This window comes from Periplaneta americana, chromosome 3 (assembly GCF_040183065.1).
Source record: "Periplaneta americana isolate PAMFEO1 chromosome 3, P.americana_PAMFEO1_priV1, whole genome shotgun sequence".
Lineage (NCBI taxonomy): Eukaryota > Metazoa > Arthropoda > Insecta > Blattodea > Blattidae > Periplaneta > Periplaneta americana.
The window spans coordinates 29,561,439-29,705,617 of record NC_091119.1 but is presented as its reverse complement, the minus strand read 5'-3'; the positions used below and the strand labels follow the sequence as shown (position 1 = coordinate 29,705,617).

The 144,179-nt window shown below is 35.6% G+C and overlaps 1 non-coding gene across 1 annotated transcript; it reads left to right on the top strand.

Moving 5' to 3' along the window:
- Window positions 1-102,613: 102,613 nt before the first annotated feature.
- Window positions 102,614-102,685, top strand: TRNAY-GUA (transfer RNA tyrosine (anticodon GUA)). The gene has a single exon. It is a non-coding gene; the product is annotated as a tRNA-Tyr (tRNA).
- Window positions 102,686-144,179: the final 41,494 nt, after the last annotated feature.

The window sequence follows — 144,179 nt, the reverse complement described above, 5'->3', positions numbered from 1 at the left end:
TGGGTAATGAGGTTTAAAGTAAAAATTCTGTAAAATACAGCGCAAAGTAGCAATTAATATGTCGTTCTTGCTATCCATTGACTACTAATAGTTTAAATAAACTGAATATTAATTGCTTCTTTGCGCTGTATTTTACAGAATGTTTACTTCAACCCTCATTATCCATTCTTGACTTACACCACTTCTGCTCTGAACGGCTCACAAATTGATTAAAATACAATGTATAACCAGTTGGATGTTATATGTATTTAAGCAAATTATTTCAATTGTCCTATATTTTTAGAATAGCATGTTGGAAATATACTGAAGAGACAAGGAGTGACCGAGAGGAAGGAGAAAGTTACGAACATTTGAAAATTGTAAGGAAACTCCTTTTTGTTATGTACAGCATGTTTTCGCTCACAGGACCAAACAATAGAAGCCTACCTGCTACTTGAAACCTCTCATTCCACAGTCAGTGCATTCCATTTCTGCGAAAATATAGACATTTATCTGGAAAAACTTCCATAGTGTTACATTTCACCGAAAATATTGATATTTTAGAGCTATCCTGAAAAACGTTGTAGTATTACCACAGTCTAGTATATACAGTCACGAAGCTCAATACGTAGTAAATATGCATCCTTGGATAGTTGCTAACCACTAGGATCGCTACTATCGCCTCATCATAGACAATGCGAAATAGTACCTGCACAGTCTTTTGTTCCTGGTATCCTCACAACTCAAGCTTCGTGACTTTATGTATACTAGACTGTGGTATTACATTTTACCATGGCTCGTTATGGTTTGAATGATTGCATTAAATATGAGAAATGCAATACATATAATAAATAGTTTGAAGAAAATTTAATGACTGATTGCATAAAGTGAATAGAATTTTTTATTTATTCCTTTATTTATTCATTTGTTGTTGAACATAACAGGCAAAGCCCAATTACAATGTTCACGACTAACAAATTAATTTATAAAACATAAACAAGGAAAAGAAAACATACATTTATTAAAAACTGAAACATAATAGAAATAAGAGAAAGAAAAAAGAGAAATTGAAATAAGGTGTGAAAGTAGCTTCAAATTAACTAACAATATTCTGTAAAATATGATAACAAATAATTCTGTATCTAGAGAAATTCATATTGAAAATATCAACATTCGGATGAGGATGTAATTTATTCTATAACTGTAACATTTGGAAAACTGGGGAATTTTTGTGGATTCAGTATTTGTCCTTGGTATGTAAAATAAATTTCGAAATTTCGTTTTAAGCTTAGGTGCATATAATGTTGTATAATAAAATAACACAATCCAACTTATTGTTAATAATTTTATAAAGAAAGTTTAAAGATTGACAATTTCGTCTAATTTGCAAACTAGTAAAATGGAAATATTGAAGCATTGTAGCATAACTCTCATAGGTAGGATAAGGATTATAAAGTCTGTAATATAACCATTCTAGAAATTTATTTTAAATTCTTTCCAGTAACAGAATATATTTGTTAGTAACTGGGTTCCAGATAACAGCAGCATACTCTAATTTAGATCGCACAATGGAATTATACAAAATTATTATAGTTTCGACTTTAAATTTACAAGAATTTCTCATAACAAAACCTAAACTTTTATAGGACAAATTTATAATATTATTAATATGACTATGAAATGTAAAATTACTCCTAAATAATATACCTAAATCTTTATTTTCATTTTCTGCTGGTAAAACGTTTGCCTCTATTTTATATGAAAATTTAATTGCATTTTTCAATCTAGAAAAGGTCATATGTATACATTTATTAATATTAAATAACAGTTTATTATTAACACTCCAAATATGTAAGTTTGTAATATCTGTTTGAAGTAGCTTACAATCTGATATAGTTTTGATTTATTTATACAATTTAATATCATCCGAAAATAATAAAATTTTAGAATGTTGTACACAATTTACAATATCATTAACAAACAATAAAAACAAAAATGGACCAAGATTGGAACCTTGAGGCACACCAGAATTTACTGTAAAAGGCTTAGAAGTATGTCCATGAAAGTTCACAACTTGAACTCTTCCTTTCAAGTAAGATTTAATTAACGATAGCAATGAGAAAGTGTTATTAGTGAATGGAATTAATATATTGTACATGAAACCGAGCGAGTTGGCTCAAGCGTTCCGCAAGGAACTCGTATTCGGGAGGTCCGCGTTCAAATACCCGGACCGACAAACCTAATTATGGTTTTCCATAGTTACTTGGTAAATGCCGGGTTGGTCTATGTCTCTTCCTCTTCCTTATAGAAAATGAATTTAGATTTCATATCATATCATTCATCTTGATCATCTCATTTCACAAGCATATTCAAGTCGTGACGCATGTCTTCATCCTCTTGTAGGAGGGGCGTCCTCTCTGAAACCGTCTCTGGGTTACAAGCCTTCCGCAATAACTCTGCCAGGATTCGTTCCTTAAGAGCACTTCCAAGGGCGCTTCGACACCTTGGAAGGGCCATCGGAATCATCGCATAATTCGGGATGCATTTGCCGACGACGTGCTGAAGGGTGGTCTCTAACCCGCCCCTAGCCACTGTTCCCTAATCCCTAATCCCTACTGTACAAGAAATTATATAATTGACGGATGAATGAAGGGATTAAATTGAGGTAAATAAGTTTGTTGACTTAATGGGATGAATAACTTGAGAAGTGTACAGTCTGATCCGTTTGGGTATGGGTAATATTAATTTATTATTATAGAGCTATTATGATAGTAGGAAAAATTTCTTGCTGGTTATATTATGATTAAAAGATGGGAGTTTCCATATATGACAATCACAATGCATAATCTGAAAGGACAAATGAAAATAGTAAAAGATTAAAATGGCTACTACAAATCAACAGCGGGCACAATGTGTTCTTTGGTATGCTAAATCTGGGAGTGTTAAAAGAGTTGAAAAGGAATTTCGACGTAAGTATGGTGTGCGTAATGTACCTAAATACGATTCTATAATGTAATTAGAAGAAAAAGCATTAATAAATTTAAATAGAATAAGAGCCACATATTGTAAAAAAGTATTAAATATTAGTCTAAATTCTTCAAATAATGCAGCTAGAATGGAAATGGGAATGGACAGTATCATGAGCACAATCCTAGTTAGAAGCACAAAATAATTAAAAGAATCCAAAGTTGAGCAAAATAAGTTTATGAAACAATATTTATTAAATAAAATTGATAATACGACAAATAAAGCAATCGTGAATATTAAAAATAACATCTTTAACATTGGGCTAGGATGGTTATGGAATAGCTTAGCTACAAGAAATATGTCAGCAAGCCTAAATCTAATTAAATCAAGATGTAAAAAGGTAACTAGGCAAAATGATTTCAGTAGTAACAATGAAATGCGATCCCTAATATTTTTTAATGAATATAAAAAAATATGGGGAAGGAATACATATATAGAAAATACGAATATGAAAGAAAGATTTGGACTAGCCTGGTTCAGACTGGGGATTTGGAAATTAAGAAGTAATAGAGGCAATATACCTCAAGGCACATGCCCATTATGTGGACGGAGAGAAGATGACATTCACATTGTTCTTGAATGTCAAAATACAGAAGATATACGGAAGAAATTTATAAAAGAAAACTTCCTACAAATAAATAAAGAAATAGCTATAAAAAATTGATGAATAATAATAGCATAAAATTGCAAAAGCAATTAGGTTTATATTTTTTTTTTGACTAAAAAATTAGAATGGATAGAATAAATGAAATAGAATTGAACGAAAAAAAATAAACATATATATAAATAAATACATAAATAAATAAATAAATAAATAAAAATAAGAATAATGAGTATTAAACAAATATGTTTTTTAAAGCTTATTTTATTTTTATTCTAGAATGAGTTGAGTATTGCACAAAACTAAAAGCAAGTGCACGATAAAACAAAATATGTAAATATGTAAATTGTAGAAATTGTATTTAAATAATACTATATCTGTGTGTAAAATTGTTGTAAAGTGTGTAATGTAAGGGTTAAATTGATTTACTTGTATGTACTTTGTCTGTGATCTATTATATAATAAATATAGATTCCATGTTGTGGTATAGAACATTTGTAGAAACAGGTTCTGTGTTAAAAAACATGAAGGAGGTCGCAGGCGAATCCCAGTACGAGAAGCAGCTATCTCTTGGTTCGGCCCCCAAACTCCCCATATCTAATCCCTCCTGACTTCGTATGTGGTTTTGTTAAAGACAGTGTCTATTCACAGAAACTCAGGAATATTGATGATCTGAGATTAAAAATTACTCAGGCTTTTCAACAAATCACCCCTCTTATGTTACAGCGGACATATGCTGAATTTCATTATCGTTATGAGTTGTGCAGGGTGCGCAATGGGGGTCATGTAGATCTCTGAGGAATCTCCCATCTTTCAGTGTTGTGTGCACAAAGTTTCAACAAATAAAGTTCAGTAGTAAATGTTTACGGTGTTTTTATTTTATCCATAACCAAACGGATCACCCTGTATAATTGACGGACGAATGAAGGGATTAAATTGAGGTAAATAAGTATGTTGACTTAATGGGATGAGCGAATTGAGAAATGTATACTTACTATGCCTGAATGGAAAGAATACACTGAAATAATTGAACTTTTTGAGTACCTTAGATATATGAAATGACTGAATCGAATTGGTTTTTCTGAGCCTCGCGCAAATCCGGACCACACGAGAGATAGTGAATTGTTCCTCTAGCTGCGAGGTGCGCAGGTGTGAAGGAACGGAAAATGTATGGGCTATTCCATCTCAAATCGACCGAAATATAGAGAAAATTGACCTTGCAATTTTTAAATACAATGAAACTTGTTCTGTCCGTTGACAACTGTGATACAATACTTTGTGCAAAGTTTGAGGCATCAGAACTTCATAGTGTTTAAATTAAAAATATTTAAATTTATCGCATTTTCATAAAATTAGCAAATTTAAACTGTTGTGGCTCCGAAACCCGTTCACCCAATGATCAAAATCATGGTTTATTTTGATGCTGAGAAATTAAAGTTTATATTGACATGTAAACAGTTTTTCTTACTTTTTATGGAAATGGAGAAATTTAGATTTTTCTTCATTAAGACGCCTTTGGCCACGAAAAAATATTTTTAAAATATATGGTTAGATTCCGCATTGAAAGCACAAATAAACACATATTTTTTACTGATGCACCGTTGATAAGAAAGTATTGAAAATATCAAATAAAGAAAATAAATAGTACGCGCGTGAAGTAGCCAGCTGACTGTGAGGCAGGAGCTAGCCAAGACAAGCAAGGCCAGGAGACAAACACGTGATGTTTCGTCTAGTAGCGCATTGCTGTGCTAGCTTTATTACAAGTTTTCATAAACACAGGAGTAAAATTACGCCCAACGCTCGCTTATCTTCAGCTCTCGGCCAGTGCATGCGGTACTGCGTCGTTCAAGTCCAGGCGTGTGAAAATAATTTATTTAATACCCTCGAAACTTATTTCCGAGCCACTAAGAAAACAATTCCGAATCCCTCTTAATAATGCAAAGTTTTTTTCTCAATATTTTTTTTTTTACATTTTTACAAATGGGCAAAAAACCTAAACGTAAGTAAAATCAGATTATCTGTCTGTCTGTGTACAATAAAAATAAGGATTACTTCTTAACATAACCTACCAAATATCAGCTTCAAAATGAGCTCCCGTTCAATGTTCTGCAGTAAACGGTTCCAGAGTTCTGAGCGCTGAAAGAGGTTTGTTTTTATAAAATACGCTAAATTTGTCGCTCAACAATACGAAAATCGTTTGACTTTTATAGTATATTTTTGCAAATGCACTCTCCTCGGCACCTTGTATAAATAGGGTAAAAATTATAGTATTAAAAAAATGCGAGGTTTTTTACTGATCGATTTCATATGGAATAGCCCATATGCATATTATACACTTTGGAATTTCAATATTTTTAAAAGTAAGTGTATCACTTACATTATGTGTCCACGTATATCGGTGAATTAAAGACGTCTCTTTCTTCTTTCGGACACATCAGCTCCAACTTCTCCTTTAACTGCCACAATTTCTTTTCCCGGCGGCTGGAATTCCCAGAATTTTTTTGGGTCATCCACTTTCTGGTATGCCTTGCAGGCGGCGATGTCAAGCACGTGGCCCCAACAGCTTATCGGAAGGGCAATTCAAGTGCAGGCTTTACGTTATTTTTAGAAGTTTTTTCTGTGGCTTACAATTCATGTTGTAAGATGAAAGTCTGTATACTTCGTTTCCTTTAATATAACTAACAGTGTACTACTTTTGGAAGAGGTTTCTACCCTACGATTTTGAAAGGTTTCGTTAATAGCATTATATCTTCCATGTTAAAACACAAGTGTGTGATAAGACTGAGCCTAAATGCAAAGAAGCGACTCATTGCGGTACAGCTAATGTGTGTGTTTAAAGCCTAGGGAAAGATCTTCTGCTGTCTCGTTTCTACCGCCCATGCATGTGCGGTTTGTCGCTCCATTTAAAATCCAAAGCAAAGCGGATTAAACCAAATGTAATAAAACAAAGCCGTCCGAAGCGAGGAAAACTGCAGCCAGAAGACTGGAACAAATTCCACTCGCTGCGGTATTACATGTATTACACCACAATGTGGGGAATGGGGAAAAATTTTTCGAGTATCAAATTGCAGCACGCATCACATTTCGTGTTCAGCAGAAATTTTGGCTTGGATGCTCTGCATTGTTCAGTATTGCCGACTGGCGGAGAAACCTACCTAGCATACAGGCCTATTACAAAATAAGAGAGCGATCGTAAGCCTAAAAAGGCGTAAACAGAAGAAGATACTGTATACCAAAATAGAGGTACCGTCAACGCGGGCTACTTGGACCCTTAGGGTCGAATTCATAGTCGTCACTTATAAAATGAGGAAACACTTAAGTAATGAGCATTTCCTTAGCACTTATTTCAGATCGTATTGCAGAGACGCTACTCAGTCATATGCTCTGAGCATTCCCTTGACATCGAAAGAAATATGGCAACATGGCTAGACGTGAGCGCTTTCCTACTTTCAATTGTTTTCCAGCGCCTTCAAATTGTTAAATCTGCATTATTGTCATACACAAATACAGAAGTAAATATTATAGAGCTAAAAATTATACAAGATGTCCAGAAAGCATTTTACAGAAAAGAAAGAAGTGAGTTAAGATAACTAGTTATGAAATATGGAGATATCGTCGAAAGTAAAAACAATTGATAATTGTTCTGTCCAAAAGAAGAAATTGACATGGAACAAAATTGCAGTTGAGTTTAATGCAAACTCCGGAAATATTCCTGTAAGTAAATCATTTTCATTTATTTTTCAGTTATTATTATGCTAAACGAAGTGGAAATCATATAATTACGCAAATTTTAACAGCTTATTCCTTGGGTAGAATACAAACAAAAATGCAAATAACAGTTTGTTGGGACGTGAATACTTTTCAAAAAAAAAAAAATGCCACTTAAATCTTCCTGAAATGCTGCTGTATCATGAAATCTCAAAGCAAGCAGTACTTTCAGCAGTGGCGAAATCGGTAAGCCTCATGGTTGTATTGTGAATTGAAATGAGAGACACCAGAATATTCACAACAGTGTTCTTGTCGAAACGGTATCTCCTCTTAAATTGTTGATCATTATACATCACTAAAGGGTTTTCCATATCTCTGATATATATTTTGCTTGCCGACACTCATTTTCATTTTAATTACAGAACCCAATTAAATTAAATTAAATCATAATCATTATCCATTGTATACCGAATCAGCTGATTACAATGCATATGAGGAAACACTTGAGTAAGCTGACAAGCTACCTTATTTGAATAAGTGTTCACTTCAGTGGGATTTATGAATTGGAAATTATTATAAGCAACTGCTTAAGTGTTTCCTTACGATGTGTTGACTATGAATTCGGCCCTAAAGGTGTTACTTGAACCCAGAAGAAAAAAATGTTTTCGTCGATGTAAAATAACAGTTTGGTGTCGAAAGTTGTAGCATTTTTCTCTGCAAACTTTCATCTGTACAAATATTTTCACCTAAGTTACTCCAATGCTAAGTAAACATTTTTTTTCGTCTGGGTTCAAGTAACACCTTAAAGGTCCAAGTAGCCCGCGTTGAGGTACCAGTCTGGACAAGTCAGCTGTTTTGCAGTGTTCTCGGATATTTGAAAATCAGATATAAACAATGCAAAGGTAACTAAATTTATACTCAACGCGTCTGGCCGCGAAACAAGGTGACCCGGGTTCGAATCCCGGTCGGGGCAAGTTATCTGGTTGAGGTTTTTTCCGGGGTTTTCTCTCAATCCAATACGAGCAAATGCTGGGTAACTTTCGGTGCTGGACTCCGGACTCATTTCACCGGCATTATCGCCTTCATTTCATTCAGACGCTAAATAACCTAGAGGTTGGTACAGCGTAGTTAAATAATCCCATAAAAAATAAAATAAACTAAATTTATACAAGGTGCGGCAGAGGAATCGGACGATTTTCAAATGGAAATAACTCAGTATTTATGTCTATTACAACAAATCTATTACTGCCAAAAAACCTGGCTATGTATGCCATTTTGTTGACATACATTTAGATTGTCTTGAAAATTATGTCCTTCAAATGGTGTCCGTTTCTCTCTATGCACTCTTCAAATCTTTCCCTGAAGGTGCGTGTTGCTCTTTCCAACATTTCGCCATCAATGTTGGCGATTTCCTGGGCAATAGCAATCTTCAGGTCATCAGTTGTTTGGAGGTCTGTTTACGTACACTTTGGACTTCAGATAACCCCACAGAAAGTAGTCGCAGACGGTAAGGTCAGGCGAGCGGGGAGGCCAGGGAATGTCGCCACGCTGAGAAATGATGTGCCCCGGAAACATGCGGCGCAGAACTATCATTGAATTTTCTGCCGTATGAGCCCTGCCACCATCTTGCTGAAACCATACAATTTGTCTATCAACCCCACAGTTCTGGTTGAAGAAATGTTCTCAACATTTCGACGTAGCGTTCACTATTCACTGTCACAGTGTTCCCGTTCTTCTCAAAACATGCAGGCGTATGATGCAGTATCTAGACACAGCACACTAAACTGTAAGCTTTGCACAGTGAACCGGACGCTCGTGTAGTTCGTTAGGGTTTTCGGGGGCCCAGTATCTAAAGTTTGCTTATTAACATAACCATTTACTTATGAACATAACAACTTCATCAGCCAAAATTTCTACCATACTCTCGGCAAATGTCCTGCGTTGGACATATTCTATAAGAATGCTGGGATCCACACCTGTGGAGTAACGGTTAGCGCATCTGGCCGCGAAACCAGGTGGCCCGTGTTCGATTTCCGGTTGGGGCAAGTTACCTGGTTGAGGTTTTTCCGGGATTTTCCCTCAACCCAATATGAGTAAATGCTGGATAACTATAGGTGCTGGACCCCGGACTCATTTCACCGGCATTATCACCTTCATCTCATTCAGACGCTAAATAACCTAAGATGTCGATAAAGCGTCGTAAAATAACCTAATAAAATAAAATAAAGAATGCTGGGCCTACTGTGTTTATTTTCCTCGGGAAGGACGCCATAAAAATTATTATATTGCCCTTGAAAATACATCTCCCTTGCTCGATTTAAACCAGTCAATCTGGCATTCAGTGACAGGTAACAGATCACCCAGAAGCAGTATATTGTTATAAATGGAACAGAAAATTGCTCGACGCTATATGAAGATTTAAAGGTCTAATATTTCGTGAAATTTTCTTCCGAACATAGAAGAGAGGATACTACTAGTGATTGCAGAAAGAGTTAGAAGTTATCTTTAATTTTACATTAAACATTTTTCTTTACATAATTAAATCTGTTCCGTGTAAAACATATTATTTGATTTTTGTGTAAGTTGATAGTTTGAATTTATTCTGAAAAAAAAATTAGATAAAAATAATCTCGAATTGAAGAGGGTTGTCCAATTAAAACCTATGCTCATACATAATATTAAAAAGACACTTACAGGTAGGCCTGAGAGGTAATGAGCTAATCTTGTCATCCGAGGCTACGCTCGGGCGTGGGTTTGGAATCCCGCTTGAGGTGCTTACGAGTGTGGACTTTTCCGAAGTTTTCCACAACTCACCTCCTTATCACTAATTTCACTAATGCCAGGTAACCTCATAGTTGATACAACGTTGTTAAATAACAGATTAAGACATTAGACAGTAGTTAGAATAAATCTATATACACGACACAAAGCGTCCAAAATACTCTGCTACGAGATTTTTCACGTAATAAACTACAGAAAAGTACCTTATTTCTATAATTTAACAGAAACCGCATTAATAAAATAACACTGTTATTACGTTTAATTAAACACATGCTTTCCATCCAAGTCAGATATTAATTTCGTGTTATTTGTCTCCTCTGCTGCTATGTGTACAACAGGTGAACAAACCAGACAATAATGTTAGCTAAAATGATTTACATGGGTAGTTGGGTATAGTTGTAGTTGATTGAGTAAAATAAAATTTATTTATAGGACTAAAAATAAATTTACTCTATTGAATATGTAGCAGGCATATTCCAGTGAATCTATGCCCTGAAGCTTATATTTAGAGATTTTATGTTATGTTCCGCATTGTTTGCTGTTGTTATTGAATACGTGTACATTTTTTTCCTTCATTTATTATTCATTTTGTTTTGCTCCATTGGCATTGTAAGGTTATATTTAGAACAAAAATTAGACGTAAATATAACTCAACCGTAAAATTGGAAGGCATATCGAATAATTAAAAATTTAGCGCCTTCCTCGCTCGTGAAAATTGTCCTTTGCACGAATTCCGTCACACAAACCGAAGACATAATTTATTTACATAATTAATTAACTTACATTCTAGGTAAACTCATTCTGAAAATAGTTATTTATGATACAAGTTCGTAAAGGTTCTCTTTTTGGCAAAGTGATCTGGATATTACTTATAGAAATACAAATAAAAAATACATATATCTATTTTTTAACATTAATTTACATTTCTTTTTTGTTCATTTTATATTGATTAGGATGCCGATATTTTAAATCCAAGATATGGACGGCTATCATTTCGATAATATTCTCTCTCTCTAGAAGATATTTTGCTAAATAAATGACATTACTTGAAAGTGAGTGCTCAGATATGGCAGTGAAATTTGTATTTTAATCCGCAGAAATACCAAAAAAATTGGCATCAGCACAAATACGTTTTCTGAGAATGCTTCTAGACTTTACTGTAGATTGAATCATCAGAAGATTAAAGATATATATGTGGAAAATTTCAAGTATTAAATATAGTTGAAGAAACACAAACATACCAACGAAATTGGAAATATCATTTACAACATATCGACAAGTACAGATTTCCAAATTTGGGATTTCACTACCAGCAAAGTCGACGTAAAAATCTGGGACAACAGTGGCATCGATGGGACGATTAGGAGTATCATAAATTCATAGGAACAGGACACATAGCCAAATTCTAAATATTATAATTACTATGAGATAAAGCGGTATCAAATCGGCTGTTTCTTATATTCGTTTATGTTCGACCATGCCGAAATGTAGTAATTATATACCTGGTAGTAGCCCTTTAATGCATCTCATTAAAGTACACCTATTCATTATAGTTCAGTTGCTCAGCCAATAATATATAAAACTGCAAGTATCTATTATTCTCGGATATGCAATCGAAAGACAATTATCGAAACGTCACGGAGGCTGGAAATCAAATACTGTCGCAGAAGGTTATGTTCTGTTGCTATAATAATTAGCGTTAATTGTAAATAATATTCAAATAAATTCAATTTGTCACTTCGCTTTTCAATTCTAAATCAATTTCCAGGTTATATCAATATTAATGTTCATGTTATTCTCTAGATTATATCAAGGTCAATGACATTCGTCCCTCGGAAAAAATCAATACTTTCGCGTCTGCGCACATCTCACAATTTAGAAGGTCAGTTCCGCTCTTCACTTAGATAACCATAACATGAATACTTATGAATAATTTCAAGTTAGAAATATGGTCGAGCATAAAAAGTCGTATGAAACTTGCCTATAATGGTAATTAAGACGTTCGTATGAAAATTATGAAACGAGCGCAGACGAGTTTCACAAACAAACATACTCGCGTCTTAATTACTACCATTATAGGCTCGTTGCATAATGTACTATTGCAAGCTTTGGTTACGCAAGCTTCTACTTTTAACGTTAATTGTGTCTATGTTTATTTATATCATTGTAAATATTATTATCAAATGACATGGGAATAAGCTCCTATGCTGTAGTTACGTGTAGATCTCATTCTTCTAGTGAAAGTGGCCATAACGTTTATTAAACTGAGATACCAAATTTCCCATGCAGGGCTGGGAAGAAGTAATAATTCAGTGGCATACGCAACTTTCTCGGGATTTATACTTCTGTTCACATGAAAGCATATGGAAAAGTGTAGCAATAAATTCAGCTCGAGACATCATCTTTAAAGATAAGGTCGTAAAGTCTTTCTCGCCATTGATCTATAGTCGACACTATCTTGTGTTCGAATACACTATCGGTAAAACGTCTTGCGTTTCTGGACAGTTTCCAAAGACGACCACAGCACACATCCTTTTACGTACAACGAGGCCTTGAATTTTTATTCTCGTGCCTATGAGTTACAAGATCGATTTCCTAAACTGGAATTTGTCTATTCTTTCAAGCTGTAAGGGTCTCTGTGAGTTTCTTTCTCCTCGCAGATCAAGATGATTACAAAAAGCCTTTAGGAGTCTCAACGATTACATGAAAAAAGGATTTAGGCATCGTGGCAACTTTAATTATATCGTATGGCTTAGTCTTTCGAAGACAACTTTGAGGACTAACACAATTACATCAAGAAAAGTGTCTCCTTGATGATATGCAACGAGTTTGTCATGTGTCCATTAAGGATAGCGCAGAAACTTACTGAAAATAAAATTAAAATTCTTAAGGTAAAATAAATTGGCCTCATTCTACCGAAGCTAAATGAAAAAGAAGAAAAAGACTAGAGTCATTATGGCGATACACACATTTTCGTTAAAAGTTTTTACACATTTCGTAATAATTCAGTTTCTATTGATATTTACTTACTTACAAATGGCTTTTAAAGAACTCGGAGGTTCATTGCCGCCCTCACATAAGCCCGCCATTATTTCCTACCCTGAGCAAGATTAAGCCGAGACCACCGGCGTTGCTCAGTCTGTTAAGGCGCTTGCCTGCCGATCCGGAGTTGCGCTCGAGCGCGGGTTCGATTCCCGCTTACGCTAATTACCTCGTTGGGTTTTTTCCGAGGTTTTCCCCAACCTTAAGGCAAACGTGAGGTAATCTATGGCGAATCCTCGGCCTCATCTCGCTATCACAAATTCCATCGACCTAAATAACCTCGTAGTCATACAGCGTCGTTAAATAACCAAGTAAAAAAAAAAAGATTAATCCAATCTCTACCATCAAATCACACCTCCCTCAAATCCATTTTAATATTATTCTCCCATCTACGTCACGGCCATCCAAAAATCTTTTTTCTCACAGGTCTTCCAACTAACACTCTACAGTATATGCATTTATAGATTCAACCATACGTGCTACATGTCCTGCTCATCTCAAACGTCTGGATTTAATGTTCTTAATTATATCAGGTAAAGAATACAATGCGTGCAGTTCTACGTTGTGTTGGTTCATTCCATTCTCCTGTAATTTCATCCCTCTTAGCACCAAATCTCTGTTCCTCTCTCAAAGTGAAAGTTCAAGTTTCACAACCATACAGAACAACAGGTATTAAAACTGTTTTATAAATTCTAACTTTCAGTTTTTTTAAGCAGACTGAATGACAACCTTCTCAACTGAATAATGGGAGACATTTACCATTACTATTCTGTGTTTAATTTCCTCTCGAATGCCATTTATATTTGTTACTGATATAATTTGTATTTAATTTATTTATTTCTTATATTAATAATAATAATAATAATAATAATAATAATAATAATAATAATAATAACGGTCTTATTTAACCTGGCAGAGTTAAGGCTATAGGACCTTCCCTAACATTCAACCAGAAGTAAAATTACGCTACAAAGAACACTACAAATACACCAAATGTAGTGCACAAAAATTGAAAGAGGTAATCGTAATATAATGGCAACAGTAAGTCAATAGAAATAAAATACATAGATAATATAGAAAAAAAGAGTATAATACAAAATAAATAGTGAGTCAAAATAAGTGAGATATATAGAATGTCTAGAAAAATGAGACAATAATAATAATAATAATAGTAATAATAATAATAATAATACGAGCTGTTCAGAGCAGAAGTGGTGTTAGTCAAAATTGGGTAATGAGGTTTAAAGTAAAAATTCTGTAAAATACGGCGCAAAGCAGCAATTAATAAGTCCTTCGTGCTATGCACTGACTACTAATAGTTTAAATAAATTGAATATTAATTGCTACTTTGCGCTGTATTTGACAGAATGTTTACTTTAACCCTCATTACACATTTTTGACTTACACCACTTCTGCTCTCAACGGCTCATATAGTGAAATATAGAGCATACGATAAGCTAAACACACAAAAAGTGACAATTATGATAATAAGTAACGGGAGTACTCACATGATAGGTGCTGTAAGGAAAAAAAACAATTAGGTACATGTCACTAGAATATCTAAATGTGGAGAATACATGGAGACGTAGAATACTTGTAATAAAAGTAAGTTAGTTTGACAACTCGTCATTAGGTAAATTCGTAATTAGGTATAAGAGATTTCAAGGTTCGGCAGCCCTTGACTTCAGGCGGGAGTGAGTTCCAGTGACGAGAAGTAGCAACAGTGAAGGATGAGGAATACAGAGATGATGTGTGTAGTGGAATTTGTAGCGTGTTGTAGCATTATGATCGAGTATTAATATTATGATAGCGAGAGAGAGAGAGAGAATATGGAAACGAGCTTCCCTTCCCAAGAAAGCCATCCATTCGATTTTTACCGCACTTAAAATCTACCTGCGTCAGCTGAATTTTAATTTACGAATCACGAATACACTGGCAAGATTAGAAATAGTACAAAAACGAGCATGATTACGATTATATTACGCTGCACAGAAATGAACGTCTTAAATTTAATATCTTTATTTTCGGTCACTCTTTTTAACGAGAGTTGTAGAGAATGCAGTGATGGTGAAACATGAAAGTCGGTATTAGGGAATACGTTTCAGTCATTTTTGCAAACATGAACTTCATAGAATATTTTGAAGATCGAACTCAAATTCTTTGGTGAAAAATATTTACGTCGCTGAATAGCAGATGGTCCACAAATACTTATTAAGTTAAGAGGGAGGAGAGATGAGAATTCGTAACAGTACACTAGAAGATTGTTTCCATTTCGACCTACTTTTCGAGATGAAATCCTTATCGCCGACAGAATCGAGATACGAATCTAATCAGAACTTGGCCCATTTCGGATTCCACGTGATATTTTCCAACTCCTTTGGGAGATCTTCTCTGTCGTTCTCTTCTTATTGGTTACAATCCAGCTAACATCTAGCCTATTCTACACTTGTGTCCAGTCTTTGAAACGATTAAATCTGTAACGACGTGTTATGGCGAGATTCAAAAGTTTGTTAAGTGTCTAAGGGTCATATTCATAAACAAAACTTTGGTTCGAAGTTGACTTTGGAAAGTATAAAGTCGCCATTTTCCTACTCACAGTCGACCTTTAACTTAAGCAAACTTCAATCGTGACTTTACTTCGAAGTCGTCGAAAATCTAGACTTTGGCTTCGACTTTCATACGTAGACATAAGGAAAATGGCTGATATTTTGGAAATTGTTGAATTTTCCAAGAATATTTGTAACATCCAGGAAGTTAGTGAAGCTGCTCACGTTCATCGACGTATTATAGAGATACGAACACCCTACTGAATTTTAAAGGGATGGCGATATATGCAACGGAGGGGGAAAGAAACTGGCCACCCCTACCCCATTATTTTCTGGCCTAGTTGCTTCACAAATGGTGCCTTTTGGTATTACTTGTGAGGTTCAGACCTGTCTTCGGACAATTGACTAAACAACGACGACGACGAATTCAAATCAAGGTACAGATTTGATAAATAGAACGCATTAGATATCCTCGTCATGTTTCAACGCGCACTGATGAATAATAAAATAATAAAGAAAGGATTACCTGTTTAATCTATAATACTTATTTCATTTATACAGAGTCCGCCAAAAGAATGTATACACACTCTGTCAAAATGTATCGGGATATCAATATTGCCAATTGATCTGAATTATGAGTATGTTGTAGTCAGTGAGCTCTATACTAAACTGGAGGCACTACTCAATACTTTAAAAGTGTGAGGCGAATGCTGAGCGCCGGGGGTATTGCTATCTCTTTCTAACATAAAGTTGCCCTTGTCTCTCTTGCAGTGAATGCTATCTTACACTATAGTCCGACCATCGGATCTGTGCCCCCGTAAGATACACGAACTGAACCTTAATTCCTTTTCAGCCTCGGCAATTCATTTCTCTCCCTGTATTCCTATTTCTCTCTTTTCTATCCCTCTCTCCTTCTCTCCCCCACTACTCACAATTTTGAGCCTTCTTGCGGACAGTTTATTTGCACTTCCAGTCCAGTGTTGTCAACGCAACATGAATACTGTAGCACGGAGTGTGAAAGAAATATTATTATGCAAGCAATAGCATTTTGCATAAGTCAGTCAGCGTCATTTGACCTACTTAAATTAAATTATGAATAAGTAATAATTAACCTTACAGTGTTATAAGCAATATTCAAGAGACATGACACTGTTTGACGGAAGTTTGGCAACATTCCTATTCGGCAAGGTTCGTGGCCTGCTGTTTGACATAGTGGGAGAGAAACGGGTGGAATGGGGTGAGTAGAGGCGTTAACTTTTCCAAGAACGACGACAGCGCTGAAGGGGCATAGATCCGATGGGCCGACAATAACGGTATCTTTATTACTTACTACGCATGTGCAACATCAACCTCACGAAAGACTTACTGAAAGACATTAGTTAGAAAGAGAGAGCAACAACCTCTTCAACATGGCGTCTACGGTCACGCTTTTAGACAGGAAAGAGCATTGTGGTGGTGCCTCCAGTTTAATAGAGTTCACCGGTTGTAGTATGGTCTTTCGCTCAAAAGATGTCGGTACTTTCGTCACGATAGTGAGAAAACAAAATGGCTGGAGCACGCTCGATTTTCGAGCAGCGAAAATGCATTCTGAAGGTTACGAAGGTAGTGTGGTCTGATGAGGCCCATTTTAAATTTAACGGAACAGTGAATTGGAATAACTGCGTCTACTGGGCACCGGTAAATCCGCATATTCATGTGGATAAGGCGGTCAATCTACCAGGGGTTCATATGTGGTGTGGACTATCAACTAGGGGCTTAGTAGGACGCTTTTTCTTTGATGACACTGTCACTGGAGAAGTGTACCTCGAAATATTACGCACATTAATTTTACCACGTGTACGTGCGCTCTATGGAGCTGATGATGAGGTCTTCTACCAACAAGACGGGGCGCCAGCACACTACCACCTAGCTGTACGAGCTTTCCTGGATGACAATCTGCAGGGAATTGGATTGGACGAAGAGGGCCCATTCAGTTCCGCCCACAGTCGCCAGATCTAACTCCTATAGATTTTTACTTGTGGGGAACTGTGAAAGATCAAGTCTATCGACGTAAGCCGCGCACGCTGGAGGACTTCGCCATTGACCAATGTAGCTGTGGCGACCGCTCGTCGTTGTGTTATGTGTCTGGCCGCCAACGGCGAACATTTTCAACATCTAAAGTAACCATGTGCTTAACTGAAGACAGTACTACATGTGTGATCAGTATTTAAATGTAAAACAAACACATAATAAATATTAATATTTGAGGAGAAAAAATCCGTTCCGGCTGCAATGCACATATTTGTACAGATTACTGTGCACGTAACTGCGGAATCCCGGCCAAATAAGTCACTCAGCTGAGTGCGCTCCTAGTATAATGGCAGTTGGCACTGGATATATACATCAACATATTTGGCTAACTTGATATCAGGTCACAAAGGGAAACATTGAAGGAGAAGGGTTCGGTCCGGTACTGTGGATTGAATTCGGCGTAGCTCAGAGGTCAGAGCGTTTGGTACGTAGAACCAAGGACTCGGGTTCGACCCCCGGAGCCGGAGCGAATTTTTATCCTCAAATATTAATAGTCAACATTACAGATATTATTCTGTAGGACAAATTAATAAAATTATAATATAACATAATAAATAGTTTTCGTTCCTTAAAGAGTGTATACATTTTTTGGCGGGCGCTGTAGTACCCAACATTACAATGAAGCGGACGCACGCGTTATGAACACGCTGTAGTTTCTGGAGGAATCAATCCTAACCGTCGCAATAGCAGAAGTGAGGTAGAATGAGAATCTGCAACAGAGTCTGTTTCAATTTAGATGTATAATTTAATTGTATAATCTTTTTAGTGAATTGAGAATGGAGACTAGAGAATGCCTTCTTGCATAGGCTATTATATAGTTGTTTCAGAAGTCCTCAAAAGTCAAAAGCAAGCTTAAAACTTGAAAAATGCGGAAGTAACTTATTTTTTGGCCCATAGCTTTCAGAGCGCATCCTGATATTTGTCTTATTGCCCACTGAAAACCACAGAAAATCACAAAAGGATTTGCTTCCTCAATTTAGAATATTAGTCACTTGGCTATACAGTGACGAAGAAAATATGTTCTGCTCCACAGTGTATGACTATGTGGTGGATTTCGTAACCAGGATGGTATGGGGATGGGTGGTTCTGGTTCAGATAGTTGGGCGTAGGGCATGTTTGTTACCCTTGATCTGAACATTGTTATTCAGCTTCTGGTAGCAACGCCCGTCACACTGGATGCTGAGCCAGACAGACACTGTATAGATTTTTATCGCCCCGATACAGTATATCGATCCTCCTCGGCCAACTTTGAACTCAAAAACGTTTGATGCTTGTTAGCCCCTAGGGACAGAGGATATTTTCCTAGTCATGTGTTTCGAAAGCTACATCCTTTTATATGACTGTTTGTCTTATACGAATCTGAGTTTAGTTCAAGCAATAGTGATAATTATTTGTATCACTGAATTATGTGCTTCTAATCAATCTTCGAAGAAACTGGAATAGTAAAATTGTCATTCCAAAAATGTTTAGTATTCCAAGTAAATCGTGTAAAATTTTAAGTCAAATTTAATTCTTCATTGTTCCATAGGTTGCAGCCGTCAAATTACTCTTCAAGGAACGACCACTCATATAAATTGAGGGAAAGAAGACAGAGGACGGACACTGGAAAGTTTTCTTTTCTCAATCGTACTATCAGGGACTGGAATGCTTTACTGAAGGCTTTACCAATAACCAAAAATGTATTTAAAAATAGGCTTAAAGACTTTACTAATAGACAGTAGTATATTACACACATTATTTAAAGGGTGTAATTGATATTTGTTATTGAAGTGTTGTATCAGTGAAGAAATGTGTTGTGTCAGTGAAGTGTTTGTGTAAGTGAAGTGTGTTCCTGTCAGTGAAGCTTTATAGTTATAGTGGCAATGCAAAGTATTTGAACGGTGAAATGTTTTTGAAGTGTTAGTGAAATCAGGATAGAATCAGTGAAATGTGTCGTACTTCAAGTGCAGTGAGTGACTTGACAGCGAAATAAGTGTAGTGCTGAAAGGTAAAGGGTGCGTCAGAAAGAACGGATGGATTTCAAACTATCGATACGCAACAAGGAGAGAGATATAGTGAGGGGGACCACGACTGTTGGGTCAGCCATAAAATGCAGTTTCAGTTGAGAATATGGTGTTGGTCTGGTGTACAACGTGCTTTCATCGTAGAGACATTTTTGAAAAATGAAGAGTCTGTGATCGCCACTCAGGACTCATTTCGACATCGGATGTCACGCTAGGATTCCAACTCGGAATACAATTTTGCGGTGGGTGGCTTCATTTCGTATCACAGGTTCAACATTAAAGAAGAAATCACCTGAACGAAATTCTATTGCACTGAGATTGTCCGAGGCTATGGTAAGATCTCGCGCCTTGCGACTTCTTTCTTTGGGACCATTTGAAGGCGTAAGTTTGTAAACATCGATCACATACACTGGACGAACTGAAGACAGCGATTCGCGAAGAAATCGTGGCAATTGCACCAGCTATGACTGTGAAAGTGATGGCGAACATCAGAAAACGCCTCGATGCCTGTATTGAAAGCCAAGGACATCATATGGATAATGTTGTTTTCCATAAATAAACTGCATGTATTGGTGAATATGTTGATAATAATAAATTTTTGATTTGATGAATCTTTACAATTTTCTTGCCATGTGAAATCCATCCGTTCTTTCTGACGCACCCTGTACTTGTGCAGGTATGAATATATCATACTCGTGAGTTTTAGTTCGAACTTAGGGTTAAGAAACAAATTAGATTTACTTTAAATATTATTTTAAGTGATCGTGCTTCATTTAATTTAGGATGCTCCCTGTTATTGTTATTATTATTGTTATTATTATTATTATTAATGTATTATTAATTATATTTTTTATTACTTGTGTTTATTATTGTCATTATTGAGCGTAACTAGTTACAACTGCCACCGGGTATATACAGACCCATTTGCAGTGTGAATAAATACATATATGCATATACTTTTAACACTTATATAATCACTGATTAACTTTGTAATTATTTTACTGTGACAATATGAGGAATTTTACCTGGTTGACTAAATTCGAAGTGGCATTTTCCGTTGTCCGAAGCCTAATGAAGATCCAGCGCTATCTTCTGGTTTCTTGTTGTGGTGGGATGTGTTCATGATTGTGTTGAAAAGGGTATTTTCTTTTTAAGTTGAGTGTTCAGGATGTGCTGGGGGTGTGTTTTGTAACTTTGTAAATTTCATATTGTTCTAGAGCATGGGTGTCCAAACGCCTATAGAACCAGGAGATATTGCACGTCAAGCATGCTCTGCTAAGGTCAATAACTTTCCATATAAAATAGGAAAAACGACCTTAAAGAATATGCGCTGCGGGTTGCTTACACCAGGAGTTACCTCGTACGAGTTACAATTGAACATCTCTGTTATAGAGTGTTAAGTTTCCGGTTTGTTGACTGAATGTGTAGTATTTTCATGCCAGTGTCTATGTTGCTGTAGTTGTGATTGGAGTTTGTGATGTGTTCTGCGTAGGTTGGATTGTTGTGTGGTTTGTTATGGCTGTGATATGTTCCTTGTAATGTGTTTGAAATGATCTTCCAGTCTGTCCAATGTAGAAGTCGTTGCAACTATTGCATGATAGTTTGTATACACCTGTTAAGTTATATTTATTTATGTGTCTTGTCTGTGGGTTAAAATATTTTTGTAGTGTGTTTTGTGTTCTGTATGCAATGTTAGATTTTAGTTTCTTGACAAGTGATGCAATCTTGTTTGTGTTATTGTTTTCGTATGTTAGTGTGATGTATTTGTTTTGTTCTTGTGTTTGAAAATCTACACAAATCTAAACAAAATACATCCAAAATTACACTATGTACTAGAAACAGAAAACAACATATGCATAAATTTCTTAGACATCACAATAACAATTATAGACAAGAAACATACGTTCGAAATATACGGAAAATAACTACCATTGTAACACATATACGCAACACCTCCAATCACCCCACACAACACAAACACGCAGCATTCCGATCCATGAGAGACAGACTGAACATTCCTACGAGTCAACAAGACTATAACGCAAATAACTAGCACAGGAAAATGGATAAATCCCCAACATAATAGACAACATCACAGTCCAAGGATTAAACGCAAACAAGGAAACGCAACAGAACCACAAAAACAAAACAAATACATCACACTAACATACGAAAACAAAAGCACATACTGTCTGTTACTCAGGAGAATACGAGCGGAAAGAATGTGACCTTCTTGACTATCGCTGTTGATTGTTATAAACATCGCTCAAATAAGCATCCCAGTACTGTTCTCCAACCAGGAGATATTAAATTGTAACAAAACTAACATAATTCAATATAAATCCTGTTCAAATTCAACACCGCAAATTTCTATCGCAATAATTAACAATAGATCCCTATTAGAAACAACAACAACCAAATTTCTTGGCTTAAAAATCGATAATGTGTTAAATTGGAAAAATCATATTAAAGAAATTACCCCCAAAGTAAATTCAGCTTGTTTTGCTATTAGATCTATGCAAAAGATAGTAAATATCAATACCTTAAAAACAATATACTTTGCATACTTCCACTCGGTAATGAGTTTTGGAATAATATTCTGGGGAAATTCCACAGATAGTAACAATATATTTCTATTACAAAAAAGAGTAATTAGAATAATAGTAGGTGCGAAATCTAGGGAGTCGTGTAGGACTATTTTCAAAAAACTACAAATAATGCCCATGGCTTGTCAGTATATATTTCCATTAATAGTCTTCCTCGTATGTAATCGTGAAAACTTTGTAACTAATTCAACAGTTCATAGCATAAATACACGTCAAAAAAATGACTTTCATACTCCATCGGCAAGTCTATCGTGCTATCAAAAAGGAGTGCGTTATATGGCAGTAAAAAGTTTTAATAGCCTCCCTATCGATATAAAAAATGAAACTCAAAACATAAAATTATTTGGGGCCAAATTAAAGATGTACCTAATTTCTCACGCCTTCTATTCTGTAGGTGAATTCATGACATTCAATAACACTTCATGAAATTGATACTAAAACTATGTGTTGTACTAATAGACTATATTGTAAATCTCGTCTGTATATATTTCATCTAGACTGTGACTATAAATTAAGATTTTATAATAGTATTAAGTTTTTTGACTTGTTCCATATTCTAGCTGTAAGTATGTATGAATAGAATGTTAATAAATACAATACAATACAATCAACCGTGAAAGGAATGTGCTTACTATTGCGTCATCTATTGGAGCGAAGTAGATAAATATTACCGTCATAATGTGAGTTTAAAAACCATGCGTTGTCCTGCATATGTTATTTCCAGTATGGAGAGATTAAAAGACCAGGAGAGTAACTGTGATCTAATTTTGTAACTAGGATAGTATCAATGTGTCTGTATTAATGTTATGGTTTGTGCTGTGAGAGCTAGCCAATAGAGATAAAAGTACCCACGTGTGTGACCTTATGACATCAACATTCATTCACAGCATTACCCCGCTTCGTTTCATCCGGCAGAGACTTTCTCGTGGTTGGAGCACAGGAGCCAGGTTATTACTCGTGCAGGAAACATGAGTAACAATGCGTATGGAAATTAAAGCTAAGTTGAACAGAAGGAGACCTAATGTTTCCGCTTACTGCAGTACAAATATTGCACGTGTTGTCGTACATTGTCTGTTCACATCCCTTCCTCCTCAGTCCGCTCTCGTCTTCTCCTGAGTCACCGAAATTACAACATTGCACTATCATCATCATCATCATCATCATCATATATATATATATATGTTGCGTGAAGTGCTTTGTATGGAGTGTGGCATTGTATGGGGAAGAAACGTGGACATTACGACGAAGTGAGGAGAAGCGAATAGAAGAATTTGAAATGTGGATATGGAGGAGAATGGAACTTGTGAAGTGGACAGACAGAATAAGAAATGAACTGTGTTGGAAAGAGTGGACGAAGAAAGAATAATGCTGAAACTAATCAGGAAGAGGAAAAGGAATTGGCTGGGTCATTGGCTGAGAAAAAACTGCCTACTGAAGGATGCACTGAAGGTATGGTGAACGGGAGAAGAATTCGGGCCATAAGAAGATATCAGATATTATACGACATTTGTGTGGATCATTTGCGAAGACTAAGAGAAAAGCCAGAATATACGAAAGATTGGGAATGCCGGACTTGCAGTGAAAGACCTCCTCGTGTACAGAAAACTATAAATGAATGAGTAATTTGAAACTTGAGTTTCTAATGTAAATATTTTTGATAAATTATTATTTTAATGGGTTTAGTGTATTTCATATTTCACGAATTAACAATGTTAAGTGAATTTTACACATGCATAATAATTTTAGCCGTTTTTATGCGCGAACTTGCACAGTCTAGTATTAATGAGCATAGTCACTGAATTCTCTATCGAACTGCTGTCACGGGATAGCTAATAGGATTGACGCTGGGCACGTTTAGTGTTTAATCAACTGCATGATATCATCAGACATAGAACACTGATGCACGCTCAATGTCTTCAGTATAAATGTCGATGTTGCAGAAGTTCCTGAAAGTCATTTCTCTTTCCTACCGTAAAATAACTTTTAGCTTATCCTTTCTCGTAAGAGACCAGAAAAAAAGAAGAAAAATTTAGAGACGATATAAATGTGAAACCTTCCGACATATGGAAATTCTTACATGGAAAATAGACTTCAAAGTTCTGAATCCATTTCCGCTTTATCAAGTAGAGTTGATCGAAGGAAATAGATTTTGTAATTCGCATTTGCAATTTACAAAAAAAGAAATTTTTCTCAAAGTAGCTGTGCCTGTTAAATGATCATCAAAGAGACTGGAGTTCGGTGCCTGAGAATTCTCTTAGGGGTAAAAGTGAAGAGATTTAATTATTGTGATTGCGACAAGTAAGTAACCAGGAAGTAAGAAATAGCCTAGGACTCATCTATACAACATCGTTAAATAACCAATTTAAAACAGAATATTATATCCATAAAAAACTAGCATCATAAATCACATAGGAACGCTACATTCAGGAGAGACAGGAAAGGAAAATTGGTAGGTGTGAGAGAAACGAAGAGAGATAGAAGAATATGCTGAAGATAATGAATTTAATTAAGGGTTTGGAATGTAATAATAATAATAATAATAATAATAATAATAATAATAATAATAATAATAATAATAATAGTGGCTTTATTTAACCTGGCAGAGTTAAGGCCGTAAGGCCTTCTCTTACACTCAACCAGGATTAAAACTTGCTTACACAGTTGAACATAAAACTGATCGGAATTAAGTAATTACATACTGATACAATTTAGGTACATAATGAGATCAAAAGAGGTAGTTACATAAAATATACCTCATAAAATAAAAATAAACATAGTGAAATACATATTAATGTTGTTAGAATCAAATACGAATCACATAAAAACAGAAGTCGATAATTCAATAAAAAAAATGTACACAGTAAAAATAAAAATAAACACATTAGTATACATATTAGTATTAGATTACAATTAAGTAGGATTTACATAATTAAACAAGAAACCGACAATTGAATAAAATGTACACAAAAATAGATTAATAATAAAAAACAACACAGTGGGATACATATTGGCGTTGTATTGTATTGTATTGTATTTATTAACATTCCATGGTATTCATACATTGCTTTACAGCTAGAATATGGAACAAGTCAAAAAACTTAATACTGTCATAAAGAATTAATTTATAGTCACAGTCTAGATGAAATATATACAGACGAGATTTACAATATAGTCTACTTGTACAACACATAGTTTTAATATCAATTTCATGAAGTGTTATTGAATGTCATGAATTCACCTACAGAATAGAAGGCGTGAGAAATTAGGTACTTCTTTAATTCGGCCCTAAATAATCTTATGTTTTGAGTTTCATTTTTTATATCGATAGGGAGAATGTTAAGAATTTTTACTGCCAGATAACGCACTCCTTTTTGATAGCACGATAGACTTGCCGATGGAGTATGAAAGTCATTTTTTGACGTGTATTTATGCTATGAACTGTTGAATTAGTTACAAAGTTTTCACGACTACATACGAGGAAGACTATTAATGAAAAGATATACTGACAAGCCATGGGCATTATTTGTAGTTTTTGAAAATAGTCCTACACTCCCTAGATTTGGCACCTGCTATTATTCTAATTACTCTTTTTTGTAATAGAAATATACTGTTACTATCTGTGGAATTTCCCAGAATATTATTCCAAAACTCATTACCGAGCGGAAGTATGCAAAGTATATTGTTTTTAAGGTATTGATATTTACTATCTTTTGCATAGATCTAATAGCAAAACAAGCTGAATTTAGTTTGGGGGTAATTTCTTTAATATGATTTTTCCAATTGAACACATTATCGATTTTTAAGCCAAGAAATTTGGTTGTCGTTGTTTCTAATAGGAATCTGTCTTTAAGTGATAAATAAACACGATTTAGATAATAAAAATAACAAAAAATAAAAATAAATACAGTGGAACACATTCCATTAAATATTTGCAACGTGTTAGGTCCAGCAACTTACATTTAAAGGAAATTCAAGTTCGGCAGCCCTTCACTTCAGGCGGCAGAGAATTCCAGTGACGAGAAGTAGCAACAGTGAAAGATGAAGAATAAAGAGATGATGTGTGCAGTGGTATTTCTAGCGTGTTATCATATTGTGACCGAGTATTTAAGTTATGATACCGAGAAAGACTGTGGAATCGGACAGATAAGTAAGAGGGAGTAGAGGTGTGTAAAATTCGGTATAAGAGAGAAATTAGAGGGAATATTACACAGAAATGACAGAATATACTATAGAACAGAACTGTGGTGGTGATAGAGATGGTGATGGCAGTAGTGGAGGTGATAGTGAATTCAATTACTGCTTAGACTCATTACTAGTTAAATCTATTTCGAGGTTTTCCTCAGCCGTTAGGCGAATTTCAGTTATTCTAGGTGAATCCTATGTAACAAATTATAACTTTTTGTTTGGTCCTAGGTATTAAGTACAGGGACATCACTTTATTTTTACCAGCATTTTTAACATTAACCTGGCTATACTCGGAAACACTGTTACCCCCCTTCCATTACAGGAGTTTGGTCTTACTAGTGCAATATGTAAACAAATTATTTTGCTAGCTATAGGAGGAGAGAAAAGTAGTGTATCCATTTATGTTACAGGGAAATACAGTATTACAATTTTCAGTTTGATCATTACTTTTACGGTATTTTATCAAAAAACAGTAGAGTAGTAACATTTTTTTTCTCACAAACTCAACTCTTCAGGCGGTTATATTCATTATAAAAATATCTACTTTATTCTGTATATTACCAACCTAATTTACTATTGAGAATTTTGTGAGCACTTCCGTAAGAAACCCCAATTTGTACAGCTAACTTCTTGACCGACTTATTAGGACCGCTGCATCCTTTCTCTAGTATCTTCTACAGCATCTTCTGTCACCTTTGTTGGCCATCTTCTACTTCTCTTCCTCTCTGTACACCCTGTTGTTCTAAATTTACCTACCAGATTAATGAGATTTCTACGAAAATATTCCGTAATGATATAATCAGGAAAGCGTGAAAAAAACTGTTGTTCACATTCGGTTATATTGTAATTCCAGTTTCCATCATCGTCCTTCATACCTACAAACAGTAAAACAAAACTCTCGTTTAAATTGATTAATGCTGTTAAGTACCGTACCATATTATAGGGTACCGTACTTTCGGTAGCTCTAATCTTCGCTTGTGTAGCAGAACTGAATTTATCCGTGTGGACTGAGCACACCATACCTGTGTGAAAATAAACTTCAATAATATAACCTCTTTCTTCTATAGAAAATCCAACATATTTCTGAAACACACTGTACGCTGTACTATTTACTTCACTCCTAGCAACAGCGGCCGTAAGTTTGTGTGGCTGACGTTAGCAAGGACATTAGTGAAAGGGATGGGAGTCAAGTACATTCAGAAACGCAGGTACAATAAAAATGCAAGTAAAAATAAAGTGATGTCCCGGTATAATTTTCTAATTGGTTATGTCTGAAAAGTGTAGATAGTATTAATAATTATCATTAATCACAAACTTGGTTTTATGAGTAAGATAATGACTTTTTATATACGTTTATATCTATGTTTTGTTTAATTTCTTATAGGTCCTACTTTTATTATATTTAATATAATATGAATGGAAATCTCATACGGGGTGTTTCAAACCACCCGTATCAGCCTTTTTTTCTCGAAAACTGTATGATACTGCTTATTCATAAACAAATTTTGCTGACCAAAATCTATGTAAAGAATCGATTGGTGATAGTTCCATTTCCCGTAACAAACCGGAAGTAGGTGTACCTGTGGTCAACTTCGAAATTTCAAATGGGTCATTGAAGGTACTATTGGAAACTACTTTTAAAAAGAAACAACGTTTACTGAAACTTTTTTTTTTGTAATTTTTATTATTTACTCACAAAGGATCAAAAATGGTATCTTTTGAGAAATGGTGTATGTTGTTCTTGTACGTACACTCTTCATAGTAAGTGTTCAAAATGTACGCCAATGTGCTAAACAATGTTCTGATCAGCTCCTAACATCCGTGATTGCACTTAAGCACAGCTGAGAGACACTCAGGTTTCTCTAATTCTTTGTCTCATGTCTTCTTTAGTTGTTAGACGTACCTATTAAACCATGCCTTTAATTCTCCCCCGCAAGAAGGCTTGCCCGTGACTCAGGATTGTACCATAATAACAGTGTTTAGAATTCTGAAAGACAACAAATTTCATTCATGCCATATTCATCTTCATCAGGAACTTCGAGGACATAATTCCAGACTGGTGTTTATTTCCGCAACTGGTTTCTAAACACTGACCGTAATTTCGAGCTCAGAATTATGTTAACTGATGAGGCAACTTTCAAAAGTAATGGTCAGGTGAATCTCTACAATGCTCATTACTGGTCTCCGGTTAATCCACACTGGCTATGTGAAGTGGATTACCAGCACGTGTGGAACCTCAACACATGGTGTAGCCTCCTCGGATACCGTCATAGGACCATACTTTTCTGAGGAGAACTTGAATGGTAGAACGCACGCTTCCTCCGAAACATGCATCAGTTGCTTCATGATAATCCCCTTGCGACTCGGTTACTGATGTGACTTCCGTAGGACGGCTGTATGGCTCACTTTTCACGTAGGGCTCCACGAGTTATTAAACACTTATTTCCCCTACGGTGAATTGGACGAGGAGGACCAGTAGATTGGCCAGCCCGATCTCCTGACTTCGTTCCAAATGACTTCTTATTGTGGGAGAGAATTAGAGACATGTTCTACCAGGTGCGTCCAACAACTAGAGAAGACATGACGTTTCATTGGTAAAGTCTGTCTCAAAATAAAATGTACCATATCAAAGACTTCGTTGTAAATAAAAAATTCGTAGTAAAGAGACTCTCGGGATGGCATAAAATTTATTTTTCAATTCCAGACTTTTGCTACACACTCCATGGGGCTGCGCGTCACACCGGTTGGGAATAACTGTATTAAGGCATATGCTAGTGGAGCTAAATAACAGATATGAGCAGTATGGGATGAAGATACATGAAAACAATACAAAGAGCACGGTAATCGGAAGAAAAATAAAGAAGGTAAACGTACGAATTCGAAATGAGGTAGTAGAATAACTGGATAGTTATGCTGGTGGCGTTGGTGACAGCGTTTATAGTGGTGACGACGGTGATATAACGGTTGTTATGGTGACGTTTGTGGTATGGAGGTTGTGGCGGTGACGATTGTGATATAGTGGTTGTGATTATGATGATGGCGATATAGGCCTAGTGTTTGTGGTGACGGTGAGAAGATGGCGGTTTTGATGGTGATAATATTTATTTATTTGTTTAATGGCTAGTACATGATATTTACTATCATTGACTGAGCGAAAAACAAGAAAGTGGTGAACAAAACTACGGATTAAGTAATTAAAAACATTCGGGCTCTGGCTTCCCAGTAGCGGTCGACTTTCTTGGAGGATTTCAGAGCAGGGCATTTTGCAAGATGTTGTCTATCTATGTCTTCCTGTTGATGGCACAAAATGCAGGATGCTGATGGCAGGATGCCAAGACGATTGAGGTGTTTACCCAGGATGTCATGTTCAGTGTTAAGACGAAAGCTTGCAACTGCTAGTCTTCTGGGTTCAGGAGGTATATCCTTCAGTAATTTCCTACGTTGTTCCGAAATGTTTATGTCCAATTCTTGTTGGTGATTATTTTTTTGTAGTTGCTTGATATATTGTTTTACTCAGCTAAATGACAAAGGTTTCCGTGGGTTTATTTTGAGATTGGCACCCTTCTTAGCTAATGTGTCAGCCTATTCATTCCCATGTAGATTACAATGTCGTGGGATCCATTGTAATACAACTCTTTTGCCACGTTCTTTTAAAGTTGCAAGTATTTTTTGACAAAGCTTGAGTTCGACACGGCGAGAAAATAATATTGATATAGCAGTTGTGGTACAGTTCTGGTAATGCTCATAACATCGATAATTTGGAGATGATTTTTAGAATGATGATGATGATTATGATGATGATACTAGTATTTTGAGGGAATGGCATAAAGACAAAGAAGAAATAGAGCGAAATGATAGGATAGTACAGAGACATCATTTTATTTTTCCTTCAATTTTTATTGTACCTGAGTTTTTGAATGTACTTCACTCCCACCCCTTCAACCGTCTTCCACACAGATCCAAGACCGCATATACAGTCATAGTAGCTACAGTAAGTTCCAAAAATATGTTCGCATTTTCCAGTGACGAAAGAGCTTTCAATATTGAATCATTTTCGCACAGGTACTGTCGTCCTTTTGCCTACGTCGTATCCCGGTGTCCCCAACCAGCTTTTATTCGCCAGCTAGTGGCTAGGCTGTCTTAGCTCTTTTCTGAGAACATTAATTTCTGTTAGGAATTGGACGTCTACGTAATATTATACAACTGTTTAAAATAACTTAAATAAAAGGGTCTTGTTAAGTAATTAACTGTCACGTGATTTCCTTCCTTTCTACGACCCTACGACATAACCACTTGGACGGACAGTAGATAGTATGTCTGAGTAATTTTATCTTTTTGGGCAGAAGTGAAGATTGAATTTACAGTACGTAAGGTACTCTTTCATAGAGCAGGTACAGAATTATTTCAACATGAGTTACTAGTACGAAGAACTGGTAATTGGAATTAAGTACAATATTCTATAGTGCGATAATACGCACATTAGAACTGAAGCCTGTATCGAAATGTATTTAAATATCCATATTATGATTATTTTTCAATTTAACTTCATTCTCTATATTGTACGCTAATGTGTTGTAGACAGTATACTATACACTGCATAATGAATACGTCCACATGGACAGCTCAGTTCGTGAGTAAAAACACTCATTGTTAATACTGTACTGTATTTTTATTAAACAAAAACCTAATGAAAATGATTAAACTCAAAAGTGCAATATTTCCCAGTTTACATAAATGGATGTACTACTTTTCTTCCCTCCTATACCTAGTAAAGTGATTTGTTTGTATATTACGTCAGTATCATCGAACTCCAGTCGTGGAAGGGGATAGCAAATGGCGTTGACCCAGAGGTATAGGCAAGTTAATATTAAAAATGTTAATAAAAATAAAATGATGTCCCTGTATTTTCCTCTGGCCATTCTCATCCATGACTGATATCGAAAGAATATTTTAAGAGAGCTATTAGAATCCGATGTCTTCTGCAAGGAAAAGCCTCCTGACTAAGCTGTGACAAGAGGAATAAGACGGGGAGAAATAGGATATGAAATAAATAAAAAGCGATGGAGGAGAAAAAGAAGATTAAAGGAGGGGGGAACGATTGTAATCATGCAAAAAGAAGAGAAAGAAAAAACTACGAAGACAGAGAATAAAACAACTTTCACCATCATTTCAGCATTCGTGGGCTCACTACGAACTGTGGAGCATAGAAGCTCTCATGCGAAGAGCACAACTGACTCATATTTTATGGCAGGATTTTCGGGTATTGAGCGGAAGATTAGGGGTGATGAAGGGCGACTGAGGTCATGCGATCTCATACGGAAAGAGCCGAAAAGAAGGCGCTTGTTCCTCGAGGTCCGGGTCAACAACTTATCGCTGTCACAACTAGATCAATGGTTAAAGAACACACACAAATCTGTACTCTATTCGACTCTAGAAAGAACTATGCTGAAATTTCTAACAAAAGACGCAACAGTAGCTCAGTCAGATGATAACTTCCCATAAAACGTGGACGGAGTTCGATTCCACATAAATTTATGATGGAAAAAATGGTCCAGTGAAGATTTCCTTACAGTAGATAGGTTTATTTTATTTTTTTAAATTTTATTGGGTTATTTTACGACGCTATATCAACATCTAGGTTATTTAGCGTCTGAATGAAATGAAGGTGATAATGCCGGTGAAATGAGTCCGGGGTCCAGCACCGAAAGTTACCCAGCATTTGCTCACATTTTCACTCCTTTTCATGTTGAAATTGAAAATGTTATCCCAGAATTGCAGTTAGAGGTACTGGATTTGCAGAATGATAGTTTATTGAAAGCAGAATGTGAAGGTGTGCTAGGGGTTAACATTTTTGAAAATATGTTCAGTACCACATATCCACTGCTCAGACAGTTTGCTATGAAAATAATGAGTATGTATTCATCAACCTACCAGTGTGAACAGCTGGTTTCTAAAATGAAATTTATAAAGTCCAGCCACAGATCCCGCTTAAGTGATGTTCATCTCCTTGCACAACTAAGAATTGCATACTTCTTCTTCTTCTTCTTTCCCTTAGTTTAACCTCTCCCTTTTAGGTTCTAATTACACGATCCACGCCACACGGGCCTTACAGGGCCGCGACCTGTCGGGAGAGGTATTAAGCTATGGATCACATACATACTTTTTTGACCACACAAGGACATGGAGGGCCTCCCCGATGAGGGATCAGCTCAATGCCAGGGCCACCTCCGATACAACACAAACATTTAAGACATTACACAGCATTCACTCACACACATATGAAAGGATTAAGGGAAGGATCCTCTTCGTAATTGAGCTCCTCTTCGTAATTGAACCATCATATAGCCAAATGGCTTGTCTCAAAATTGAGACGATTCAACAAGGCTCATGACAACAATCACCTCCTACATAATAGCCAAATTGGCTAGTCTCTTATACATGAGACAACTCATCTCGCCTAAGGTATTCCGTGGTTTTCCTCAGGCGTAAGACAAATGTCGGGATGAGCCCTATAAGAAATGGGCCACGGACCTATATGCCCTTCCCCATATATATTCCACCCTTATTATAAACGATGTATGCCCTAGTTCAGATAATATTAATAGTCTATTAAATATACGAGGTCACTCAATAACTCGCAAATTGAAAGGACAGGAACCTCTCAAATTGCAGATTAAATTTCACGGCGCTTCTTCCGACGGCCTTCACATGCTTTGTCATCGAACAACAGATGACGGCGTCTTGCCATTCTAACGGCAAACACCAGCCAACTCCTCCTCGCCCCGTTCCGTGATCACTTGATCAATCTCAGCCCCCCTCACGTATGTGGTACCTAAGAGGTTACGACCAATTTCGGCTTCCCCTTCAAAATTTTCTAGAGCTCCTTCAGAGGAGCAGCGTAACCCGGAGTGAGACTAGTGGCCAACAGGCTTGGAGCTCACATATTTAGTTTTGTACAGCCCCCAACCCCTTGCAAGGCCGCGTTTTGCGTACATTTTAAATTTTCCTCCCAATTCTCCTTCGATTTTTCGATTTTCGATCGCCGTCCATGGGCGGACTTTCAAGAGGTACAATCCCGGAATTTGCCTGGAAATAACTGAGTAAACCATGGAAAACCTCAGTTAGGATTGCCGGTCCCTGGGAGAATTGCATACACAGATATAAATTCCAATTTTTAAGAAATTGCTTTGAAAAATGATTAATTAAGTATCACGTGAATGAACTCTTCTACCCGGATTTTTATGTAATATGAAAGTGCGAAATATGTACAGTAGAACCTCTATTATCCGTGGTAATGAAGGAGATTAACTGGACGGTTAATCGAAAAAATCGGATAATCCGTACCATAAAATACTTTCGTAAATTAAATGAATAAGAGCTGAAGTTTCGTAATTTCCTCCGTGATCTTATGTTTAAGATGTTAGGTAGTGGATCAGAAGTTCACTAATTTAAGTTCGGTTGTCAACGACGTGCTTTTAAAAGCCAAGGAAACTCCTTGTAATGGCTATCAGCGGAAATATAGGAATAGTAGGCCTAGAGGTCTCATGTTGTAGATTTACATATTCTATACACTTTATCCTTGATTTTTATTCAATCGCACACAGTTGTAACATCAGTCTCGTATTCTGATGCGAGATGAGCCACAGTTTCTCATTCCTCAAACCACAGAATTATTTGCATTTTTCTCGATACTTATCACAAAAAGTTTTCTTTTGACACTCGTGGAATACATTTTATACAGAAGTTGTACAGTACGGCAACTTGAACAGTAGACCAAGCTGGATAAGTGTTAAGGCTTGTAATAACACTTCATAGAAAAAATACGTACTAATACAACTTACAGTAGTACTTCATATGTTTCTGTCGCAAAAAAAAAAAAAAAAAAAAAAAAAGAGTGAGAGACAGACAGTCGGATGATCCGTCAATCGGTTAATAGGGTGTCGGAAAATCGGGGTTCTACTGTACATAAAATGTAGTAAATATCGGGGAAATACTTACTATTAATAAAATATGTAATTTAAATCACTATTTATTAATACATTCCGAGGCTTATTGTAGGGATTCGTAACAAGCTGTTTTTTACGGTGATGGGTTGTTAGCCCTTCGCCCAACCCCCAAGCTGGAGGACCAACCCTTATTGGCTGTCCACGACTGCTTATTCAATATATTCGCAGCTACCCTCCATATCTGGAGGCCGTCTCCTCTATCCGCAACCTGAGGATGCGCCATGCCGTGGTGATAGGGACCCACCAAAGTTAGAATTTATAAAACAGTTATATTACCGGTTGTTCTGTATGGTTGTGAAACTTGGACCCTCACTCTGAGAGAGGAACATAGGTTAAGGGTGTTTGAGAATAAGGTGCTTAGGAAAATATTTGGGGCTAAGCGGGATGAAGTTACAGGAGAATGGAGAAAGTTACACAACACAGAACTGCACGCATTGTATTCTTCACCTGACATAATTAGGAACTTAAAATCCAGACGTTTGAGATGGGCAGGCATGTAGCACGTATGGGCGAATCCATAAATGCATATAGTGTGTTAGTTGGGAGACCGGAGGGAAAAAGACCTTTAGGGAGGCCGAGACGTAGATGGGAGGATAATATTAAAATGGATTTGAGGGAGGTGGGGTATGATGATAGAGACTGGATTAATCTTGCACAGGATAGGGACCGATGGCGGGCTTATGTGAGGGCGGCAATGAACCTTCGGGTTCCTTAAAAGCCATTTGTAAGTAAGTAAGTATTTATTAATACATTAAATTCACAAATATGTCGTCACAAGTTAATTGGTCAATTGAAGTGGAAGAATACAGCCTGGAAAGTGATTTGCCATTTCCACGCCATTGTATAGATTGCAAATACAACTTGTCTCTGTCATAATTTATGCTTTTTCTTGTGCCTTAAGAATTCCTAGAAAAATATATATATTTTTTTTTGTGGCACACTTAATGGTATTTTGATTTACCTGACACTCGACCCAAACCCCTCCCTAATAGTCTACTTTCAATTTGTAACATAGTTAAATGACCGGCGCACCTGACTATCCTAGATTCTGAGAAAGCATTAGGGCAAATGTATAGGGTTGAGGCACTCCGAACTATTATGTTTTAGAGACAAAGAGTTGGAATCCCTAGTTTTATGTTTGTTTTTTATTTATAAAAGAACTATTCTGTTAAGCCAGCTTTAGAAATTGAAGTATTTTCTATAGTTCTGAACAAAACACAACGACGTCAGTTTCGGGCCCTCTCTCTTTACCAACATCGTGTACTATAGTGAGAACAAAAAGCGGCCCTCCAGTCGGAATAATGGGACAGGGGCGTTAAGATATATGTGCAAATATATATGAAAGAAAAAATTCAATTTACTCTGAAAAATAAAACGAATTTAATAAAAGAATTAAAAACTCAATGATTGCCTAGATATGTACAAAAATGTTACATTCTTTAAATAATATGTAATAGTAATATGCGTTACAAGAGCGGTATGTTGATGTTTTCATGTTCGAGGAAAAGATTGAAAAAGCGAAACGTAGTTGAGCTTTTTTAATTTCCGAGAACATGAAAACAAACATACCGCTCGTGTATTGTACATTATTTTGTGCGAAGATCGTTTATTACATATCTGAAAGAGGAATTTCTAATTAGTTGCAATGAAATATCCATCTTGGTTTCTGTTCAATGACGGCAATTTTGGAAAACAAAAATATCTCTCTTCAACATTGTTGCTATAAAATATTTTCTATGTTTACTATACTCCAGCAGGCCGTGATATACGTCTGTCTTTTTTTCCCCCCAGTCTATAAATGCGAACTTGAAACAAACGGTAAGGTTATGTAATGATTTATTTTTCATTTTAATATTTTAACAATATTATTTATATAAAATATTGCAGTAATAACATCGGCATCTAGAATCTTGTTGATTTTTTCACGGCTTCCTTAATGTTACTTGCATCACGAATGCAATAACTTTAGTGCAGTAGTAGAGTTTACTTAATTTTTGCAAATATTTAAAAACAATAATTAACAGTGCAATTTAGGTGAAATTGCAGTGGTAAGTTTCCAATTTATAATTATTACTATGTTAAACGTCTCTAAAAATAATATGTTAAAAGCCTAAAGCAGTAAAATGAATATGGCGCTTAAGCGGTAAGAAGAGGGAAATTGTTATGTGTGTTACTTTGGGAGTACTGAATGTGGTATTTCACACTTACCGCGTATTGGTTTTGAGCGGAAAGCAAGCAAATACGCACGATCTCGCACAAATAATATTATTACCAGTATGTCAAGTGCAATGAAATATTTAGGTCTCTTAATGAGATTAAATTAGAATTGCACTTTGTAAGGTTCATAGCTAATCACTGGAAACTAGTCAGAAGGACGCATAATAGTAATACGCGTTACAAGAGCGGTATGTTGACGTTTTCATGTTCGAGGAAAAGATTGAAAAAGCGAAACGTATTTGAGCTTTTTTAATTTCCGAGAACATGAAAACAAACAAACCGCTCGTGTATCGTACATTATTTTGTGCGAAGATCATTTATTACATACCTGAAAGACGAATTTCTAATTAGTTGCAATGAAATCTCCATCTTGGTTTCTGTTTAATGACGGCAACTTTAGAAAACAAAAGTATCTATACTCCAGCAGGCCGTGATATTCGTCTGTCTTTTTTTTTTCCCCAGTCTATAAATGCGAACTTAAAACAAACGGTAAGGTTATTTAATGATTTATTTTTCATTTTAATATTTTAACAATATTATTTATATAACATATTGCAGTAATAACATCGGCATCTGGGGTCTTGTTGATTTTTTGACGGCTTCCTTAATGTTACTTGTATCAGGAATACAATAGCTTTCGTGGAGTAGTAGACTTTACTTAATTTTTGCAAATATTTAAAAACAATAATTAACAGTGCAATTTAGGTGAAATTGCAGTGGTAAGTTTCCAATTTATAATTATTACTATGTTAAACGTCTCTAAAAATAATATGTTAAAAGCCTAAAGCAGTAAAATGAATGTCGCGCTTAAGCGGTAAGAAGAGGGAAATTGTTATGTGTGTTACGTTGGGAATACTGAATGTGGTATTTCACACTTACCGCGTATTGGTTCTATGCGGAAAACAAGCAAATACGCACGATCTCGCACAAACAAAGATACCGCTCGTGTATCGTATATTAAATTGTGCGAAGATCGTTTATTACATACCTGAAAGAGGAATTTCTAATTAGATGCAATGAAATCTCCATCTTGGTTTCTGTTCAATGACGGCAACTTTTAAAAACAAAAAGAATTATCTTCAACATTGTTGCTATAAAATGTTTTCTGTGTTTACTTTATTCCAGCAGGCCGTGATATACGTCTGTCTTTTTTTCCCCCCTAGTCTATAAATGCGAACTTAAAACAAACGGTAAGGTTATGTAATGATTTATTTTTCGTTTTAATATTTTAACCAAATTATTTATATAACATATTGCAGTAATAACACCGGCATCTGGAATCTTGTTGATTTTTTCACGGCTTCTCTAATGTTACTTGCATCACGAATCCAATAACTTTAGTGGAGTAGTAGAGTTTACTTAATTTTTGCAAATATTTAAAAACAATAATTAACAGTGCAATTTAGGTGAAATTGCAGTGGTAAGTTTCCAATTTATAATTATTACTATGTTAAACGTCTCTAAAAATAATATGTTAAAAGCCTAAAGCAGTAAAATGAATATGGCGCTTAAGCGGTAAGAAGAGGGAAATTGTTGTGTGTTACGTTGGGAATAATGAAAGTGGTATTTCACACTTACCGCGTATTGATTTTGAGCGGAAAGCAAGCAAATACGCACGATCTCGCACAAATAATATTATTACCAGTATGTCAAGTGCAATGAAATATTTAGGTCCCTTAATGAGATTAAATTAGAATTGCACTTTGTAAGCTTCATAGCTAATCACTGGAAACTAGTCAGAAGGACGCATAATAGTAATATACGTTACAAGAGCGGTATGTTGACGTTTTCATGTTCGAGGAAAAGATTGAAAAAGCGAAACGTAGTTGAGTTTTTTTAATTTCCGAGAACATGAAAACAAACATACCGCTCGTGTATCGTACATTATTTTGTGCGAAGATCGTTTATTACATACCTGAAAGAGGAATTTCTAATTAGTTGCAATGAAATCTCCATCTTGGTTTCTGTTTAATGACGGCAACTTTAGAAAACAAAAATATCTATACTCCAGCAGGCCGTGATATACGTCTGTCTTTTTTTTTCCCCAGTCTATAAATGCGAACTTAAAACAAACGGTAAGGTTATGTAATGATTTATTTTTCATTTTAATATTTTAACAATATTATTTATATAACATATTGCAGTAATAACATCGGCATCTGGGGTCTTGTTGATTTTTTCACGGCTTCCTTAATGTTACTTGTATCAGGAATACAATAGCTTTCGTGGAGTAGTAGACTTTACTTAATTTTTGCAAATATTTAAAAACAATAATTAACAGTGCAATTTAGGTGAAATTGCAGTGGTAAGTTTCCAATTTATAATTATTACTGTGTTAAACGTCTCTAAAAATAATATGTTAAAAGCCTAAAGCAGTAAAATGAATGTCGCGCTTAAGCGGTAAGAAGAGGGAAATTGTTATGAGTGTTACGTTGGGAATACTGAATGTGGTATTTCACACTTACCGCGTATTGGTTCTGTGCGGAAAACAAGCAAATACGCACGATCTCGCACAAATAATGATACTTTCATGTATTACTTCATTCCATATGAACCATACTGTACTACTACCAGCGTCACGCTGCCTATCGTTATTTGCCCCATTCCTCTCAAAGCAGGTATGCTATGTTGCATACTAAGCTGATAGCAATACTTTTCCCGGGGCCTAATCATTAATAAGAATATGTAAAAATATGTAAAATGAAACTCAACTATAACCACATCAGAACCATAATTCGCTGACATTTGTCATTTTCAGTAGTCTACAAGTAACAAAATGTAATATGCAATCACATAAGAATCCGGACTCTACGTAATTACTAGGGCAAGGCATTTAATGACCTATAAATTGGTAAAAAATGCAAAATAAAAAATGCATTTATGACCTAAAAAATACAAAAAATGACCTAAAATAAAAACAGAAAAATGAGCAATAAAAAGTAAAGCATCGCCAATGAAAATACTTTTAATTACGTTAAGTACTCACTTGATTACTGAACTACATAAAATTAAAAAAAAAAATACATGTTACAGCACCTTGTATTGCTGAAAATTCATTTCAAGTGCACTTTTACAACAATTTTGAATTGCAGTTAACAATCAAAACTTGGCGGAGATTTTCAAACAAAAATGATTGTCTATTGTCTGCTAGTACCGACTTTATAAATGGAAAAGCTTCTCTCTACTTCAACGGAAACAATTGGAGCAAACTGAAAGCAAGCAACATCTCCTGGATTTAACTCACAGTCAGGAAGAGAAAAATGTTCACCAGACAAAGGTCTGCCATTGAACACAATGTTGTGTACCCCCTGTTCTTGCTTAGACAGTTTTTCATTTTCATTGACACTGCATCACCCACTTTACCACATGCACTGCTCAAATCATTCACCACTTTATCCACTATTTGTAGCTGTTCTACTAATGTCACTTGGGATTTTTCCAGTGCAGTTATGACATCAGGAAGGAATCCAAAATTAGTATTTATGTAAGAAAGTTTACCAGCAATTCCTTTATCAGCTAACAGTTCTTGCACCTATTTTATTGACACTGACTCACCATTATCAAAAGAATCAACCACTTTCTTCACAACATCGAAATTCTTGCAATAATAACTGCAAACTTGGAGCCATGTTTCCCATCTAGTCAAAACAGGTGAAAATGGCAATTGGATTTCTGGAGCTTCTGTTTTGAATGCTGAAATTCGAGAGGGGGCTTTCAAGAATACTTTCTTCAGGCATCCAATTAATTTATCCACTTCAGGAAAATTTGCACATACTTCTTCCGCGACCCGGTTTAATGCATGCGCTAAACCATAGGCTAAACACGTCACAACTGACCACCTCAATTAACAGTATAACAATGCCAGTTTACCTGGAGAAAGGAATCTCTGTGGGAGTGTGGGTAAATTCCTAGAAGTGGGGAAGTTCATTATACCTTGAAAAATAGGGGTACAAGCTAGCATACGCTCTAAGAATTTGAATAAAATTCCTAGAAGTGGGCAAGTTCATTATGCACATACCTTGAAAAATAGGGGTAGAAGCTAGCAAACATCTACTTAATTCCAAGAAATTGTATTGACAAGGAAAATACTGAATTATAATAAAAATATCAAATCAAATACAAATAATGTCACAGCCTTCCTGAAAAGTGTAAAAAATGCTCAAAATGACCTAAAAATTGCTAAAAAAAATGACATATCCGTAAAGAAGTTAAGAAAATGCAAAAAAATGCCCTAACGAATTGATTTTATTTAACCCGGTTTTTAATGTCATACATTTCCATATATACTAGCAATGTTTAAACCTTCATAAGAAAAAGATGCAAAATCATTAATTGCCTTGCCCTAGTAATTACATATGGTAGGTAGTGGCGCAACTGTCTGTAAATCCGTCACTGCACTGTAGTGTGCAACCCCTCCCACAGTATATACAGGGACATCACTTTATTTTTACCAACATTTTTAACATTAATCTGGCTATACTCGGAAACACTGTTGCCCCCTTCCATTACAGGAGTTTGATGTTATTAGTGCAATATGTAAACAAATCATTTTACTAGCTATAGGAGGAGAGAAAAGTAGTGATCCATTTATGTTGTAGGGAAATACGATATTACGATTTTCAGTTTGATTATCACTTTTATGGAATTTATCAAAATACAGTAAAATAGTAACATTTTTTTTTTCCAAAAACTCAACTTTTCAGGCGGCTATGTTCGTTATGTAATGTCTACTTTATTTAGCTTATTAATTATTGGTGTTAACATACAATATAGAGAGTGCATTTAAATTGAGGGGGTCATAAGTAAAGGGCTGTAAGTGCACTTAAGTTACTTTTGAGAAAATGGGGTTTAAATATTTAAGCTTTCGTAAAATCGTGAAATTTTTATTTAAATTTTAATGTGTGATGCGATTAAAATATCCCTTTGCCACTAAAATTTTAGATACCTTAGCTTACACTGGATGCACTTAACTCATGTTATTACAAATGTCACTAGCATTCCTTTGCTTTAGCCATCTCAATTCAAAATAAGCTAATCTGAATTTTTAAACAAGTTGCTGAAAATGGTTGCCGTTCATTACAATGCAGGCTTCAATTCTTTTATGCATATTATTAAAAACATTTTGAAGTATATTCTCTGAAATTGAATTTATCGTTTCTTCAATATAATTTTTAGTACGATATTATTAATATAGGTTCTTTCTTCTATAGAAAACGCAACCATATTTCTGAAACACACTATACACTGCAGTGTTTACTTCAGTGCTTGAAGACTTCGAATGCAACAGCGGCCGTAAAGTTTGTGTGTCTGACGGTAGCAAGGACATTAGTGAAGGGCTGGGAGTGAAGTACATTCAGAAATGAAGGTACAATAAAAATGCAAGTAAAAATAAAATGATGTCCCTGTAGTTGACATTTAAATCCTGTCTTGTGGGTTGCGTTCATTTTGCCCACCACTGCGTCTATTTGAGAGTTCCTTGCTATGTAATAGCCAAGTATTTGGATTGAAATACAAGGTTTATAAACAAAGATTGTATCTGCTTAACTACAGTAGTGCGTGACTTAACTAACGAAACGTGAGGTCTTTAGAGCAGTTCTCTCTTTAAGTATGAAAAGTGTATAACGCGTAGAGTATTACCACAATGAATGGAGGTCTAGAAACTGTAAAAGTGTCCCCGTCCGGGAATTAGATTCTTTTCCTCTTTGTTTGGCCTCTGCCATTGCACGCATTTCACGGACGCAGTGGGATCTATTAAAACCGTCCTCATTTCAGTTCCAGATAAGAGTCCAGCTCTCTCGAGCTCCGAATATTCTTCGTTGTTATAAAGATCTTCAGATTTTTTTCTATAATAAATATTATAGTTACATCAATAGAAACAGCTTTATCTAAAATCAATATGTTGCTCCTTCTATACAAGTTTTCAACTCTAGATGCAGGGATAATATTTTTAAACGACATTTTCAACTGCAGAAGTATTTCAGCATCGTAATGCTACGTGCATGACAAAAATGGCCCACAAATGGTCGATCATACTGATCATGGCGGGCTTGTAGCTTTATTTTCGGTGTATGTGTGTGTGAAATATAAATGACACTCGGGAGGAAATTAAACGCAGAATAAATATGGGAAATGCGTGTTATTACACGGTTGAGAAGCTTTTGTCATCCAGTCTGCTGTCAAAAAATCTGAAAGTTAGAATTTATAAAACAGTTATATTGCCGGTTGTTCTGTATGGTTGTGAAACGTGGACTCTCACTTTGAGAGAGGAAGAGAGATTGAGGGTTTTTGAGAATAAGGTTCTTAGGAAAATATTTGGGGCTAAAAGGGATGAAGTTACAGGAGAATGGAGAAAGTTACACAACGCAGAGCTGCACGAATTGTATCCTTCACCTAACATAATTAAGAACATTAAATCCAGACGTTTGAGATGGGCAGGGCATGTAGCACGTATGGGCGAATCCAGAAATCCATATAGAGAGTTAGCTGGGAGGCCAGAGGGGAAAAGACCTTTGGGGAGGCCGAGACGTAGATAGGAAGATGATATTAAAATGGATTTGAAGGAGGTGGGATATGATGATAGAGACTGGATTAATCTTGCTCAGGATAGGGACCAATGGCGGGCTTATGTGAGGGTGGCAATGAACCTCTGGGTTCCTTAAAAGCCAGTAAGTAAGTAATTAAGTAAGTAAGTAAGTAAGTAAGTATGTGTGTACAGAGTGTTTCAAAATTCAACCGAAGAAATTTAAGGAGCTGTGAAGGTGTCCAAGGTAAGTAAGTATTCTCAGATATGGAACTAGGGGTCTGGTGGTTCAAACTTGCACGTAATGGCGTGAAATATTTTTTGCCAGTTCGTCACTGATTGAACCTACACGAAGCACAGCGGTACATTTGGAAATGTATTGGATACAATATTGCTATACCTTATTTTATTTCAAGGAGTGCAGTTCAGTGTTCAAAGGAGCCACCGAACTGCACTCCTTGAAATAAAATAAGGTATATGTGTCTGTGGCACAATCGTTAAGGGTAGACTGATGTGAAATTTCAATTTTCTGAACTATTCTAGGTAGATCTCTGAAATTTTGTACAGTTGTCCTGCTGCATATAAATAGTGTCTGTACAGAAATGTGTCAGTTATTAACAATTTTGTAATTTTAAATTGTGTAAATTTAGCTTTTCAAGAATTGCTACTCCTCCCACAAATTCAAATATTTTGGCCTGAACTTTTGTCTACATATTTGTCAGGCCCTCAGAAACAAAACTTACTATACAATTTTTCTTTTTAGTTTACTAAAAAACTAATCAAAATATTTTATGCATTAAAGTGTAAAACAGAAAAAAAATCTTCCAGAGCATTAAGAAAAATTAATATTAAAAAATATGAATATTACGTATAATTCTGATAGTAAGTTTTGTTAAGAACACATTCAAAAACCTCTACAAAAAATCATGCGTGTAGTAAAAGATTTGTAGGAAGAGTAGCATTTTTAACAATGCAAAATTTACAGAAAATGACTTCAAAATTTGGGATGACAATAATGAATAAGATCTATATCTTTTTTATTTTCTGGGCATTTTGAAATAGATAGGCCTAGCTTATTATATGCAGAACTTACCCTTATATACACTACTACGCAGTGGACATCTAACCTACACTAGTAAATAAAGATGACGACTGAAGAAAACTGTGTAAACTTATCAAAACAAATCACTATAGACTGTAAACACTATTATAATACTAACACCATATCTGTTAGAAACTTGCAAATATTTCTTGTATCACAAAACAAAAACCAAGCATGGAAAAAACGTTGTTATAGCTACTAGCAACAAGTGGAATTTTCCTTTAGACAAGAGTGGTGGTCTACTTTGTAACTGAATATCTTTCAAAGGAAAGCAGGCTTTGAAGTGACATCTGTTGGATTCTATGAAGAACTATTTGGAGAAGTCGACAAAGCTACACTAGCTCAATCGGAAATCTAATATAAAAAAATAATGTATGAAATACAGCGTAATTTCGAAAATGGTCGCAGAATTCAGAGTATAGGGCCTGGACGAGGCATTTAAATTACCTGTCAGAGCGAGCAACCTTTCAGAAATGTGGTCCTAAACAGCTGATAGACCGGTCGTATGGCCATAAAAATTGGGAGAGGGCATCTTTAGACCATAAACAATTTTTTAAAGACAAAAACAAAAACTCATTTTTTTTTTTTTTACTAAAAAGACAATTTCACACCAGTGTAATCTTAAACAAAACATTTGGTTCCTATCAGTGGCTGAGATTGAACGTTCGAAATTCGAGCAGGTTCTCTTGTCCTTTTCTTTCGCCTTCCTTTGTCCTACTACCTTTCCTTCCTCCTATCCTTGTCCTTTTCTTTCTTTCTTCCTTGGTCTTTCCATTTGTTCTCTTGCTCTTGTTCTGTTTTGTTTTCTTGTTCTTTTCTTTCCACTTTTCTTGCCTTTTACTTTTGCTCTCTCGTCTTTTTTCTCCATTCACAATTCTCATTCTTTGTTTTCTTGTCCTCTTCGTCCTATGTTTCTTCATTTCCCTCTTCTCTTCTTTCTGATGTCCTTACTTCCTCTTTCCATCATTTTTTTTCTAAATTACTTGTCCTTTTCCTTCTCCTGCTTTACTTTTCTCATTTTCTCCTTTCTCCAACAATTTATTTTATACTTTTCTTCCTTTCGTTTCCTTCCTCAACTTCTTATTTGCTTTCTTCTTTAAACTTTCATCTATACTCATTTCCTTCCACTTCTCTTTTCCCCTTTTCCTTCCACTTATTCCCCGTTTCACTCAGTTACCTCTCACGCTTGTTGCATCGTCTACCAGCTTAAAATGAGATTGATTAATATTTTTCATACATCTTGATTACACAACTTTTAACACTGTATCACTTCGGAATATGTATGGTAAGACTTTCCTGTATTAAATTTCAACGTACCTCGTTTACATGTTTTGACCTATTTATGGGTCACCTTCAGAACTGGTCGTTGTTGGTCTTGGCGCCACTTGTTCTTTCCTGTGAGACACACAAAAACACACCCCAACGAAATTTTCAACACACATCTCAACTTCAAAACACACACACTCTTTGATTCTACAGTATACCACAGGAACACACCCTCACAGGAAACAGAACAAGTGGCGCCAAGACCAACAACGACCAGTTCTGAAGATGACCCATAAATAGGTCGAAACATGTAAACGAGGTACGTTGAAATTTAACATAGGAAAGTCTTACCATACATATTCCGAAGTGATATTTTTCCGCGTTTCCCCTCTTTATTTTCCTCTTTAACGCTCCAATTTAATTTCATCCAAAGCCAAACATCTCCAATATAAGTAATTTTAGTGGTGAAATAGAAGCATAAATTTAATGGACTAGTAAGTCATAAAGTAATAATAAAGAGGTATACATGCATATTTAAAATTCAGTACAAAAACCTAATAGCACATTAATACATAGCAGTTTCGTAATATAGATTCACTTTCGGAAATGAGACTGAAAGCTGGGAGAAGGCTCAAATCTTCCGTTTTTGTGCGCCATAATTATTCCTTAGCCAAGTTCCCTGTTTTCGGAGTGTAACTTAGAGGATTTGTCTGAAAGCGTTGTACGAATCTGCATTAAAGGCATATTGCTTCTTGTTAATACACATCAAAAATTCACAAAAGACTTCGTAACAGAATATCATTAATGCTTGATACTTACGACTTCTAGGCTAATTACAAATTAATATTTAAAACATTGACACACACAACGTAATATTCCAAGAACTTAGCTGGGTTTTAATTAAAGGCTGTTCTTACGTTGATGGTTTCAACTTTCATGTTGGGGTTTTTAATCAATGGTTAAAATGTAATTACTTACATCTCGAAAAAGGAAGTAATATTAAGAATTTGTAGAAACTTGAGAGCATGAATTGAGCACACTGAGAAGATTTCTGGAAAGTTTATGTAAATAGCTTATTAATGAAAGTTAATAATGAAATGCTGGGCGAGAAGATTCAGTGGCAAAACACTGAAGTTGCATTCGAAATGGCATGTGTCAATAAATCACTTTAAAAAATCAAACAAAAGTGATTCGATTTGTTGAGAAAATCCAGATCAAAAAACAAGTTTTCATCATTCCATTCAGAACATCAGAACCACAGTGTTAAACGATTTCGGCATAAACTGCCGTCTTCAGAACATGTAACAATACAAGAATATGAATACTTCGTGTGGAAACATTATGGCTAAGATACATGTTGATTACATATTAAAATATTTAAAACATGTATCTTAGCCATTCGTCACTCCTGTAGAATTCTGTTTTCACGTTGATATGGAGAATTGCTCTAAAGCTGACTGTGAGAAACTTACTTTTCTGAAATGTTCGCGGTGGAAAGTTCCACTGTGTTTTCAGACTTTTTACAGCGATTTCCACTACTGTGATCGATACAGCGAGTAATTTCAAGTGTGCTTACATTTGCTTACCATTTCTTTATATATATATATATATATATATATATATATATATATATATATATATATATATAGTCAATGTCATGAATATTATTATATCTGATGTCATGTTCATAACCTAAAGGCTATTATTTAAGGAGATTTTGACATTACGGTATGCAGCTAGATGAGATTTATTTCCTGATATGTCTAGCACATAGCACTGTCTGCATTAGCTGTTATAGTTCTGGATTGAAGAATTTGAAAAAATCATATCTCGAAAACTAGGCCCTTTCCGGATATAGAAATTTATAGGGAGGTTTCTTATTTCAAATGAAACTTATGGAGGAAATAGTATTGTGAAAATTCATTATCACTTGGTGAGCCTTTCCTCTCAATTGAGCCTCAAGTCTTTACAGGGAGGACAACAGAAATGATTGGGAAGAAACCGAGATGCAACATAATCACTCGGTCGGACAGTACGCCTGGGAAGATGTTTTTTCTTCTCGGCCAACATATGGGAATTCTTGTAGAGGACTCCAGGCATCATATTTCCGCCTCTCTTCGCTCTCATTGAATTTCTACATAAAATTACTTCTACAGCTAGAAGTGCAGTTAAATTATCCAGAGACCGGAACTTTGGCAGAATGCCTTTTTAAATGTGTTAAATCTATCTTCATTTTGAAAGTAAATCTGCACGAATTATAGTTTTGTGATTGAAATGTCACAGTTTTATTTTGCCTTTTCTGCCTTTTTTAATATAGGTAAATGCCTAATTTACAAAATCATTTTTTCGCATTTAACTTATTTGATTATTTATCTGTTATTTATTAATTTATTATTAAAAATTGCCTACAGGTAGATTTTAATTTATTTCTATAACCGCTGCAACGAATGTATATGAGGCTAGTTGCAGGAAATGGGACCTAAAGTCGATTTTTTTGTGGTTTCAAAAAGAGGATGAAATACTGAGCATTTAAAAAAAAAATTCATGGTTCTAGGTGCTATAGTTTTTAATATATTACTTATTGAATGTTGATATTGCATTATGTACTTTTCGAGAAAAATGCAATTAAAGTTTTCACTTGTTTTCTTAGCAACTATAAGAAAGATTTAGGTATTCAAGAAGCACTGTGTAACACTACGTCCTAGTTTAGTATGTAAAAAAAGCCTACAGGTAGCGCAAAGTGTCAAAACTAGAAATGCAGTTTTTACACCGCAAATTCGTTATTTTCTTCTCCTGTAAAATTTCCTTTCACGACTTTAGGTCCCTTTTCGCGCAACGGGTCACATATTATTGTCTTTCAGTCAGTTCATATTCTCTTTGCAACAATGAGTGCAGCCGTGCAAAAATGTATATAACACTAAGCGTTTTAATTATCGCTTGTGTTTATTTGACAAGGCAACAATGAGTGGGGGTCTAACGTTATTTTAACGGTTATTTTTCTTTCAGTTCTCATTGCGACGTTGTTGTAGCTAGCAGCAAGATGCCGAAATTCAGTGTTCCTTTACGCAGTAAATTGCAAAGTTACGTTAATACTTTTGGATCCGACGCATTTTGTACTGATAATAAAGTACTTACATGCAAAATATGTGAGCTGTCAGTGAACTATGAAAAGAAATATTTCATATCGCAACATATCAGTAGAACCAAACAAAAATTATCCAATAACCTCTGTCGAAGTGAGAGGTGTTATCTGACAGGAGACTCAACATGACCCCAGAGGACTTAAAAAAAAAAAAAACATTTGGTTGTCGTGTCCAACGAATAAGGCATTGCAATACATAGACCTTTTAAAAACATTTTTATTTTCTTGTCAAGTACAACACCAGCATTTTGTTTAAAACTTCGAAGTTCTTTAAAATATGACCATCGAGTTATTGAATAGTGCAATGTAGTAAATCTAGTGCAAGGTTTTTGTAATTGCCTTTTATTGCGTATTTTAGCTATTTATAATGCCTTTTTGCCTACCTATTTTAGCTATTTATCATGCTTTTGCCTGCCTATTTTAGCTATTTATTATGCCTTTTTGCCTGCCTATTTTAGCTATATATAATGCCTTTTTGCCTGCCTATTTTTAGCTATTTATGATTCCTTTTTGCCTGCCTATTTTAATGATTCATAATGCCTAAACTTCCGGTCTCTGGTTATCACTACGACTATTACTACTAAAAATGACAAATCCCCCATTATTTCACGGTTAAAGTTCATATCAGTTCAGTATCACTTGAAGTACTGGGAGAATTTTCAATTATTATAAATTTTCAACCCGGAGTTTAATATCAAGATCTAACAAGGATTACAATAGAGGACGCTTGTAAGTAAGTTTAATCAATCCCTAGGCTGGAGAGATACCTTGAAAGAAATGTTAATAGAGGAGGACAACCGTTCCCATATATTCGGCCTCTCATGTTCTTCAGTAGCTGGAGTGTGTACTTGAGTTCCCCACCTTGCTGTGCGTAAAGTTTCAAAGTTCTTCGACATTTCGCCGAGGGGAGGAGCAGCGTTCCATTAGTGGCACGGCTCTGACGTCACAGAGTAATACAGGTCTTGTAATGTAATCTGCGATGTGAAATCTACTTTGCGATTCTGGACACAGGATGAGTTGGGGTGGGTCGGAAGAGGAAGTGTTTGTGTGCGTAGGTGTTGGAGAGGGGCGCTGATGGAACTAGCTCACGATGACGTGAGCGAAACTGGACGCGAGGGAGAGAGATTTCTTTTGATGCAACGAGAATTTTTGTTTCTGTATGTAAAGGATGTTCGTTTCGGCTGGATTATCGTAATATGAAGAACTAGCCGTACCCGTGGGCTCCGCTGCACCCGTTAGAAATAAATATAAAGTAATTACATAATTAAAATAGGACATTTGATCCAGGGAACATTCGTGTTTGATATAAGGATAAATCGTTTATTATGTTACTTAATTTAAATTGTATTTAAATAATTAAAATGGAATCATTTTGGTCCAGAGACACTCATTTGGTGCAATGACAATTCCTTTAACATGTTTCTTAATTTTTATTACATGCAACCATAGTTTAATGAAGATTGACATCATTTAGAATTAATGTGTATATTTTATTTTACTTGTTATAGGTTTCCATTGAATTATGGTAATAACTTAATTTTAACCCTTGTTTTCTACGTATTCAGTAAATGGCGCTTGGCCCACTATGGTTCTGAACCGTTCAAATAACTTCAATAATATAATATAATATAATATTATATTATATATTATATTATATATTATTATATTATATCAGAAGTTACTGTAATAACATTATAGCATTATGTCCATCTAGAGAAACTGCACTTTCAAATGGTGAAATAATAATTAATTATACAAATCGGTTAATTTAGCTTCCGATATTACTTCATACAAACACAGAAACATTCTCTGTAGGCTATCTTTCATAGCTTTCGATTGTTGCTGTCCAAGGCCCCTTATAGACGAAGTCATTTGTTTTTTAATTCATTACACGGCCTTAGATGGCAGTTATTTTAATTTTAAAACTCATTTAGCTCATTAAATATCAGTCCTATCAAAATTTTTCAAGAAATAAAACTTATCGCAAATTATTTTTAAAGAACCTTTGTTATGTAACATTTTTCACAAAAATCAATAATAAGCGAGATATTTCGATTTATTTAATTCAGGCCCCCTTATAACCCCCCCTTTTAAATAACGTATTTTGAATGCCATATAGCCTAAAATCTAAGTTACAACGAACTTAATTTATATTCCAATTTTCATCGAAGTCCGTTCATCCATTATCGCGTGAAAAGGTAACAAACATCCAGACAAACAGAGGGACAGACAGACGGACATACAAACAAAAATTTCAAAAAAGCGATTTTCGGTTTGAGGGTGGTTAATTATATATGTTAGGACCAATTATTTTTGGGAAATAAAAAATTACCAGAAAAATTTCGGCTACAGATTTATTATTAGTATAGATTAATTACACTGCAAGAATTGCCTATTTCAAATGGGATACAAATTGGCATAAATACTATAGAAGGAAGGGTTGCAATGTACAGGGACATCATTTTATTTTTACTTCAATTTTTATTGTACCTGAGTTTTTGAATGTACTTCACTCCCACCCCTTCTACTAATGAAGTTCCAACTGTCTTCCACACAGAACCAAGGCCGCATATAGTAAACAGCACTGAGTTAGTGAGTATAGTACGTTCCAGAAATATGTTCGCGTTTTCCAGTGACGAAAGAGCTTTCAATATTGAATCATATTTTCCCACAGGTACTGTCAATTTGCCTATGCCGCATCCAGATTTCCCCCACCTGCTTCTGTTCGCCTCTCTGTAAAAACTGGGCTGTCTTAGCTCTTTTCTGAAAACATTAATTTCTGTTAGGAATTGGACGTCTACGTAATATTATACAACTGTTTAAAATACCTTAAATAAAAGGGCCTCGTTAAGTAATTAACTGTCACGAGATTTCCCCCCTTTCTACGATCCTGCGGCATAACTACTTGGACGGACAGCAGATAGCATGTCTGAGTAATTTTATCTGTGCGGGTCGGGCAGAAGTGAAGATTGAATTTACAGTACGTAAGGTACTCTTTTATAGAGTAGGTACAGAATTATTTCAACGTGAGTTACTAGTACGAAGGACGAAACTAGCAATTGGAATTTGATACAATAGGCTATAGTGCGATAATATGCACATTAGAACTGAAGTCTGTATCGAAATGAATGGCCACCATTTTCAAAAATGTGTTTGAATATCCATATTATTATTATTATTATTTTTTTTTTCCTTTTTAATTTTATTTTACTGTTTCTTCATATATTAGCTCATGCGATAAGTATAACATTGTAAACTAATTTCATAATAATGGTCCATGGGCGTGAATTTGAACTGCCACTGGGGGAGACCCTGGTGTACCAGCATCATGCGGAAGTACTGCGTGAAGTCTGCAGCCAGGTAGTGCCACTCGAAACTTCTGTCCAGCAGCCAGATCTTGGGGTCCTCTCGTTTTAGATCGGATTCGCACTCGCTCTTGTGAAGGTACACCAGACACACCTTTCCGATGCCTTGGCAAGCGTCCAGTTCGAAGATCTTGCACTTGACGCCGAAGTTGGGGCGCTGCCTGGGGTCGTCCTGCTCGCTGCAGATCTCGATGTCCAGCAGCGTGGGGCATTCCGCATCGCCCATATTATGATTATTTTTCAATTTAACTTCTTTCTCTATATTGTACGCTAATGTGCTGTAGACAGTATAATATACACTGCATAATGAATACGTTCGCATGGATAACTCAGTTCGTGAGTAAAAACAATCATTGTTAATACTGTACTGTATTTTGATTAAACAAACACCTAATGAAAATTACAGAACTCAGAATCGCGATATTTCCCAGTTTACGTGAATGGATGAACTACTTTTCTTCTCTTCTATTCCTAGTAAAGCGATTTGTTTGTGTTTTACGCCAGTATCATCGAACTAGAGTCATGGAAGGGGGTAGCAAACTGAGTTTCCGATTCTCTAAAGGTATAGCCAGGTTAATATTATAAATGTTAGTAAAAATAAAAAGATGTCCCTGTATTATTATATCCTGCAGCCTACACTAAATCATTTAAATAAATGTTAGATGCTTATGGATATTAAGAAAATTCTATTCTGCAGAGAATCTTTGGCGGAAACGCATTCTTAGGCCCACTTACACACATAGTTTGATCTTCCGATCGACCTGACAGGCGAACCTTTAATAGTTTAGCCTCTCACTTTTTTTCCTCATTATCGCGCAGTTAAATTAGATCTGTAAGGGATTGGAATGTTGATGTGGGAAGAAGTTTTTGCCAGTGAAATATGTAACTTTCCAAGAATTTTGGGTGTGATCCGTGTTCATACCGGTTGTACACTGTTGATCTAAAAAAAAAAAAAAAAAAAAAAAAAAAAAAAACTAAAGGTGCATTTTCTAGAAGGGTCAAAGACTGAAATATTCCATTGCTGTTAATAAATGAAGAATTTACAACATTTCCATGATATGCTCTATCTCCGTCTTATCGGGTCATTCAAACAGGTTTAGCTATTTGTAACGATCCCGACTAGTAGGATACCCTTCTCATTCCAATTTTCCCTAGAGACCACAATAGGACTAGTGTTAGAAAAGTTATGAATTTATCATCCATTAACACCAATATAAAAAGTATAATCTATACGATTTTTTTAAATAAATTAGTTTGTGTTATTTAGTGACAAATAAATTGTAATTCAGGATATATAACTACTATAGAATACGAGTCATCCTTGCTGTAGTCCCGTCGCTGTTATTTCCGGTAGCCAGTTACGTTGCAGGTCGGCTACATTTAAACGTGAGTGTCTTGTGATTCGCTGCTGATAACGTTATGCATTTTCTAAGGCTCGATAAATACTTAATATAATCGCCCGCCATTTTGGCTCTTTCGTTGGCGTTCGTAGAAAGCACACGAGGACATTATTTGCCACACAATTATTTGCTGAATTACAGTGAGTTTGATTTATTACCATAGGAGCCACGATATGATAATGTTTAACGGTACGGCAAATAGATTCCTCGTCTGATAGCTCGGCAACGAATGAACGAAAATGACGGACGATACTACCTACCTAGACTTTATAGAGTAGCCCTGCACAAGGTTTGCGCTCTCCGAGCCGGCTCATGAGCGGAATGCAGATATTAGCTGCGCTCTGTATAAGGATGGACTGGAAGAATGGGTGATCTCGTACAAAATATACACAAAAGGAAGTACTAGTAAGAGTGTTTATGAAATGAATTCCCGTTCAGTGTTTGCAAAACTATCTGCACTATTATTAATTAATAAAGAAATATTTATTTTACACAAATGATAGAAATTCTATAGCTACTTAAATGTACAATATCATTTTGTTATATTTTTATTTATCAGTACATCAAAACGAGGTTTTATGCTGTTGGCAGCTGAAAGGAACAGTAGCCTACTGATCGTAATGAAACATCAGTTACAGATGTTCGATTTCTGCCTTTATTAAAGTTGATTATAGAAAACAGTTGCTCACAAATATAAATGTTGAGCTAAACATAGCAATCATTTTCACAGCCAGTCGTGTAGTCGTATTTATTTTACAGATATAATACAAATTCTATAGCTACTTAAATGTACAATATCATTTTGTTATATTTTTATTTATCAGTACATCAAAACTAGGTTTTATGCTGTTGGCAGCTCAAAGGAACAGTAGCCTACTGATCGTAATGAAACATCAGTTACAGATGTTCGATTTCTGCCTTTATTAAAGTTGATTATAGAAAACAGTTGCTCACAATATAAATGATGAGCTAAACATAGCAATCATTTTCACAGCCAGTCTGTGTAGTCGCATTTATTTTACAGAAATAATAGAAATTCTTTATCTACTTAAATGTACAATATCATTTTGTTATATTTTTATTTATCAGTACATCAAAACGAGGTTTTATGCTGTTGGCAGCTGAAAGGAACAGTAGCCTACTGATCATAATGAAACATCAGTTACAGATGTTCGATGTCTGCCTTTATTAAAGTTGATTATAGAAAACAGTTGCTCACAAATATAAATGTTGAGCTAAACATAGCAATCATTTTCACAGCCAGTCTGTGCAGTCGTATTTATTTTACAGAAATAATAGAAATTCTATAGCTACTAAATGTACAATATCATTTTGTTATATTTTCATTTATCAGTACATCAAAACAAGGTTTTATGCTGTTGGCAGCTGAAAGGAACAGTAGCCTACTGATTGTAATGAAACATCAGTTACAGATGTTCGATTTCTGCCAGAAAGGCAACTGTTTTCTATAATCAACTTTAATAAATAAAGTTGATTATAGAAAACAGTTGCTCACAAATATAAATGTTGAGCTAAACATAGCAATCATTTTCACAGCCAGTCTGTGTAGTCGTATTTATTTTACAGAAATAATAGAAATTCTATAGCTACTTAAATGTACAATATCATTTTGTTATATTTTTATTTATCAGTACATCAAAACGAGGTTTTATGCTGTTGGCAGCTGAAAGGAACAGTAGCCTACTGATCGTAATGAAACATCAGTTACAGATGTTCGATCTCTCCTTTATTAAAGTTGATTACAGAAAACAGTTGCTCACAAGTATAAATGTTGAGCCAAACATAGCAATCATTTTCACAGCCAGCCTGTGTAGTCGTGGATATTATTGCTAATGTTAGGCTAGTACTATTATCAAACTATTTAGCCCTTAGGTCACATTGAAGATCAATAAGTTCGAGCTGTAAATCGTTAAATGTTAAATGTTATGTTCCGTCTTTTAGATTCCTCCATACTGTACTGTAGCAGTAGGTAAGCAACGTGAAACAGTTACTGAGAATAGGCCTACACACTGCACTCCACTAGATAACTGAGTGGTCGTTTCCCTCTCCTCTACCTATAGCAAGTCTATATCATTCTGACGTATCTTCGTCTCCGTTTCGGCAAGCGGTAAATACGGCTCTCCCGCTCCGAAGGAGCGTGCGCGCTCGTTTAGCGCTGTTTGTGCAGGTCTGTTATAGAGCTTTCACTTCCTAGCAAAGAGGAGGAGTCACGCCGGAAATAACAGCGTTGCGATTACAGTCTAATGATTACTATTCTTACCATCTTTTAGATCTTACCTTCAAACGAAGTACGAATATATCATCAAGGAAAATGAAAGTTGTGAAAGTGTAAATACAGGCTAAAGTAATAGAAAAGTTGGTAATCTTCAAATATCTAGATGTGTATCTTGTTGCTTTCATATAAGGTTGTAGCCGCTTTCTTCTATTTCTGACTTCATCTGGCGTATCTACTTGTATTCTCACGCCTTTCTTCGATTTTTCAGGACAACTTCCCTTATTCTTGTATTTTTAAAGCTCACAAGGATAGATCTATTGAAGCCTCTTCCCAATCTGTCCGAATGGTCGACATCTTCTATCCCCAACTCCAAATTAAAGATTATTCTACATATGTCGTTTACTGTCTCCAAGGTTTCCATCTCTTTTTCGCGCCCCATTTCTTCAACACCGAAAATTAGGGTGATATCAAGCTCCGCAACAAAAATTTAAACCTAGCTCCACAACAAAAGAACCCCCTGTCAACCTTGTATCAAAGTGCGCAACTATCTCCCCTCATCAGTTACCCCCACTCTTTCACATCAATACTCAGCAAATTCCCTTCACACTTCAGGGTAAACAAGTTAGTAATGTCTAGATTTCGTGGAATTGCCACGAGAATCGTAAGGTTTACTATGCACGCGGTATAGACTGTATGAGAAGGGGACCTGCAACGAATAGAGTATGCCTCTGATGTAAACCCTGAGCAGTATACTGCGGTTACAATAAAACCTGTATCCTGCATTCAAGAAATATAATGAATGATCATTGAAGTAGGAAATGTCTACATGTAAGTACACAATTATTTTATAGTGAGATATATTAACTCTTAAAATTTAATGTAAGATACTCACATCATTCTTGAATATGTGCATTGCAGTGAAGAGTTACGTATATTTTGAGCGACTGCAAAGTGAACCTCTTCCGATGGTCAGTTTTTATATTGGGAAGTACGTTCAACATCATACGTTGTAGTAGGTGTATATTTGAAGAACGGAAAGTCACTACTTTTTAGTACACCAACTTCAGACGTCTTATCGTGACCTGATAGCACATCATTTATAATACGAAGTTGTGAATAGGAGATTGTTTAGCAATAATGTTTCCCAACTTACATTTCACTTTTTCTGAAATTAGTGAATTGTTATTTTGGATAATGGTTTGTGATACATTATAACTATATTAAGGGCTTCTGAGACGATTCTAACAGGGTGATGCTTTTGGATACGATTTTAAAATTAAAATCAATGAACAGAATATCTTCCAATAGCTGTTCTGAAGGCAATGATTTTACAGCTGCAACAGCGGAACTGTCTGTGCTATCCAATGCATCAATTACCTCCATTATTTTGCCGTAATATTCTGCATAATAATTAACAGGATCCAACCACGTTTTCCAAAGGGTCAAGACTGGCTGCGGGGGTAAGGGTATTCCAGGGGCAATTGTTTGGAACAGCAACACTCTCACTGTAGTATGTTTGATAGAATTCTTGTCTGCACTGAACAAATGTTAAGCTTTGACTATTGCAACCACAGTAATGCAAAAACAAGTACTTACATAGGTATACATTAGCTGTAGCTGCTCTATCTATTTGGACCGGTCACAACTCTTAACATGAACTGCTTATACTACGAGACCGGGACGTCGCTCACCTCCTCTATACTACCGTACATCGGCAACCTGATTGCATGCTGCGTGTGGCAATTCAACGAAATCTAGTAATGTCACTATTGTATACTCTGTTCCGGGATTAGAACCAGGAGCATATATACCTTTATGTCGATCAATGCTGGCGGTTTAAAAATTGCTTACTGCTGATGTTGAAAACAATCACGACAAAATCCATCTTAGGCCTATGAAAATTTCCTTCCTTACTTTTTGTAATGGTATGAAGCACGTTGTTAGTACTGTGGTTTTGTTGCGTGTTTATTATGGTAGAGCTGTTGTAATTCATGTAGATATTGTTTTCTCTTTCTACATTTAAGGTTAGTAGTATCGCTTTTCATTTTAACACAAACATCTACCTGTACAGCTCGAAGAGCTTGAATAAATACAAATATATTCGGATGTGGACTAAAAATGCTTCTGTGCATGTCCACAATGAGGGAGGAAATGCTAAATTATGTCAATATAATTCTCAACTAAGTTATCTGAGGAAGATTCAGCTTCACGGGTTTGTACGGACATAAGATCATCAACAAAAGCATCTTGCACTTCTGAAGAATCTAATAGTGCTAACCCGAATACCCATGTCAACCATCTACCACACTGAGAAATCTTATTACGGCAATTGCAGAAAATGTTTTGCACTGTAATTGAATGTGTCATCCACTAAAATTGTTGATTTTTGTACTAAATACCTAAGAATAGTTACTGCATCTCCATTTCTGTTCTTCTTTGCTCTTGTAATAAGCACTGTACTTTTATCCATCAACTACAGTTTAATCATATTGCTTGTAGTTGCTGCAGGCCGAGGTACCGTGCGCCAGCAGTGGAGGAGTGACTGTGCCATAGCTTCGCGCAGAATAATCAGTACTGCACGCGCACACGGAAAATAGTACCTGAGCTTTCACAGTAGGGGAGGGGAAAACAGTGGGGGCAGTTGTTGCTGTTGTGACCGCGAAGCATATTTGCGGAGTATGAATATATCTTTGCGGAGCTTGATAACACCGGACATCTTCTATCCCCAACTCCAGATTAAAGATTATTCTACATATGTCGTTTACTGTCTCCAAGGTTTCCATCTCTTTTCCCCGCCCCATTTCTTCAATGCCGAAAATTATCAAGTTTCTTTTCCTCATACTGATATTATACTTTCTCATTTTCTTCTTTAATTTATTGTTCTCCGCTAACATCTTCCGCTGATGCTCTCTATCTTTCGACATAGTGTACGTTTTATCTCGGAAAGAAAGCGAAAACAAGCAAAACTGTATTAAACTTTTTGTTTTAATTTCTCAAATAATAATCCCATGAAATGAATGACAGGGTAGATGGAAACTGCACACCGCTTTTCGAGGGACCCACTAATCCTACCCGGATATTGCACACTGATTCACGAGGGTTTTGCTAATCTTACCCGGAAACTGCACAATTTACAAAATATGTTTCTTTTGCATTTGGCTGACTTTACATTGAAACTTCGGTTACTTCCTTCAGTGCTTTCCAGTTCAATAATATAAGTCTCAGTTTGTATGTGTAAAAGTTGATCCACGAATTTATACAATGAAGGATGACTGCTGTAAAAACTGAAATTAAAATGCTTGTGTAATGATTCACAGCCATTTGTTGTGCGAGGTCGATGCAGTCAGGGCTGCCCATACAGTAGGAGAGAAAATTTCATCTTCGGAGATGTACGTTTCTAGTAGGCTAAACAATCTGCAAATTTCTCAAGTCTAGTACCTATCGGTTTTACCTCAACTATTTCCATAGCGAAGAAATCCCCGACTTCTTGTCATTGAAAAGAACGAAATCTTCGCTTCGTTGAGTAATAAAGTTCGGGTTGCGATTTAGGTAGAATAGGTTGAAGTTTCTTCCACGATCTGTATGTTATCTTTTTTTCGAGATATGTCACACACTTTTAGGTTTTCTGTAGGCAAGATTTGACAAACAGCACGAAATATTTTTGATGACTTACTATTAACAACATCGATGGCTTTTCTTTTCTTAGCTGCATTAATTATTTGGCGATTTAATATACTAATGTCCACCACATGTTATGCCCACCGCGTTGTCTAATAACTTCCACATTGTTCAGCAAGCTATAAATTTTCGCTTTGCATTTTCTAACACAACACCTCCACATTACTTCATAGTGTTTCAATTTCTTGTCTTTATAAAATTTACAGTTGTCCTATATCAGTATTAAATTACCCAGTTCACTTTCAGATGTAAACAGACGCTCCATTTCGAACAAAATTAAAACAGTTTGGTAAAACCAGCCCCCACCACCAAACTAAAACACACAAACAAAACCACAAACACGTGTTGGAAATTTGAATACTGTCTGAGAGGACACACGACAGCAACAGAGAGGCAGATCAATAAAATAACACCACACCATGAAAGTCTCCATAACGATTCAGACGCTTCTGCCACCGGAAGGGGAAACTCAAAAATGTATGTATGTATGCACAGTGTTCTGCCCAAGAGCAGGTCTTTAACTGCAAACCCAGCATTTCCCTTTCTTGCTTTCCTCTTAATCTCCCCATATAATACTTTAATGCTGTCTATCAACTGATATCATTTACCCCGAACTCTTGTCCCAGTCACCATTCCTTAAGCATCCCAAATTAACAAATTAGGCCTACACCAAAATAATTAAAACAAAAAAAAAAATAAAGTAAAAAATAAAATAAAATAAATAAAAAGCCAATCACCGCACTCACACACCTACTGGCACTTAAGCCAGAAATAGTGTATAAGTATGTAAATATATATTTATTGTTATTTATGTACATTGGCTGGAGAGGGCATCCTGCGCCTATAAGACCCTAAAACGGCCTCTGGCTCAAAGCCAGTAAAGTCAATAAACATCAACAGTTTGGTAAATTAAAACTATCTCTAGTATTGGCGAAGCAGGTAGAAAACATATATATTGATGTACCGAAGTACATATGATATTTCCATGCAGATATTCTGCGTCATCACATGATGAAAGAGTGATGGAACGGAGAAAAATTCTCTCCGGCGCCGGGATTTGAACCCGGGTTTTCAGCTCTACGTGCTGATGCTTTATCCACTAAGCCACGCCGGATACAATCCCGACGCCGTTTAGAATCGTCTCAGATTAAGCTCCATCTCTTGGGCTCCCTCTGGTGGCCGCCCTCTACACTACGTCATAGATGTCTATGAACGCAGGACCGAAGTCCATACATGTGTTGAGGTGCACTCAGATGAGTGACTGATTGGCCGGGATCCGACGGTATGGGCGCCGTCTTAAATCACAAAGTGATTTATTACGCATATCATATATATTGATGTACCGAAGTACATATGATATTTCCATGCAGATATTCTGCGTCATCACATGATGAAAGAGTGATGGAACGGAGAAAAATTCTCTCCGGCGCCGGGATTTGAACCCGGGTTTTCAGCTCTACGTGCTGATGCTTTATCCACTAAGCCACGCCGGATAGAATTTTTCTCCGTTCCATCACTCTTTCATCATGTGATGACGCAGAATATCTGCATGGAAATATCATATGTACTTCGGTACATCAATATATATGATATGCGTAATAAATCACTTTGTGATTTAAGACGGTGCCCATACCGTCGGATCCCGGCCAATCAGTCACTCATCTGAGTGCACCTCAACACATGTATGGACTTCGGTCCTGCGTTCATAGACATCTATGACGTAGTGTAGAGGGCGGCCACCAGAGGGAGCCCAAGAGATAGAGCTTAATCTGAGACGATTCTAAACGGCGTCGGGATTGTATCCGGCGTGGCTTAGTGGATAAAGCATCAGCACGTAGAGCTGAAAACCCGGGTTCAAATCCCGGCGCCGGAGAGAATTTTTCTCCGTTCCATCACTCTTTCATCAGGTAGAAAACATTTTGGTGTGCAGTTTCCATATGGCCGTAATCCAGGTAGAAAATGTTGGTATGCAGTTCCTATATGACCAAAATCCAGGTAGAAAATTTTGATGTGCAGTTTCCGACGCCCGGAATGACATTGCTTATGGTTCATTCAGTATAACAAATTAATTCGGCCTGTTGTCTTGTATGTATGGAAGTGTTCGAAGCAACCAATGATAACAGAGTATAAGATTCTCTATATAACCAGGAATTATATCACATAATATCTAAGAACCCAATATTATAGACATGATTAAAGCAGCAATATTGAGATCGCTGGACATCTTTACAGATCAGAAAGGTCCAACCCTTGTAGAAGATTATTAACCTTTGCGAAGCCGGATGAAGCAAGAAAAGAGACGAAGACCTACAATGAGATGGATGTATTGTGTAGAACTGTAGAGGAAGACCTAGAAAGATTGGGAATCATGGGATAGAGTGCCATGTCACTGGACAGAACACATGTAGGGACTTTTAGATGTGACCAACGCGACCTCTGAATCGCGCTGCAGCACCAAGAAGGAAGAAGGAGAAGCTATCAGGGACAGGGATTTTTGCGTTCCCAGTTCTTTTACGTCTTGCAAACGGTTTCTGGTAGCATAAAATCATTGATAAAAATATGAAATTCACATAAAACTTCAAATACAATGAAACTGGAATAGCTACGAATAGAGGTTAGAGTTCGTACATAACTTAAAATACAGTGAAACTGTACGCATGCTAGTTATGGAAGGAGAATGGAGATTCACACACAACTTCAAATACTTTGGGACTGGTGTACACGAAAGACACGCACAAGCACTCACTGGTCACTGAACGAATATTGCACACTTTTGTCACTACCAATGTGGCGCTATAAACCAATTTCAATACTTTTATCACAACAACAACACATTTAAAATCTTACTGTACCATATATAGAGAATTATTACTATACATTAACACAGTTAGCATATCACGAAACATGTAAAATGTAATTATTATGAAAGTCGCCATTGCTTCTTCAAATTAGTAGTATCAGTACGATCCAGTTCCACTAGATGGAAACCGACACGATTGGCAGAGCCGGCAATATATGAAAACGAAATGATACTAAATGCGAGGAATGTTACTACAGGTGTGTAATATTATGTGACAGGTTAGGTTAGAATAATTTCAAGGGAAAAATTGTTCCGGGGCCGGATATCGATTCCGGGACCTCTGGTTGAACGTACCAGCGCTCTCCCAACTGAGCTACCCGGGAACTCCACCCGACACCGTCTCAACCTTTCCCTTTATATCCACACAACTCGCGTGGGCTGACGAAACGCCAGAGACCCACATCGAAAGCACACAAACTCTGTGTGACTTGGAATTGTGGTTTTCTGTTAACGTACACAGTAACGTATATATTATGCAAATCTAGTCTTTCAGGTGAAGCTCCCTGTAAAGCAGATTTGAATAATTTCATACCCGGCCCCGGAACAATTTTTCCCTTGGAATTATTCAAATCTGCTTTACAGGGATCTTCACCTGAAAGACTAGATTTGCAGGTTAGGTTAGGTTTGATTAGGTGTGTATTATGTGACAGGTTAGGTTAGGTTTGATTAGTTGTGTAGTATTATGAGAAAGGTTAGGTAAGGTTTGATTAGGTGTGTATATTATTACTATGTTGGCAACACTGAAACCCACTGTTACATTAAAGAAATATGGCGGTATTCTTCATTTACGCACGACGATTTTCGTATATAAGTAAGCTACGTATTTAGGGCGGGCTGGGTGGACTTACAGCTCTCCCAGTGATCACATCAATTATCTACTACTCAATACTTTAAATCCAAGGCATTTTGAAGGTATTTTATCAAGTTCCTGTATTGGCCGGGACATAAGTAATAAATTAGTTATAATCATGTTTCTTTTCACTTGGTATTTACAGGATTTAAAGTTCACCGAGTTTACGCTAATTGGCACATAATAGATGAAGTGTTATTTGTTACGTATTATGATGAAGGTATGTTTCTTCAGTTTTTCATAGATCTTTATACTTGGCCTTGGCCTATTTAAAATTATATATTAAAAATATATGTAACAAATAATTTAGGATAACAGTATTGTTATGGTGACTGGCGAGGTTCAAACTAAAACTGGCTTCCTGGACATCTGAAATATTTATAGAAAAGCATGACAGATAATCACATGAAATTAAAATGTATATGATATCCTAGACTTTTCACGTCAGAGGTGAAACAACATAAAGCGGCAAAAATTGTCAATTTACTAGCCACATAATGGTTAATTGATTGGAATAGAATATTGCGAATGTACGTCGTTATTTTATTTATTTTTGGTACAAAAAACATTTAAATATTTATTTATTTTTCCTTGTACCATCAATAAAAAACACGCATGCTTTTAATTACATACGGTGTTTCCTCCATTTTAGTATAGAGCTCAATGGTTATAATATGTCTTTTTTTTTAATTTTTTTAGTACTTTGAACATGTATGATGTATTCATATTAAGCGAGAGTCAAGATGGCCGTGATTATAACGTAATAGCCTCGTATTGTATCCTAGGAATGGGTGGAATGCATAAAGTTGTAGTATTACATTTTACTTTGACTGTAGAAGATACTTGAAGTAGAAGTATATACTTCGATTTGTATGTATAAACCTGATACTACTACTACGAAGTATATACTACGCGGTAGTAGTCTAAACTATCAAGAGTATTCGATTATATCGATTATCGACAGTACTTCGGGCTTATCAGCTAAGATAAGTTAGTTTTCGCCTTCCATGTATTTATGTTAATTTCTTGGTGGAAAATTTATTGTTGTCCTCAAAATATGGTTAGTTTAACAAGAAAAGGGACAATTATGACGAAGTGGGAAGAGAGAGAATAAGAACAACTGCTGTTAATCTATTAAAAGAATGCCCAGCATTAATAAACAAGTCGCAAATTCCTGCCGCAAGAAGTGATGAAGAAAAAGCCATCCAGAATATGAAAGTTAAGTCGGAAGTTTACAGCAAGAAAAAATTGACGAAAAGCAAGTTATGAAGAAAATAAATAACATGAAAAGTAAAGTAAAAATCAGACATAAATCAGACAGGCCCAAAATGTTGGGCATTAAATTTACACGTAACCTAAAATATTGTACCCACACGGAGTTTCTCACGTAAATTAAATCAATTATGTTGTTGTTGTTTTCTAATGCCAGGCGTTTGACAATAAAGTCATTTGACCTCTTGCACTCCAATATTTTTCAAAGATATTGTCATGACCAGCCAATGAAGCACAGATTTTGAGGTGTTCCGAATCAATTTCTTGGTTTGAGTTGCACAATGGGCAGTTAGGGGACTGATATATTCCAATTCTATGTAGGTGTTTAGCCAAACAAACATGGCCTGTTGCCAATCTAAATGCAGCTACAGACGATTTTCGTGATAAATCGGGAATTAACTGTGGATTTTGATGCAGAGAGTTCCATTTTTTCCCTTGGGATTGTGTTATCAAATTTTGTTTGTTGAAGTCTAAGTATGTAGATTTAATAAATCTCTTCACAGAGTAATACGTAGATTTAGTAACAGGTCTGTAAGTAGCAGTGCTACCCTTCTTTGCTAAAGCATCCGCATTATCGTTTCCCAGGATTCCACAATGGGATGGTATCCATTGGAATACAATTCTTTTATTGAGTGATATTAATTGAGAGAGCATTTTAGTTATTTCTGCTGTTGGAGATGAAGGTGTGTGTTTAGAGACGATTGATAGAATAGCTGCTTTGGAGTCTGACAATATAACTGCATTCCTAAATTTATTGATGTGGCATAGAAGATTCCTGAGACATTCACTTATTGCAATGATTTCACCATCAAAACTTGTTGTTCCATATCCAAGTGATCTATAAAGTGAGAAGAGACAGCACGTAACACCTGCACCGGCACCTTGTTCTCTGGAGATCAAGGATCGATCGGTGTATAAATGAAGACAGTTTTGTGGAGGGTACCTAATATTAATTGTCTCTAAAGACATAGAATTATATGAATTATAAATACATCATAGAATCATTTTGTTGAAAGTATATTATTTGAAGTAATAATAACGAAAATCAACTGACAGAATTCAGTTATCTCAAAATCAATATTTCGGTAGTCCGTTACAAAACTGATTATATAGGCCTAATATTTTTTATTTGTAAAGCCTATACAACTTCTTATAATCACGTTCTGATTGTTTTCGTCTTTTTATAGGTTTTTCTGGCGCGAATTTGCATGAATTCTGCCGTATTAAACCATACAAATGCTTGTGCTGAGCTAACAAAGTCTCAAACAGGGCAGACTACGATTTTTCTTAGTTTACACTTTGAAGTGGAAGTATATACTTCTTGTTATGCATATAAATAGTGGTTTAAACTACAAATTCTAGCATAAGCTAAACACGGCCTTCCAGATCAACTTCCTGCTATGTATGGTTTTTATACATATGGACCGTAGCATTACGAAAACCTTAGCAATAGCATTTACTTCAACTTTATGCATACGAGCTATTGTCTGTTATTGATGTGCGTATTTTGTTTAGGGATATAAATAATTTATAGAAAGTAGGCCTACGTTTAGGTTTTATATCTATTTAAATTATGGTACGAAGTGTCCTTCCTCAATGGATAAAATACTTGATAGCAGCTATATCAACCGTTATAAACATTTTTTGTGGAAAACTGTGGGATTATTGTACCGCAAGAAGAACTAGAAATAGATGAAGTAGTAGTCCAAGGAACAGACGTGACACGAATTTCATATTGAGAGAAATCCGTAACGTAATTAGAGAAGAGATGAATTCACAAAGACACCGCTTCCGCCGCGATTTATACAATAGACACCGGCGTTGAAGGTATGGTCACACGTCGCTACTAGGCCTGAGTTATATGATTATCAAATTTCCGTCACAAAGCTAAAGTTTCCAAGTTCTCTCAGTAGAGTTTGATGGATTCCTATTGTATCTTTTCTCCCTACCCCAATCTCTAACCTAAATCGTCAGCTTAGGGCAGCGGAAGACAGTTTCAGACTGTGTGACGTTCGTGGAGGAAGAGCACGTCCCTCATTCAGTGCGACGTCAGGTGAGAGCACCGTAATACAAAGTTGCCTACATAAACGGCGTTTCTTTGAGTTAAGAGAAGAAATAGCATTAATCATGACTAGTCTAAATCAGCCTGTCCCCGAGTTGCAAGAAAAAACCTGAATTTATGACTTGCTTTCCATGCGGATTTAACAGATCACTTAAACGATTTAAATACCGGAGCTGCGTTCGGGCTTGGGTTGGATCCCCCTTTGGTCTCATTGAATGGTTTCTTCCGAGGTTTTCCCCAGCCGTGGGACTGAAGCCGGATGGTCTATGGCGAATCCTCGGCATCACTTCATTTCACCCTTTTGATCTGATTACTGGGTTGGGTTTTTTCCGATGTTTTCCCCAACCAAGAAGCGAATGCCGGGTAATCTTTTAGCGAGTCCTCGGACCTCACCTCATCTCACTACATCTCGCCAAAAGTTTCTAAAAAATTGCAGAAAATTGTAAAAAATTGTAGAACATTAAAAACTGTAAAAATTGTAATTGTAATATTGTAAAATATTGACCTTTTCCACATCTTAAAGCTTCATTGCTCTTGTAAGATCTATGGAATATAATAAATGAATGAATGAATGAATAAATGAATGAATGAATGAATGCATTACGCTGTCCAGTATTATTACGGGCCTGGACGTTAATAACTCGATTGAGCCATTTAAGACTACCCCTTAACTTCCCTCTCCAACTTCCCCGACTGAGACAGTAATGTTCCGGTGCTGTGTGAACAGGCAGAAAGGGCAGTGACGGGTATCATAGCTTTTACGAATTTTCGGCACTCGCTGGCCACCTAAAATCACCACTGATGCACAGAGCCTTACTGTGCTTTCATAGTTGGTATAAGCGAAAACGATATGGGCGGGGTTTCTCCGTCAATTTCACTTCCCCTCTTATTCTCATGGCATATCTATTTATTATATTATGCAAAAAATAAAGTATAAAATGAAATTGGAATAGATTTCAAGTTGATGACCGTTTGTGTGTACCTATTTCGGATAAATTCGTGTAAGCCACCAGAGCAGTTTTAGCGTGGCTAAGATTGCGGGCATGGAAGGGTAATAAAATTGTCAACGAAGGAGAGCGCCTTTGTCCGCTTTGCAGGGAAAAGGACTCCTATAAACATATTTTATTAGTCGAATTGGAACATGTACGGAGAAAATATCTACCACCCTCGATGCTAAGTCAGAATAGGAGTTCGCGTGCATGTCTTGACCTCATGGGGAATAGAGAATACGAACAAAACATTGGCTTGTTCCTCTTGAAGGCGAGACAGATTAGAACTTCAGCTGTTGAAGTTTGTGACACGAACTGAGGAAGGGGCAGAACTCTAAGCACAACCCGCTGCCGTCATCCAGACTGTAGCGAGCTTGAAACACTTGGACACGTGCTTGGACAATGCCCCAAAGGCGAGCTGCTGATCAATGCTAGACATCATCGTGCACGACATGCTTTGGCGATATCGTTAAAAACTTTAAATTGGGAGATTCATGAGGAAGTACATTGCGTATCATCAGATGATTCTTTTAGACGGGCAGACATTATTGCTATCAATGGACGCTTAAAACGGGCTCTTGTTCTTGACCCTACTATCCGTTTCGAAAGAAACCTAAATCAGGCCACCGAAGTTGATATTGAGAAGAAGTCCAAATATGAACCTTGTCTGCCGTATCTTTCTCAAAAGTACAACGTCCCTCTTAAACAATAGTCCGTCATTGGTTTGCTGTTTGGCAGTAGAGGTTCAATCACAAAATTCACATGGAATTATCTTAAGGAACTTCACATTCCTTTTGATTATGTACTACTTCTTATAAATAGTATCAAGGATTCTCTTCAAATATTACATCACATCTCTATTTCAATTAATCGACTTATATTTGCCTTCAACAATTAACTTTCTTTTTTCTTTAATGTATCACACAACATTGTATTGTACATGTTTATTGTATTCAAGACCCTTGTGGTCACTCAAAATTCTTTGAGCTGATGTCTATAATTTAGAAATTTATTATTAGTATCTACCCAACTGTACACTTTTATATCTGTTTTAGTTTAGGATATACCGGTATTATATAATGTGTTTTGTTGTGTCATTTTCATTTTAATATGTGTGTTCTTTTAGAGAGTAGTTGGATATAATCATAGGTGGGGGGGGGGTGAAACCTACAAAGTAGGACTTGTTTTAGGTACAAAGCGCGTACGGTCGGAAGACCCGTGCAGTGGACTTTAGAGAAAATTATGATAATATAAAATCTGTATTTATAATATTACTCAATAAATCCATCTATCTATAATAACATCATTTTTTGAAATTATATTCCACGTTCACCAGTCACGGATAAATGGACTCCCAAATACAGAATATTGAACAAAATCAGTCATATATTTTTAAAGAAATCGCTGCAAACATACTGACAGATTGCATGCCTTAAAGCATTTTTCCTTAGTGAGTGAAGCTGAGAAAAAATTTACATTTTGCAGGAAGAAAAAATTTCCTGTTTTACCTCTCATAGTGAGAAATGGAACAGAAAGCTGAAAATGCAAGAATGGAGACGTATAATATGCGTCCGTGATAGGAGGTTCATTCCGTGTCTTGTATGACACGCCGACTTGTCCTCTGGAGTCGTAACTGTGCCAGATGTTGGAACAGATCTGGCAAGATGCTGCCAACGCATCGAGAACAAGCAATGTTGACGCGACTGCTTCCAGTTGGAGCTGTTGCATCATTCAAAAGAAAAGAAACTATCTAGGGAACACGTTCCAGCTACCAATCTCAATGTCCAAATGTCTTGTACTGACGAAACTCGTGTCATTCACCGTAAGAAGTTTATATAGGGCAAAATTATTAGGTCCTGTGAGATTTTAGATTTTTCAACAGTGCGTTTAGATTTAATCTGTCTGACGTTTCGAAGCTGTTTGTCAAAATCGCATCGGCTATGAGCTTGCAGGATCGCTTACTCTGTTGTTTTGTTGCTATTCTCCGCTAGAAATTTATCAGTAACTCGAGAGTATGCCATAAAATCTTGAATTACAAGGCTTTTAAATATTTTACATTCTGTGTTGAGATTAAATTTTATTTCTCTACGATAGTATGTAAAACTGAATTTTACCCCACTGTTATCAGTTTGTAAAATATTTAAGCCTTTAAAACAGTAGTGCGTAAAAAGTAAGCAATCACGTTACGCACTGCCAAAGAAAATGTACAGCTGTACAAAAGAGAAAGAGAGAGAGAGAGACCGCACTCGTAAACAGCGAATATATTCTAAGTACACTTCGGATCACGGTGATGTTACACGATGCACGCGCTTGTACCATGCGCCCTTGAAGCAGTGTCGGAACTGAGTCATTCCATGTCAAATCGAACACCTACGAAACATGACATCTTAATATTTGCTCCAATTTTTTTTTATATATTCTATTGATGAAATTAAATAACCACGTGTAATTTTTTCGGGCTGACACAATTATTTAGTCATTTATTAAATGTTACATTTTCCTTAAATTTGGATGCAACGTATTATGAAAATGGTTATACTGAAGATTCTATAAATCGTAGAAATTTCATATTTATATCATTTTAAAGTGCAATAATTGCAGTATTATATATTAATTTTTAGTGTTCAATCAAAATATAAAATGGGCCCCTTTTAGGGGGTTATATTTTTTAAATACGTTTTCATATATCAGGGACTTACTTCTAAAAAGGGGAAAAAATATCATTATATTCTTTGAAATGTTTTACGTAGAACTGCGTTGGTTTTAGAACTCTATTCGAATCAGAAGTCGCTGTGCAAATAATTTACTGATGGTGTGTTCGGGTCGGAAGGCTCGGATTGAGTGAGACCGCACGCCGGAGCATGCAGCTGCGATAGTGAGTAATACATTATCAGTGGTGCGGTGTTACTTTACGTAAATAAACAGATAACCTCTAGTTCTAAAAGCACGTAATGTTCCTTCAACACTTAGCAGTTTCCCTTTAATTTATCTAACAATAATTCCTAAGTCTTTCGAAGTAGGTATCGTGTTGTGTTCTGTGCATGTCAAATCAAACACCTGTATACGAAACGTGACCATTTATTTAGTATTTGCTTAAATCTTCTAAAATATGTTGTGCAGATCAAAATAAGAGGTCTGTAATTTTTTCTGGGCTCATACTTTAAAATTTTACTATTTATACGCTTTTAATTATATGACAAATTCATCCACGACGCAGTATGAAAATGCTCATTGTTAAGATTCTATGCATCATAGACGTTGAGTGTTGGTGCCATCTGAAATGGGAACGAATGAACTATTATATTAATTCTTTTAAGTATAAGTTGAAATACAAATGGGGTTGTTTTAAAGGGTCACTTTTTAAACATAACTTAATATTTTTTTATAACAGCTTACTTTAAAAACGCAAAAAATATACGTACAATCTATTATATTTTACATAGAACTACGTTGGTTTCAGATTGAATTCGAGTAAGAAATAACTTTAAAAATAATTTTTTGAAGATGTGTTCGCAGTGCGCCAGTGGTGCTACGCATACTGTATCGAGTGACAAGAATCTGACCTTGGACAAAAACATTAGAAAAACATTTCTAATATTGCTTTTAAATTTTTTACCATTAGTGAACACAAAAAACATAGCAATATTTTCTACTCAAGGTACCAACAAGCAAAAGTGGAGCGAGGTACCTTACAACTTCATTCTTTTGTTCCACTGACAAAATCTCAGGCCATGATAAAGAACTATTCCCTTCAAAGTGAGAGCAAAGTGGTGGACATTAAATAGAATTGATATTGGTTGTAGTTGATTAGTTTTAAAAGTCCAGTGTTGTGTAAACTGTAGTTATTTTCACAAGTGTATATTTTACAAAAACAATATTTAAATACAGTACTGTGTTATGTAAATTACGTAAAAGAGTGATATTCTGACCGTGGAACACTGTAAAGTGGTCACACGACTCTCATCCGGAGCTGCACCTGCACATCATCTAGCAACAGTACTTATGCAGCCCGCGACCTCAAGACGCGCAGCTTGGTGAGCCATTTAATTATTCTTCAACGGCTCGAAGTAGAGTTCTGATTTTTTAAGGGCGGTTAAAATAATTTCAAAGTATTTATGGATTTTTTTCTGTAATTTTAAAGTAAGTCGCTGCCATTAAAACATATATTTATACATTTAAATGTTTTTTTAAAACAAAGTTAACAAACTTATATTTTTATATTATTATGCGAAGAATAAAGTGTGTACTGTCACCTTCAAATTGAGACAAAGAGCAAATCTCTGTGATGATTATTAGTGGAGATAATCACGTTTAACAATAATGATGCGCTAGCTATTCCAGAATCTTTGATAACACATATCTACTACAATAATCGATATAGACAACAATAATAAAACCCGTATTTATTTTTTCAATCCATAGAATGTGTAAAAATTTGTTTTATCTAAATCGGAGACATGAAAGTCAATTCCAGGCTAAATTTGTGCGATTTGACGTGGAATGACTCTACGGTGTTTAAGCAGGAGTCATCCGATATCTTCGTCTCTTAGAGCAGCAGTAGAGTGCTCGCTTGATGATTCGAAGGTTATGAGTTCGAGCCTTGTTCAAGTTGTCATTTTATTTGTTATCGTTCGTTAGCGATATAAATAATATTCAAGGTATCATTTGTTTAAATTATGGTTTGTTTAACGACGCTCGCAACTTCCGAGGTTATATCAGCGTCGCCGGTGTGCCAGAATTTTGTCCCGCAGGAGTTCTTCAAATGCCAGTAAATCTACTAACATGAGTCTGTCGCATTTAATCACTTTTAAATGCCATCGACCTCGGCCGGCATCGTACCCGCAACCTCGAGCATAGAAGGCCAGCGTTATACCAACTACGCTACCGAGGGCGATTTATCATTTGTATTCTGTTATCGTTCTTCAGGATATAAATAATATTCAAGTTATCATTTATATTCTGTTATCGTTCTTTAGCGATATAAATAATATAAATTTAATGTTAGGTTTGGAAGAATACAGCTGCATAATACTAGGTTAATTTTTCTTCTTATATTATTACATTATACTATCCTGTAACACAATAAAAAGAAAAGGACTACGAGGATTTGAACCTGAGACGTTGACATGTAAATTCCTATGTTCTTCCGACTGAGCTACGGCATTTACTTAGCACTGATCTAATGCAACGCATTTTAAAAAACACTACAACTTAACATTCATTTAGGTTATATTATAAATATTTAATAATGATATAAAAGGTTATGTTTATGACAATAATATATATAGTTGTAACAGCAGCTGCAGCAGCAGTAGTATTTGTAACTATAACCAAAGCAATGATTAAGGACGTATTTTGTGGATACAGTTCAATGCTTTATATATTTATGATTTGAGGCTTTCTCGGCGTTGGTTCGCTAATATGTTTTCGCGGGATATCAGCCGAGTTAAGATTTTGGAATGCTCCAAGCTTTCGACTGCTATCTCTGCAGCCATCTTCAGGGAAGTGATGTCCGAACGAAAATCGAAAAATCGAAAGAGAATTGGGAGGACAACTTTAAAAGGTACGCAAAACGCGTCCTTGCAAGGGGTTGGGGGCTGTACAAAACTAAGTATGTGAGCTCCAAGCCTGTTGGCACTAGTCTCACTCCGGGTTACGCTGCTCCGCTGAAGGAGCTCTAGAAAATTTTGAAGGGGAAGCCGAAATTGGACGTAGCCTCTTAGGTACCATAACATACTGTTTGACCACACCAAGGTCATTAACAAATCAAGCCACTACTGGGATCGTACAATCAAGGAGGCCATAGAGATCAAGCTGGAGAGAAACAACTTTAACAGAGACAGTAGACTCCAGCTCAGTCAGGCATGGACACCGGCCATGGACCAACTTAGGCCCTCTTACAATCAAGGTCATGAAGATCACAGACCGAGGACGGCAACCGTTTCCAACCGACGGAACAGGGCTCGCCGCCCGCCAAACTTCACACAGGAATCCCGGGAGGGGCGGAGCTTACGAGGAATGACAATTCCCGACCTCGGATTGGCCGATCCGCCAACCAATCCCGTTTCACCTGAGACAGCCTAACATCTATATTACCTTTCGACTTTCTGTTCGGACTCCTGCCTAAGACAAATGTTGGGATGAGCCCTAAAAGAAATGGGCCACGGACCTGCACTCATATCCCCATGAATCTCCCTAATTACTCTAAATTAATTAACAATTCCATCTCTCCCCCCTCTTCGTAATTGAGCCATCATATAGCCAAATGGCTGGTCTCAAAATTGAGACGATTCAACAAGGCTCATGACAACAATCACCTCCTACATAATAGCCAAATTGGCTAGTCTCTTATATATGAGACAACTCATCCTGCCTAAGGTATTTCGTGGTTTTCCTAAGGCGTAAGACAAATGTCGGGATGAGCCCTATAAGAAATGGGCCACGGAGCTATATGTCCTTCCCCATATATATTCCCCTTTATTATAAACGACGTATGCCCTAGTTCAGAACCTATAAATTGTCTATTAAATATACGAGGTCACTCAATTAGTCGCAATTTGAAAGGACAGGGACCTCTCAAATTGCAGATTTAGATTTCACGGCGCTTCTTCCGACGGTCTTCACATGCTTTGTCATCGAACAACAGATGACAGCGTCTCGCCAACCTAACGGCAAACACCAGCCATCTCCTCCTCGCCCCGTTCCGCGATCACTTGATCAAATCTCTGTCCCCATCGCGTATGTGGTACTTAAGAGGTTACGTCTAATTTCGGCATCCCCTTCAAAATTTTCTAGAGCTCCTTCAGTGGAGCAGCGTAACCCGGAGTGAGACTAATGGCCAACAGGCTTGGAGCTCACATACTTAGTTTTGTACAGCCCCCAACCCCTTGTAAGGACGCGTTTTGCGTACCTTTTAAATTTGTCCTCCCAATTCTCTTTCGATTTTTCGATTTTTTTTTTTCGTTCGGACATCATTTCCCTGAAGATGGCTGCAGAGATAGCAGTCGAAAGCTTGGAGCATTCCAAAATCTTAACTCGGCTGATATCCCGCGAAAACATATTAGCGAATTTATGTATTTCCTTCTAATCGTGTAATCAACTAAATTCCACTCTAATTTTGATTTCCTCTAAATAAAGATTAGAATAAATGAAGTACTCTAGTACAATAAAATGTTAATTGATTTACAAAATACTAAACTGTCTTGAAAATATATTATTTTACCATCTCATCATTACAAATATTCCGCTAGATGACAGTAGTGTGTTATGATTAGCTGTTCTCTTGCTACTAGTTGTGCGAACTTATAATCTTCATTGAACTCTGTTGACGATTACTAGTCAAGAAGGCTTTGTTAATTCGTTTCATTTTTATTAAAACAGTTGTATTCACTTCAAATATTAATATACTGTAGATATGTTAAAGAATCTCTGATAGGTGACTATTCATAATGTCACACAGCAGAACCTATAACATAACCTACATAATATATAAAAATATAATATTAGGGATGATGAAATAAACATGAATCATTTTAAAAGGTACCGGTAGAGTTACTGAAAGCACAATGTTGGCAAACAAAGAAACAAATACTAGGTAAGTGATAAAAACAAATATATGCTAGGGAGGTGATAAAAACAAATGTTAGGGAGGTGATAAAAACAAATTTTAGGGGATGATAAAAATTCTAGGTTAAGCAGCCATTATTGATTGAAACAAGCGTTCTCTACATGTTATTGTTCAAAAGTAGTTTGACGTAGTAAAAGCGTGATAGTCATTGAAAAAGTTTAGTGAATTTGTGGCGGACAAGGTCACAGTTGGGATTTTTCTCGGGGTTATTTTGTTTCCCCATATTAGAAATCTACATAATTCCGTCAACATTTCTCCTTTTCGTCATCATTTCATAGCATTCCCTGAACGCCGGTTGGCCACGTACGGGGGAGGTTGGCCTAGGGTAGTCATGTCAATTGATGCCCATAGGAGCAGGCGCGCGCTTTACAGCTCAGGAGAGCCCGGGCGCTTGACATAAGAAAGGAAAGAGACAGACGAAAGAGGTAGTATAATGCCGCTTGGTCGGGCTGTATTCAGGGATGGCCAGCATTGATTCAATAGATAAAGGGAACAGAACTTATTAAAACTGTATCCATGTTAATTTTTAGATTTGCCTGAGAAGAATAAGTGCATTATAAGAATTTAAGTTTTAATTTTAATGCTCATTTTTCACAAGTTTGATTCTTTTTTATTCAAAAGAAATATTTTCTCAACTTTTTTTATAGAAGAGTGAAATTTTCAGATATAGGTCTATTTATTTAGTAGCCTTACAGGATGTTTTCGTAAATCTAACATACCGCAAATACGTATTACTGAAGATAGTGTATTGAAAACTTTGAAAATATCCGCATGGAAATTGTTTATAAGGAAATTAATTAACAAAGCAACTACTGTTACACCATAAGCAAAAGATACGTGCCCATGTGTTGTAAAAATGTCAGCTCTATAGCTTCAGCACATTTCGAGAAAATAATTTAATAATCTGATGACAGGAAGTTTCTCACCAATATCACCTTAAAAGCATAATGCGATGAGTTTTCTTATGTAATATTAGTTACACTTAAAACATATACAGCACCTTGGTAACTTTGCTTTGTACTGTAATATTGTTTATGCTCGACCATGCCGAAATGTAGTAATTATACACCTGGTAGCAGGCCTTTAACGCATGTCATTAAAGTACACCTACTCATTAAAGGTCAAGTCTTTCAGCCAATGACGACTCAGGTTACAACTGTTCAGCCAATGACAGGTCAGCTTTCTACCGTTATAAAACCGCAAGTATCGATTATTCTCGGATATGCAATCGAAAGAGAATTAGCGAAAAGTCACGGAGGCTGGAAATCCAATACTGTTGCAGAAGGTTATGTTCTGTTACTATAATAATTAGCGTTAATTGTAAATAATATTCAAATAAATTCAATTTGTCATCTCGTTTTTCAATGTTTAATTTAATTTTAATGTTATCTCTGTAGGTTCTCATGGCCTAGCAAGGTCAATGTGAACATCTGTTCCTCGGAAAAAATCGATACTTTCGCGTCTGCGCACATCTCACAACATACGGGACATTGGCCAAGGTCAGATACAACGAAAATTAATAATATCAAGTTAGAAATATGGTCGAGCATAAAAAGTCGTATGAAACTCGCCTATAATGGTAATTAAGAAGCTCGTATGAAAATTATGAAACTCGCTTGCGCTCGTTTCATAAATATATGCATACTCGCTTCTTAATTACCTTCATTATAGGCTCGTTGCATAATGTACTATTTGATTGGTTTATTGATTACTTTTATAAGGCTAAAGGTACCATCAATACCAATTCCAACTTATCATGTCATACTCAATCTCTTTTTTTGGGGGATATCACTTTTTATGAATGATGTGTTTCAACCATTTATTACAGTATAGTTGTACTACTATAGAATTTATGTGAATATTCCTTCTTAACTCTTTATTATGTTATTAACATTTAAAACACAACTGCAATATAAAGAAATTGGTATTAGTACTTTTGTTTTACAGACAATATAGATAATCTCAAACAGAAAGAAGCCATATAAAAATAACGACATAAAATTTCACGTTCCGTCTGAAGTTTGTGCACCACTGTTTTCTTAATCCAACAGGCTGCTTATTCATATACACAACCCTTCCTATTTCAATACTTTAGCGCTTGATGCCCGCGCACGACGTCAAGGTCAGAAAAATGCGCTTGCTCTGACATCACTGGCCTAGGGTCTAGTGAGGTTGCGTGTTCGAAACCTGTGTACGCAGAGAACCTTAGTATAGTCAGCCGGTGTGGGTTTGGCAATGCATCTATCTTGATGGTTAGCGCAATAGATTGTGAAATGTCGCAGTTTTCGGTCGCATTGCCCTCATACCGAAATTCCTTTCCATTTCCAATTGTCATTACTTCTACCATTATGAAAACGAGCTCATTAGTAATGAAAATGGCGATGATGAAGGTAACGCGAATGATGATAATATTATGGTTCAACGATACAGGTCTACGTACAAGCACTGAAATTCAACAAAGGTCTACTTCGATCGTTAACTAAATCCCTCACACTTTTCGTTTGAAACGATGAGAAATTCTAAACAAGGAAACACCTGGTGCCACAATTAAACCCGCAGACGAAATATAGCAACAGGATATTTATATTTTAGAGTATATTAATAGTTCCGAAATGAGCGACAGATGTCATCTCAATTTGTGGACAAATATATTATTAATTACCAGATGTCAACAGACGGAGACCATTAGGCGCACGAAGATTATCTGCATCAACTGAGAACGGAGACTGTTAATATTTTATGTGACGCTGAGCTGAGGGTAGACGTTAGCAAGGAGATGGCAGCAGAGAGATGTCCGTGCGCAATTCGAGAGATCCAGAGATACGGCATCTCACTTAACGAAGTCTCTCCTAAAGTGTATTTCAATTTTTCCAGTTAATACACTTACATCAGCTATACTGGATGATTCACGAAGATTTACCGTCCCTTACGGAGCTTATTTCCAAAGATATTCTGAGCAAAAAATGTCATACAAACATGTGTCCTCATCTCAATATTTTCAGAATTACCCTAATTTGAAGTTAAATAATTATAATTGATTGAATGGCGATCTTACTCGTGTTAATTATGTAAGCATGTGCGGCTTACAGCTGTTCGATGCTACTTGACACCATCCTCAGAGCCTACTAGATCTCGGCGCTATCTCAACTTCGCTGCCTGTTGTGTGGGTGCGATCGTGTGATGAAGAGTTGTGTCAAATAGTGTGTGTCTTCTGAAATTGATCTGTGTGTTGAGAATTTGATTAGGGTGTGTTTTAGTGTGTATAATTCATATTGTTCTAGTGTGTTGAGTTTTTGGTTTTTGGGTTGTATGAGTAAGATTTCCATGTCTGTATTTACGTTACTATATGTGTGGTTAGCATTAGTTATGTGTTCGGCATATGTAGATGTATTGTGTCCTCTGGTTATTGCTTTAATGTGTTCTTTGTATCGAGTTTGGAATGATCTGCCTGTCTGTCCTATGTAGAAACTGTCGCAACTATTGCATTTGAGTTTGTATACGCCTGTGTGGTTGTATTTATTTGTTTGTGTGTTGAGATGTCTTTGTAGTGTGTTTTCTGTTCTGTATGCTATGTTGTATATCTGTTTTCTGAATGAGGATGCGATCTTGTGTGTGTTTTTGTTTTCGAATGTTAGAGTTATGTATTTCTTGTGTTCTTGTGTTTGTGTTGTGTTTTGTGTGTTTTTGTGTTTGTTGAGTTTTTGTTTTGTCTTCCTTATGATGTTGTCTATTATGTTTGGGTTGTAACCATTTTCTTGTGCTATGTATTTGATTATGTTCACTTCTTCATTGTAGTGTTGTTGGCTCATGGGTATGTTGAGTAATCTGTGTACCATTGTCCTGAATGCAGCATGTTTGTGTTGTGTGGGGTGATTAGATGTGTTGTGTATGTGTGTGGTGGTGGTGGTTGGTTTTCTGTATATTTTGAAGGTGTGTTTGTTGTCACTTTTGTTATGGTGACGTCTAGGAAATTTATTGAGTTACTGTTTTCAAGTTCCAGTATGTATTGGAGTTTTGGGTGTATTTTGTTTATGCATTGGTGTAGTTTCTGTATTTGTCGTTTGTTTCTTTTGTATAGTATGAGTATGTCTCTACGTATCTGTGCAGTATATTATGTTGTCTGGATATTTGTTGTGTTCAACATGGATAATTTGAAGTTGTTTGTAAAATACCATTATTCTTGAGTTTTAAGGGTAAAAGAATATTACAGATAAAGAATGAACTATTCAGGAGTATCATTTCTTTAATTAGCTAGTATTCTGAAACTAAAAATGTGTTGTGAATTCCATAGTTCCTTCGTACAATTTTTTTTCATTCTATTTTTAACTACAAAATTACATTTTCTTGCGCATATAGCCTATCATAATTGTTACAAATCACGTCACTTTGTAAATTCTTCAAGGCTGTACATTAGGATAAATAATTAATAGGGCTAGGATTTTGATGAGCTATAAATCATGGAAAAATGTCGTAAAAACAATGTATTTGTGACCTAAAAATCTTTCAAAAATGCCCTTAAAAATGCCCTAAAAATTGATCTTACATAATTGGCTTAATAAGAATATTAATATTTAGACTAGTAATTAAATTAAATTCTAGTTTTTTTTATTTTAGTTGGTTATTTAACGACGCTGTATCAACTACTAGGTTATTTAGTGTCGATGAGATTGGTGATAGTGAGATGATATTTGGCGAGATGAGGCCGAGGATTCGCCATAGATTACCTTGGATTCATATTACGGTTGGGGAAAACCTCGGAAAAAACCCAACCAGGTAATCAGCCCAAGCGGGGATCGAACCCGCTCCCGAACGCAAGTTCAGACCCGCAGGCAAGCGCCTTAACCGACTGAGCCACGATGGTGGCTTTAAATTCTAGTACCAACATTCAAGTTTATTTAATTTTACATAATTTTTCTAAGTAGTACACTTTAATGAATTATATTACCTGATGTATTTCCATGTAGTCTACCACAAGGCCACTCTTAGCAGGTATAGAGGAGTCTAGATTGAAGGGATGGTTGGACTGATCCATTACATGGGGTGTACTACGTTAAAATGAAATACTTGTGTAGAAAAACGATTAAAATAAGATACAAAATAATGGGTATTAATGGACAAAATATATAGAGAAAATATTAAAGGAAATAAATAATATTTTACATTAATAATGGGGATTTATGATCAAAATTAAATGAAAATACCCCAAAAATTACCGAATAAAAATGCTCATATTAGTTGTAGGATGCAAAGAATGCCCTAACAAATATGTCTTAAAACACTCAGTTTATCACATAACATATAAATACTAAAGCAGTAATGTTTCTGGCTTACTAGAAAAAGATGCAATTTCATCAAAATCCTAGCTCTAATAATTAAACTGTAAAGAATCACGCTCGTAAAGTGGTATGATTTGTAACAATTTTTGTGATAAGTTCGTAAGAATGATATAATTTTTAGTTAAAAATTTAAAAAATAAAATCTGTAAAAAACAATTAACGACACATTTTTAGCTTCAGAACACTATCCAATTAAAGAAATGATACTTCTGAATAGTTCATTCTCTATTTATAATATTTTTTTTATCCGTAAAACTAAAGAAAAAATGGTATTTTACTAACAACTCCAAATTAATGTAACTTTGAAAACATTGCGATTAGGACAAATGTTTATATGACATTTCTTGCTCAGAATGTCTTCGGAAATAAGCTGCGTAAGTGACGGTAAATCTTCGTGAATCACCCTCTATGTACCGAACATTCTTTTCGAAGGTGAAAGCTTGTTTCGAAACTTGACATCAGTAATGGTTTAATCGCATTATTCAAAAAGGACTGAAGAGATATATACAAATAAAATAAAGATGAAAAACTCATATTGGCAATTTTTTCGGGATTTCCAATAATCCCCTGAAATTTGTGCGCTTTTTGAGCCGTACCAAGTGACACACCTAGTTTTTAAAGATTTTGCTCACGATGTTGACAGTATGAAATGTTAACTGTATTAAGCAGAACGTAGGCCTATATCATCCAAAACTTCCCTGTTCTAAATTCATTTTAATGGTGATGTCACATACGTTTTTCGTATACGTTTCACTCGTACAGCAACAGTTGTTTTTATGTATTATAAATCAGTCTATTCACACAAGGAGCTTCTCACCATCCCACTTAATCTAAAAATTAGATAATTAATTTAGATAAAAAAGCTCAATTTGTCACAATATCTGATAACTATTCCTTTTATTCCTATACATTAACATTATAATTTTATACATCTTGATTACACGACTTTTAACACTGTATCACTTCGGAATATGTATGATAAGAACTTTCTTGTGTTAAATATTATTAACGTACCTTGTTAACATGTTTCGACCTATTTTCGGTCATCTTCGGAACTGGTCGTTGTTGGTCTTGGCGCCTCTTGTTTCCTGTGTGGGTGTATTCGAAGTATAGAGTTAAAGAGTGTATGTGTTTTGAAATTGAGTTGTGTGTTGAGAATATCGTTGGAGTGTGTTTTCGTGTGTCTGTATATTTCATATTGTTCTAGTGTGTTGAGTTTCTGGCTTTTTGGTTGGATGTGCAGTATTTCCAATTTCCATGTCTGTGTTGTCTCTGTAGGTGGGAGGCAGAATACATCACAAATGGAAACCACACCTACAGAGACATCAACACAGACATGGAAATACTGCACATCCAACCAAAAAGCCAGAAACTCAACACACTAGAACAATATGAAATATACAGACACACGAAAACACATCCAATGATATTCTCAACACACAAATCAATTTCAAAACACATACACTCTTTGACTCTACACTTCGAACTTACCCACACAGGAAACAAGAGGCCCCAAGATCAACAGCGACCAGTCCCGAAGATGACCGAAAATAGTCGAAATATGTTAACAAGGTACGTTAATAATATTTAACACAAGAAAGTTCTTATCATACATATTCCGAAATAATAACTCTATTGTATTTTATTAGTCTATACCAGTCATAAACCACTTCAATACGTGGATGAATACACTTATCTGGGACAACTATCTCTTTCAAGGACAGAAGAGAAAAGGAAATAAATAGAAGGATCTCCCTGTCCTGGAAGGTATTTTCGGGCCTTAAATTCATTCTGCTTGACAAAACCTTAAGCAGAAAAACTAAAATACAGGCACTGGAGTCCTGTGTTTATCCTGTACTACTTTATGGGTGCCAAACATGGTCGCTAACAGGGAAACAGGACCAAACTACAAACGAGTCAAAGGAAAATGATGCACAAAATTATGGGCGTATCACTGAAGGAGAAAATACCAAATGCGACACTGTACCAACTAGCAGAAATACAGGACATCACACATGCAGCCATTACATCCTAATGGAAATGGGGGGGGACACGTGGCCAGGCTACCAGGCGACAGATGGGCATACCGAGCTACTATGTGGGACCCCCGTATAGGAAGGAGACTTCAGAGCAGACCTCGGCGCAGATGGGCAGACTTCTTCAAAGAACAGGCAGGTCAACAGTGGTCCAGAGAGGTAAGAGACAGAAGAAAGCGGAAACTACTCGAGGGACATTTATGCATAGACAGTAAGTTGTGAAAGGCAGTGAGAGAATCAGTGTTAAAGAAATTCAAGTTCTTAGACTTAAATATCATGTCTAACGTGAACTAGCTCATCACGTTAGGCAAATAGAGCTTTACCTTATTTAAGGAGGCCTTTGCCCTTCATGGGACACAATAGACTATCTTTATCTTATCTTATACCAGTCATGGGGAAAAGTATCTCATTGAGTTCTCATCCCTCTGTCCGTGTTTTAACCCCTTCCACCAGTTGCCACGACTTGCCTGCCTTTACTAGGGAAGCACTATTATGTTTTTCATAACATTTCATAACAGGTCTGCCGTGTTACCAAGGGGGACACATTGAACATCTTTATAGTAAAGAACTAAACTTTTTGAATTTTTCTTTGCATTGGTAGGCTATTTTCATGCACCTCAGATTCATAGAACGTAAATTACATGTTTTTGAAACAGGAAAGGTCTTTTGTAAGATCCGTATACTTTTGAAAAATTAAAATATATATTATAACTAAGGGGCGGATTTTGTTGACCTAAAAGCTGTAAATGACAGTGAGTATATATCATTAGTTTTGTCTCAAAAACGTATAGGTAGCCGCCTGGCTTACAGTGCTTTGTAATTCAAAGAATTTTTGCTAAAATTATGATATTTCAAATGAAAATAATCGAGTTCTATGTAAATCGTGCGCCACAGATTTTGTTGCCTGCGAAGAGGGTACTGAAATCTATTTTGTTTACGTTCACTGTCAAAGACTTAGTGAGTAGATTTCTGAGTCAATGTTCACCGTACCGTAACAAAGTAACCACTGACAATGAGAGTTCTACCTGAGAGAGTTGAAATATTTGCTCATCTTGAACTATAGTACATTGCAATACTACCTTTTAGGTCATCAAAATCCTCCCCCTAATTGAATGGTTGCCTAGAATAACGTTGTAAGTCCGTTTTCAGCCGAACTGAGTTTTCGGCTGAAAAATGTTGTATGGCACATCTTGCATCATGTGCTGTCATTGTCTTGCTGATATTCACACTACTTCAAGAGCTGTAGTATTTTGATTGTGTTGTTGAGCTGAATAAGGTTGTAAGTAAATAAAATAGCGGACAATTGTATTTGTAGCGTGTCACATGGTCTAATAAAAACGTAAATAGAAAGAGAAAACGTAAGATTAATATCATGCAATGGAAGGACAATCGTAAGACACTAAAGGATCAGGGGAAAGCATATACTTCGAAGAAAGGTGACATTAAACCAGCTGTGAAAGACCTGGACCGGTGAGTAGAATAAGGTTGTAAGTCAATGTATGTCTATAGAGTGCTAAAAGAGAATAGTTAAAGGGAATAAGATCATGATTACTCTGAATTCAGTTCTGCCACAGCCTAATAAGAGAATAAAGAAAAAAAAAAAGGATTCTTGACTGTGTAATATTGATATTGTATGCCTAAACATATGATCTAAGTTGTGTAATTTGTTACAACTTCTTATGACATAAATTTGTCAATTATTATTATTATTATTATTATTATTATTATTATTATTATTATTATTATTATTATTATTATTTAAGGTACTCAAATGTGACAACCATAAAAATCTACCAGGAAATATGGACATTATTTAAGTTTCTTTGCTTTACAACGTTGTTCTTCTGGATTGACATACAATGTTTTTCTACTGTAAATGCTCAAAAAGTTGTGTTATTTGGAAAATGAAGACAATACACACACACACACACACACACACACATATATATATATATATATATATATATATATATATATATATATATAAAATGTGTGAATACTTATTGAAGTCTTAATACAGACCTAACAGTTTCATATTTGTAATATTTAACAATATTAGTATGGAATAAATATATTTTTAATTTCCTGACAAACTGTAAAAAATGACTTACAACGTTATTCTAGGCAGCCATTCAATTATATCTTAATTTAACATGCTATCAGTACTATCGGAAATATATATACGCATCATATGCACGAAATCAAATGTAGGCTTATAGGATGTCACTGTAAACTTCAATTGAAGCTTATCAGTAGACTTCGTTGAATTGCCACACGCAGCATGCATTCAGGTTGCCGATGTACGGTAGTATAGAAGAGGTGAGCGACCTCCCGGTCTCGTAGTATAAGCAGTTCAAGTTAAGAGTTGTGACCGGTCCAAATAGATAGAGCAGCTACAGCTAATGTATACTATGTAAGCACTTGTTTTTGCATTAGTGTTGTTGGAATAATCAAAGCTTAACATTTGTTCAGTGCAGACAAGAATTCAATCAAACATACTACAATGAGAGTGTTGCTGTTCCAAACAATTGCCCCTGGAATATCCTTACCCCCGCAGCCAATCTTGACCCATTGGAAAACGTGGTTGGATCCTGTTAATTATTTTGCAAAATATTACGGCAAAATAATGGAGGTAACTGATGCATTGGATAACTCAGACAGTCCTGCTGTTGCAGCTGTAAAATAATTGCCTTCTGAACAGCTATTGAAAGATATTCTGTTTATTGATTCTAATTTTAAAATCGTGTGCAAAAGCATCACCCTGTTAGAATCGTCTAAACTACAACTCTCAGAAGCCTTTAATATAGGCATAAAGTATCACAAACCGTTATCCAAAATAACAATTCACTAATTTCAGAAAAAGTGAAATGTAAGTTGAGAAACATTATTGCTTAAAATTCTGCCTATTCACAACTTCGTATTATAAATGATGTATGTACTATCAGGTCACGACAAGACGTCTGAAGTTGGTATACTAAAAAGTAGCGACTTTCCGTTCTTCAAATATGTACGTATTAAATCGTGTGATGTTGAACGTATATTTTCCCAATTTAAAAACTGTTTGAGTGACCATAGGAGGAGGTTCAATTTGCAATCGCTCAAAATGTACGTACTGTAACTCTTCACAGCAATGCACATAGCCTATTCAAGGATGATGTGAGTATCTTACATTAAATTTTAAGAGTTAATATATCTAATTACAAAATAATTGTGTATTTACATGTTTAGACGTTTCCTACTTCAATGATGATTCATTATATTTCTTGAATGCAGGATACAGGTTTTATTGTAACAGCAGCATACTGCTCAGTGTTTACATCAGAGGCATAATCCATCCGTTGCATGTCCCCTTCTCATACAGTCTATACCGCGTGCGTAGTAAACCTTACGATTCTCGTGGCAATTCCACGAAGTCTACTTATCAGCTATTCTTCGCCACACAGAGCTTTGGATGACGATGTTCTTAAAAGAGAGCACTAAACTAATGCTCTGAGGGATGACGTCACAGCGCTGATCCTGCCGATAACTGGTCTAAATGCTCTGGCGTCATAACTATCGATTAAAAATCAATCAAACAATCCCTAGTGCAAAAGACGTATAAACGCAGGATTCGTCACAATAGTTCCGCAACTAGTACATAGTGATAATAATAATAATAATAATAATAATAATAATAATATTTATTTTAGCTGGCAGAGTTAAGGCCGTAAGGCCTTCTCTTCCACTCAACCAGCAAAAAGTATACATACATATGTATGAACTTACAAAGAATTCAACAATTTGATTTAGATAAAAGTTAGATGTATACAAGAGTTATTTACGAATTAAACAACAAAATATTATGAACTATTAATTAAAAACTGAAATACAAACTGTGTAGCAGAATTAAGCTAAAATATATAGAATGTTAATATATTTCAAATAATGTTTGATAATAGAAAGAGATTATTATGGGACAATTTTGAAAATACATCACTATCAGGATGCATGTCTAAAGGAAGGAGTAACAATGTAGACAGTGATAGTTTAAGTCAGTATGGTTGGAGTGAAATGCTAAGAAGGTTATCTTTTAAGCTGTTTTTAAAAGTGTTTATTGTCTTGCAGCCCCTAATACTTTGTGACAGGGAATTCCATTGTCGCGAAGTGGATACTGTAAAAGATTATGAATAACGAGATGTTCTATGAAGAGGTATACTTAACGCGTCACAGATAATTGATCTGGTATTTATGTCGTGGTTAGAGTATAGATAAGAGAAATGAGACGAAAGGGAATTTGGTGTTGAAGTGTGAGAATTCGAAAGAGTAAATACAAAGAGTGTAAAGTTCTACGTTCAAGTCGGAGCCACGAAAGACTTGCGAAGGACGGTGATATGTCATCATATCGTCGGATGTTGCATACGTATATTCTGAACTCGCTGTAACTTGACTGACAGTTCAGAACTTAGGTCAGTTAACAAAACGTCACAATAATCGAAATGCGGCATTACTAGGGTTTTTACTAGGGTAAGTTTTAGTTGCTGGGGCAAGAAGTTTCTTAAGCGACTCAAACAGTGACTCAAACATAGTATTGACTCATAAAAATAGAACAGAGTCAGAACACATATTTTTCTACCTTCGTCAGTCACAAAATGAAGCCAAACGAAACAAAATGGCCTTTGTGATAAAGCATCTGACCCGTTAATAATGAGGAAATGTTCATTAATTTGTGTGAGCATCATATGCGTTTTGTATTTAGCGTTAGTGAGACGTATGATTTGATCAGCAGTCGTTTTGAAATAATGTCCCGACTCATCTATCATACTGGGATCTGGTAAATTAATACAAATAGGCCTACTGCTGAATTACCGACGCCAAAAAATAAGCAGCTACGGCACCTATGCCGTGGACCTGATAATCAATCTCGCTACGCGTGACCTCAGCCCCTATTTCACGCCTGCGAACTTCGTGGGCGTCAATTAAGTGGTGTCAGAGGAGTGTACCACTCACGTGTTGCAGAATACACCGCCCGGCTATCTGACGATGGACAGCCGAGAATGGAAAAGAGTACCGTATCGATTTTTATTAATATTACTACATATTATAAGCTACCGATATAGCTCCGAGGTAACGGCCTGGACTCGTGATACAAGGTTGCGCTCGTGAGTAGTTTGAATCTTATTTGATTTCTTTAAAGGTATTTCCCTTTTACTAGCTATATTCAGAATTATTTATCAACAGTAATCTCACTAGAGGTTTTGATTTATCTAGAGAAAATCAAAACTCGAGTGGGATTTAATTGACTATTACACGATGCCAATGCGGCCGTGATTGTAACTTCTACCAGGACTGTTCAAAATTTAAACTTTCGTCTGTCCAAGAACGTTTGAATTGTGTTTCTATCTTTTGTAGTTTGGAAGAAATAAATATTTGAAATCTGCTCCTTCTTTTTGAATAGCCCTGTATATATTGTTATATATTCATATGGTGAGCCTATGGAATACTAAAATTTGCACAGGTAGTCTTTATGCTCAAACTCCGTGTTTGTTCTGTGTCTGTCTCCATTCATAATTACTTATCAACAGTAATCTCACTAGAGGTTTTGATTTATCTAGAGAAAATCAAAACTCGAGTGGGATTTAATTGACTATTACACGATGCCAATGCGGCCGTGATTGGAACTTCTATAGGTGAAATTAGACTATTAAATAGTTTGGTTGGTTGATCATGATTAACTATATACACTTCAATATTTTTGTCTTTTTTCAGTGCTGCTTATACTTTATACCTTTATTCATATAGTCAACATGGAATATTTTATTCTGGTATTTATTCTTGTTCTTTGGGTTATTCACGTGAATATTTATTATTATTTTTACATTGATTTCCACTAAATATTTTAATTTTGAATAGTGATGTTGTTGCATTTTGAATATAAATTTACTTAAGTAGTTTAATATAATACAATATTGACTGTTCAAAATTTAAACTTTCGTCTGTCCAAGAACGTTAGAATTGTGTTTCTATCTTTTGTAGTTTGGAAGAAATAAATATTTGAAATCTGCTCCTTCTTTTTGAATAGTCCTGTATATATTGTTATATATTCATATGGTGAGCCTATGGAATACTAAAATTTGCACAGGTAGTCTTTGTGCTCAAACTCCGTGTTTGTTCTGTGTCTGCAAATAAATTGAGAATGCAAGATGACTACGCCACAGTTACAAAAATCTGCCAATGAGAAGAAAAATTATAGGTAAGAATGTGAGAACATAATTTATGATAAACTTGAGCGATTGAAGACCGTCCTAAAGTTGGCAAAGCCCGCCCTCGTAATCGTACACAGCCTCTGCCTTTCGTGCCTGGACTCACGACCCCAGAATGGACATGCGCAGAAGAGATTTCAGTTTTCACACTTTGAGTCCCGCGGGGGTGTAAAGAGCGGGGGCAAGACACCAATTCGTGCCAATTAGTTAGAATTACGGATCGAGAGGGCAGCACAAATAAATCTAAGCGTACCAATATGAATCGCTTTCACCAAATACGTTTTAAAAAATAGTATATCCAATTATTAATATCTAAGTTTTCAAACCTACTAGAAACAAATTATTATTCAAATACATATAATATATTTATAGGTCATTACCTTAAATGTACTGTTCATTGTAGTGCTTAAAATTACACAACAATATAATCTGTTTTATAGAGAAGTTGGCTGCAGTGTACTTTTGAATTAAGCAAATTAACAGTTATTAATTTAAAAGAACGGTGAGAAGTATATTGTTAAGATTAAGTTGTGCCGTGGTAATATGTATTTATAATGAATAAAGTAAGTGCTTTATTAGAAAAATCATTTTCTTCGGTACCATATGATGGGAAAATGAAAGTGAAAGAAATGGGGAGAACAACGCCTGATTTACAAATAAATGTGGAATTAAAGAGTTCTAAAGTGCCTCGTGTTAGAAAGTTCTATCGAAATCTTTACACAAAAAACAAATGGATTTGTGGGTGCGACGTAAAAAATGCGTTGTTGTGTTTTCCTTGGGTGTTTTTAGTGGTGATTTCAATTGGACCAAGAAAGGTGTGGTGGATTTTGGGCCACCTTTGGGAGAAAATGAAGTCTCATGAAAAATCTATGGTGCATATCAACAATGTAATGAACTTGGCAGTTCTGGGCGACACGAATATCAAATTGCTGGCCTCACAACATCAGCAAACCATTGCTAACAAGCAGTGGCGGCTCCTGGGCATTTCTTAAGAGGAGGAAAGAAGTTAACAGCACGAAATGACATCTTCTTGAATGAAACATGCTACAAATTAGCCTACATGCATACATGTAAGACCAGGTAGTGTTGGGGTTGGCCTTCCCTTCTGTATAGCAATAATCTGTTCTTGTAAACTGAGTTTCCTAAATTTTCCAAGATATATTATGTTTTCACTTCCATTCATTGTTGAATAATTGCACAAATTAACAATTACAAGGACATTCACAACCTCGCAGCATTTTTCACGCACACTACAGCATCACACGTGTTGGAAGACACCAGCTACTAACACGTAACCGGAACCGTTTTACGGAAATGAGAATGAGAAATAATCTGTCAGAAAAGCGAGAAAACTGCACCCACCCACGTGGTCTGTGTTGTCACATGTACATTTTACAAGTTCAGTAGCACATGCTTTTGAAGAATGTCAGTTCTTGTAAAGTCATACTACCATTATTGTTCAAAGCTGCCGGTGGCCGATTAATTTTTTATGTTAAAAATAATGCAGTTTGGAGTACCTACTTTCAATTTCAAATATATTTGTACAAAACTGACAACTTGACTGTTGCCCTATCTAGTAGACAATGACTGGAAGTGAATTTCAGGGGCCAAAAAGATCTGCGATAATAACGTAGAACTAACTACTTCCTCTTAATTTTATATAAACCCGACATTAACTTTCAAATATTCTTGAAAATTTCAAACCATGAATAGTAGCCTATATAAAGTGAAATGTATAATATTTTTGATTTATAATTTAAAAAAAAAGTTTATATGGTGTTTTTTATAGCTTTGCGTTAAAACTGTTTTTATTGTGCCTCCTACTAGATGTGTTATAGTCTGGTTGAATGCAGCATCGTTAGATGGCAGCGGTAGCGAGCTTGCTGCAAGACCAGTCGGTTTCTATTTCCCGCCCATGACCGATTCAGAGGAGGACCTCCTCCCTTTCCGTTCATTTACTTGCTTTAAAACTCTGCTTCTTTCACTGGCCGCTAGTGCGCTGTTGTCGATGTGTGTTAACTGCAGTAAAGGAGGAATGGATTGGCTTTCCTCCACACAAACAATCTCGCATCCTTCTCAGAGTTTTCTAACAGCACATGAGCGCGCGTCGTTTAAAACTCGTTCAACCGAGGTTTCCTTATAAGTGAGAATTTAAAAATTATCGAATCTTCCTGGAATTTCAAGGCACATCTTTTATTTGGTATTTACTTTCAAAAGAAGAAAGATGCGAGGAGGACGTTCCTCCCTTCCCTCCCCCGAAGAACCGCCACTGCTAACAAGCAAACATTCTCAAGGAGGTAGATAAAAAGTTATTTTTTTCTTCCACCATGTTAAAGTTAAAAGAAGTGCTTATACAAATTTTGGCCAATCGAACGCAAAATACGAAGGCCGTAAACAGAAACAAACCACAATTTCATGGAAATATTTATTGGAACAAATACAGCAATTGTTGAGCTACTTTTCAACACATTCCTTGATTGTGTATGCTTATATAAGAGTTGCCGAAATAGATAAAAGTTCAGTCTGGTATAAACAACTCTGACGATTCAAGACTACTTGACGTTCGAGAGTTGACCACTCCCGAAGTCTTGAAAGTTCGTCACAAGCAGTCGACGTAGGCAATACTGTCTTGCGGGTTTTCGGCTTTGCGGGCGCTGTTACTCTTGCTTTCTCGATCGTTGTTCAACTCTAGTCTGTACCTATGTGTATATTGTGATGTTGGCGTACTATCAGGCTGTGGTACAGCGTGTTTTGTGTAGGTCAATTTACAAAAAAAAAAAATCGATTCAATTGTATCGGTGCAGAGGGCATTTACGCAGCAGAGTGGTCATAGGTACTTCTGAAGAATGTCTCAACTGAACTATTTCAATTTCCGTCCTAAGACTGCAATAAAAAGCTTGCTGAAACGGCGAACAATCTACTAAGACAATAAAAATGTCTTATCTCCTAACCGGCATATAGCGTTGCGAATTTATCAGCAGTAATCTCACTAGAGGTTTTGATTTATCTAGAGAAAATCAAAACTCGAGTGGGATTTAATTGACTATTAAACGATTAGAAGAAAATATATAAAGATTAGAAGAAACAAAGTACTCCAATAGAATAAAATATTAATTGGCTTACGAAAATACAACTGTCTTCAAATGTATTAGTGTACCATCTCAACATTACGCTAGATGGCAGTAGCTGTCTTCTTATTATCAATTGTGCCAACTATGGAATCTTCATTGAACTCTGTGGACGGTTACTAGTCAAGAAGGCTTTGTTGATTCAGTTTCATTTTTATTAAAACATTTGCATTCCACTTCAATCATCCGGATCCCAGTAATCAACGTCACTTGACAGATGATTTTGAATAAATCTTCGTATTAAACAATCTCTGATACGTGACTATCCATAATATCACATAGCAGAAGCAATAACAAACATAACCTAAATAATATAAACGAGTGTTAGAAAAGTTTTAATTAGGGATGATGAAATAAACAAAAAACGTTTTAATTAACGATGATGAAATAAAAAATAAACATGAATAATTTTAAAAGGAACAATTGAAGCGTCGGCTGGAACAACGTTGTAAGTTACAAAATTTTCATTTGGCATGTTTCCGTGTAATAATATTGTATGTCATGTTACTTTGCTGTACTCCTTGGCTTGCAACTGTCCATCAATGCAGTACGTGAAATTTGTCCACTCAAAAGTTTGCTACCCTATAACAACAACGTTGTACGCGTACACATTTTTGCAGCTCCTGTAAATTTTACCAAATGTAACTTATAACGTTGTTCCAGCCGACGCTTTTAAAGTACAATTTTCAAATTTGAATGTTTTAGTGATTGGTGGTTCAGTTGATGTTATACTGGACGTATGCGTAAAAGAAGTGAACTCGTTGATATACATGGTGTATCCGTCAACTTATTCAGGATTTCCGAATGGTGCTCTTCATTTATTTGTAAATAGGGTTTCAGGGAAGATGCATAGCTATGACCAGTGATCTTTATTAATTCTTGTTCTTGAATGCCAATGCGAGTTATATTTGAAAGTGCTGCGCATCGACTGAGGTGGTTTGTAATTTTCTGTTTTCTGACGTCCAGATCAGTGCAGTTTGAAATGTTGGCAAACAAAGCAACAAATGCCAGGGTAGTGATAAAATGAAACAAATGCTAGGGACGCGATAAAATTGTGCGATAAGCAGCCATGATTGGTTGAAAGACGTCGTTTCGTACCGTCAAAAGTACTAGGACTTAGTAAAAGTGTAGGCCTAATAGTCAACATTATACTACTTCAATCCGCATTATTTACTAGTCAATAATTAAAGAATCCATTGCAATGCTCATAATAACACTGCCTTCGACTTTACGACCGTGCATTTTGTAAAGTTTTGGATCAACCTCTGTAATCTTGCGTTAGCATGCAGTTCACGAGGCCAATTCTCGCTTAGGGCGATGGATTTTAAAGACAAAAGATCCTTAGATTATTCTGTTTTAGGTCACCAGTGAGTGAGTGATATTTGAGGGGAGATATAAAGCGAACTTGCAGTGATGTGGGATTTCATCAGTCGCGGACCGTTGGCCCGTGCCCCAACGCGTGACTTGTGTCGATCATTTTACAAAAAGCGATTCAATTGTACCTGTTCAGAGAGCCTTTAGGCAGCAGGGTGGTCATCAGCAAGTCTGGGGAACTGTTCCAGCACGGAACACAATGCCAGTGGATAGAACAATGGCATACAACTGGAAGTGCATCAAACAAACCACTCCCACATGGGAACACCTCAAAACATTGAATGGATACCAGTTGCCAAGCAACGGAGTTCAAAGCATTCAGCGTGGCAACATGACCATACACAGAATATCTTACCAAAAGGTCTGGAAAAGGCCTTGCACATAGACTCCCTCTTCCATTCGTATTAGATTCAGTTGGTTGAACAAGTAAGCGAACGACAAATAAGTAAGCGTATAGACTTTGCAAATTCTACAAAGGCAAAGGAAAATGCCAATGTCGTAAAATCGCTTCTGGGAAGTGATGGATTAGGAACGGAGATTGGAGAAAGTTGAACACTCAAGGGGTTAGGTACAGCTTACAGCGGTACAATTTTTGGGAATATTCAACATTTTTTCCGTCCATTACTATATCTTGTACAATAATGAAAATTGGTATGTGTAAAACACTGTTCTTCTGCTATATTAAAAAAACCATATTTTTACGATTAAAAAATATTTATATATATTTGTTTTCAAAATTCAAAACGGTGGTAATTTACTGTGCAGTGATGAAGCGTTTCCCTCATAACTCATAAACTTGTTAAATTTTTCATGTTCTCTCTCATTTATTTTATTGCTGAAGCTCATGTTTACAATATCATGCTCTTTCAACTACATTCCTTAATAAATATTTTTTTTTAATTTTGTGTTAAAAGAAAATACTGATATTTGACCATTTTTTAAAGAATATATTTCTTATCAGACAATCTATCAAAGCTAGAGAAGTGATCTTGCGTCACATTGTAGATATGACATGCATAAATACACACAAAAAATTTCATAACAGAATGTTGGGCAGATTTTTAGTTATGTGGGAAATTTTTTATCACTGCACAGTAAACTGAATTTTGAAAAAAAAAATGTAAATAGACCTAATTCTTTTTAAATCGTAAAAATATATTTTTTTAATATAGCAGAAGGACAGTGTTTTACATATACTAATTTGCATTACTATACAAGATACAGTAATGGAGGAAAAAAATGTTGAATATTTTCAAAATTTTACTGCTGTAAGCTGTACCTAACCCCTTTAGCCACTAGTCCATTGTCCATTGCGCTACCTAGCGAAGTTTCTATGTTTGTCAGAAATGGAGAAAGTTTTGCTGCATCCCTATATATACAACGAGGTTCATTACGCGTCTTAGATCTACGACACGGAACTCTTAACTTTACACTTGAATCTCTTCAAATTCCCGTCTTAAGATTCCAATAACAAGCTTGCTGAAACATCCAACAATGTGCGTAATAAAATCTCACAGGGGTTTATGAAATCCCTTGGAATGCGTAAAACATATTTAATCTGCACTACTAATAGGCTCGATAAGTTAAAGTTAGTGATTGGCGATATTCGATACTATCGATAGTTGAGACTTCAACTATCGAAACCACTGATAAAGAAGTTGTTTGCAACACAATCGGTAGTTCAGGCGATTATTGATAAATTCGAAAAAGGGAAAATGACTGAATTCTTAAAAGAGTTTCAAACTGGAGGTGGGCAACAGGATTATTTTTCCTACAATCGATTGCAACGATTCAATCACACATTACGAATCATTTGTAACGAACGACTCACATGACTTTTCTTTTTGCATTCTGATTGGCTGCAACAATTTTTATAACCTCTATTAATCTAGAAAATTATACACCATAGTGTTACTTAATTATTATAATTTTACCTCTGATTTATGTTCTGGCTGATATGTACATCTATTATCAGGCAGTACTTCTCACTTAATACGTGTTAGAGGAAGAACAATAATTGTTTGTATGCATCCGAAGTCTGATTAGTGTAATATGTAGCTAATCGGTAAGATATTTGAATTTTTCCACCCCTTCGAAGGATAACTCTCCACTTTTATATTTTCATTTCGTACAATATTCTGGCCACGAGACATAATCATATACTTTGTCTTTTCGGGGTTTACTTCCAAACCTATAAGTTATCTTTACTTGCTTCAAGTAAAATTACCGTGTTTTTCCTAATCGTTTGTCGATTTTCTCCTAACATATTCACATCATCCACATAGACACGAAGCTGATGTAACCTGTTCAATTCCAAACCCTGTCTGTTATCCTGAACTTTCATAATGGCATATCCTAGAGCGAAGTTAAAAATTACAGGTGATAGAGCATCTCCTTGCTTTAGCCCGCAGTGAATTGGAAAAGCATCAGACAGAAGCTGACCTATACGGACACTACTGTAAGTTTGATTGGGACACATTTTAATTAATCGAACTAGTTTCTTGAGAATACCAAATTAAATAATGTTATGTAAAATTTCTCTCTTAATCGACTCATATGCCTTTTTGAAATCTATGAATAACTGATGTACTGTAACCTTATACTCTCATTTTTTTCTCCAATATCTGTCGAATACAAGACAAATCTGATCAATAGTCGATATATTACGTCTGAATATTTGCCTTTTTAAACTAAAATTTATACTTTGACTAAAGTTTTGAATCCCAAGTGTAGAAAATCGATTTTCTATGCTCTTGGAGAAAATACACGTAAATAAAGCTCGCGACAAATAGCCTATGGGTACAATGAAGAAAAAGTGAAACGCTACGGAGACGGGACAGAAATGCATTGTATTTTCCGTTGTCATTTATCACACACGACGGATCCCTTCGTGTTTGGAATGGATATTACTGTCATGTACATTTCATAACAAAACGCTTCATTAGAGATACCTATTTTACTTGTTAGTAAGCATTTTTGTGCTCAATACACTGGAAGAATATCAATGTTGTGACAGACAACAAGCTAGGACTATTGGATGTCTGACACCTGCCTATGTTCGGGTTTCAAATAATAATTAAATTTCACTGTATCATTCGCTACTGCACTGCTGGCTGGTCTGCACTCCGTTGGTTGTCAGTATTGATTCCAAGCAATATACTAGGGCTGGATAAAAAGTAATGGCAACAGTTCGATATTTCTGACATGGCTTTATTCACAGGGGTACAACATTTACGTACCTTCTATATAATGGCCCCCTTTATTTATTACCTTTTGCCAAATGTTTGGAAGGCGTCGTACACCATCAGCGTGTCCATCTTTTTTTATGTTTCGTATTGACCGCTCTATAGCACGGATAAGTTCATCTCTGTATTGTACCGGGTTCCTCGCTGTGGTTCTTTCACTTTGGTGAAAAGATCGTAATCGCATGGACTCCGATCGGGTGAGTACGGAGGATGTTCCAGAATCTCCCATTGCCAGCGGCGCAAGAGGTCCTTGACAGCAGCAGCGGTGTGACTCCTTGCATTATCATGAAGAATGATGGGGTTCTGTACCACCAAGTGTCGTCGTTTTCTCCTGAGGGTTGGACGAAGGTGGTGCTGCAGGAACCTGCAGTAGTAGTCCGCGTTTGCCGTCTGCCTTGGAGGTACAGCGTGGTGCAGTATTACCCCATCAATGTCATACGCCACAATGAACATCACCTTTACAGCACTTTGTGTAGGGCGCACTTTCTTCGGGCGAGAAGAACTTGGATTCTTCCATTCATTTGATTGACGTTCCAAGTTTGGTTGGTTCGTATGAGCGAGCCCAGGTTTCGTCCATAGCGACGAATCGTCCAAGAAAATCATCTTTCCTTTGGTACCCGTCCAACAAGGCCTGTGCAACTGCATAGCGGTGCCATTCTTAAACCTCGGAAATTTCATGGGGTATCCAACACACTATAATTTTTCAGTAACCCAGAATGTCTTGCAGAATGTGGAGCACAGTTTTGTGACATACCCCGACTTCCGCTGCTAACTCACGCGCAGTCCATCGGCGATCAGCATCCAACAGGGAAGCAAGGAGTTGAACTGTGTTGTCGTCCACGCGGGGTCGTCCTGTACGGAGGTTGTCCTGCACGGCATCCCTGCCTTCCCGGAACGCTTTAACCCATCGTGCCACTGTGCGATATGGCAACGCTGCATAGGGACATCTTCACGCAGTCCCTGAAAACATTCTTGTGCACTACGACCTCGTGTCACTTCAATTTTGATCCAGGAACGTTGCTCTAGTTTTGTAAACGTTGTCTTAGGGCGCTCGAACTATCCCTATGAAAGTCAACGTTCTACACACTGCAGTAGATTGATAAAGAACTGTCGCCACTGGCTGCACTAACTCATCTAACAGTCCTTGTTCATGTCTACACAGCTGGCAGCTCTCGAACGCACCATTGTCACATGACGGCAGTGTTACCATAATTTTTTATCCAACCTATGTAGTTATATGATCTCTAGGTTAGGGAACTTAGGCGATTTTCTAATATAATGGTTGAGTGATGTAATAATACATTATTTCATATTATGTCTCATTTCACTACTTTATGATTTTTCTCTTCAAAATATATGACTGGTTCTCAGTCAATAAATTAGTATTAAATTGTAACAAAACTAACATAATTCAATTATATCCTGTCCACTTTCTACCTCGCAAATTTCAAGCGCAATAATTAACAATAGGTTCCTATTAAAAACAGCAACAACATCCAAATTACTTTGCTTCAAAACCGATAATGTGTTAAATTGGAAAAATCATATTAAAGAAATTACCCCCAAACTAAAACTATTAGATCTATGCAAAAGATAGTAAATATCAATACCTTAAAAACAATATACTTTACATACTTCCACTCGGTAATGAGTTTTGGAATAATAGTCTGGGGCAATTCCACAGATAGTAACAGTATATTCCTACTACAAACAAGAGTAATTAGAATAATAGTAGGTGCAAATATAGGGAATTCTGTAGAACTATTTTTAAAAAATTACAAATAATGCCCATGACTTGTCAGTATATTTTTTTATTAATAATCTTCCTCGTATGTAATCATGAAAACTTTGTACTAATTCAACAGTTCATAGCATAAATATGCGTCAAAAAATTACTTTCATATTCCATCGGCAAGTCTATCGTGCTATCAAAAAGGAGTGCGTTGTATGGCAGTAAAATATTTAATAGCTTCCCTATCAATATAAAAATTGAAACTCAAAACATAAGATTATTTAGGGCCAAATTAAAGAAGTACCTAATTTCTCACGCCTTCTATTCTGTAGGTGTATTCACGACATTCAGCAACGCTTCATGAAATTGATACTAAAACTTTGTGTTGTACTAGTAGACTATATTGTAAACCTCTTCTGTATATATTTCAACTATATTGTGACTATAAATTAAGACTTTATAATAGTATTAAGTTTTTTGACTTGTTCTATATTCTAGCTGTGAAGCAATGTATGAACACAATGGAATGTTAATAATATAATACAATATAAAATGGCCCATAAATAGAAGATTACAGTAGGCCTACAATGTACTGTAACGTTCACAAAAAGAAAGCTACTATCGTCAAGCTTTATAGACATATTTTATTACAGTGTGTCGAATTGGAACAAGTTCGGAGAAAATATCTACTACCCTCGATGCTAAGTCAGAATAGGAGTTCGCTTGCATGCCTTGACCTCATGGGGAATAGAGAATGGGAACAAAAGACTGGATTGTTCCTCTTAAAGGCGATACAGATTAGAACTTCAGCTGTTGTAGTTTGTGATGCGAACTGACGAAGAGATAATGGTATCTACCCAATTATACACTTTTATGTGTGTTTTAGGTTAGAATAGCCTATATTATTATACTAGCCGTACCCGTGCGCTCCGCTGCACCCGTTAGAAATAAATATAAAGTAATTACATAATTAAAATAGAAGATTTGATCCAGGAAACATTAGTGTTTGATAAATGGTTTAATATGTTACTTAATTTAAATTGTATTTAAAAAAATTAAAATGCGATCATTTTGATCCAGAGGCCATTCATTTGGTGCATGACAATTCCTTTAACATGTTTCTTAATTGTTATTACATGCAACCATAGTTTAATGAAGATTGACATATCATTTAGTTTTAATGTGTTTACATACTTTATATTACTTGCTATATGTTTCCATAGAATTATGGTAATAACTTAATTTTAACCCTTGTTTTTTACGTTTTCAGTAAATGGCGCTTGGCTCACTATGGTTATGAACCCTTCAAATAACTTAAATAGTGATATAGCATATATTATAGTGATATATAATTATATTTCTTTCGAAAATGTAAGAATTCACGATCTCCTATGTACCATTGCCATGGAATGAATAAATGTGTTTTTACTTCCTACTCAAAAATTTTATATTTTGCACATAGGAGTTATTGCAGGAACAACAACGCTATAATCTGAGGTGGCGGTGAAAATGTGTTGTATTGTTATTTTAAAAGTCTTGTATATAATTAGCTTTCGATATTACTTCACACAAACACAGAAACATTCTCTGTAGGCTATGTTTAATGTTGTTGTCCAAGGCCCCTTATAAATGAAGTCATTTGTTTCCATTTCATTACAGGCCAATAGGTGGCATCGTTATTTTAATTTTAAAAGTCATTTATCTCATTAAATATCAGTCCTATCAAAATTTTTCTTAGAGTAAAACTTATCGGAAATCATTTTGAAAGAAACTATTGTTATGTAATATTTTTCACGAAACTCAATAACAAGGGAGATTTTTCGATTTATTAAATTCAAGACCCCTCATAAGCCCCTTTTAAATAAAGTTTTTTAAATGCCATATAGCCTAAAATCTAAGTTACAACGAACTTAATTTATATTCCAATTTTCATATTAATCGGTTTAGCCATTATCGCGTGAAAAGGTAACAAACATCCAGACAGACATTAATTATACATGTTAGTACCAATTATTTTTGGAAAAGCGAAAATTATCAGAAACATTTCGGCTACAGATTTATTATTAGTATAGATAATGTGTTTTGTTGTGTCATTTTCATTTTAATATGTATGTTCTTTTAGAGAGTGGTTGGATATAGTCATAGGTGAGGGAAGTGAAACCTACAAAGTAGGACTTGTTTTAGGTACAAAGCACGTACGGCCAGAAGACCCGTGCACTGGATTTTTGGAGAAAATAATGATAATATAGTACATCTGTATGTATAATATTACTCAATAAATCCATACATCTAGTAACTCCAAAACAAGTAAAGATATTCTATAGAAATATTACAGACATCCTTATTTGGACTTAGACTAAACCCAGACAAATCACAAGCTATAATAATGGGCCACCAACGAGCATTAAACAAAATAGATCTAGCCACTGTATCAAATACAAAAATAAATAATACTACAATTACATATAGTAAGACAGTAAAAAATTTAGGGGTATATTTAGATTCAAATTTAAATTTTCAAAGTCAAGTGACCTACATATGTAAGAAAACTTTTTCCATAATTCATTCCCTCAAACACTTAACCAATGTTTTACCTCTCAGCCTTAAAAAGAACCTGATCCAAACTTTAGTGATGCCCCACTTTGATTATTGCGATTCTTTATTCACGAACCTAAATACTGATCTTGCCCATAGACTACAGCGTGTTCACAATATCTGCGTTCGTTTCGTTTGTAACATTAGAAAATTCGATCATGTAACACCGTCACTAGAATTGTTGTCTTGGAGTCCACTTAAAGAAAGAAGATTCTTCAACTCTCTCTTATTACTATTTAAAATCATGCACACCTCCACACCCTCTTACCTAGCATCTCGTTTTGTTTACCTTTCACTATCTCGAACCCGGAACATCTACCTTCTCTCTATTCCTCTGCACAGAACATCCTTCTACTCATCATCTTTCAGCATATCTATTCCACGCCTCTGGAATTCTCTCCCTGACCACGTCAGAGACTGTCGGACAATATCAAAATTCAAATTTAAATTAAAAAATCACATTCTAGTTCGTGGAATTGTTTGTTGAACACATGTCAGGTTGCGCAACTTCACCTTAACCCATGACATATAGTAAATATTGTAACTATGCTGTTGTAAAATTGAAAATTAATAGGTAATGTATTTATTATTATTATTATTATTATTATTATTATTATTGCTACTATTATTATTATTATTATTATTATTATTATTGTCGGTTATCAATAACATCATTGCTATCTCTGTTTTCTTTCTTTTCGTTGTATTAGCTCGATGAGAGCACTATAATGTACTTTTGACTCTGTTGACCCTCTATAGGGCTTTAACTTAATTTGTATCATTTTCATCAGTGTTTGTATTTCTTTTTTGTATTTATATGTGCTATCTGGTAGGATGGAAGAGAAGGCCTTATGGCCTTAATCCTGTCAGATTAAATAAATTATTATTATTAATTATTATTATTATTTACTTCCAAATTATTTTATCACATTTGAAAAGTTGGTACAATTCGGGCTAATCCATTCTCAGCAGATTTTAGCTGTGTCCTTTTCTAACAATATTGTTCAATGATCGGCCACGCAATGGGCATTATAATAAAGATAACAACAACAATGAACATCCTTAATATGAAAAATTTAAATGAGGAATCGCCAGTCTGGTGCGTTGCCTGCATCTTTCTGTCACAGTGGATTAGTGCAGAGCCAAGACTGCAGAAGTGTCGATCGAAGAAGAGCGATTATTAATAATATTAATTTATTATACATTTATTATTACAATATACCGAAGTACATGTAATATTTCCATGCAGAAATTCTGCGTCATCATATGATGAAGGATGGGTGGAGCGGAGAAAAATTCTATCCGGCACCGGGATTTGAACCCGTGATGACGCTCTATCCACTGAGCTACACCGGATTCCCATCCCACTCAGTCACTTCTAATGAGTACACCTCTACACATTAATGTGTTGAACATTGTGGCACTGTCACATCTGTGACGCAGTGCATGAGGGTTGGCCACTAGAGGGAACCTAAGAGGTGGTGGAGCCAGAGTCAATGGATACCCAGAGTAGCGCAATTGGCTGCCATTGTTATTCCACTTCAACACGCTTGGGATATGAACATTTAAAGTAAAACACAATTTAGGCCAGTGTCCGTGGCCCTTAAAATTAAAAATACTTGATTCTGATATAGGCTACATAAGCTACATTCGTCAAAAAGCGCGCGCTGGAATAACAATGGCTGATTTATCGGCATTTACGGCGCAAAGGATTGCGGTACTCTGGATATTCACGGACTCCGCGTGGAGCTTAAACTGAGAGGATTCAATCCGGCATCGGAATCGGAATCCGGTGTGGCTCAGTGGATAGAGCGTCAGCACGTAGAGCTGAAGACCCGGGTTCAAATCCCGGTGCCGGAGAGAATTTTTCTCCGCTCCACCCATCCTTCATCTTATTATTCAATTGTTCACTCCGTTTATTACGTTGGAAATATTGTTGATGTTTGAAAGTTTGAAGCTGAAGTGTGCAGATGTTATGTGGTAGCGCGTTGGTCTTCCATTCAGGCGATCCGTATTCGATCGCCGGCCAGGTCGTGATGGAATTTTTGGTAGACAAAGCAGGCGTTGCAGAGAGTTTTTCTTTGGGAATTCCCGTTTCCCTCTATCATTCCACCAACACTCTCCACCTCCTCCTCATTTCCTCTATCATCTACAATAGTTAAAAAAAAAAAATAGGCTGGTGTGAATTCTGGAAGTAGTACGGATTTCCGATGTTGATATAGGACGAGCTTGGAGATCCGAGCCCCTGGGGCTTATCAGGCAACTCGTATGCAGAAGGGACCTGGCTCTATCAAGGACGGAGGCAAGATGGCCCACCTGTCAGCGTCAGATTCACGAATGCCATCCAGGCCACCTGTCGGGCTTGGACTATCATTGCATGTAGAGGGCACACATTGGGCCAAAACGTGCCTAAGTCTACGGACCCGTCCCGGTCCACCATTCGTAAAGCCAGTGAGCCAGCTGCTACGAGTACACCTGCTGTACTGCCAGTGCCAGCGTTTTTGGCGCGTGTCCTTGAGTAAAAAGCCTGTCAGTGAGCACGTGTTGCTGAGAACGGTACCACCCAACACCTCACGTCAGCAATCTGCCAATCACAGTTGTCAGCTTTCTCGCCCACAGACTGCGGCAAAGATAAGATACTCGCTCTCAACATTGCCATTACTTATTTCACGCGCAAGAAACGGCGGATTCGATTATAATAATCTCACAGCACTGCAAACAGCGTTGCCAATCCCTTGAGTGTGAAAATCTGTGGATGACTTCTAAAATTCCGTAGAATGAATATAAAACTCCGGAAATTTTGCGGCTCTGTTCATGCCGCTTTATTTCGGTAGAACTCACACTAACAAATTTTACAAAAAAAAAAAAAAAAAAAAAAAGTAATTACTGACATTCTTACTTTTAGGAAGCCATTTATGGAGACCCTCCAGCATGGAATATATTTTTTATTTTTTCTTCCCTTCAGATAACTAAGTTATTTCATTCTCCTCCGTATCTTATGACTGGCAAGGAAGGCTCACCAAAGTGATAATGGATTTTCACAACGATTTTCATCCCTCCCATAAGTTCCATTTGAAATAATAAATATTTATATAAATTTCTACATCCGGAAAGGACCTAGTCTTCGAGATACTATTTTTCAAAATATTCGCTTGACACTGATAAGTCTCATATCTCCATTGCCACCGTTAAGAAGAAAATGTTTAAGGTTCCAAATGTTTATGCATTGCCTTCAAATTCGACATATGAATACTCACCTCTTCAAGCTGTTTCAAGAAGTATACTTTCCATCTGTCAGTGATTACAGCATTCTTTTCGTAGACTCGTGGACCATTTACCAAGGTAGGCAGGCAGTAGAAAGAGTAACTCCAGAAGGTAAAACGATGAAAGTGTTAACAATTCCAAAGCACACAACTCCGACTGTTCAAACTTTTTTTATGTTTATGACTTTAGGCCTTGGGAAAATTTCTTTCGGAAGTTCTGTGACAGTATTTTGTTACTTGGGATGGATATTGTATTGCATCAGAGAGATAATGTGATAAAATTGGGGTCCTTAACACATAATCAGTTTTCATCTCCTATACATATGCAAATATGTACAGAACTGCTCTAAAGCTGACTGCGAGAAACTTATTTTTCCGAAATGTTCGTGGTGCAAAGTTGCACTATGTTTTGAACATTTTACAACGATTTCCACTACTGTGATCGGTACAGTGAGTAATTTCAGGTATGCTTACATTTCCTTATCATTTCTTCATAGACTATTCTACAGTAAATTTCCTGAATATTATATATCTGATATTTAAGGAGATTTTGACAGTACGGTATGCAGCTGGATGAGATATATTGCCTGATATGTCAAGCTCTAGCACATAGCATATAGCTCTTATAGCTCGGGATTGAAGAATTTGAAAAAAAATCGTATCTCGAAAACTAGGCCCTTTCTGGATGTAGAGATTTATAGTGAGGTTTATAGAACTATCGGGGAAAATCGTTGTGAAAATCCATTATCACTTGGTGAGAATTTTCATTTTTGGACTAAATAAGATGTACCTGAAATTATAATACAGTAAGATAAGTAAATAATTAACTGTGGTAATTACATTAAGCGATTTTGGTTTCTTCATTCATTTAATTGTAACTTATTTAATTTACTTCCTTAAAAAGCAAAGAAAAAACAAAAATGCAAAATATTTCCAGACTTCAGCTTCACACTTTAATACACCAACAATATTTCCAACGTAATAAACTGAGTAAACAACTGTATAATAAATTCGCTCATCTTCGCTCAGTACCTCGGCAGTCTGACTTTGCACTAATCCAATTACTGACAGGCAGTCGCAGGCGTCGCACCTGATTGGCGATTCCTCATTCACATTTTCCACGTTAAGAATGTTCATTGTTTCTATTATTGACTGGCGTAAAATAAAGTACAATCCGTTGAAAAATAGACTACTAAAATGGAATGCATTATCCGTTTCTCACTTAAAAATTGAAATAAAATCAGATCTGAAAAAATCCGTAGATTCAGTTGAAAAAATTCGTGTATCCGTAGATGCTGACAAAATTCCGTAGATCTACGGATAAATCCGTAGAGTCCACACTTGTGCAGTAACGGCTAGCGCGTCTGGCCGCGAAACCAGGTGGCCCGGGTTCGATTCCCGGTCGGGACAAGTTATCTGGTTGAGGTTTTTCCGGGGTTTTCCCTCAACCCAATATGAGCAAATGCTGGGTAACTTTCGGTGCTGGATCCCGGACTCATTTCACTGGCATCATCACCTTCCTCTCATTCAGACGCTAAATGACCTAAAATGTTGATAAAGCATTGTAAAATAACCTACTAAAAATCCGTAAAGTTGGTAACTCTGACTGCAAACCACGTCGACAGACACACATGTATATTGAAAGCGCATGCGCAGAACCAAATGTGCTATGGGCAGTCTCAAGCTCTGTCATTTTTTTTTTTTTAGATGGATGGATTTAAGGTCTATTATTATAGCTTAAGAGTGTTTTTATTTTTGTTAATAACTTTTCACCTCCTTAATATGATTTATTAATGAAATAATAATACGTTCACTTATAATCATTAAAAGGCATAGGCTGTATTAACAATTACTCTCTTACAGGTAACCTATGCGTTACAATAGTAAATGTGTACTTATTTGCTCTTCCATTTTGTAAGTAATTGTAATTTATTTTATTCCTGCATTTGTTTACATGTCAGATTTCATCTATGCATGACGCTTACTTCCTTTCTTGTTACCGATGTCCATTAGTTGATTTATATATTAGTTATGAAGACAAATGTACCAAAGTGTCCAATCAATTATAGGCCTATTTCAAGCTAACAGTTATTTTTAATTAGGAAAATTAAATTTCCTTCAATTGTTACTCCATGTATGTAATCAGAGTTCTTGATGGTGAAATGCGCCTGGTATTCTGTCTACCCTGCAAAACATTGGCCGCAACCGCTTGATAATCCGATGTTCAACCTCGCCGGTTGTTCTCCGATCGGTCTAAAGGCGCGTCTCCACTATTAAACATTTAACAACACATATTAAATGTTAAATTGTTTACCGTTAACATCCCAACATGTTGATTGAACATGTTAATACTAATTTCATTTATCACTTTGTCCACACTGTTAAACATGTTAAACTTGACTTTCTTTGCGTAGTCCACCATAAACAGTCTATGAGATTTTAATATAGATAGTGTTTTATTTTCAAACCTTGGACAATGGACTCAGATGATGATCTGACTTCTGTAATTGCTCTATTGCTTGTTACAAGGCTTTGAAAAGGAAGAAAATGAGAATGTGGATGCGGCAATATTTTAGTAAAAGACACTATGCAGGATGCATTCTAAACGAGCTTAAAGTTGAATACAGTATCGATTTGGATTCAAAAACTTGCTGCGAATGTCAGAACACGATTTTAATATAGTGCTGTAAAAATACTTCCTGTTACATCAAAGAAATTCACAATTTAAGAGCAGCCATTTCATCTCAATTAAAAAAATTACAGCGCGATTGATTATCATAGGACCTACGACATGATATATGTTAAAGGAGTGGGTAATATCGTATAATTATTCTTTCCAAAGTTTTACGAACTTTAACATACATCACCAAATACGACCATTACTGACGTCAACATAGCATTAACGTTTAGCGTACGACGAGAGTGCAAAAACTCTCTATTGTATTCTCGAGAACAATTAAATAATAATTCCAGTTCTCTAAAACAGTCGGCCTTCTTAGTTTTGCCCGTGTATTCTTTTGCAGACACATCCCACAAACAAGGCCTTTCCATCAGTGCATTAATTTTATTCTAATGTATTTTCTTTCGTCCATTCCATTACTTCGAACAACTTACAGCCAACACCAAGGACCAATGATAGTATAAAAATGATCAAGATACGCGCCACAATATCGGAACTTATAGTTGTTGCTATGGAAACTGTACGAACTTTGCCCAACTGTACCGACGCTGCACGAGCAAATGAATTGACTTAACATATTTTCCATTTCTGCTGGAAAACACGCCAACATGTTAAAAGCGTTAAATTCAACATACTTAGTTAACATGTAAAGTCAATTGAGACTTGAAATGTCCATATACATGCTAAATTCAACATGTTATATTTAACATGTTGTTGTTAAATGTTTAATAGTGGAGACGCGCCTTAATATAAACGCTGTTCTGCAACACCCTAAGTTACACCACTCAACCACAGCAGAGCTATAGTCTACTATCTATACTAATAATAAATCTGTAGCCGAAATTTTTCTGGTAATTTTCGATTTTCCAAAAATAATTGGTCCTAACATATATAATTAACCACCCTGAAACCGAAAATCACTTTTTTTTAATTTTTGTTTGTATGTCTGTATGTTTGTTACCTTTTCACGCGATAATGGCTGAACCGATTTCGATGAAAATTGGAATATAAATTAAGTTCGTTGTAACTACTTAGATTATAGGCTATATGGCATTCAAAATATATTATTTAAAAGGGGGGTTATAAGTGGGCCTGAATTAAATAAATCGAAATATCTCGCTTATTATTGATTTTTGTGAAATATGTTACATAACAAAAGTTTCTTGAAATATGATTTCTGATAAGTTTTATCCTCTGTAAAATTTTGATAGGACTGATATTTAATGAGATAAATGAGTTTTAAAATTAAAATAACTGCCATCTAAGGCGGTGTATTGAAATAAAAAACAAATAACTTCGTCTATAAGGGGCCTTGGAAACAACAATCGAAAGCTATGAAACGTAGCCTACAGACAATGTTTCTGTGCTTGTATGAAGTAATATCAGAAGCTAAATTAACCGATTTGTATAATTAATTATTATTTCATCATTGGAAAGTGTAGTTTCTCTGGATGGACATAATGCTATAATGTTATTACAGTAACTTGTGAGTGAATTGAGGATAGGTAAGATTAAAATAGCTTCTTATGCACAGAAAACTTGATAGGTTATTCTGTATATTCATTTCCTGTATTTCTTATAATAATGTTTATGAACACATTCATTTTTATCTCAGAGAATTAACGAACAACGAGAGTGTATTGATTTAGTATGCAGTAATAGTACGTTAGCTTAGCAATCCATTATTTTATAATTCAAATTTTAACTATGCTCAATTGAATTGTGTTAAAATACATAAAATACATATGCAATAAATGCAATGCAAAAAAATTGGGTAATGAGCCAAGCAGATTGTGTTGCGCTGTTGTAAAAGTTGTTCCTCCTGAGATTCAAGAGCTCCCACAACAAATTAAAAACTTTCTAATTCGAGTACATCCGTTATCAACACACTTTTTCATAATATAATATAATATAAACATAATAATAAATATGTAGCCAAAATTTTTCTGTTAATTTTCGCTTTTCCAAAAATAATTGGTAATAACAATTAAGAAACATGTTAAAGGAATTGTCATTGCGCCAAATGAGTGGTCTCTGGATCAAAATGATCGCATTTTAATATTTTAAATACAATTTAAATTAAGTAACATAATAAACGATTTATCCTTCTATCAAACACGAATGTTCCCTGGATCAAATGTCCTATTTTAATTATGTAATTACTTTATATTTATTTCTAACGGGTGCAGCGGAACGCAAGGGTACGGCTAGTATTAAATAAGATATTAAAGAAGATAGAACATTTCGTAAAATCACGTGTCACAATTTTTTTGATAGAGCGCTGAAATATATTTATCTCGCTAGAGTGCGTGTTATCCTGGACGGGTGAGAGAATAAGCTCGGAGAATCTGAACAATTTCTACCCTTTTCGTGACTACTGAGATAAAAATAGAAGAGCATGTCTGTCGTGAAGCCAGAAGACGAATGATAGAGTGTCAAATGCATATGGGCGTGAGGTAAAAATACATCTTAGACAATGCAAGAAGGGACCGAATAAAATATTCAACGATTCGAAAAGCTCTTAATATGAAAGCCTACTAAGAACGAAGAGATACAAATGGCTTGGACATGTAAAACAAATACAGGCATAAATAATATCAAGAAAGTCCTTGAATATTAAATTATAAATCGAAACGTTTCGATGGTCGATCATCAATACGACGAAAAAAGAAATCAATCAAGGTGGACCTGAGAAAGAGAGAATATTATTAAAATATGGAATAAACTATGAGAAGACGGAATTAAGTGAAATCAGATTCAGAAGCGATCCCTCAAATCAATGACTCATATTAAACATTATGTGAAATTTTCGAAACATAATTATAAATAAATAAATTAAAAAATAAATGAATGAATTAATTAATTAATAATCAAAATGAAACCAACAAACTAATGAAGGTATGCGTGAAAGAATGGACGAATGGATGAGTAAATAAATAAATAAATGGATGGATAAATAAATAGATAATTAACAAATAAGCAAACAGAAACCAACAAACGAACTAATGGATGAATGAGTGAATGAATGATTTAATGAATGAATTAATTAATTAATGAGTAAATAAATAAATAATAGTACATTAATACAACAAGCCTATAATGGTAGTAATTAAGACGCGAGGATGTTTATGAAACGAGCACAAGCGAGTTTCATAATTTTCATACGAGCGTCTTAATTACCATTATAGGCAAGTTTCACACGACTTTTTATGCTCGACCATATTTCTAACCTGAAATTATTCAAAAGTATTCATGTTATTATGTAAGTGCAATAACCTACATCATAAATTGTGAGATGTGCGCAGACGCGAAAGTATTGATTTTTTTTCCGGGAAACGAATGTCGACGACCTTGATATAATCTAGAGTAAGATAAACATTAGTCTTGATATAACCTTGAAATCGAATTCGACATTGAAAAACGAGATGACAAATTGAATTTATTTGAATATTATTTACAATTAACGCTAATTATTATAGTAACAGAACATAACCTTCTACGACAGTATTGGATTTCCAGTCTCAGTGACGTTTCGATACTTGTCTTTCGATTGCATATCCGAGAATAATCGAAAACCTGAACTTTAATGAATAGGTGTACTTTAATGACATGCATTAAAGGACTGCTACCAGGTGTATAATTACTACATTTCGGTATGGTCGAGCATAAATAAATAAATAAATAAAGGGATGAATAAATAAATAATAAAACAGCAAACAGAAACAAACGAATGAATGAGTGAATTAGTGAATGAGAAAATAAATGAATAAATGAATAAGTAAGTTAATTAATTAATGTGTATGTATATAATGCATGTCTGTATGTGTAATGAATAAATAAATAAATAAATAAATAAATAAATAAATAAATAAATAAATAAATAAATAAATAAATAAATAAATGTGTTACGTACATAATGTATGACAAAAACAGTGGAGCAGTGTATCTCTTTCGTTGTTTCCAATAAATGAGAAAAGGAAAGCAAATGGTGCAAAATCTAAGCGTCCAAAATTGAAGAGCGTGATATGATTAATTTTCTTGACTGCTGAAGGGCGTACACGTGTTTCTTTGCTGCTGAAATTTATTCTGTGACGTTACTTTCATTCAACACCCCCTCCCTCTATAGTATGCAACGGGAATGATTTAGTTTAAGGAGTTAGGTACAGCTCACAGCAGTACCTAATATTTTTGGAAATATTGAAATTGGTATGTGTAAAACACTGTCTTTCTGCTATATGAGAAAATATTTATATACATTTTTACGATTTAAAAAAAATATTATTATTATTTTTTTTTCAAAATCAAAATGATGGCAGTTCACTGTGCAGTGATGAAGTGTTTCCCTCATAACTCATAAACTTGTTAACTTTTTCGTGTTCTCTCTCTTTTATTTCATTGCTGAAACTTATGTTTACAATATCATGCTCTTTCAACTACATTCCTTAATAAATTATTATTTTTTATTTTGTGTTAGAAGAGTATACTGATATCTGACCATTTTTTCAAATGAATTTATTTTTTATCAGACAAACTATCAAAGGTAGAGAAGTGATTTTGCATCATATTGTAGATATGACAAAGCATAAATACACGCAAAAAAATTCATCACAGAACATTGGATAGTTTTTGAGTTATGAGTGAAACGCTTCATCACTGCACGTGAACTGCTATCATTTTGAATTAAAAAATAAATAAATACTTTCTTTTAAATCGTAAAATTATTTTTTTTTTTTCATATAACAGAAAGACAGTGTTTTATACATACTAATTTTCATTATTGTACAAGATACAGTAATGAAGAGAAAAAATGATGAATAATTCCACAATTTTACTGCTGTAAGCTGTACCTAACTCCGTAAGTGTAAAATTGTACACCAATCTGTCTCTATTGTAGTAGAGCCTACAAGGTATAACGCGTTTGATTTCTCATCGATAACGAGAAGTATAAAAGTTTAAGTAGTGTACATACAATACAACGAATATTTCACTATATATTTTCAACTTATTAGCGTGCCTTCAACTTTTATTAGTAGCTAATTTATTTCAGGTCATTTCGTGATTTTAAAATATTATACAAACTTTCAAGTTACAAAATATTTTATTACGTACGTGACATGTCACACGATACAGCAATTATATATAAGTAAGTTACTCTATGTATCAAATTAACTACTAGCTTACATATTTAAGCAATATTTAAGACTCAGTGATTCACGACGTTCAGTCACGACTGTGCCCGGTTTTGCATATTATCAATGTGTTGTACGGTATAAGATAGAATCTTCCCTTTATAGAAGAAGAAAATTTAATTTCCTGAATAAGACAAACAGAAAACAGAAAGTCACTTCCCTTGTTTTGTTACTGAGAGTTGGTTCGTGTCATATCAGCTGTAAACTCACTGACTCGGCTAGACAGATATCGATGTTACTCGTATATTACTCATGCCATTTTGAATCCACTGCGCAACTCATCTAAATACTGAAGTTCAATTTTGTAGTATGATGGATTTAAGGAACTCTCTGTCTCCATATATACCATACTACAGGGACATCATTTTATTTTTACTAACATTTCTAATATTAACCTGTCTGTACCTTTAGAGAACCAGAAACAACGTTCGCTACCCCCTTCCACAACTGGAGTTCGATGTTACTGGCGTAAAACACAAACACATCACTTTACTAGGTATAGGAGGAAAGAAAAGTAGTTCGTCCATTTACGTAAACTAGGAAATATCGCGATTTTGAGTTCGATAATTTTCATTAGGTTTTTGTTTAATCAAAATGCAGTACTGTATTAAGAATAAGTGTTTTTACTCACGAACTGAGTTATCTATGCGAACGTATTCATTATGCAGTGCATATTATACTGTCTACAGCACATTAGCGTACAATATAGAGAATGAAGTTCAATTGAAAAAAAATAATCATAATATGGATATTTAAACACATTTTTTAAAATGGTGGCCGTTCATTTCGATACAGGCTTCAGTTCTTTTGTGCATATTATCGCACTATAGACTATTGCATCTAATTCTAATTGCCAGTTTCGTCCTTCGTACTAGTAACTCATGTTGAAATAATTCTGTACCTACTCTATAAAAGAGTACCTTACGTACTGTAAATTCAATCTTCACTTCTGCCCGACCCGCACATATAAAATTACTCAGACATGCTATCTACTGTCCGTCCAAGTGGTTTTGCCGCAGGATCGTAGAAAGGGGAGAAACCACGTGACAGTTAATTACTTAACGAGGCCCTTTTATTTAAGTTATTTTAAACAGTTGTATAATATTACGTAAACGTCCAATTCCTAACAGAAATTAATATTTTCAGAAAAGAGCTAAGACAGCCCAGCTTTTACAGAGGGGCGTGCAGAAGCAGGTGGGGGAAATCGGGATGCGACGTAGGCAAACGGGCGACAGTACTTGTGCGAAAATATGGTTCAATATTGAAAGCTCTTTCGTCAATGGAAAACGCGAACATATTTCTGGAACGTACTATAATTACTAACTCAGTGTTGTTTACTATAATATGCAGCCTTAATTCTGTGTGGAGGACAGTTGGAACCTCATTAGTAGAAGGGGTGGGAGTGAAGTACATTCAAAAACTCAGGTACAATAAAAATTGAAGTAAAAATAAAATGATGTCCCCGTAGAACTACAAGCTTTGAAAAATGAATTAAAGACCTCTTCCCACGTTTTGGAATAAACTTATTTCAGTAATTATAATGAAACGTATTCAATTTCATGAAGGGTATAAGAATGTTAAATTTAACGTTTCCAAAGTCAATGGTTTCTGAAGAGAAATTTGACATTTTTGAAGCTTTGTTGAGGCAGATATCTATATAATTTTAGAATTTATTAGAATAGAATTTGAATTTATTATGAATACCATGTTTTGAATCAAGTAAAGAGATCGATTTTAAAGTAAATCACGGAAAGACAAAGTATATGATAATGTGTCGTGATCAGAACATAGTACGAAATGGAAATACAAAAAGCGGAAATTTATCTTTTGAAAAGCTGAAAGTTTTTCAAATACAATGTATATTGAAGCAACAGTAACAAATATAAATGACACTAGGGAGGGTATTAAAAGCAGAATAAATATGGGAAATGCCTGTTATTATTTGGTTCAGAAGCTTTTGTCATCTAGTCTGCTTTCAAAAAATCTGAAAGTTAGAATTTATAAAACAGTTGCATCACCGGTTGTTCTGTATGGTTGTGAAGCTTGGACTCTTACTTTGAGAGAGGAACAGAAGCTAAGGGTGTTCGAGAATAAGATGCTTAGGAAAATATTTGTGGGCTAAGAGGGATGAAGTTACAGAGGAATGGAGAAAGTTACAAACGCAGAAGTGCACGCATTGTATTCTTCACCTGACATAATTATGAACATTAAATCCAGACGTTTGAGATGGGCAGGGCATGTACTACGTGGACGAATCCAGTAATACATGTAGAGTGTTAGTTGGGAGGTCGGAGTGAAAAAGACCTTTGGGGAGACCGAGACGTAGACGAAAGGATAATATTAAAATGGATTTAAGTAAGTTGAGATATGATGCTAGGGACTGGATTAATCTTGCTCAGGATAGGGACCGATGATGAGCTTATGTGAGGGTGGCAATGAACCTCCGGGTTTGTAAGTAAGTAAGTAAGTAAGTAAGTAAGTAGCCATGTTTTGAGAACAATATTTCCTCCTCTATTTATAGTAGCTTCAGAAGCTGCTTTGAAGTCTGTAAGTGACAAATAAAATTTGCATCATATTTCCATACACATTAAATCAAAAGCATTTTAATTCCGACAACATGCTTGTATGAAATGAGTAAGAAGTCATACAGAAGGTGTTTACAATGAGACTGGATATTTTTAGCCACTCAATTCAAGTGCCCAATTTTTTTAAAAATGAATATATTTATATCTTTAAATTGATAACCGCATATCGGATTCCCCTTGTGTATGGAAATGGAATCTTTCACATTAGCATTCGCATATGGCGTAAACATGAAAGGTGAATGTCCGTTCTACAAAATCTTTTAAATTTTCTTTTATTATTGCAGGTCGAATATAGACATTCCACGTTGGAAATATCTTTTTATATTCTTTCATTCATAACTATGGATAATTTCATGAGGAAGAGTAATACAATATTCTGAATAGTGAATCATGTCTTTATAATTTATGAAATTAAACTATTTAAGTAAAAGTCCGCCGAGTTAGCTACGTGGTAGCTTGTCTGCCTTCAGACTTGCCGGCCCAGGTTCGATTCCCGGCGAGGTCAGAAAATTTCATGTAAAATTTCTACCTCGGGACTAGGTGAGATGGCGGTGCGCAACTTCTAAGTACTAGATTGTGCACCAATATGCCTGGATTAAATACCAAATCTCACCGTAGTGCATATGAAGAGAAGGCATATTATGTCACTGTTGATAGCGATTCGTCCGTCGGACGGGGACATTAAGCTTGGCGACCTCCTTGGTGCTATTCGACAGGAATAGACTACGTGCCGACACCGGGTTTTCCCTTCTCCCTTTCTCATCTTCATCATCATCACTAATTTCAGGCACAACACTTACACATACACACCCTACTACACGACATAACTCTCCACAGATACACATCATACATAATATGGCCCGCCTAAGTGGTGTGCAATTTGAAAAATGGGTCACAGTCCTGCCATCTATCCGCAGTATGCGGAACCCGAATCACGCAATGTTAAGTGAGTAGGCATTAGACACACACACACTTTTTAAGTAATAGGCAATTAAAATCTTTACATTTTACTGCCCACATTTTATAAGAAGGCTATAATTCTGCTTACGTCTTGCAAACAAGTTTATATCCAACAGGAAATCGAGAAAAGAAATCAACTCCTCATGGAATTTGTTTCATACGGGAAATAAATTCAATAGTCACCAAAGAGCCAGTTCTCTAGTCTCGTAAGATGAGACAACTCTTCTAGTCATAATCCAATAGAGTCACCTCACCTAACAGCCGATTGAGTAGTCTCTTAAATTGAGACAACTCATTCTGCCTAAGTTTCAAGGTTATATCAAGATTAATGTTTATTTTACTCTCTAGATTATATCAAGGTCAATGACATTTTTGTTTCTCACTTGCGCTCGTTTCATAAACATACTCGCGTCTTAATTACTACCATTATAGGCTCGTTTCATAATGTACTATTATGTACTGCAATATACTCCAAATCCTATCTTTTTTCAAAGATCTGTGATAAAATATTTTATCATATTCTTTGATAGTGTAATAGCAACCTGCGAATCTCATGACATTTTAATTCAATGGGTCTCAGATTTTTCCGCTCCAATAACTCCAACAACGAAGAACATTTTCAGGAACAGTAACTATTCATTTGAAAATAAGAACAAAAGTTTGCAAACCAATTATTGGGGAATTGGCTCGAATGCATAATCGATTTTCCTTCACTCACTCGTTGGCTTGGTAGAAACAACGTGTATACGGAATAAACCCCAATACTCGTAAGTAAATAAGAAAATGCTAGGGAAGCTTAAAGTAAAGGTTGTGAAATCGTGTTAGGTAAGTTTCTTGGGCCGCGTTATATGGTGACGGTCGGGTGGACTTCATTGCTTCCAGCACAGGTTTACGCTCCGGAGAGCATTCTCATCAGAGCGTCTTGATGATCGGGGTGGGTGGGCCACAATCTCCATCAATGAGCTGGAGTTCAACCTGTTGTCTGCTGTAGGACGCTTCCAGGAAAATAAAGATTAAAAGCGTCACATCATTAAGTTTCTAGATACTACAGATTCTTGGAACGATTTTCACAAAGTTAACTTAACGCAGGAATCTTTTATTTCAACATGACTGGCAGCCAACGTGTCAATTAATACGTTCTAGTGTGTCTGTGTGTCTGTACAATGGTTGGTTTAAAAATGTTATTAATAGTTCCCATTCCTCTATTGAATTTAATATTTTTTATGCTCGACCATGCCGAAATGTAGTAATTATACACCTGGTAGCAGTCCTTTAATGGACCTCATTAAAGTACACCTATTCATTAAAGTTCAGGTGTTCCACCAATCAGAAAATATCATTGTAGCAATATGAAAGAGCAAGTATCGATTATTCTCGGATATGCAATCGAAAGACAACTAGCGAAACGCACGGAGGCTGTAAATCCAATACTGTCCCAGAAGAATCGATCCAAAATAAAACTGAAATATCAAATACAATATTAAACTCAGTCGAAAAAAAACAACACACAAATTAACATCAATTCACCGTCATCTTCGAGCCTATCACAAAGCATATTCCCGCAAATTCATTTCACCAATTGCACAATAAATCACCTATGTTTGAAATAAAGTCAGTTCTGTTACTATAATAATTAGCGTTAATTGTAAATAATATTCAAATAAATTCAATTTGTCATCTCGTTTTTCAATGTCTAATTCAATTTCAAGGTTATATCAAGATTAATATTTATTTTACTCTCTAGATTATATCAAGGTCAATGTCGACATTTGTTTCTCTCACAATTTACGAAGTATTGCACGAGGTCACTTTCGCTCCTCAGTCAGATAAGAATAAGATGAATACTTATGAATAATTTCAAGTTAGAAATATGGTCGAGCATAAAAAGTCGTATGAAACTTGCCTATAATGGTAATTAAGACGCTCGTATGAAAATTATGAAACTCGTTTGCTCTCGTTTCATAAACATACTCGCGCCTTAATTACTACCATTATAGTCTCGTTGCATAATGTACTATTTACTGAGGTATTTTTTCTACAAATGCAATTTCATATCCGAAGTACTGCAACTAAATTGATTAAGTTATTCTAATATTTTATTATTAACGACAATTTTACCACGAACTGGAATTTTTTCCTGAGAAGGCTAGAACTTTATACTTTGCTGTTGAGATGGTTAACAATGCTTGGTTTTATGAAATTTTTAGGCGCACAAACTATTAGTTTAACTTCGGAATATGTATGATAAGAACTTTCTTGTGTTAAATTTTAACGTATCTTGTTAACATGTTTCGACCTATTTTCGGTCATCTTCAGAACTGGTCGTTGTTGGTCTTGGCACCTCTTGTTTCCTGTGGGAGTGCGTTCGTAGTGTAGAGTCAAAGACTGTATGTGTTTTGAAATTGACTTGTGTGTTGAGAATATCGTTGGGGTGTGTTTTCGTGTGTCTGTATATTTCATATTGTTCTAGTGTGTTTAGTTTCTGGCTTCTTGGTTGGATGTGCAGTATTTCCATGTCTGTGTTGATGTCTCTGTAGGTGTGGTTGGCATTTGTGATGTGTTCTGCATATGTGGAGGTGTTATATAATTTTCTTATGGTTATGATGTGTTCTTTGTAACGTGTTTGAAATGATCTGCCTGTCTGTCCTACAATAGTGCTCAGGTTTCCTACAGTATTCGATTAAATGGAACTCATTTCAAAGAATCTATAAGCACAAAGTTTCTTGGTTTAGAATTGGATAATCACTTGAACTGGAAAACGCATATAGAATGTATTACTCGTAAATTGAGCTCTGCCTGTTATGCATTAAGATCCTTATCTACTATTGGTGATATAAACTTACTTAAAATGTCATACTTTGCATATTTTCACTCTGTAATGAAATATGGATTAATATTCTGGGGTAACTCGTCTGAAGCTAAACACGTTTTTGTTTTACAAAAGAAAGCTATAAGAATAATGGCCGGTGTGCATAAAAGGACCTCATGTAAAAATATTTTCCGAAACTTAGAAATCTTGACTTTACCTTGTGAATACATTCTTTCCCTAATGATGCTGTATATTAAGAACCAAGATAAATTCAGTACTAATCAAGACATTCATCATTTTAATACAAGACATAAATCAGATCTTCATCTACCCTCTGTTAGTCTAAGCTGTTTTAAAAAAGGAGTTCGCTATTCATGTATAACAGTCTTCAATGCACTGCCTAATAATCTTAAAGATTTGAAGAACAACGAGAAAAGGTTCAGAAAAGAATTAACCAAATTTCTACATACTCATACCTTCTACACAATTGATGAATTGTTTATGCTTGTGAATTGAATTATTCTACTTAAATGACATGTACAATTTTATATAGCTCAACTAAAATATGTTTTTATATTGACTTAATCTGTTTACTATGTATTGTATTTTTTGTTTAGCATAACTGATGAATTGTATGTACTGTATACGTCAACTGATGAATTGTTTAAGCTTATAAATTGAATTAATCTACTTCATATGAATTGTATAGCTTAACGAAAATAAGTTTGTAAATTGAACTAATTTGATTGTATATGTTTGTATAGTTTGGCTGATGAATTGTATATGTTCTTAAAATGATTACTAGTCTGTGTAGCTCTACTGATGAATTGTATATAGACCTACTGTAAATTGAATGGTAATATGTATAGCTCAACTGATGAATTGTTTATGATTATAAATTGAATTAATCTACTTGATATTAATTGCACAAATTTGTATAGCATAATGAAAGTATGCTACTTTGTATTGTATATATTTGTATAGTTTTGGCCGATGAATTGTATATGCTTTAAATTGAATAGTAATCTATATAGCTCTACTGATAAATTGTTTGTGTTTGTAATTTGAAGTAGTTTGCATGATATGTATTATCAATTTCTGTATATCACAACTGGTTGAATTGTTTATACCTTAAATTTAATTAAATTGTTTTGTATTATAATATAGCTCAACTTATGAATGATCGTTTGCGTTTGTAAATTTAATAATCTGATTGGCTATGTATTGTATACTTTTAGTAGAGCCATCGATGTAGCTCAGTCGGCAGACTCGCTGGGCTGCTGTTCCGGAGCTGCGTTCGGGCTTGGGTTGGATCCCCCTTTGGACTTTGGTTTCTTCCGAGGTTTTCCACAGCCGTGGGACTGAAGCCGGATGGTCTATGGCGAGTCCTTGGCATCAACACCTTTGATTTGATTACCCCCTTTGATTTGATTACCTGGTTGGGTTTTTCCGAGGTTTCCCCCACCGAAAAGGCAAATGCCGGGTAATATTTTGGCGAATCCTCGGACCTCATTTCATCTCACTACATCTCGCCAAAATGTAAAAAAATTGTACAACATTGTAAAAATGGTAGAAAATTACTAAATTGTAAAACTATAAAAATTTGTAAAAATTGTAATTGTAATATTGTAAAATGTTGACATGTTCCACATCTTAAAGCTTCATTGCTCATGTAAGATCTATGGAATAAAATAAATGAATGAATGAAATGAATGAATGAATGTAGAAGTTGTTGCAGGTGTAACCAATGCCAACCAGACCTACAGAGACATCAACACAGACATGGAAATACTGCACATCCAATCAAAAAGCCACAAGCTCAACACACCACAACAATATGAAATATACACACGAAAACACACCCCAACGATATTCTGAACACACAACTCAATTTCAAAACACATACACTCTTTGATTCTACACTACGAACGCACCCACACAGGAAATAAGAGGCGCCAAGACCAACAACTACCAGCTCTGAAGATGACCGAAAATAGGTCGAATCATGTTAACAAGGTACGTTATAATTTAACACAAGAAAGTTCTTATCATACATATTTCGAAGTGATACAGTGTTAAAAGTTGTGTAATCAAGATGTATAGTTTAAATTTATATTAAAACGGAAGTAACTTCACAGGCAAGGAGTTCGAGGAATAATGGTCGTGGTATTATCATTATTTCACAATTACTGTTTAAATACAGTACAAAGGAATAATGCAGTCGAGCTCGTCAATCTGCAGGTTTTGTTTAGTATAACATCTCGATATATATCCCGCAGTCAATCATCACACTGAAAACTGAACTGTATTTACGAGCAACATTTTGAACAACAGTTTATACTTAAATTTATGTCTCAGTTTAATCTTAAATTATACAATAGCCTAGATCATATTATATGTAACAAATAATTCATCGCTATGTTAAAATCGGCAGCACTTTGAAGAGAATAACCGCCAGGATCGCCACCCGTCCGCCGTTAACGAACACGAGAAGGCAGTACAGTCGCTAATGCAATTCAAATGGGAATTATGACATGACTCCTTATGTAACAACTAGATGGCAGCGTAGTAAACCTGAAAAAAGTTGTTAACGTCAAAGCCTATAAGGCCGACCTATCTCTAGGACAATAGATATGTTAATGATACCATCTTAGTATTAGAACAGCGGTGACTGAAGCGGGTGTCGTGATTACATCGTGTAATCACAGACATTCAAACGGGTACGAGGAGGTTCATTTACGTAATGAAGGCAAGCAGTGGCGGTATCATGTCGCTCTACAAACTCTGTCTCTACAAGCAGTAAGAGGTGGTTTGTAAAGAATGAGAAGGAGAACTTTTTTGTTGTTCTGTCGGACAAAATGTAATATGTTTACTTTGCTCAACGGTTCAACTAGGAGTATATAGAAATATTAATTGCCACGCTGAATAATGTATTATTATTATTATTATTATTATTATTATTATTATTATTATTATTATTATTGCATATAGAGTGTTAGTTGGGAGATCGGAGGGAAAAGATACTGTTCAGTTTTGTCTTTTCGTATCATTTAAACATTTATAATGTTATTTATTTCAATTATATATGGTATTCAAAGTTACGAAATCTTTTCACGCCGACCAAATGCTATTTCGAGAATGATGAGCGAGACTCAAAGCGCACGAGAATGACGAGACGAGACTTGTACGACAAATGCAACGAAACAGCGAGCGAGAGCGGCAGTTAGTTTTGTTCATCTCTAGACTAAACATTCATAAAAATGAACTTATAAGTACATCAAACAAAATATCTTTGTGAAAAATGCGTATGTTCATAGTACCTACTAGTGTTGTACAATGCTACAATATGAGAGAGGAAACCAAGACATTAGAAATTCGTCTTATTCCGTATAAAAAGTAATCGCAAGATATGTGCTAAATCTTTAAACAGTTAAAACATGAAGGGAATGGGGTGGAGGACAGCGAATATTTTATAACAAGGTGAAACAAACACGACAGGCCTCCTTCTGCAGAACGAACATAGGCGAATATTGAACTTCGCCATACTTCACAAACGTGAACCAAACATAGCGTCTGTCATATACGACTTTTATGTGCGGTATGGAAATGAACTCATTTTTTTATTTCATTTAGCATATTGGATATTATAAACTAAACAAATATGTAGTATGAAAATTAATATTTTGTATATAGACAGGTTGGATATTACAGTTTTTAGGCTTTCACCACAGTCTAGTACATACAGTCACGAAGCTTGAGATGATTTTTTGTATTTCTCGCGATACAATGCTTCAAGCGGTTAGCAACTGAGGGTACTAGGAACAATATACTGTGCGATAGTAGCGATCCTAGTGGCTAGCAACTAAAGTTCAACTGTCATTGGATGCATAATCCTTACTTATTGAGCTTCGTGACTGTATGTACTAGACTATGCTTTCACGGTGACTCGATTAATATATTTATTAAAAATTATTGCAATTATTACATATGATACAACTATTAAAATAATAATAATAATAATAATAATAATAATAATAATAATAATAATAATAAGTATTATTATTATTATTATTATTATTATTATTAGAGCATGATCAATTACCATTTATTGTAATGGCAGCCGTAATAGTACATCTATTATTTCTACATCAAACAGGATCAAATTTGAATTAGGCGTTTGGGTAATCCACCGTGTCCTGGAACTTCATTACCCAAAAGACTTATTCTAACAGCAAAATTGGTTACCTTGAACGTATGAGTATAAATGTACACTTTTTTCTGCAGTTTCACAGTTTTTGTTTGATTGTTTTAAGGTGTGTGTAACTTGTTGACATTATTTTACAATTCATTCTGTTTTATTATATAGTGATATATTATATTTATATATTTACAGTGATGCTGTCGACATTTGCCATGTTCCTGAAGCTTTAAATAAGTGGTACGAAAAAACGAATAACTTTGCTCCTCCCCAGAATCCAGCCATTCAAAAAGCCTAGGATGAGATTATTGCAGGCCAAATACGAGTCCATTCCACGTCAAATCGCACAAAATTATACAAATTTTGACCTTCATATTTCTGATTGCGTTTATATTTTTTTACCAACTCTATGAGTCTAATAAACCAACAAGTGTATTTTTATTTCCTCCTAAGTCCACATGTTTTTAAAATATTACATGTTAAAATTCGTTAAAAATGTCGCACAATGCAACATTTAAAGCGTCATATTTCTGACGATATTGATGTTACAATTTTTTTGAAAAATGCATTTAAAAGCTTAAAGTACTGTCTTTTATTAAATATTTACTAACTAATTTTAATATAATTATTACAAATATTTTTTATAATTCAATTTTTAAAACATATATATCAATGTGAAATAGCCCTATTAAAAATCTAAAAAAATGCCTACTAGGTGCACTGGAGTATTCTTAATAACTCCAGAAAAAATCAGAATGGGATCTCCAATAGGTTAATGGAAATTTAATTACTTATGACAGAATGTGTAGCGGTCGGCGCAGCAGCAGTGGACGGGAAGAGTTAAAGCGCGCTGGGAGGTTTATCGGCGCTGGATGATTGACTGAACGTTGCAAAATTACATCCAGTACGGATCAAGTCACTCGAGGAAACACTGCTAATTTACTTATTATGATATCTTCAAATAATTGTACCTTATGCTTTTTAAATGTTTCTTTTCATTCACGTTTTAAATTTTCATTCGCCTATCTTCTTTCTTGAAAGAAAATTGATTTACTTTTTGACGACGGAATGAAAGAATGTAATTTTAATGTACCAGTTATTGGTTTTAGATTATGGTATCTGGCCTACAAATTTTCAGTGTGGTTTTTGTGCTTATTGAATGGACAAAATATAAATGACACGTTAAAAATGTTTTTTGTGACCAATCAGTTTTTTTTTTGTGTTGTTATAGGATCTTGTATAGGCTAACTCTCGTGGCAAGTCTTTTAACAGTATCTCCAATGCCATCACATGGACCTTTACCATGCGACGTTGCAAAGAAGTGTCATTCAGCACTAATTCCATAATCGTCTTCATGTAAACAATTATTTTTAAAATTATTTTATTTTTTATTGTGAACTTGATCCACTGGAAAAGTAGATGATTTTTTTCATATCGTTGAATTCTTGCTTTAACAAATTGATTGCTTCGGATTGAAAAAAGTGAAAGGGATCGGTGTCATGTTTCATGGTTTCTGAGATGACAATACTTTTGTAACGAATTCCTGTATCTCCTTTGAAATATACTACGAAAGAATTTATTTATTTATTTATTTATTTAAATATACAGAATAAAGAATATAATTACAAACAAGACAAATAGAAATAAAATAATACAATCAATATAAAAAAGGAGATACAGTAGTATTAACAAAATTTGAGACCGAATGAGCAGCGCTCGTGTTCGGTCGCAGTTCAGATATAATATTAATAGGCCTATAAGAGAATATAAAATAAAATAAAGTAGGAAGTAAAATTAAAATTGTATTTTATTGTGGCTTGGCATATGTTCCAATGCACACCTTGTATTGAATCTTGTATTACAAATGAATAATTTTCAGAAAAGTCTGCAATAACTATGTAATTTTCAGATTGTACATTTCTTTGCATTCCGTCAAAAATAAAATATAGCTGACTTTTGAAGGAGTGACGATGCATCTTCTACATGAAAAACGTTACATGCTAGGGAGCCTTTACTTTTTGAAACTTTTCACGGGGGTATCGTTTTTGTTGTCGCTTTCTTTTCTTGATAGCGGATTCTATTGACATCAAACTCTTGTTTAATTCCTCAATATTAGTGATTTCTAGCACTGTATCCACAGAACTGCTACAAGAAGAACTGGGATAATCACTTTCTCTGTTCGCACTTTCATTTGATTCATGTTTATTAATATCAGAAGAACTACCGGCTTCACATATAATTTCACCTGACCTATCCGGAAATTGATTGATTTTTAGGGAACGAATCACATATTTGCACATTCAAAGACTCCTTTAAATTGAGCTTTATCAATAAGTCGCGACTTACGCGTCTTAGTGTACTTTTCTTTTTAAAAGCGTGATTAGGAAGGTAAATGGATTTAAACACTTGTTATATATTACGCGATCTTTACCATCACTCATGTTGTATAGAAGTCAAGTCACTGCGTGAAATTCAAACCCAAACTGATAATTTCTCTCTTCTATATTTTGTCTCCTTCCATCTGTTTACTGCCATAAAGTTTACTGCCTTACCCAGCCTTGCTATCAACAAACACTTGGCTATAAGTATTACTGTATAAACATACAGCACTGTGAAGGGTTTCCCCTGACTGAGCTGACAATAATAAAATAATTTTAGATAAGATATTTACTGTTCCTCAAGGTATGAATCATTTGATGATTAGTATGGTGACATCAGATGCAACGGGGAATTTCGTAAAAACGTTCCACGGGCAGCCTTCTAGCCTATGGCTGCAAGCAGTTCATTAGCTGGGCATCGCGAGCGCGTGGATGCCCCCGGAAAATAAATTGTTACAAATGTATGAGTGCCGATCTCACATTTATAAATGTAGTAGTTTACAGATAATACATCAGCGAACAAGTCTTTTTTTTTTCAGATTTTTATCTTGGCTATTTAATATAGTAATTTTGCTTTGAAAAAGAAATTATTAAAAAATAGGCCAAATTTTAAATGTATTTGTGATAGGCCTAAAGTAATAAAAAGTGTTGTATTTCGTCTTTCAAATGCGCCAAACCGCAAATCTCAATTATATGTAAACAGAGAGTTCCAAGTGAATTTATGTAACCGTACGCGCATAATTTGCGTAACTTCAAATAGTCATAACTACACAAATAATTAATAATTGTGAAAATAAAACAATATGGGTCTCCTTATTTGATGTCTGGAATTCGTGAAAAAAAAATTCGACCATTTCCGAGAAGGTCGTGTTTTATTGCTGTGCGATTTGACGTGGAATGACTCATACTTGATTCTCTTATATCCTCTTTCACATCTAACAAGGACATCGCTCGTATTAAAGCTCTCCAAGAGAAGGAATCTGGATTTTGGCTCCATGCTGTGCCTTCCTCCTATGTTGGTACCTTGATGGACGGTAAATCTTTCCAAATCGCTATTGCATTGCTTCTGGGCTGCAAAATATGCCATGTACATCAATGTATATGCGGAGAGACTGTGGATTCCTTTGGACATCATGCCTTAAGCTGTGCCAGAAGTAAAGGTCGCATTCCTAGACATTCTGCTATTAATAACATCACCAGTAGATCTTTAACCTCCTGTGACATTCCAACTCTTCTTGAACCATCTGGTATTAGTCGGTCGGATGGTAAACGACCTGACGGCTTGACATTAATTCCTTGGTCCAAAGGTAAATCACTCATCTGGGATTTTACATGTTTAGATACATTAGCCCCTTCACATTTAAAATCTTCTGTCAATTGTGCCGGATCTGCTGCTGAATCCGCTTATCATGCTAAACGACGCAAATTAGAACATTTAACATCAAATTACATCTTCGTCGCTTTTGCAGTTGAGACCTTTGGTCCGTGGTGTAGAGACGCTAAAGATCTACTCACCCAAATTGGTACACGCCTACTGTCCCGTACCGGCGATCCTAGATGTATCAATTTCCTTCGTCAACGCATTCGAATAGCGGTTCAGCGAGGGAATGCTGCGTCCATCCTGGGGTCATTTCCTGACTCTATTTCGTTGGAAGAGATCTTTCTTATTTAATGTGTAGCCTACCTGCTTGAGGAGGGTAGAAATTTCACAAGAAGAAAACTTCCACGAAGAAAGGAGAGAGGATGTCCGATCTTTAATGAAGCCATGTTCTTCAGTATGCCGGCTCACACATTATTATTATTAATAAATTTGTTACATCTTGGTCGAGAATATCCACAAGGCTATGACTATTTTCGATCTCGTCTCAAACGAGCTTTCATGAAGAACCAACAAGTAACTGATCCCAAGCAAATTCAAGTTCTGATTGCCCATGGCAATTATGTGGTGAAAGAACTTGAAGCATTTTATGTGCTTAATTTATTTTATTACATGTATTTTAAAATGGGATGTGTTTAAATTATAACTGAAATTGGACTTGAATAATTTGTACAGTCTGGAATATTATACAAATCATATTTTCGATTATCTTGACAAGAAACATGAGTTAAGAATAATTAAATTACCGAAAACTATCAACACTTATGATATTAACCTTGATAGTGGAAACTTCTTTCCTGAAATTATGAGAGAACATTTTAGTTGAAATTATGTTTGGTACCGTTATGAATCTCATTCTTTTTCTTTCTGATATTATCTATTAATCTGCTGCATCATAAATGACGTAACACGATAGTTGATATGTAGTTGATTAGTCTGTGCGTGAGCACGTAAGTTATACTTACGAGCTATTCCATCTCAAATCGACTGAAATATAGAGATAATTGACCATACAATTTCTAAATACAATGAAACTTTTTTTGTACGTAGAGAACTGTGATACAATGCTTTGTGCAAAGTTTGAGGCATCAGAACTTCATAGTGTTTAAATTAAAAATATTTAAATCTATCGTATTTTCATAAAATTAGCAACTTTAAACTGTTGTACCTCCGAAACCCTTTCACCCAATGATCAAAATAATGGTTTATTTTGATGCTGAGAAATTAAAGTTTATATTGACATATAAACAGATTTTCTTACTTTTTATGGAAATGGAGAAATTTAGATTTTTCCTCATTAAGACGCCTTTGCTTAAGAAAAATATTTAAAAAATATGTAGTTATTTTCCGCATTGAAAGTACAAATAAACACATATTTTTTACTAATGCTATGTTGATAAGAGAGTATTGAAAATATCAAATAAAGAAAATAAATAGTACGCGCGTGAACTAACCAGCTGACTGTGAGACGGGAGCTAGCCGAGATAAGCTAGGCCAGGAGACAAACACGTGATGTTTCGTCTAGTAGCGCATAGCTGGACTAGCTTTATCACAAGTTTTCATAAACACAGGAGTAAAATGACGCCCAACGCTCGCTTGTCTTCAGCTCTCGGCCAGTGCGTGCGGTACTGCGCCGTTCAAGTCCAGGCGTGTGAAAAGAATCTATTTAACACCCTCGAACTTATTGCCGTACCACTAAGCAAACAATGCCGAATCTCTCTTAATAATGCAAGGTTTTTTCCTCAATATTTTTTTACATTTTTACAAATGGCCAAAAAGCCTAAAAGCAAGTAAAATTAGATTATCTGTCTCTATGTGTACAATAAAAATAAGGATTACTTCTTAACATAACCTACCAAATGTCAGCTTCAAAATAAGCTCTCGTTCAATGTTCTGCAGTAAATGGTTCCAGAGTTCTGAGCGCTGAAAAAGGCTTGTTTATATAGAATGCGCTAAATTTGGGAAAAAATTAGAGTATAAAAAATACGAGGTTTTTTACTGATCGATTTCATGTGGAATAGCCCATACGTACATAAGAATTTATAAAGCTCAATGTTGGCTTTCCAGTTGTCTTCATAAAAATTTCTTGTATTTTATATTAAGTTATAATTTACTTGGAGATTTTTCTATGTTCCTCATGCACCACAGTCATTTGTGTTGTACATTGTAATAGTGAGGATTCACTATGGAATTATCTAACATTGGCTTTACATTTGGAAAGAATCCCATCGGGTAACCAACGCAAGTGTGATTTGAATCACACTCACGCACGCGGCCTCGGATCTCGAGTCCGACTTTCATTGCCAGAACTACACCAGATGCCTGTGTGGAAATTTTACAATAAACCTACAGCACAGCATAACATACTACAGGCGAGTAGTTTTATCTATTCTAAATTTGACACTGTTATAAGTGATTGTACAAAAGGAAACAGAATGGGATAAGCCACTCCATATAACATAGAATGATATGGATCACAGGTCTGCATCGGACGTTTTCGCTCGAGCGCCAAGTAGTTCATAGCATAATCCGATAGGTAGCACACATGCATGATGGGTAAAATTGTCACGAGCGACAAATCCTCGAACGGTATAAGCCGAGCGTTAGACATTCGTTCTTGTTACAGTGATGAAATATATAGTAACATCATAGATGTTTATAATTTCAAAACTTTGCAGTGTTTAACTAGCCTCTCCATAGTACAACTACAAAACTTGCTTTAAAATGTAACATAAATGTTGTAGGTAAATGTCCCCCCCCCCCACACAGGAGTGATTTTGTTTTTGCCACATCTGATAGATGTTACTGGATGTAAATATAATTATTATAAACGGAGAACACAATCACGATAATGCAAGAACCTTATCAAGTTTTCTAATAATAATAATAATCTCCAGGGAAAGGATTTATATGTAAATACATATTTACTTATAAAGCTAATATAATTTATATTTTGCATTATCTTTATGTTTCACAATGTGTAGGGTTGAAAAATCCTACTTTTATTTTCCATATTTTTCCATATTTTAGAGTTTAGTACATATTTTCGTTAATTTCCATATATTTTCCATATTTCATATAAAACAGTCCATATTATATTAGGTTTAACAATAAAACAAAACAAAATTCCATTAACTTTTAAAAATACATTTCAACAATAGAGATTTAAACACATGTTCAGTAATCCCTTTAACATCAGAGTTATTTGAAAATTAGCAGTCCTATCAACAATGGGAAAGTAAGTTACAAAACTGTATTAATTTAATTTAAAATTTTTAACAGACTTCAGTTGTGCAGCTCAACAGTTAAATGCCAGTCAGAGTACACATAGGTTCAGTTTTGTAAATCATACTATAAAGACGGTAAATATGCCAAAAGTACGTCATTCAGTCAATTTAAAATCAAAACTAACAAGTTACATTTCAGAATTTAAAGAAGATGGTTTATCAACTGACAATAAAATATTATTTTGTAATTTGTGTCAGTGTGCAGTATCATCTACACAAAAGTTCCTGGTGCAACAACACATTACAACTAGTAAACATCAGGCCAACAAACAACTAAATTCCAAGCAGAGACAATTGTTTTTAACACAACCAACAACATCGAATGTAAGATCTGAGTTTAACATCGACCTGTGCCGTTCTCTCATCTCTGCTGATATTCCTCTCTACAAACTAAAGAATAAGGTCTTCAGGGAATTCCTTGAAAAATATACTCAACATACAATCCCGGATGAGTCAACACTTAGGAAGACGTATGCTCCATCCATCTACGATGAGACAATACAGAAGATAAGAGATGAAATTAAAGATAGTTCAATTTGGGTTTCCATTGATGAGACTCCCGACAAAGAAGGTAGACTTGTTGGTAATGTAGTTATCGGTTTGTTAAGTGAACAATATTCTGAACGAATTCTTTTACATTGTGATGTTCTAGAAAAGTGCAATAACAAAACTATAGTTAAACTGTTCAACGAAGCTATGGGTATCCTGTGGCCAAAGGGTATTATGTACGATAATGTGTTATTCTTTATTAGCGATGCTGCCCCTTATATGGTCAAAGCTGGACAAGCATTATCTGTTGTATATCCTAAATTGACTCATTTTACTTGTGTGGCGCATGCATTTCATCGTGTGGCAGAAGTGGTCAGAGACAATTTCCCTAAAGTAGATTTGTTGATTTCATCAGTGAAAAAAGTATTTCTCAAAGCTCCCAGTAGAGTTAACGTGTTGAAAGAAATGTACCCTGAAATTCCATTGCCACCAAAGCCAATTTTAACTAGATGGGGTACATGGCTAGAAGCAGTTGAATATTATGCCGAACATATAGACTCTATTAACAATGTTCTCCTTGCATTGGACTCTGAAGATGCAGTCTCAATTGATACTGCGAAAACAGTTACCTGTGACATAAGTGTGAAGAATGACTTAGCTCACATTCAGCATACATTTTCATGCATCATAAAAACGCTCAAAAGTCTCCAAAATAGGCACCTTTCACTATCTGAAAGTTTTGAAATTATAAATAGTACTGTGGAACAACTGAATCGTGGTAGAGGTAAAGTTGCAGATGCAGTAAGAGCTAAGGTGGACACTGTACTTTCAAAAAACCCTGGATATGAAGAACTACAAAAGGTTGTTGCTGTGATGAGTGGTGAATCAACAGTGAAGATTAACTTGGACTTATCCCCAGCAGACATTGTGAAATTGAATTATGTACCAGTTACTTCTTGTGACGTCGAACGCTCTTTTAGTCAGTATAAATCTATCCTCAGAGACAATAGAAGAAGATTCACTTTTCAGCACTTGAAAGAAATGTTTGTAACCTATTGTTATGGTAACAGACAATAAAAATTGTGTTTTGTTGAAACTACATTGGAAGATAAGGTACGTCCATTATATTTTTTGTTTAGTTTGATTAAAATGTACCAATATTTAACGTACATAGTCATTTTTTTATAATTTTAAGTCCATATTTAATTCCATATTTTGGTAAAAATCCATATTTAATTCCATATTTTGGTAAAAATAACTACATATATATTTACATATTTCATATATTTTTAGTCCATATAAATCCGTTCCCTGATAATCTCTAATAATAAAATTAGCGTATCAATCTTTGCGTCTGTAACAGTTGTGCAGCATGATTATTCGTTTTATTATATTTTCTGTGACGTTATCTCTGTACTAATATTATTATTAATCTACTGCTATATCAATAATATTTTGTAAAACGTTTCTACATTGTCGCAATATATAGGCGAAACACTATGTATGGACATATCATATTATATATGTGGTAAATCAAATATTGAATAATTATTAATTAGCAATAATAAGTGTATATCGAAGTTTTTCATACTATTTTATTTATAACTTCATGTTACTGTTTTTGTATGTTCCATTAGAATGTTCCATTAAAAGTATGTCATAAACGCAGAAAATAAAGCCTTATTTTTTTAAGTGTGAGCAAAACATAATATGTGTATCTTATCTATCGCCTTCCATACAAGATAAGACATGTCGGTGAGATGACCTTGTAGTGTGCTTCTATTTATTACGAGCGTATCACGACCGATCTTATCTCGCTCGAGCGTGCGACATTCTGCCGAGTTCAAGCGAGCGATTTAACTCCAATGCAGCACTCTGATTATGGATGTAAAATTGAGAACTTTTATAATGTGGCGCCATTGTTTCGCTGTAATAGTGATCTTAAAGGAAAGAAACTAAATCTAGAACTTCACAGTTTCTACAACATGAATAAATTGTAAAATATGTTACGGATTGGGCTAAGAAAGCCAGAAGAAATGTCCGAGAATTATGATATGGCGCACTGTGACCCTGTGCCACTACCCGAACAATCGCAGGAAATTGATGAAGACAGTGTCCCTTCCTCCGAAGAGGATAGTATGGAATATTCCGACATTGAAAGCATGGATAGTGAGGAATACGACAAAGAGCCATCCTATGAAGAGCTGAAAAATATGCTGCGAAAAACACAAGCGAAAAATATGGACCTGATGAAAACTATAGACGACCAAGGTCAGAGGATTAACAATTACCAAGTAGAGATAAATCGCTACGTCCAGTTATCCGACGGGTTTTTTAACACTGTACGAGAAAAGGATAGAGAAATTGCCACCTTAAAGGCAAATATTGACTATTTACAACATCTGGTAAGCACTGTCAATAAGGGACAAGTACACACGTACATTTTCTTTATTTTAAGCCTCGAAACCCTCTTTCTGCATTATTGTAGCACTCATAGTATCGTTAAACACGTTTTAAGAAAGTAAACAATGATGTAGATTGAATTAAAAGGAAGATTTTGTTAGTTTGTACCTGTCCTGTTCCGGAAAATAAGCAAATTCATTAGAGTTAGTTATATATTCTTATTTCTTAGCTTTCAACTATGCCTAATACTTGAAGTAGAGGAAAGAATGAAGACAGAAAATATATCTGCCCTAGATTTTATAGTTGTATTTTGATTCATTTCATTTGTAAACTGTAGTAAAATAATTGTTTGTCATTAGCGACTCTCAGCTGTTATATAAAGACACGTTTACAATTTGTTTTACTATCTGCATTAGGATAGAGGTGTTACGTCCCTCTTATTAGGTGTTGATAACATATCAACAAAGAATAAAAACAGAATAGGAAAACTGTACTGCGATTAGTGGTTGCTCGTGGATTTTATTCTCGGTGGGCTCAAATACAGAAATAAAGACAAACTAGGAACAGCAAAAAATCTGTGTACCCATATAGCAAAGTAAGTGCCATTCTTATTACTTACTTGTAGTGGAACTACAGCCTCCGGTGCTTTTCACTTCCACTACAACACACTGCACACCCAATATAAATCACTGGAAATTCACTATATTTCTCTGCTTACTCACTATACTTATAAAACAACAAAATAGTGTGCATAATATACTACCGTCTATTAGTAAAGTCATTAAGCCTATTTTAAATACATTTTTCGTTATTGATAAAGCCTTTAGTAAGTCTGCAGGTAGAGCATTCCAGTCCCTGATAGTACGATTGAGAAAAAAAGAACTTTCCAAGCTTCCATAATGTAGCGCCATTGTTTCGCTGTAATAGTAATCTTAAAGGAAAGAAACTAAATCTAGAACTCCACAGTTTCTTCAACATGAATAAATAGTAAAATATTTTACAGCTTGGGCTAAGGAAGCCAGAAGGAAATCAGTCTGCGCCGCCCACAGAAAGTAGCCAGGACGAGTACGAGGAATATGAATACTCCGATATAGAAAGCATGAATACCGTGGATTACGATAAAGAGCCGTCTTATGAAGATCTTAAAATAATGCTGAGACGTTGCCAGGAAAAACAACAAGATTTGATAAAACAAATACAGGAAAAACGATATAGCATAACAACCTTGCAGAGAGAATTAAACCATCAAATAAATATATCCAACGGTATTTTTCAGATAATTCGAGAAAGGGACAGAAAAATTACCACCTTGAAGTCCAATATTCATAATCTAATATAAAAGGTAAGCACTGTTAATAAGGGACAAATACACACGCACATTTTCTTTATTTTAAGCCAGAAACCCACTTTCTGCATTATTGTAGCACTCAAAGAATCGTTAAACACATTTTAAGAAATTTAACATCGATGTAGATTGAATTACAGGGAAGATTTTGTTAGTTTGTACCTGTCCTGTTCTGGAAAATAAGCAAATTCATTAGAGTTAGTTATATATTCTTATTTCTTGGCTTGCAAATATGCTGTAATAATGTACTGTAGGCCTAATACTTAAAGGAGAGGAAAGAATGAAGATAGAAAATATCTCTGCCCTAGATATTATAGTTGTATTTTGATTCATTACATTTGTAAATTCTAGTAAAATAATTGTTTGTCATTAACGACTGTCAGTTGTTATACACCTTAAGATACGTTTACATTTTGTTTTACTATCTGCATTAGGATAGAGGTGCTACGTCCCTCTTATTAGGTGTTGATAACATGTACGAGTAGGGAACTAAAAGAAACTAAATCTAGAACTTCACAGTTTCTTCAACATGAATAAATTGTAAAATATTTTACAGATTGGGCTAAGAAAGCCTGAAGAAAAGCCCGAGGATTTCCATATGTCGGATTGTGACCCTGTGCCACCACCCGAACAATCGCAGGAAATTGATGAAGACAGTGTCCCTTCCTCCGAAGAAGATAGTATGGAATATTCCGACATTGAAAGCATGGATAGTGAGGAATAGGACAAAGAACCATCCTATGAACAGCTTAAAAATATGCTTCGAAAAACACAAGCGAAAAATAGGGACCTGATGACAACTCTAGACGACCAAGGTCAGAGGATTAAAAATTACCAGGAAGAGATAAACCGCTACGTCCAGTTATCCGACGGGTTTTTTAACATAGTACGAGAAAAGGACAGAGAAATTGCCACCTTAAAGGCAAATATTGACTATTTACAACATCTGGTAAGCACTGTCAATAAGGGACAAGTACACACGCACATTTTCTTTATTTCAAGACACGAAACCCACTTTCTGCATTATTGTAGCACTCAAAGAATCGTTAAACACATTTTAAGAAATTTAACATCGATCTAGATTGAATTACAAGGAAGACTTTGTTAGTTTGTACCTGTCCTGTTCTGGAAAATAAGTAAAATCATTAGAGTTGGTTGTATTCATATTTCTTGGCTTTCAACTATGCTGTAATAATGTACTGTAGGCCTAATACTTAAAGGAGAGGAAAGAATGAAGATAGAAAATATCTCTGCTCTAGATTTTGTAGTTGTATTTAGACTCATTACATCTGTAAACTGTAGTAAAATAATAGTTTGTTATTAGCGACTTTCAATGTTATATGTCACGTTTACATTAATTTGTTTTACTACCTACAATAGAATAGAAGTGTAACGTCCCTCTTATTATGTGTTGACAACATGTCAATAGGGAATAAAAGAGAATAGAAAAACGTACTGTCATTAGTGACTGCTCGTGGATTTATTCTGGGAGGACTCAAACACAGAAATTAAAACAAACTAGGAACACAGTGCACACCCAATATAAATCACTAGAGATTCACTGTTTCTCTTTGTTACTCACTATGCGCGTAAAACAACAAATTAGTGTATTAGTAAAGTCCTTAAGCCTATTTTAAATACATTTTTGGTTATTAGTAAAGCCTTTAATAAGTCTGCAGGTAGAGCATTCCAGTCCCTGACAGAACGATTGAGAAAAGAAAACTTTCAAGGCTCCCATAATGTAGCGCCATTGTTTCGCAGTAATAGTAATCTTAAAGGAAAGAAACTAAATCTAGAACTTCACAGTTTCTTGAACATGAATAAATTGTAAAATATTTTACAGATTGGGCTAAGGAAGCAAGAACAAAAGAACTCCGAGGAGGATGATGTTTCGGCTTGTCACCATGTGCCACCACCTGAACACAGCCAGCAAATTGATGAGACAGTGTGCCGTCCTTCGACGAAGAAAGTCAGGAATATTCCGACATGGAAAGTATGGATAGTGTGGATTACGACCAAGAGCCATCGTGTGAACGACTTAAAAATATGCTTCTAAGAACACAAGCGAAAAAATCGGGAACTCATGACAACAATAAAGGAGCAGGACCAGAGGATTAAAACATACCAACAAGAGATAAACCGGCAAGTCAGTCTATCCGACGGACTTTTTAACATCATACAAGAAATAGACAAAGAAATTGCCACCTTAAAGTCAATTATTGACAATTTGCTACAGAAGGTAAGCACTGTCAATAAGGGACAAGTACACACGCACATTTCCTCTACTTTAAGCCACGAAACCCTCTTTCTGCATTATTGTAGCACTCAAAGAATCGTTAGACACATTTTAAGAAAGTAAACATCGATGTAGATTAAATTACAAGGAAGATTTTGTTAGTTCGTAGCTGTCCTGTTCTGGAAAACAAGAAAATTCATTAGAGTTAGTTATATATTCTTATTTCTTGGCTTTCAACTATGCTGCAATAATGTACCGTAGGCCTAATACTTAAAGGAGAGGAAAGAATGAAGATAGAAAATATCTCTGCCCTAGATTTTGTAGTTGTATTTAGACCCATTTCATTTGTAAACTGTAGTAAAATAATTGTCATTAGCAACTCTCAGTTGTTATATAAGACACGTTTGTGCGAGATCGTGCGTATTTGCTTGTTTTCCGCACAGAACCAATACGCGGTAAGTGTGAAATACCACATTCAGTATTCCCAACGTAACACACAACAATTTCCCTCTTCTTACCGCTTAAGCGCGACATTCATTTTACTGCTTTTGGCTTTTAACATATTATTTTTAGAGACGTTTAACATAGGAAGAATTATAAATTGGAAACTTACCACTGCAATTTCACCTAAATTGCAATGTTAATTATTGTTTTTAAATATTTGCAAAAATGAATTAAAGTCTACTACTCCACGAAACTTATTGCATTCCTGATACAAGTAACATTAAGGAAGCCGTGAGAAAATCAACGAGATTCCACATGCCGATGTTATTATTGCAATATCTTATATGAATAATATTTTAAAATATTAAAATGAAAAATAAATCATTACATAACCTTACCGTTTGTTTTAAGTTCGCATATAAGAAAAAAAAAGAGAGACGTATATCACGGCCTGCTGGAGTATAGTAAACACAGAAAATATTTTACAGAAACAATGTTGAAGAAAGATATTTTGGTGTTCCGAAGTTGCCGTCATTAAACAGAAACCAACATGGAGATTTCATTGCAACTAATTAGAAATTCGTCTTTCAGGTATGTAATATACGATCTTCACACAAAATAATGTACGATACACGAGCGGTATGTTTGTTTTAATGTTCTCGGAAATTAAAAAAGCTCAACTACGTTTCGCTTTTTTCAATCTTTTCCTCGACCATGAAAACGTCAACATACCGCTCTTGTAACGTATATTATTATTACATTTTTTTTTACTTCCTACAATGGAATAGAGATGTAATGTCCCTCTTATTATGTGTTGACAACAATTCAACAGGGAATAAAAACAGAATAGAAAAACAGTACTGCGATTAGTGGCCTCTCGTAGATTTTATTCTGAGAGGGCTCAAACACGGGAATTAAAACAAACTAGGAACACACTGCACACACAATATAAATCACTGGAGATTCACTGTGTTTCTCTGCTTACTCACTATACATGTAAAACAACAAATTAGTGTATTTTAAAGACCTTAAGCCTAATTTCAAATACATTTTTGGTTATTAGTAAAGCCTTTAGTAAGTCTGCAGGTATAGCATTCCAGTCCCTGACAGCACGATTGAGAAAAGAAAACTTTCCAAGCTCCCTTAATGTAGCGCCATTGTTTCGCTGTAATAGTAATCTTAAAGGAAAGAAACTAAATCTAGAACTTCACAGTTTCTTCAACACGAATAAATTGCAAAATATTTTACAGATTGGGCTACGAAAGCCAGAAGATAAATCCGAGGATTATGATATGGCGCACTGTGGCCCTGTGCCACCACCCGAACAATCGCAGGAAAGTGATGAAGATCTAGAATATTCAGACGTCGAAAGCATGGATAATCAGGAATACGACAAAGAGTCTTCCTATGAAGAGCTGAAAAATATGCTTAGAAAAACACAAGGGAAAAATAGGGTCCTGATAACAACTATAGACGACCAAGCTCAGAGGATTAAAAATTACCAAGAAAAGATAAACCGCTGCGTCCAGTTATCCGACGAGTTTTTTAACACCTTACGACAAAAGGACAAAGAAATTGCCACCTTAAAGGCAAATATTGACTATTTACAACATCTGGTAAGCACTGTCAATAAGGGACAAGTACACACGCACATTTTCTTTATTTTAAGCCACGAAACCTACTTTCTGCATTATTGTAGCATTCATAGTATCGTTAAACACATTTTAAGAAATTTAACATTGATTTAGATTGAATTACAAGGAAAATTTTGTTAGTTTGTACCTGTCCTGTTCTCTAAAATAAGCAAATTTGTTAGAGTTAGTTATATATTCTTATTTCTTGGATTTCAACTATGCTGTAATAATGTACTGTAGGCCTAATACTTAAAGGAGAGGAAAGAATGAAGATAGAAAATATCTCTCCCCTAGATTTTGTAGTTGTATTTAAACTCATTTCATTTGTAAACTGTAGTAAAGTAATTGTTTGTCATGAACGACTCTCAGTTGTTGTAACTCACGTTTACATTTTGTAGAAGTGTAACGTCATCTTATTACGTGTTGATAACATGTCAACAGAAAAGAAAGACAGATTGCAAAAACTGTACAGTGATTAGTGGCTGCTCGTAGATTTTATTCTGGGAAAGCTCAAACATACAAATTAAAATAAAACATGGAACAGTAACAAATCTGTGTATAGCAAAGTAGGTGCCAAGCTCATTACTGACTTGTAGTAGAACAACATGAATAAATTGTAATATATCTTATGCTCGACCATGCAGAAATGTAGTAATTATACACTTGGTAGCAGTCCTTTACTGCATGTCATTAAAGTACAACTATTCATTAAAGTTCAGGTTTTCGATTATTCTCGGATATGCAATGGAAAGACAACCAGCAGAACGTCACGCAGGCTGGAAATCCAATACTGTCGCAGAGGGTTATGTTGTGTTACTATAATAATTAGCGTTAATTGTAAATAATATTAAATAAATTCAATTTGTTATCTCGTTTTTCAATGTCGAATTCAATTTCAAGGTTTTATCAAGTTTAACGTTTAGATTATGTCAAGGTCGTGGACATTCCTTGCCCGGAAAAAATCAATACTTTCGCGTCTGCGCACATGTCACAATTTACGAGATTGCACAAGGGTGTGCTCAGGCGGCTCATGCAGGCGGTTGTGATATCTACTCCATGATTTGAATTTCAGAATGACGCATGGTACAATAATTATAGTAATTTTAGACAGACTATACCTGAACACACAACAAAATTATATTATTTCCTAGCTCTGTAAGTTAGTTTAGTACTGGAAAAACAATCTGAATACACCTTTTCAAGAGAGAACAAACATAGATGCAACACATTTATTATTACATATTTAATTGTTAATATTTATTATTATATGTCTTATTTGAAACATATAACGCGAGAATTTACAAGTCTTTATACATTAAAGAGTATACCTCTGTTCTCAGAAATGTAATAGTCTGTATTCACAAACAAACACAAATTCAAGGAAGTATTTTTTAAATGTCACGGCAGATTAAATATACTTACTTCTAAGCTCTTTCTGTATATTGAGACTTTTACACGTCTCTCTTGTATTAAAATCTGACTCAAGCACATGCAGTAAGCCTATATATGGAAGCAAAGAGTATATTTGAAAATTCTGATTTAGGCAGCATTGCGAACTGTTCGATTCCTGATTTCACTGGAATCTGAGTGGCGTGCTGTTCTGTAGATTTATCAATTCAAGCTATAAACTTTCAGGATCTTCTATCGGCTGTAAACCAAAAGAATTTCAGAGAAATCTCAATTCTTTGTCAATTGTCACTGTTTCCCCAAACTTAGCAGTGAATTCTGCTGTAGGTCTTGAAATAGGGTCCTGTATTTTATATGAAGATTTTCTTATCACTCTTGAAGATAGTTTATAGTCAAAGAAAGTGAAGTTGTCTATGTTCTACATGACAGGCTACTGCCACATTTCAAATTTATCCATAAATTCTCTTAGCTAGTCGATCATATGTTGTGCAATTCTGTAACTCGCACGCACAACGTGCTAACGATATTTGATATCAGTCTCACCTTGTTGAGATCCCATTTTTACCTTTAGCTATTCTAAAGCAGATCTAGACTGTATTTCTTTACTAAAACCTTCACTGTGTTTATTTGTAACATAAAACATCATGCGTAAGAAATTTAATACAACATAATACAAGCTTTACCTCCCTTCTTAATAAAAAATCTTTCTCTTTCGACTCATCACCAAAGGGAAATGATCTGGGGATTATATTGTTTTTCACTTAAAACGAGCCGCCACTTACTGGAGACACGAGGAAACTTGTTTACAGACAGTACAGTACAGAGTCCGTTCTACCTGCACTGAGGTTGTGTTCACACTTCGAGAGCACGAGTTGCCCACCCATGAGTCCAAGACCATTGGGTCAGGTGTCTACAAAATGAAATAAATAGGCAGATTAAGTATCTGACAAACGTCTTCAAGTGATTCAAGATAAGAAAGGAAAAATTGCAAGCCTGAAGTCAGATAATGATAGAATGCTACAGGTAAGAATTGTCAATAAGGGACATGTACACACGCACATTTTCGCACGCACACTGCCTGCACCAGAGATCACACGCCTGCTGCCTGCACCTGAGATCACACGACCACTGCCTGCACCTGAGGTGACGCGCCTACTGCCTGCACCTGAGATCAAACATCCACTGCCTGCACCTGAGGTGACGCGCCTACTGCCTGCACCTGAGATCACACGCCTACTGCCTGCACCTGAGATCACATGCCTACTGCCTGCACCTGAGATCAAACGCCCACTGCCTGCACCTGAAATCACACGCCTACTGCCTGCACCTGAGATCACACGCCTACTGTCTGCACCTGAGATCACACGCCTACTTCCTGCACCTGAGATCGCACGCCTACTGCCTGCACCTGAGATCACACGCCTACTGCCTGCACCTGAGATCACACGCCTACTGTCTGCACCTGAGATCACACGCCTACTTCCTGCACCTGAGATCGCACGCCTACTGCCTGCACCTGAGATCGCACGCCTACTGCCTGCACCTGAGATCACACGCCTACTGCCTGCACCTGAGATCGCACGCCTACTGCCTGGACCTGAGATCACACGCCTACTGCCTGCACCTGAGATCACACGCCTACTGCCTGCACCTGAGATCACACGCCTACTTCCTGCACCTGAGATCACACGCCTACTGCCTGCACCTGAGATCACACGCCTACTGCCTGCACCTGAGATCACACGCCTACTGCCTGCACCTGAGATCGCACGCCTACTGCCTGCACCTGAGATCAAACACCCACTGCCTGTACCTAAGATCACACGCCTACTGCCTGCACCTGAGATCAAACACCCACTGCCTGCACCTGAGATCACAAGCCTACTGCCTCAACCTGAGATCACGCCCCTGAAGTGGAGATGCTGTGCTCCCTTACCGTGAGAAGAGAATAAGATGTCCCCGCTACTAAATTCATTATTAAAAATTATGTCTCTTTAACCACATTCACCGCAATAATTCAACAGCAATTTCAGTTTAATGTAAACTTGGTGAGAGGGAGATTCAAATACGGCTAGAAATAGTTATACATTTGATGGAAAAAGGGTGTAATCTCTTTGATGCCCTTATTTCACCATATACCTCAATTTTAAGAACATAGGCGTTCTCAAGCGAGAGCTGCACCAAGAAATGACGCAAGTTACAGTATCTTCATCTCTTATTCCTCACTCCTCGCTGCAGCTTGAAGTAGGCCTAATAACGACAACAAAAAGTCTTTTCTTCGCCTTGCAAATGACAGCCTCATAGTGATGATATTGAAGCAATCCAAATAAAGAAGGTAACAGGAAAAAAAAGTAAAGATAAATGAAAATACGTCCTGCATTAGGATATCAGACTAGCAGAAGTATAGCTCTTCCTTCACAATAGCCGATGCCTACGCTCTGTAAATCCTAGATCTTCTTAAGTTTCATAACGAGAGATTAATTGAAAAGGGGGTAGGGAATTTTCGGAGCTGTTGGCAGCATTGTGCGCCTGATGATAAATGGACAAGACGCATCGTAGCTTAAAGTCCGACCGCCCATCTGCCCCGACCCCAGGACGACATGCATTCAGGGCGACAGTTTCATTACAGTGTGCCTGTGACGCGAGCGTGCGACTCAAAGTTGTATCTGCGTCAAAGGAACTTGGGGCGTGAAAGTCAACGGCCGCGATTGGAAAGTCCATTATTTCGTGTCGGTCAATTTCTTAACAGTAAAACAAGTTTAGCTTGTTAAACAAGACTGCATTACGTACATACATACAAACAAGCTTGCAAAGAGTAAGTAGGCCTAGATAGACTAAGAGCGAGTTACACATCACTAGACAGTGGATGCGGGATGACTTAAGGAAAAGTGAAGTTGTTTCGTATCAGAGGATATGGCACGTGCCGCGCCGTCCGTCTTTTCTGTACCTGGCGAGTACAGCAGCGTACGAAACGAGCGAACCCCGATCTGTTCATAGTAACATTGCAACCCAATGTGTGCAGTTGTGTTATCCTGCTCAAATATTTAGTACGCGTTGAATATGTTGTGCTGATCCATTCATAATGGCAAAACGTTAAATTCGCTCAGAGATACGAAATGCAATTAAGAAGTATGAGAGTGACATTTTATGTATTAACAAAGACAATATCGTGTGTAATGTATGTAAAATTGAAATAAAAACCAGAACAACTCAGGCTATAGAGAAACATTGCAACAGTACATCGTACAGGAAATGCGTTGAAATAAAATCTGAGGAACCATCTACATCATCATCATCATCATCATAATCAAAATAATAATAATAATAATCATCATCATCATTTAGTTGTGTGAGTCTAACGACACGTGCAACATGATGCTCAGTACAAATAATCCTCTAAAGAAATTGAGCGATCCACATTTTAGAGGTTTTCGTCAGAAATTCTCTCGATACAAAAACTGTTTAAGCGTTAGGCGAAGACGATTCAGCTTCGACAACTTACTGAGAATATATCGTCGTTTACTGCAACGCTGGTAATTGCATCAATGATGACGAGAACTCAACTTGCAAGGTATGTACTACACTACTACAGTATGTCATTTTTCTTTTCCTTCTGACTGTACGGAGATACAGTACCATGTTGACGTCATCTGTTTACGTTTAAAACCTGTTCAGCCAGTGGTCTGAATGAAAAAAATGTAACATAGAGGAAATGTGCACCTACATTCAACGATAAGTCATCCCGCATCCACTGTGTACTCATCACTACTGGCGGGCTGGGTCACACAGGTCAGGCTGCGAAGTCATAACACCTAACAAACCTTCTTATCATGTCGCGGTACACTCCGTCTTCAAACACAATATTCTTCCACACGCTCCGTTACTAACCACTACGTCTGTTGACTAAACAATGTCATAATGACTTATATTTTCTTGACATGAGTGTCCCTCAGCTACGAGCATAGATATTATTTTCATTCTTCCTCTTCCCTTCCTATGCACATGTGATTAAATTTCTTTTTTATGAAGCAACACACAGCTCGCTCACTAGCCGAACAACCAAGGACAGGGACCATTAACGCTGAATCGAGCTTTTTTTGTTATTAATTTCAGAAGGTTTGAAATATTTCAAACAAAAAGTTCAACACAATTGTGCTCATTTTTACTTCCTTTTCAAGATAAAAATTGTGTTATGTGAAATATTTCACATCGTGTTTTCGGAAAGCCACGAATTTAATTCCCAATAAACTCAGTCAATTTAAGAGAGCAGAGTATTATGACAATAAATGAGTGAAAGAATTTTAATTTTGTCCTTTAAAAAATCTGCAGAAATTTGATCCGAACAATCAATGTAACTTTTCGTTCTGCAAAGGGCTAACAACCCATCACCGTAAAAAACCGAATGCATACAATAAGCTTCGGAATGGAACTGATTTTCCGGCACGACCACAGGAAAGGAATTTGAGATTTGGTAATCTTGCTAATCTTGCACAAGATAGGAACCAATGGCGGGCTTATGTGAGGACGGCAATGAACCTTCGGGTTCCTTAAAAGCTATTTGTAAGTAAGTAAGTATGTTAAATTTCTTCTGATCAAATTTCTGCACATTAAAAGACAAAACTAAAATTCCTTCAATTACATAATATTATCATGATACACTGTTGTCTTA